Source organism: Cyprinodon tularosa, unplaced genomic scaffold (genome assembly GCF_016077235.1).
Source record: "Cyprinodon tularosa strain WSP-4 unplaced genomic scaffold, ASM1607723v1 ctg338, whole genome shotgun sequence".
In the NCBI taxonomy this organism is placed as follows: domain Eukaryota; kingdom Metazoa; phylum Chordata; class Actinopteri; order Cyprinodontiformes; family Cyprinodontidae; genus Cyprinodon; species Cyprinodon tularosa.
In genome coordinates, this window is record NW_024039050.1 from 546,980 (window position 1) to 691,158 (window position 144,179).

A 144,179-nucleotide genomic window follows, 5' to 3' on the forward strand; every position below is an offset into this window, starting at 1 on the left:
GGTGCAGACAGGCAGGCACAGTGGAAGAGGGTAGCCGAGACAGGACGTAGGAACGGGAACTTGAAGCAGGACTTTAAACTGGTCTCCTCCCTGGAGCCAGGATTACTGGATAAAAACTGAACCTCCCCCCATAATGAGCCAAAAACCCAGAAGACTCCATGGGGGAGGAACAGTGGATGATCAGGAGACGAGACAAACACTAAAACCCTCTTTCCACTGGCAGCTAGGATCCAGGACACGAACCATAAAATAGAACTGAACAGAAAGACTGACAGAAAGACAAGCAATGATCTGGCACTGAATGCTCAGGCTGAACTGAATATAAACCAGAGAAAACAGGTGAGAGGAATAAATTATAATTGAGGCAGGGAGGGAAAACGGCAGGTGAGAGGAATTACTAATTAGGGAGAGCAAACAGGCCAGATCATGAAAAACCATTGCCTTTCAGAGCTTAACATTCGGCAATAAACCTGCAGCCATTCAAAATGGCCTTTCCCAGTCAAACGCCAGCCGAATGGCAGCCCACTCCCCTGCAACTCCCAGAAAAAATCCCCTCTATGAACCCAACATCAGGGTTTCCGCAGGTTATTAAAAATCCTTAAAATTCATTACATTTGATAATCGTGGCATTAAAATGCCTGGAAAAGAAGCTTGAGGCGGAAGAAAAGGCTAGAAAATGGGGAAAATGCGAATTTGAACCAAGGAGGGGGGAAAACGAGTAACTTGGGACATGGCTGCAGCCTGATGACGAAGGATTTTGCCGTGTGTATATATATATATATATATCTATATATATATATAAAATATAAGTCATGGGTACTTGTTGACGGCATTAAGATTTTTTCTAAAAGCATTAAAAGAGCATTAAATAAGAGTTGCTCATTCATGTATCAATCCTGAACATACTTTTTTAGTCAGACTCCACCCTTTCACTGGATTACAGAGTCTAACCAGGAGATGACGCTTCTCTTTAGATTTTAATGTCCCCAAATCATGACAGAAAGAATATTTTAGTACAAAGATTGATTAATCAACGAAAATAGGGACATTTTTAATGACTACTACGGGAGAACAAATATACCACTGAGGCTACCTCTTCTACTTAGCTAAACCATCCATATCACAACCTAATGTTGCCCTGACAGTAGGTTGTGAGCTATTTAGTTTTACACTATGTATATAGAAAAATTAAATTACTGCAACTTCTTGAAAGTGTTTAAATCTATATAATGAATGCATCTGAATGTATTCCGTCCCTAGTTTTAGTTCATTATAAATCAGATGCCATCATTGGAAAAACCTCCAAGTTGATGACCTCCGTATCATGAAACCCGGTGACCAGTCTCATTGCATCAGAGCGCTGCTTTTAAGGAGGAAATGACTGAACTGAGCTCATTAGTTAAAAGTCAAGGTGAAATCTACAGAGAAACCTGAACGGACGTCTTCGACTGAGCTTGTATTTGATGAGTCACATCTTACGGTTGAAGCAGTGACGATGTTTTGAATTAGCTTCCTTTTTGTTTTATAAAGACAGCGTGGGATTTGTCATTTCTTTTTCTATATTTGATATAAGAGTTTGTTTTAGAAGGTGATGTATTAATGTGTAGAACGAAATGAGTTTACTGTCCTTTCTCTCAAAAACCAGCTTTTTGTGCAGAAACTATAGAAAGGAATATTCTGTCCTTGACAGGAACCAGTTAAAAAGTTTTTTTTCCCTCTGAACTGATATTACTGTTTTATTCCTGTAAATTCAAGACATTCCATGTAGAATATTTGCTGTTTAGAGTTTGTGTTAAAGTGATCTATGTGGATAAATGGTCTTTTTAGAGCAAAGCTGATTCTTTCCTCTGACCAATTATTATCTTCCCTGTAAGAAATGAAATAATCCAGAGGATTAAGTGTGGATTTATCTCCTTCTGGAGAGGCTCCAATCTTGTCAGATGGTGATGTATTGTTTTAAAAGCTTTAAGGAGCCGGCATGGAGAGGAAGCTCTCATCTTATTTGGATAGATTAAATTGCCGTGCAGCATCATCAGCCACCCTCTACATTGTTGAAATGCCAACTGAAGGAGATCTGCTTTCCTAAATAGATCTCTCCACTGTTGTCAGTTTTATAGTGTTTCCATCTTTATAATTGCTGATCTTAATTACTGTAATCATCTTTTCTTCACTCCTCATTGATGCCATTTTTCTTCTCTCCACTCAGATGCTTGATTACTATGAACTACCCCTTCGTTTCACTACATTACAGCTTTAGAATTAAAGACCAAGTTCGGCTTGTTGTTTAAAGGCAGCAGTTTTACTGTCTTTTAAAGGAATATACTTTCTTTAACTATGGGCAACTTGTGAATTTTATAACAATTCTGAACACACTTTTTTACCGTTGGATAATATAACTGTAATTAATAAGAAGCAGTATCGCATTTAGGAAATTGCAATGATTTATGCATTTGAGTGTAATGTTATGACCTAAATCATTCCTTGTCACTTAGCATTCAAGATACTGACCATAACCTTCATCCACCTGGGTTATCTAGCTCACATAAAGAAGGCGTCCATGTTTGATTAATGTAGTTCACCATCAGACTTTCTTTGAAATCAATGTATTTGATTAATTGTTAGAGCAATAGCTATTGAAGAAATACGTTTTAAGAATGCTCCAACACAGAATTAAACACATAATATCAAGTGGGGGCGGAGGTTTGAAGGAGGACCCAATTCCAGACACAAAGCTGGAGTGGTTTCTTGAAGATTTAATTAACCAAAAGTTCAACAGAAGCAAAAATCCAAAACATAAATCCACAAGAACTAAGAACCAGGAATGCTCACAAGAAGGGGGCAAAGAAATGACAAACCATCAAAGAGTGACTGAACAGGAGGAGAATATGTGGGAGAGAGAAAAAAGACAAGGCTAATTAGCAGATTGGGAGCAGGTGTGAACAGAGGCAAGAAGGGAGGTTGGGAAAAGGAGACTGACACAAGAGAGCAAACAGGAAATATCTAAGAACTCAAATGCAATCAGAAATAACTAGAACACAAAATGGAAATAAGATCAATGAAAACTCAGAGATAAAACATGAACAGAACCAAAACCATGGCACATAATTTTAATGGCATCTGAATGGAGCATTTTTAAATAACAGAGGTATTTTGGTCAAAGTATAATGAATGAAATGTTTCTATTGAGACCACATTTCTCACATTATTTGGGGAGAACTGCTCACTTTGTTGCTTCTCATTGGCAAAAACGGAATATATTTTAGATACTTTTAGAAAAATTCAATGTTCTAGCTTCACATTTCTGATTGCTATTCAGTCAGTCCAACAATTTGTTATGGTTTCATAGTGGTCATAATGGAGGTAGCAGCCACACGATAGCTAATGACATCACATGGAAATCATGGATGTAATGGCGCCTTTGGCATCTCTTTTATCATTAACTTCCTCCTAATATAGGATTATTTGAGTTTTTAATTGCTTAGATAGCTCAGGTTATCCACAGCTATCTCTATAGTTATACTGCGTATACAGCTTAGACTGCTGGAAGACATAGGGACCCCTTTTTTATCATTTTACTTCATTTTATCTTTATTATTCTACTCTGCAGAATTTTTCTGTTCAATCTCTATTCTTTATCTCATCATAGTAGCTTCATCTGGTCTGTTCCTGTTTGGCTGTGACTCCAACCTGGAGAGAAATATCAGCTGTGCTGCTGCCATCAACACCTTTGTTTATAGATGTTGGAGCTAGGCCTGTTTTTCAAGGCAGTCCTGTTTCTCTGACTGTGACTAACTGTATGTGCTCTCTTCCTCCTCTAACGTGGGGGCTGGCTCGAAGCTGGCCTGCCTGGCTGTGTGTTTCCTGGACGGCGCCACCTGAGGAGCGGGTTGACAGTTTATTTCTGTCTGCCTCGGCAGATGGCTGCCCACACTGAGCCTTGTTCTGATGGAGGTTTCTTCCTGTTAAAATTGAGTTTTTCCTCTCCACTGTCTCTACAAGCACACTTAGTGTGAGAGATTGCTGAAGAGTCAATGAGTCGATGCAATCAACTGGTTAGATAGAAAACTTTGAATCAATCTGGTTGAGTTCTCTCTGTAAAATGACTTGAGATGAAATATGTTGTGAACTGGTGCTAAATAAATAAACTGAATTGAAGTGCTTAGCTTTAAATATGAACCACTATTAGTAGAAATATTAACCTAAACCAAACAAGAAACAAACCAAAGGTTGTCTGACAACACAGCAGCATTTTGGCCCTGCAGAAAACCCTCAGCTCAAAGGCACGCAGACGGACTAAATGAGAAAACTAAAGAGGACCTTCAGGTCCTGCATACTAAATTCATTTGAGCACAAAGGTAATGTTTGTCTAGAAGGGCCTTGTTATTAACAGCCACTGATGGCAGATACATCCATCAATGCAGTCAGCAGGCTGTGACTTTTTAATTTATTACAGCCATATCTTTGACGGTGCAGCACCCCGTGACCTCAGTGGCTAAATAAGCTTATTTGTGCCAAAAAAGAGCAGAGCACAGTTTAAAGCCAGAAAACAAAGGAAATCAACGGTTTGATTCTTCTGCGTGTTTTCTAGCCCAGTAACAGGCTGCTGGTGTTTAGAGATGAAAATAGTCAGATTTGAAAGTCTTTCAGCTGGCCTTAAGTAACATTTATTTTTCATTTTATTTTATCTTTGTCATCTTATTTTCACGTACTCATCCCTTGTCAGCCAAGGGGCTGTTGAATCACACTTAGCCTGACTTCTTTCCTGTGTTATATTTTCACAGGAAACCCTAAAAAGAGCTAACGATTTCTACAGGATAGCCCCTTGATGTTGTAGATACTAAAATCCCTCCTCCAGGATAGGTCAAAACATTCTGGTTATTGTAGAATGATGGTTGGATGGCAGACAGATTCTGGCCATATTTTTTTTAATTGTAATATGTTTTCATTTAACTGTGCAGATCAAAGACCTGTGCCAAAAATGTGAAGCTCTCAAATTTACATTCTATCTTTGATCCAAACCCAGACAGGATTTCCCACCTCCTGTACAAGCAGGGATACCCTCAAATTATTATTTTTTTAAATTGTTAGTAATTTGCCATAAAGAACAGAGATCCAGTAATGAATTCTGGTGTACTTGAATAGAGACACATCTAAACCTTGGTTTGAAAGCATGATCTAGGTTCTTTTTATAGTTAGAAAAAAAGAACAATTAATCAATATTTAAACTGTATGCTATTAATTTATACAGAACGAGTATGAGCAATTTTATTAACAAAAGCTTCATGAAGTTTGGTTTGTCTTTTTTTGTTATCAATTGATTCATTTATGAAAATACAAAAGCTTTGCTGTTTTTTACGTCCAAACAACACCTAAGTGTCACAGCTTTGAGTTTTCAATGGTTTTATTTCCATATTGTGTTATTCTAGTTCTTTTTTATTTTATTTGAGTTCTTATGTATTGCTTGTTTGCTCTCTGTTGCCCTCTTGTGTCAGTCTCATTTCCCTAGCTTCCTTCTAGACTCCTCTTTTCACACCTGCTCCCAATCTGCTGATTAGGCTGGTCTTTGTTTCTTTCTCCCATATAACCACCTCCTGCTCAGTCACTGATGCTGGTTTGTCGTTGTTTCTTTGCCCCTTTTTTGTTTTCCTGGATCTTAGTTTTTGTGGATTTATTTTTTTTGGGGGGATTTTTGCCTCTATTACCCATTTTTGCTATTAAATCTGCAAGTAACCACCTTTAGCTCCCTCCTTTCTGCCAGCACCCTCATGGCAACTGACACACTTCTGCATGGCTTTAGGGTCCTTACCAATTTGAGCTTTTTGGATTAAGCCATTAAGTCCTCCTGTGAGACTAGCAGTTGCCCCCAAACTTCCTTTTACCATATAAACCAGTGTCCCCCAAACATTTTTGACTTGCCCCAAACTTGACTTGACGCCTTTGAATATTTTGTCTTACTATGAGTTTCCCTCTCAGTCAAAAATATTGATGATTGTCCTAAAGTGTAACGAACAATAGCTGATTATTAAAAAAAAAAGAATTTTACTATTTCAATATTTTAACCTGAGCATTTGATTCTTAGGCATGTTATTCTTTCCATCTTAAATAAAAACAACATAACTATCCCCTGGAAGTTTGTAAGGAATAAAAAAGAAATCATATTATAAACCTGGATTTATGAAACAGGAGCTCATCTGAGTAACTCCTTTATAATCATATTTAATCTCGATGAATCTGAAATAAAATGCAGAACAAAAATTATAGTCAGTCTAACTTAATTAGTTTTACTTTCTTTTTATCAAGACACCTAAACTGCTCTGATGAGGTCCGATAGTTCAGTTTGAAAACAGCTGATCCCAGGCTGTTCTTCACTTCCAGTCTGTCCCTCTGCCTCGTTTTCGTAAATTCAAACATATAAAAAAAAACTTACTTCTAGGCTTATAAAACCTTGTTTAATTTTTCAATATGGTTCTCACACAGCAAAAGCAATCCCTTTTTTTGAATTAAGAAATAAAATATTTTCATGTACCCCTTGCAATGCAGTGATTGATATTTGCTGAACGAGATAAAAAGGTAAAGTTCAATGAAACCCATCTTAGAGCCACAAGTCGGACCAAAATATGGCACCTTCTCCTCAGGCATGTCAGAGGCTACCTGGGGCAATGTTAGAGCTATCTGACTTTTATTAATTTTCTGAGAAAGAGGCGAAGCTAAAAAGTCAATCAATATACTATTAAGAAACTCTGTTTGAAACTGACCAGAATGAAAAATGTGAAATTGATGCTGCTCTATCTTTCAATGCCAAGTCGTTCTGTTAGAGATGCTTTTACAGCTTGATCTGAATGTAAAAAGTAGATTTTAAATCACTGGATATAACTGGAGTTTTGCTATTTTTAGTTTTCTGAATCGAACTGAACAGAAATTCTTCTTAGATTTTTACTTTGGTTTCGGCTCCACTTACATTAGTCTTTCTGAAGCGCACAGGGATGCAGGTAACAACCAGCAGTAATGCTGTCTAAACCCTCATTCAATGATTTCCATCACAGCAGAGAGAAAAAAAAACACGCTGAATGATCACTTGGCTGCACAGCGACATTTATTACAGAGCAAAGCAGAAAAAGGAGAGACATGCGTGGTACATAAAAAAAAAAAAAAAACATATCAAGCATTTTAGGAAAATTATCAGGACTTGATTTAAAGAAGGGTGAAGCATAGAGGGATTCGGATAAACAAAGCACACAAACGTCATCTCCACTGACTTCAGGCTGAAGCAGCGACACAAAGCAATGACAGTAATCACTGGGCTCCGCAAGTCCATGCATCCACCAGCAATCTCTCCAGAAAGCATCACTGTTTTCAACATCTTTTAGAACCCCAGAGAGGAAGTCATGCAGGGTAAATACCTAAAATAAGCCCGATGAAAATAAATATTAGCAGCAGAATTATCTGAAAATGTGAAACTTGACTCTTGGAAGTATATCATCCCATTTAATTAAACACTGTTTGACTGAGTGCTCATTTCTGTAATTGTTTACTTCACGGTTCTCTAATAGAAATTCATTCCTGTAATGCAATTAGACACTAATTATAGGCCGCAGAGGGAAATAGGGATTGTGTTCAACCCCCTTTCAGTCAATTAATTCCAAATAATCGTTTTCTGAGCCTTTTGCAGCAGAGACGTCACGTAAGGAAGAATTTTCTGCAGACAGGCCTTCAGTTACCGCTTCAGTCGGTCATAGTGAACGATCTTGTCCGCCAGCGTCTGAGGAATCTTTGATTGATCCTTTTCAGATCCAAAGTTCGGAAACATGGTGAAAAAGTTCTGATTTATTTTCACTGTTTGATAATTTTGGCCCAATTAATTCTCTGTAATTGATAATACCCTTAATGTAGATGTTTTAAAATTATTTTTATTACAGCTGCACAACCTCAGACTTAGAGATTCTAACATAAAAATCAAATCTCTTATTCTGAAAACTCCTACTGTAAGAAATAACTTTTAACTAGTGTCGCCGGGGGAAACATTACTGCCTTCCCTGCTGTTCATGCTTTGTTCAACCAGGTTTTGCTAGTAGGGTAGTAGTTAGTCCTCTCTAATAATGAAATCATAGATATAAACAGAAGGATAGTAATAGGAAAAAATTGTTATCCAATCAGCTAACTCCTGTTGACAGCATCATATTAAGGTTTATGCAACAAATCTCATCCTTAGACATTAATTTGTAGTAATGTTTATGGTTTGTTTCATATGAGTTAATTATAATCTCTCGCAAGTGGTGTGGATCACTTTTATTTGTTTGCATTTCTTTTTTCAGCAATTTGCGAGTGTGTGTGTGTGTGTTTGCAAGATTGATGTATTTGAAGCGGGTTTTGTGTTTATAGCACGTTTCCACTTTACTGCTATTTTCTGTGATTGCCACTTTTCACCTTTGCAGCATATTTCTTTGCATGTTTTTTTATGTTTAAATTCTCTAGACATTATATAGATTTGGAAGAAACTCGCTAGCTCTCCATGTATTTGCACATTTACACCCATCTGCAACCTTAGATTGATGTTGTTTTCAAGAAGACAGCAAATGGTTAGATATTAATTACAGTATTTGCAAACGATTGTACATTTAGTATGCTTGACATTTAAAAAATAAATACATTAAAACAGATAGGATGGTCTAATTTAATTTTCCCTGTCTGTTTTTACCAAGAGAGATAGATACAAAAGAAAAAAAGATCCTTTGCCTTCCTTCTGTGCACCATAGCTCAGAATCCTCTCCGATGCTCTCTTCAGCTCAACCCACAGCTTTTATATAAGATTTAGATCTGACCAGTGGATGGAAACAGAAGAAGGTTGACCTAATGACTGATTACTTGTTAACTTGGTCGTATCTTCTGCAAAAAGGTTGATTAAGGATCCGTTTTCAGTTTTGTGACGCAATCTACCATGTTCTCTAAAATTGTTACCAGGGAAACAAACCCACAGCCTCACAGATGATACACCTTACTTGATAATTGCAAGAGATTAGGTGTTTTTTCCACTGTTTAATACTCAGTATAATCCAATTGAAGCTACTTTATATCAGTTTTAATGTTTATATTTTTGATGGTAGAATAAAGGGAGTTTTTTTTTTTTGCATGCTTCTCAAACAACTGCTTGGTTTAACTACTGGTTGTTAGGAGACTTTAGTTCTCATCTGGGTAGAGATGGCGGTGTTTCTGTCAATGTAAATAAGCTAAACATGGCTTGTTTACTGTTTGAATGACTGCTCTGACTGTAGCTTTGGGCAGGTTTAGACAAAGATCAACATAGACCTTCTTTATTCATATGAAATGATCTCTTGTCTTTTCCATTTTGATAAATGGGATATGGGATTTTTCTTTGCAACCTATTTATTGAATATTATATTCAATAATAAGAAGTTGCCAGACACTTGGTCAACTTTAAAGTAGAAGTCCGGTCAGCAAGGAATATTCAATGGATCATTATTTATACCTAAAACTAATACATTCGCAGTGATTTTAGGATTTTAGCGTTAATCAGGAAAAAAAAAGGAAAACAATAGTTTTTGTCGCAATCACTAAGCCAGGGAGCGGCCATTTTTTTTCAAATATAGTAACCCCTCCCTCCTGCCATCTTCCGGCAGTGACGTCACGGTGCGGTAAGCCTAGCACCATTCTCCCCGCTTTACAAGCAAAATCAATGGGAACTACTAGACACATCTGCAATCAACAACAATTATTGAAGATTTCCAGAGGACTTCACCATTGAAATTCACCAGAGCTATAGTGAAACTGACAATGCCCACGTGCATGGCAGCTGGATGCTGGAATACATCGGGTAAAAGTGGAAAAAAATCCTCCACGGACGGGTTCGTCGTTGGATTGCCAACTTGAAGAGGGAGGATTTGCGATTGAGCTTCTGGCCAGAGAAAAAACACGTAATATGTCGCCAACATTTGGAAGAAGAATGTTTTCAAAATGACTTTGATAATAGCGCGTTGTGACAAACAGCGGATACCGCACCGTGACGTCACAAACCAGTAGGTGGCAGTAGTGTTCTTTGACAAACATGGATGCCTCCAGTAGAGCACATTTAAATGAAAATTACTCTTAATTAAAAACACTTATTTATTGAACATTATGTCATAATTTTATATTTGAAGTACTTTCAAACTTAGAATTCTCAATATGACCGGACTTTAAAAACTGAAAAATAAAACAAGTCGTATATATTTTCTTGGCCCTGTCATGGTGTGTTCACAGCAAATCCGAATGACTCAAACAGAGCATTTTTTTTACATGCTATCCCTATGTGAAGCGATGCAAAGGATGCATTTCTAGTGATGTCAATGCTGCAATTAAGGTGAGTAGAGCAAAGAAAACCCATGGAGGACATGAGGCAAAATTTTACTATCATTCAAACATCTGAGACTTTGTCAATTCAAAATGCATCAACCAATCAGAGACTGGTTGTTACATTGGGTAGAGGAGATTTTTTTTTTTTTTTTTTATAAAACTGGATAGTATGTCAAATATGTGTGCATACGTATAATATGTCAAAATAAGATGAGGCAATTAATGCTCGTAAGAGGATTGTGGGTGGCTTTTAAAAAAGCACTTTTTATTTAGAAGGACTGTAGAACATAATACTAATTAGTGATTTAACTTTATTGATCTCACATTGTGGCTGCTCAGTGACACAGTGGGTAGCACTGCTGCCTTGCAGCAAGAAGGTTGCAGGGGCGATTCCCAGCCCAGGGTCTTTCTGCATGGAGTTTGCATATTTTCCCTAAATATTTGTGGTTTCTCTCCAGCTACTATGGCTTTCTTCCCACTGTCCAAAAACATGACCGTTAGGTTAATTGTCTTCTCTATATTCTCCTTAGGTGTGAGTGTGTGTGAATGGTTGTTTGTCTCTGTGTTGCTTTGCGATGGACTAGAGACCAGTCCAGGGTGGACCCCCCCTCTCGCCTGTAGACAGCTGGAGATAGACACCAGCGACCCCTCGTGACCACAGTTGGGATAAAGCGTGTCAGAAGATGGATGGATGGATCTCACATTGGAGAAATTCACTCTCTGCCTTTAACCCATCCCCTTTGGGAGCAGTGGGTTGTCATTGCGTGGCACCCAGGGTCTAATGTCCATCCAGGGATTTTTCATGCTGGAAGCTACCAGAATCCGGGAAAAGTCCCTGGACTCTCCTAACTGGAAGCTTCTCTGAAGGATCAGGTGGAGCCAGCGAGATCGACACTGTGCTCCGGCTTCCTACACTAAATAGAGCATGTGACTCAAGCCATAAAATCCAGGTCCGCCATTTTGAGTTGAACAGACAACACAAAGCATAAAGAAGCTCCTCCTATTTGATAACGCATTGAAGTGGGCTCGGCATTGACAATATGATCTGCTGGCAAAACGTAGAGAGAGCAACAACACATAAATGATCCAGGAAATCTGCTGGAATGGCACTAAGTGTAAACACACCATTAGTAATAAGTGAATCATAAGTAGAATAAATAATTTGTAGATTTCTCCAATCAAACCCAAATTACCTCTGATTTTATCTTTTTGAGGTAATGTTACATTAAAATGCCTTTTATCAAGAGATAAACCATTCTTTAAGACACTCTGGCAAAATATAACCTCAATAGACCTGAACAACGGTAGCAGATATTTGCACCAGTTATTAAGGAAAGGCTGTGATTTTTTGTTCTCCTGCAAGGACCACATATTCACTGATGGAGAAGCCTAAAATGCAAGTAGATCCAATCCATGCTGATTAGGTTTTAAGGGAAAAGGGCCACATGTGCAAAGAAAGTACCCTCCAGCCTGCCTAAGTGAGCCTTGTGTGATTTAAATTCTTCAGAAGAGGCTGCAGATGCGTCCAGGAAGTCACAGGTTAGACCTTCCACCATTTTAACAATTCTATTTGGATGCTTACGAATGTAACCACTTCTATCAGCAGACAAAGCACAGGCAGATCTCCAAATCAGAGCATCAACAGCAAACAGAATCAAACCTTCTGGACATGTTCATGTAAGAGTTGTTTCTAAAGCATTTCTACTGCCTCCAGTTGTCCACTGATATTCTGTAAGCTGGAGAGTCGTAGCACATTCTCACTGTGTTTTCTGCTCTTGTTTTGTTCCAAAGAGGCACTTCTTGTTTTGTTTGTTTAAGATGCTCATGACTTAAAGCGATGACATGATTCACCCGACTGGTGCAACATCTGAGGACTTTTATCCCCACCCATCCACTGGGTTACTGTCCCAGGAACCCTCTTTTAAACTGGAGCGGAGTCTCTCTGCAGAGCATCCTGGAAGGTTCCCCTCTTCAAAGAGCCACTTCCTGTTTATTGGGGTTGCCGTTTGCTGCTGGAGCCACAACCACGGCGGTGGGCGCGGTCTTCTTGATGGATGTGAGGCGGATGTGAGAGGTGCTGTGCATGTAGCTGGGTTGGCGTTCAGGACGGGCACCTCGTCCGCATCGCAGCTGACTGGAGAAGAAAAAGAAGCAATAATAAATCGAACGTGCAAAGCAAACGTAATTATGCAGTTTAAGAACTGAGTGATTTAAGCAAATTTTTTGTATGACCTTTTAAGAGTGAATGGATGTCTTTATTTCTCAAATTCCTGCTGAATTAAAAAAAACCCATGAGCTTTATTGAAATAAAACAAAAGCAGTAAAATGACAAACTAAATACATTCTCTACTGCTAAATCGCAGTTTGGCAAGATGGCCAATTAAATGCCCTGCATTTAGAGGTAAGGAAGGTTATTTCTACAGTAAGACCCAAGTATAAGGCTGTTGCTTTAGTGACAGACTGCTGCATCCTAAATGCACAAAGCAGCGTTAGCCCAGATCCTTCCTACCAGCAGCTGTAAGACGTCATAACCATCGCTGCTCCCAACAAGCTCCATAGGTGTTTCCATACTGCTTCTATTTTCATTTTTTTGCACAATTATGACACTTATTCTAAAATATCCCTTTTTAAATCAACCTTCAACAGTTGGATATTCTATAAATGTTTACTAACTATACAGTATTAATGTTAACAATTTGATTTCTTATTATACAATATTTTTGTGTTTATTCTGTTTTCATAAACTTTTTTTTATTTGACTTTTGTAATCCTGCTTACTATAAATGCCTGTTGTTGCTGTTGCTTTGTTCTATACTATGAATAAAGGAGCACCAGAGTGACTTAAAATCCTATTTTTTAACTGCAGATTAAAACATAAAAACAGAACAGGAAGATGGAATACAAATCAGATATGCAATAACACAACCATTTAAATAGATATAAATCAAAATACACAAAAGCAACAGGACAAAGCAACAGGGTTAGAATAAGGCACAGAAACTGATGTGCGACAATTAATAAACCAGATTTTTAAATATCTATAGAACAGTTTGTTGCTTTTCTACTGCACAGTGGTTTTTCTAGAAGAAAGTTACCAGGGACAGGATGGGGCCGGTGTTTTTATTTTTATTTTTTTAAGGGGGAGGGGGGCATAGAACTAAAAGATAACACAAAAACACTCAAAAAAACAAAACCTAGGACAAGAGTTTATACTATTATAAATGAGCCATAAAGCCCAAGTTTCTCACTTTGGATCAAATGTATAAAAAGTCAGTACAAGTGAAGCTAAAACGGCTTACAATTTCTAAATAATAGTTAAAGTAAATTGGCCAGCCAAAATAGTAAATTGGCCCGATATAAATCAGTAAAAGTCTCTTCTTTCATCATACTAGATTGATTTAGTTACTGTCACGATTTGGCTATGGTTAGTTGACCCAAAAGCAGAGGCAGGGAGGCAGAGGTGAATCTCTTGTGGATTTAATAATGAATTAACAGAAAACAGTGGCAGGTTATCCAAAAATCCAAAAACAAAAAAAAGTCCAAACAAACATGAAACCAGGAGTCCAAAAATCCAAAAATAAAAACATGAAAACTAGTCAAAACGTACCAGAAACCATGGAGATATCAGGGGAATAACAATCATAAGGAGGAAGGCACAGAGAGAAGGAGTTGGAGCATATTTGACGAGGACCCAGCAAAAAGGAACTGAAGAGGGCTTTTTAAAGGAGACTGAGACAAAGAGAGGGCTAATGAGGAAACTGGGAGCAGGTGTACACAGAACAAGAGAGCGAAAGAGCTAGGGAAGAAGGAGAACACAAGAGGGCAGCAGAGGGCAACAAATGGAAAGCTGGAAGACTGGAAATAACAACAAAATAATAATTAAACTACTAGAACTATAAAACAAGGAGAAAGGAAAACTAAACACTAACACTAGAAAACAAGGAGTAAAGCAAGTCTGGATACTCTAAAGAAAAACATAACAGAAACCTGACAGTTACACTGCAAAAACAGATCTAAAAAGGTATTATTAATATTTTTTCTAATATCTGCTAATTGCATCAATTTTGTTGTGTGTGTTTTCAGTACAGGGGCCATAAAATGGGCCAGGACTGGTTCTACAGGGGTACAGGCCCCTGTCTGTGCCTGACTAGAGCCACCTCTGCTACTGCATATTTTCACTTTTTAGGTTTTTTTCTTAGCTATACATCTGAGGTCAAACAAAGCATCTGTCCTCTGGCCACAGTGCTATTCCGTATCATCAAAGTCCCAAAGCAAAAAAATAATAGCCTTCAGGATGTCTAGTGTGAGTGGAAGCCCTCGAATGAAGCTTTAGAAAATGCCAGTGACAGTCATGACAATTGCTTCTGGTCCTCAAATATTCCACCTTGAGGAAACTTTTGATTAATCTAAGATTGTAATTTAACATTGCATGTGCACATGGTACCAAAACCCCTAAAACACAGAACAGTTGCCTGTCTGAGAAGAAGCTGAGGCTGTTTTCATCCACTGCTGTCAACAGGTTGCACAGATTTACATTAAGTGGCAAGAAAACCATCAGGTGTCCATCTAAATCGTAACTGACTACATCAGATTTGTCCTTTCTAAATCTAAAAAGTGAATCTTTCTGACTATGGAAGAATACTTTGATCCTGGGGAAAAGAAGTCTGAATTGCCATCATCATCAGCCACTTTATCAGCCTATAGGACATTTAGGTATTCATGTGAGGGTGAAATTGACTTGCTGAAATTCTAATGGAGCATTTGAAGGGAGGAGAAAAGTGATTTAAATGACTTTGAACAAGTCATGGGCGTTAATGTCAAACGGGCTGGTCTGGATTTTTTACTTTTCATACAGAACCAGCTCTTTATAAAAAAGAGTCTAAAGCAGAATAGTTCAATTACACTGCTGATATTTAGTCAAAAGATGTTAGGGTGGCTGGATTTAATTGATTAAAATGCAACAAAAGCTTAAGGAACACCTTATTGCAACCAAAGCATGAAGGAAACCATCACTGAATGGAAAGCACGTCCAACCTTGAAGTCTGTGGGCTAAGAAAGCAGAAAATCACACTGAAGGGGCCCCTGCTGTCTTCTAAGAACTGGAAAAACATTTTACAGACCTACCAACACCTGGCAATGAAAGAGTATCAAAAGCTTAACATAGAAACATCAGGTTTTATTTTAAAAACGTAAACAACTGGTTCCATCTGGCCAGAGGAGACAGTCTAATGGTGTAGGACAGAGGTCATGGATTAATGGACCAGGTTCCGGATCCGGACCAACCTGTTTGCTAATTTGGACCCAACCTGATTTAAAACATTTATAAATTACGGAATGTTGCACGTGATCCAAATTATCCAATGAGCTGTCAGTCTGGGTTTCTGCTGTTGCCACTTTTAGACGATGGGAAAGAAGGAGAATACGCTGAGAAAAAGAGAGCAGAGAAAGTGTGAACCGCTGGAAGAACTGTGGTGAACTGGTGAAAGAAAAGTGAAATGGCGTGCTCAAAGATGACCCTGCACATTTAGAGGATGTTTGGCTCAACCTGCTGCTGTGAAGCAGGATTCTCCACCATGAACAGGATCAAAAATAAATATGGATCCAGGCTCAAAATGAGCACCTTGATATGTGCTTGAGAATGGCTTAGTCTCCATTTAAACCCAGGTTTAAAGCCTTGCAGGGCAGCATACTTAAGACAGAAAAAAGAAAGAAAAAAACAGTTTTCTTAAAAAAATTAAAGGGAGGAAATTGTCTATATACCAAACTGAAAGGTTGTTGTTCTCTCCTTTAAAAAGAATTTAGATTTAAAAATGGAAAATGTTCTATTATTTATATTTTTATTTAGAAATTCAATATATAACATAGATGCATAAACGCCTAATTTTATTTCAGTGTTAAATTCTGTTTAAAGTAACGGATTATATTGTTGTTAAATGATGGACTTTATTCACTATAAAGTGAGCGCAAAAAAAGCTTAAAAAAAAAACAAACTAATAATACGCCAGCAAGGACATATAAAACAGTTTCTTACATTAAAAGCTTACATTTCAAATTTTCCTTCAAGCGTTAAGCTGTCTTTTATTTAATGTTTGTGTTTTTTCTTCAACGCAAAAAAGTATCAAGTCAGAGTGTAAAATGTTATTCAGCAGTTTGTCGTAACTTGAGATCTTAAGAGAGTAAACCTTTACGATACTTTTTGTTTCAGTCCTTGCTAATGTTTCCTCCAACATTATTAGAAATTAATGTTAGTTTGTGAAAAAGTGAGCAAAATACCTTGAATAAATAAAAGGTCCAACTAGAGGCTCCCTGAAACCTCACCTATTGTAAAACAATTTAGAACTCTTCTATTTGAGTACATGTTTATTCTGAGTATTGCATAACGATTATCTTCCAACACTGCGACATTTACGGGTCCCGTGTCTCTGGAAGCATGTTGAAACTGAGTCATTAGCATTTCTGTGTACGGTAATGTTTGTGACAGTAAACACTGACCTGTTAAAGTGTCGGCGGAAGCTCTCGCTGAGCAGGTAGAGAGCGAAGGGATTGACACAAGAGGAGGAGAAGCTGAGGACTCTGGCCACCAAGGTGATGATGAGATGAGCCAGGGACAGGTCCATCTGGTGGTAGTGAAAGGAGCGGTACATGTAGAGCACGTGGTTGGGAAACCAACACAAGGCAAACAGGCCCACAAAAACAAGCACAATCTTGGCCAGGCGCTTCCTCGTCTCCATCTGAAAAAGCAAATATGCAGTTCAGGTTAGATGTTTGTAGAAGTTTAGGATGAAAACTAACACAAAATTTACTTTGGCTTTCAAATCATTTAATGGAACCAAATTTTTTCCTTTGTTGTCCTGTTTGGAGAGTCCTCATAATGCTTCCACTACCGTGTCTACCAACTAGTGGAGTGTTCTGGTATAGATCTATAGAAGATGCTTGGCTTGTCTCTTTGGGCTGCTCCTTGTTCTAGTCCAGCTTGAAGGCTCTGATTTGGTTGGTTGGTGAGTTCATGGTTGGAGAAAACTGATCCAACTGATCTAAGAAGGTAGTTTCAGACAGATGACTAAAATCTCAGCACAGTTTGGTGGAACGATGATCCCAAAGAGACATTAAAACATTTTTTCTTTAAGTTATTAGCCTCAAATTTCTGTTAATGTCCAGATGGATAATTGAAATAGATTGTGGTAGAGAGTTGCTTTGTGCTGGAACAAGACAAGTTATGAGCTGTTTAGCGAAGACAAGAGGAAACAGATTTGGGGTTTTGAAACCAAGAATTACCATATCTAACTGTTAAGCGTGGTAGAGGCGGTATGTCTGTTTTGGTGCAGGTACATCACATAAAATGTTTGGAATAACAAAATACTACACTGTTCATAAATATTTGAGCCTGTATGTAAATAATTTTAACTAAACTTTATATATATCACACTGGAGAAATGAACTCTGTTGGGATCCGGAGGTTTGCCCACCAGAGGGCGCCATGGATTCCTTCCTGAGGGCTTGTGCTCACCTGCAACACCTGTCTTTCATCTCCTCATCAGCCTTGGGCCTACTTAAGGAGGAGGAGGAGACTAACACTCCAGCGCCAGAGTGTTTGCCAGTTACGGTTGAACCTGCCTGTTAACCTAAAACTCTGGAGAGTTTCTCTGCCGGTGATCTGTCTACCTGCTCTCTGTTGAACTCTGGAGGGCTTCCTCTGTCAGCATCTGCCTGCCCGCCCTCAGAGGAAAGTTAGGAGAGAGACTCTGTCTGTGATCTGCCTGCAAGCACACAGAAGGTCCTGCACTCAGACTGCCTCTGCACAGCTCTCAGCTCTCCTCCTGCCTGCACTGTGTTCCCAACCTGGAACCTGCCTGCCGGCACTCAGACCGCCTCTGCCAAGTTCTCTGTTCTCCTCCTGACTGCACTCAGCTCTGCTAGCCCTCAGCCCTCGGCCTGTCAACTGCCTCTGGACCCACAAGGTTCCCCCCTCTCTGCAGCTCTGCTCCTCTCCAGATCAGCGGTGAACCAATTCCTGACCAGTCTTCCCGCCTTGGTCCTGACCTTATTAATATACATATTTGTAAATAAACCTTTGAACTTTTTCTCTGCCTCCGAGTTGTTCTGCATATGGGCTAGATTCCATAACCCATCATGACAAACTCTCTGCATTTAACCCATCCCTTTGGGGAGCAGTGGGCTGCCAATGTGCGGGACCCGGGGATCAGTGTGGGGTTAAGGGTCTTTGCTCAGAGAGCCAGAGTGGCAGTTTGTGTTAATGGGTCTCAAACTTGGAACCTGAGAATTCCAAGCTCTATGCCCTGACTGCTAGACGAACCCTCCCCCCACCCCCTTTTTGTTTTTTTTCAATAGAAAAATACACTATATTGCCAAAAGTATTTGCTCACCCATCCAAATTATTGGAATCAGGTGTTCCAATCACTTCCATGGCCACAGGTGTATAAATTCAAGCACCTAGGCATGCAGACTGTTTTTACAAACATTTGTGAAAGAATGGGTCGCTCTCAGGAGCTCAGTGAATTCCAGCGTGGAACTGTGATAGGATGCCACCTGTGCAACAAATCCAGTCGTGAAATTTCCTCGCTCCTAAATATTCCACAGTCAACTGTCAGCTGTATTATAAGAAAATGGAAGTGTTTGGGAACGACAGCAACTCAGCCACGAAGTGGTAGGCCACGTAAACTGACGGAGCGGGGTCAGCGGATGCTGACGCGCATAGTGCGAAGAGGTCGCCAACTTTCTGCAGAGTCAATCACTACAGACCTCCAAACTTCATGTGGCCTTCAGATTAGCTCAAGAACAGTGCGCAGAGAGCTTCATGGAATGGGTTTCCATGGTCGAGCAGCTGCATCCAAGCCATACATCACCAAGTGCAATGCAAAGCGTCGGATGCGGTGGTGTAAAGCACGCCGCCACTGGACTCTAGAGCAGTGGAGACGCGTTCTCTGGAGTGACGAATCGCGCTTCTCCATCTGGCAATCTGATGGACGGGTCTGGGTTTGGCGGTTGCCAGGAGAACGGTACTTGTCTGACTGCATTGTGCCAAGTGTAAAGTTTGGTGGAGGGGGGATTATGGTGTGGGGTTGTTTTTCAGGAGCTGGGCTTGGCCCCTTAGTTCCAGTGAAAGGAACTCTGAATGCTTCAGCATACCAAGACATTTTGGACAATTCCATGCTCCCAACTTTGTGGGAACAGTTTGGAGCTGGCCCCTTCCTCTTCCAACATGACTGTGCACCAGTGCACAAAGCAAGGTCCATAAAGACATGGATGACAGAGTCTGGTGTGGATGAACTTGACTGGCCTGCACAGAGTCCTGACCTCAACCTGATAGAACACCTTTGGGATGAATTAGAGCGGAGACTGAGAGCCAGGCCTTCTCGTCCAACATCAGTGTGCGACCTCACAAATGCGCTTCTGGAAGAATGGTCAAAAATTCCCATAAACACACTCCTAAACCTTGTGGACAGCCTTCCCAGAAGAGTTGAAGCTGTTCTAGCTGCAAAGGGTGGACCGACGTCATATTGAACCCTATGGATTAGGAACGGGATGTCACTTAAGCTCATATGTGAGTCAAGGCAGGTGAGCAAATACTTTTGGCAATATAGTGTATTTGAAAGTAGTTGATTTAGAGTTTGAGCAAATTAGGCCTCGTGCAGCTAATTCCTTCTAAAATATATTAGCCTTGTTGATAAAATCAATGTTATTTCAGGGATTAAAGAGAAAACAGAGAAACAATTAGCTGAAATGGAATAATATAAAACGATTTTTTCCGCTGAAGGAAGTGAAAAAACGTCCTTCCTGGATGTTCTCCAGGATCCTCCTGCAGAAAGCTTTCTCTGACGGCCCGATGATGAAACCGATGACCAGAAATAAGCTGAAACAGATTCAGTGGCTTTGGGCTGATGTTACAGCCCTTTGAGAGGACTCTACTGTCAGACTGAGTTTTCTGAAGCATGAAAAATATTAGCTTTAATCATCAAACATAGGTCACATTGAAGTGCTTTTCTGTGTATTTCTGGCTTCAAAAGAAACATGATCCAATGAGATCTTAGGGGAACCGGTTCCTTTCCTGCAAAACTTGATTCTAAAGAAAATATATGAAAACATTCATAGTGAATAGTCCCAAAGTACTGCGAAGACCTGGTCTGTTTTTATGACTGATCGTTTATTTCCATCATTATTTAATTTATATTTCCATTACAAATGTCTGCAAATCTATCTGAATATTCTGCTTAATCGAAAAAGCAACGTTTCACTGTTGAGGAATTTCCATTAAATAAACAAAAGAATAGCAAATTAATACTTTTTTTTCATGCATTAATTATTTTCTTTCTTTTTTTTCAATCATGCATTAATTCTGAAAATAACATGGCAGTGATGGAGGTAAACAGATGAGATTAAAATAAATATTTTTTATCCCAATTTTTTTTAATAGCTGTGTTTCTTTTTATTGCACAATTTGCACAATTTCATGCTTCTATCTTCTATTTTGCATCTATCAAACCCATGTTTGCAGAGTTTTTCCCTCCACAAAAAGTCCCAAGTCTGGAGGTTTCACAGTCAGACACAATAACCATCGAACTTTAGTGCAAATCATGCTGGCTTTTGTTAAAAACCTTTATGGAGAAGCTGCTTTGATTTTGCAGTAGGACTTAGTGTCAGCCACCACAGCCAAAAGAAGCAGTGCCTGCTTTAAATCTGAAGCAGACAGCATTATAAACATCTGATGAAACCAGTCCAGTCCTTAAGATTCTGTGTTCTGTACCTTTAAGATGAACCTTTAAATAAAAATCATATATGCCAATAAGAATGCTAAAAGCAAATATCAGTGACTTTTACAGAAAAGCAACAGTTGTTCCTCACCCTGTGTTTTGCATTTGTCCACTTTTTATGGATCGTCTAAGCAGCCGTCTCTGCAAAGCGCTCCAGGATTTGACAAATAACGAATAATAAATAATGAATAAAAGCTGTGGTAATGCTGATCCTATGTAACGCCATTTATCAGTATCCTACCAACAGGGAGCATTTCTAAGCCACCTACTTTGGTTTCAATGAAAAATGTTTGTTGGCTTATGTTTGGTGGTTGTAATGACAGCACAGGACATTTCTCCAAGTGTTATTGACTCTACTATGGTTTTGTTGGGAGCTGGAGAAATCCCATCTTTCTCCAGCAGAGTCCGCCGTGGATCCTCTGAGGGAGCTCCCTGCACAGCTGCAGCTCGTCAAGATCATCAGAGGATCCACTACTTAAGCTGTCTTCAGACCTTGCCTCAACGCCGCAGTGTTGTTCCAGTTGGTCAGCGCTAAAGCCTAGATCCTCTGAGAATCTCCATGACTTTGAATCCAGTCTGGATTCTAACTGTTATCTCTGTCTTCCAGCAAAACCTGTGCCTCCTCTGAGAAAGCTCTGGAAGAGCTAACCTGCCGAGCCGACCCTCTGAGCCAAACCCTGAAGATCCCTCTGAGAAACCTCAAGCAGCTCAGGACTGAGCTGGGACTTCCAAGCCAAGGTCTGTTCTAACAAGACGTGAGACGCTGAAGCAGCTACGGACTCTGCTGATGAACCCTTCTCCAGAACCAACAGTGACTCTCCCAAAGTTAACCTCAAGAACCCTCAAGGTACAATCAGTGAACTTCTGGAAGTAAAACCCTGCCAGCAAACCGCTAACTGTGCTGTCTCTCACGCAGACTCCGGTGAACCAGTATCCAGGCCCCGAACCAGAATCAGTGCATTCTGTGTGTTTGTGCTTTAATAAACTGTTGAACTCTTCATCCTTGTGTCCGTCAGTGGTGTTCTGCATAACTGGGTCGCCTTCAGTGAACCCATCATGACAGTTTTAAGACAATGGATTGCTTTACTAGTGAGGCTTTTTAGTTTTAAATTAAATCTGCATAACATTTAATCAATATCTTTATCAAAAGAACATTTGCAGCGTCATACATCTTTAGCTTATGTCTTAGAGCTAGACACATGCACTGATGCATCGGTGTTGCTGGACCCATCACTACCTCCACCCCATTGTGACACCAAGAGGCAAATAAAGAACCAAAGAGGTTTAATAAAGCTGCCCTAAAAACCGCTGAACACATCCAGAACTCATCCAAACTGAGGCTGAAATCTGCATTTTAATGTTGCTTCTGATCCAGCTTTAGGTTTTCACCTGGTCTAACATCATCATGGGGTTTTTTACACACAGTAAGAGGATTAGAGGAGTAAACTGGATTACAATTTTCAGAAGTGGATTTTTTTTCTCTGTAAATATGCAGTAAATTAAATCCTTTCAACTGTGTGAAAAAGGAGCTCCACAGCTAATCAGCAACACCTGTCATCGTTTTACCTCCTCAGTCTCTTCTTTAACAAGAAAATTGATAATTAAGTAAAAAATGTTGAGAAAAGCAGAGCTCCTGATGGATTAAATTTGCTTTCATTCCTTGTTCAGAATCTTAGTGACCTGCAGGTTCAGGCAGCAAACTCTGCTGAGAGGCTGGATTAGGAGAAACCCCTCAGGTTTGCTTCAGTTTTCATCTACCTTTTATATCAGAAGATTTAATGCTATATAAAAATATGATCTAAAATAAAGCACTCCCATCAATCAATGGTAAGTAATTATGTTTGCTACCCATTCTGGTTATTATAATACTTCATCTGTTTCTGACACAGCAGTTTAATCTGGCAAAAACGAGCAGATAAACACATTCCCTCGGCTTTCAGCGCTATCCTGGAATGTAACGAGCACTTACTGCAGCGATCAACTGGCAGAGGGGAATTGGCAGCACACATCTTCTGTGTGTTTATTATTTTATCTGCTTTAGATTGTTGCATTTTATCACATTTTATTTGCAGTAATTCATCATGTTTTTCTGCTTATGCATCCTTCCTGACAATATTTTGCTAAAGGTACACCTTTAGTTGACGTCGCTCCTGAATCACTTTGAATAAGATAATAAAGTTCATCTTATGTGCATAGTATTGTTTATATGATCATCATAGTGGTTTATGATTTAATTTATTCCAAAGCTTAGGAATTGGGTCTACCAAACAGCTTTATCCTGTACCACCATTCAAACTGATTATATTCTTCATCAACTCACCAGATAAGTGTGCTCTTATTATGAAATATCTGACTGTCTGACTTCCTGTCTGGCTTATTTGAGCTTTAATGGTTTAAACCTAAATGATGAAACTGAACCACATTTATCCTCTAACAGCATCGTGACACAAAAAAAAATAGGGGAGAAGCCTAATGGATGTAACCTGTAAATATTTCTCAGTTTAGGTCATGGAAACTGGTCCCTGTCTGTGCGCTGGGGAGCATACAGTAGAAGCTTTATTTATTCTTAAAGGGACATTTTGATTCAAAACGACTCAAATGAGATGATTAATCCGGTGGAAAAGGTGTGTAGGGGCCCACTGCACTGCATGTTCTAGATGTGTCCTTGCTTCAGGACACCTGGATCTAATGGCTGCTGTGGTTGGAAAATTTAGATTTCTCTCATTTCATATATTAATTTATCCTATGCATTTCCTGCTCAGCAGCCTCCAAGAGATGGAGAGGAATGTCATCGTCAAGTAATTTAACGGCAGACAAACATCTTAAATGGGCTGTATAGATGGCCCTGAGTGAATCACGATGAGTGAATCACGAAGTGAATTCGTGATTCACTGAGTGAATCACGAAGGGGAGGGTGTTCGGAAATGCTGGTACATGGAGATGGATGAACCATTTTCTGGTTTATCAAAAAGGGACATGAGGGAACCATGTGTCTCTGTGCCAGTTCAACATCTAACTAACCCTTTTTTGGTAAGCGCTGTTAGGAATCCAGTTTGTGTGGGTTGTGTTTTTTTGGTGTTCTTCTCTCCCCCCACCACCAGGTGGTACCCTGTCCCCGTTGGTCCTCCTGCACACCTGCGGCTAGTTGGCTCATCACTGAGGAGTATTTGAGCGACGGACTGTCACTACCTCAATGGCAGAATGTTTGCCAGTTTTGGGTACTCTAGCCAAGCTGAGTTTAGCTGAGTCTAATTGAGTCTTTGTCTTTAACTGTTTTGTCTTTTGCCTTTTGGCAGGAAGTCATCCTGCATACTGGATTTTTTGGCCTTCTCCCCCCTGGAAGGATTTGTCTGAGCTTCACACTGAGCAGGGGATTTATCTCCACACGCCCCGTTCAAGTACTCCTGGAAATCTAAGTGGCAGTCCGCTCCATTGCTCCTCAGGAACCAACCTAACCAAAACCTGTCCGCCGTCCAACGAGCCCCTCTGGAAAAAACCCACACTGGCTGGATTCTAGGAAGAAACCTTTCTCCGCATAACTTCCAGTTCACCAGCTCTCTGAGTTCACCTGAATCGTACCCATTTTGGACTTCTAATAAACCTGCTAAACTTTTACTCTAGTTTATCTGAGTGGTTTTCTGCATGTGGGTCAGATCCCATAAAAACACCATGACAAACGCTGATTGACAGGTTGGTTATTTAACAGTCACCCTGAGACATACACATTACAGCCACAACCACAGGGTGCTCAGAAATATAAAATTCCCTTAAAATGTGCTTAAGTACGTCTAATCAAAATTGAAATGAAGGAGCCAATTTCCAAACAGAATCAGCCCTATAACTGATTGTAAAAATGTAAATGTCACATTCGCCTTTAAAAATTGAAAGCCTTTCCATTTCAAAGCCGTGCTCGTAATTGTGATGCCCAAAGGCCACCAATGTAGTAGCAAATTGGCAGCTCCGCTTAGGATTCACTTACTATTCATACATCATACAGTAGTAATGGTAACCATTCTAACAATAGATGTATTTGGAGCAGACTCCTTGCTTTAAGGGTTGTTTCTTTTTGGTGGGGGGTTTGTGATGTCCTGATTTAACATTGTCACTTATAAACTTGTTTCCTAATAGAAATATACAGCAGCAGCCATTCAAAATGGCCCTTCCCAGTCAAGCAGGGAGACGAATGGCAGCCAACTTCCAACCACTGGAGCGACCCCTTCTGGCATATTTTTTCACTCTGACTCCACCCTTTCACTGAATTACAGGGAGAACACGCTGCTCTTTAGATCTTTATGTTATTAGGATAATTATCATTGAGCCTATCTTTAACAATGTCCACAAATCATGACAATATTTTAGTACAAATATTAATGTTAAAAAAAGGAATTGTAGCTCTACTACAAGCCCCTTCCAAAGGACCAAGCTCAGCCAAAAAAGCTAATTTCAGTCCGTGGTATCAGGTTTATCGTGGCTTCGTTTTTAATCCAGATTTCATGACCATAGGTAGGAGCAAAGACAGAGAGTTGCAAATTGAGAGTTTTGCCTTTTTTCTCTTTAAACGACATCAGACCGATCAGTCTCTGCATTATAGCAGCAGCCACATCGATCCGTCTATTAATCACCTGCTCCAGTCTCCCCCTCCCTCGTGAACAGGACCCCAACATACTTAAACTTCTCCACTTGATGTAGAAACTCTTTTCACAACATGAGGGGGTCAAGCCACCTATTTTCACCTTTTTTAAGAATAATGGCCTCGGACTTGGAGTAGCAGATTCTCATCCCAACCGTTTGACACTCGACTAGGAACCGCCCCAGTGCATGCTGTAGGTCTTGGCAGAAGGTAGCCATCAGAATCCCATCACCCATCTACCCATTATACGTCATTCCTTCTATCCATCCATCCATCATCTGCCCATCCATCCATCCATCCATCCATCATCTGCCCATCCATCATCATCTGCCCATCCATCCATCCATCCATCCATCCATCCATTCATCCATCCATCCATCCATCCATCCATCCATCCATCCATCCATCCATCCATCCATCCATCCATCCATCCATCCATCATCATCTGCCCATCCATCAATCATCTGCCATCCAGAGGCCATGAATCAGAGGCTGGCAACTCCTTTTCACTGCCTTCTGTTTTCAACGAGGCAGGCAGAAATAGAACTTCCCAGGCGAAGGTAGACGAATGTCACCGTGCACTTACCAAGTTCATTGTTTTGCAGAATTTATAAGACAATTGATAAGGGATCGAATCGTTTCACTGAATCGATAAGGGAATCGGAATCGTAAAAATCTCATCAATTCCCAACCCTTCAGTCCGTCCATCCATGCTTTTTATTTCCATAAATCTCCATAAGTCATTAAAAGCCAAAATCCTTTGGTTCATGTTTGTTACTCAGGGTTTTGTATAGACTGAAGTGTGTCTAAATGAGGTCCATCTGTAGCTTTCATAATCATATATTTGGCCTGTTGGGATGAAAATATCATGAGCGATAAGTTTCTATTTCTGGAATAGAGGTCATGGAGCTTCTCCGCTGGGATAAACCCCCCCAGCAGGGTATGACTTACAGTCTGACGGTTGGTGTGTTTGAAGGTGGGCAAACAGCACAGCAGTGTACTGCCGAAAACTAATAGTCTGGAAATCCTCAGGACCTTTTCTTGTTTTGACACTATTTTTGTCTCAAGGTTTTTATCCGGAGAAAACCACAAAAATAAAACATCCTCAGAAAAAACATTTTCCACAGATATCATTTTACAAAGTCATGCGATGCCAAGGTGAGGCTTTACTGCTATGGTGTAGGGACATACCATGACTTTAGAATGTTCTTTCTTTGGTTAAAATATAATAGTTCAAGTTTATTCCCATTAAACTGAAATCAAGGGTTTTAGAGTAGCTTTGTTTCATGTTTTAGATGCCAGTTCTCAACTGATTATGTAGTAATTGCATTAAATAAAACAGCAAATGTCTGATCTTCTCTGCTTTTTTTTTTACTCTTATCTCATTTTCCTCGTTTTATGTCAATAATTTCTCTGCCTTCTGTCTCTCCATCATTTTCTCTCATGTCAGCCCTTCATCTCATTCATCCTCTCCTCTGTCTATCATCATCCTCTACATTTCCATCATTCCTTTGTCAACATTTACCTCAGTCGCCTGCAGCACATCTCTCTCTTCTCTACTTTCTTTTGACTCAGTCAGAAACGCTCTGTCTTTGCAGCATCTGTGGAATCATAAAACAGCAGCTGCCTTCTGTTGGAAGCAAATGAAGATGAGCCAGTCTTCAGAATTAAAATGTTATAATGAAGTAAAGACACTTCCAACCATCCACCTACTTAAGCTGAATGATTTGCAACAAGAGTTATGTTGCAAAGAAAATTAAATTCCTTTCTGCCAGAATTTATCATATAAATGTTGAAGCAAACTGATATATTTCAGTTTCTCTAAAGTTAACATTACACAAACTACAGTTGTAATTATTCAGAATTTCCCCATTTTCCATAATTGGCCCTTGGCTGGTCCTTGATTAGTCCCAAACAATTCCTTTTTAAACATCTAAAATATTATTTCTCTCATGGTTTGTTAACATTAAGATCTAAAGAAAAGCATCATCTCCTGGTCAGACCCTGTATTTCAGTGAAAGGGTGGAGTCACACCAAAAAAATATGCATGCCCATGAGAAGGCCAGTGGCTGGAAGTTGGAGGGGATTTTGCTGCCATTCAGCTGCCATTCGTGTGGCTTTTGACTCGGAAGGGCCATTTTGAATGGCTGCTACTCTAAGAACTAGAACAAAAACTTTCATAAAGCTCATTTAAATCCTGTAGTTACAATATTTTGCATTACAATGCAATTTGTAAAGATTTTCATTTTACATTTTTCTTTCTTTGTTAAAGGTGTTATAGATTTCTAGCATCTAAAGGCCAATTTATAGGTTCTAGTGAGTCATTAAATAGGCTCCCCCTTGAGCTTTGGCGCGAAACTGCTGTGCATCCCTAGAAATTCCAGACCAACGTTTTTTTTTTTTCCTCCGGTCTATTTTTATCCATTTGCTCCTTGGCGTAATTCTCCCTCCCGTGCTGCGGTGCTGCGAAACCTATTTTGCCCTCCTACCGCGCTTCCTGGTTATACTCTTACAGCAGTGTGTTGCAGTGAGCTTGACACAGACATTTTTAAATTATGCTCAGTATTGAAGTGTGGTCTGAGCTACACACTGTGGGTCTAGATACGGCCGAGGCGGTGAGGAAGTGGGGGCGAGTTTAGTCCGACGACGGAGGGACATGAGGGCCAAAAAGAGCGGAGATCCAGGTGGAAAAAGGGTCCCAGCGTTCTCGCGCACCTCGCTCTTCTAGCAGGTCAAACTTCACGAGTTGTTTTCCGCAATTTCGGTCATAGAAACAAAACAAGCCGGCCTCCTGTCTGCTGCACTGTTTGCGTTCAGCTACAATTTGGGAGAGAGCAGCGGAGCGTCTCTCAAGGGGGCGGTGATGGACACTCTGGAGCCTTCTTCTTCTTCTTTTTTTTTTTTAATGGCGGTTGGCAAACAACTTATAGGTGCATTACCGCCACCTTCCAGAATGGAGTATGGACCAGACAAACTATTATATTCTCCCTAAAATACCCGTTCTTCTTAGAAAATTAAAAATACTCCCAAAAACTACATCCCCAGATGACCTTTGAAACAATTCCCTTATATCTAGTTTATTTTTATTCCTGTCTAACTCTCTACGCAACATCTCTATTTCCTGAGTATATTTATTACATTCTAAAAAAATATGTTGGACAGTTTCTCTGGAGCCGAGGTATTGCATTGAACTCATTACACTGATATTGTGCAGTATTTCTGCAGTATTTTTTGATGCAACTTTTCTACTTCTGTTATTTGCTGTTGTTTCTAAAGAAAATGCATAATGCTATTACAGCTTTCATTGATTTATTTCAAACTTGTAACTTTGTTTAGCCTGTAAGGTGTAAAAAAAAATAAAAATAATAAAAAAAAAATTTAATCGAATCGTATCGTGGTGTATTCTTGAGTATTGAAAATAATCGAATCGTTGGGTCAGGAAATCGATACTGAATCGAATCGCCATGATGGATGTGATTTACACCCCTATTCGCGACCAGACGCAAGCGACATTTGATGTGTGTGGTTGCAGAAGTATAACCCCTCCTTTAGAAAACTATCCTGGATTGGTAGGCTTCCACGGGGTAGTGTAATGTTAGTCCTATACATTTTCATTGATACATCAAAATAAGGTTAATTTTTTTAAACCTGGATGATTGATAATTACTAACACTTTGATGCAAGCATTATTTATTTCATTTAAATGAACTTTATTGATCTCTCATTGGAGAAATTTACCTCTGCATTTAACCCATCCCGTTGGAGAGCAGTGGGCGGCCATTGTGGGGCGTCCAGGGAGCAGTGTGAGGTTAGGATTCCAAGCTCTACTGTATGCCCTAACCACTAGGCCACCACTCCCCATTGATTTTAAAACTTTAAAAAAAACTTAGATTTTAGGAACATTTCATAAATCACACGTAGATATTTCTTATTATGAGCTAAAATGTACTGGCATTAAATAATAGTTTAGGTGGAAATTCTCAGTAGTTTGAGATGATATGAAACCGAAGCTGCAGCAGGAGACACACAGCGTGGAAGCAGATTTAATGCCCCCGTTTTGATTAGTTTTGATGTGTGTTTTTTTTTTACATTTGAAAATATAAAATTCTAGTTTATGTTGCATTCTCACACTCGTTAATAATAATATTAATAATAATAATATTAATAATTCCGCCATATGAAAAATCACTGTTAAATATCTAACTTAAATGTGGGATTGTGTAAAAACTGCCAGAGTAAACAAAACTGCCGATATAAGTCAAATTTTTGTAAACCTGCTTTCCTGTTTTTAACTTAAAAATTTTAATGATCTGACGTAATACTCAAATTTTTAAGAAAATTTAGGATTTTTTCATCAGTTGAAATCCTTTTATTTTCTTTTGCAAAAATAACAGCAAATTAACAATTTAATGATACTCTTGGAATTTTAAAATGAATTTACCTTTTCAGTATTTTTCTATTTCTTTCTTTTCTTCTTTTATATTTTTTATGTATTGATCCGCCTCATCATCCACCACTAATAAATAAAACAATATTATGCTAAATATATTATGAAAAACATGTATTGTTATGTCATGTTAAAACACTTTAAAGTACAGTATTTTATTGTTTATCTTTTAAATCTTTACTATTATGTTATTCTTATACATTTTTCTAAGGTCCACATTTGTGTGACCATTTTTCTATAATCTTTTTGCTGCTGTAAACACCAGAATTTCCCCATTGTGGGACAATAAAGGGACTTTCTATTCTATTCTATTCTATTCTATTCTATTCTACAACAATGCTTTGTTGGTGTATTTTTAGCTTGATAATGTTATAAAATAAAACCTAATCCGAGATCAGGCTGAAGTTGTTCCCATTGTACTGTAGTTTGGAGGTGATGATATTTTTAGAAAAGATGGAGCATTGATTCGCTGAAACTGTGGTGATGTAATTTTCTGTCATGTCTCTGAGCTGTCACAGTGTTTCTGTCCTAGAGGACACCTGAGGGGGGGAAGATGTAATATCCGGCACTCCACAGCCCTGAAGTTCAATTACAGCACTTTTTCCTTCGATCTCTCACTATCATCATAATAACATTGAAAGCGTCGTTCATAAAATCTGGTTTTATAACCTAATGTGACGATTATCAGATGTAGAAGAGGCTCGTAGTTCTAAATGATTAAGAACAAGTTATTCCTCGGTACGATCAGTCTTGTGGGTCTTTTTTCAAGTTTATGCAACTTTGATGAAAAATCTTAAATTAAATATGTTAAGACTAAAAAATTTATTTCTGATTCCAACAGAATGATGTTTAGTTTTGTAGCAAAAACTCTCACTCCAGATTTTCTGTGTTAATCAGTTTCTTGCCTTTTCGGGAAAGGATTTTGCTCTACTCTTCTTTCCAATAGGTTTAGATCTGGTCTGATTGGAACATTGTGACACATTCCTTTGTATTATGATTGCTCATGGCTGCATTGGACTGTGGGGATGTAAAAAACGATTTTAGATGAGGCCCCCATAGAGGAGTGGAGCTGCAGCAGTTATCCTCAGATTGAGGGAGTTTGGCTCATCTAAAATAAATGTGAGGAATAAGAAAATGCTTTTCAAGAAATAAAACTGCAGGATTCCCCATATAATATCATGTAGAACAGGGATCTCCAACCTTGGTCCTCGAGACCCTCTGTCCTGCAGGTTTTAGAGGTTTCTCTGCTCCAGCACAGCTGATTTTAATTGAAAGCTGATTAACAGGCTTTTGGTCTACTGCAATCATTATAATCAGCTGTGCTAAAGCAGAGAAACCTCTAAAACCTGCAAGACCGAGGTTGGGGATGCCTGATGTAGAAGATGAAAGTATTTAAAAATAATGAAGACGTTTCCTCTTTATAATAAACATTGGAGATCAAGAAAACATCCAAAACTCTTTCATGTAATTATATTTGAGCAGAAAAGTTACACTAGAAAACCACAAGCCTGTTTGATTTTATTGCTTTGTCTCTGTAAAGTGCCTTGAGACGACATGTTGTGAACTTACACCATATTTGAACCGAATACCTGAGACAACCTCTGTTGGAAAATCACTTCTGGTTTTGTACAGTATGTAAAGTGAGAGATGTGAAAAGGAGTGGTGAGATCATCACTCCCAAAAACATTCCAGTTTTTGAAAACCTTAAAATGACATCATTGCTGAGTTCGAATTCTGGGGCTGCATCCTCCGAAGGCCAGAATCATTGGCCGAATACGTCATAGACCGGCGCCGAGGCCTGTTTGGAATGGAAGGCTCCTCGTTATTCAGCCGCGAAATGCAGCTCTCTTGTTGCCCGTTTTAAAGGACGGTCCGGTTTAATCCCATGTAGCCTTGGGTATCCCAGGATTCATTGCGAATCCAAGTGAACCGCCTGCTACATGCTCAGAGGAAAAAGGTCTGAGACAATCCTAAAAAATGGAATTAGCACCCAGAACAGTAGGTAGAAGTTCAGCATCCATTCTTTGCCTGCTTTTTGTGTTAACTGTCACGGTTGCTAGGCAATAGAAGCGGTGAAAGCTGAAGAAGGCTGGACCTGTTTTAATCCATAGCCAAAACTCTTCCGGCCTCTTTACTTTCAATGCCCTCCAAGGACCCAGTCCAGGTAGACTGGGTCCTTAGAGGGCACAGCCTCTGAAATCGAACCTAAACTAAACATAGATTTTGTATATATCATTCTTACTTAACGAGAAAAGTCCCATTGAAATTTAAAAACCGTATAAATTTCAGAATTCTAAATTAGTGTGTTTTTATTACTATGATATATTAATCCATGAATGGCCATCTTAGTCTCAATTATTTGGACTATGTCATCCAAGTCACCAATATCAGTGAATTGCAATAGGGAGGTAATTATCCAGGTGACAGAGGAAGGATTTTCATTCAACCTAAAGTCAGACATTCAATCTCCTGTGTTAAATCATTCCCTCTTCCATTTCTTTCTCCCTCTGTTCGGCCTGTCGTTGCACATTGTGTGGCGTGTAATTCATCTCATTATATTTAAATTCATTGATGGTTTCTCGTGGGGGCAGCGATTCCATCACTTCACTCCTAAATGAGAAAACCTCCACACATGCTGCCCAAATCTTCACATCTCACAAGGGTCACACAACAATTGCTGCACTAACCGCGAGCGCCAGCATTAATACTGAACAAGGCGCCTTTTTTATCTGAGAGCAGAGCTCATTCATTACACTCCCTGAGATAAGAAATGCAACGAATCACACAACCTCGTTGCCCGAGAATCACACACACATTTGAACTGGAGAATCACTAAAAACCAAGAAAATCTCTTTCCCTCTCTCTGTATCTCTCTCTCCCTCTGTATTTTTTAAACAGCAGGGATACCAACTGTGCCATTGTTCAGTCACAACTTTGCCTCATGATTTGCAGTCTATAATCTCAAAATCTAGCGGTCCCCTCTGAAAAATAAAAGTGCACCGAATCCGAATGGGGAGATTAGTTTCCATGTTATCACCATTTAGAGGCACGTTTAGGAGTGAGTTTTGAACTTATATCTGCCGATAAGCCAAGTTGCACTGTGACTACAGGTGCAGCAGATGCATGACAAGTGAAAATTCTCAACTCTTTTGATAGTTTGTCTTGCATTACTCAGGGACTGGATATAACTCTAACATGGAGCTGAGTTGAACAGCTGAGATGCTCTTTTTCAGTCAAAACTGTTGCAGACTTAGATTTAGCAACTTTTTAGACTCCTCGAGAAACTTTTTTTCATCACGGCAACTAACTACAGCTCTGGCAACCTCATTCAGTGGTTTTGGATAGTTTGGCAACGACATTAACCTCTTAAAACCCACCAGGTTGCCGGCGACCCGGTGGACATTAAGTGGGGGTAATAATTCAGAACGCATAAAATTCCAGCTGTAAACTTTTTACCAGCAGGTGGAGCCATTGCGCGCAGCTCCAAGCTGACACCAAAAGTTCCAAACCCCACAGCTCTGGAACTGTTAGAATGAAACCTGCTTTTTCTCAACAATGTCTTTATTGCTGCTGTTCAACAAAGACCTATCATTTCGAGAATTTAAAAAACAACTTTGAGTCATGTTTGAACTGATGCAGGTTGGTCTGTGTTCTACTCACCCAAATGTATTTGGGTGAGTAGTTTCTGAATTTATATATTCAGAAACTAGAGGGTGTTAGTTTTCAAATAATGTATTGCACATGTAATTTGGGCTTATAATTCCTAAGTTATTTGCTTTATCATTTGGGTATGCAAATAGGCGAGGATTACCCAAAATGAGGTGGATGTTAAGAGGTAAAAATACCAACTTTTCTGAGTTTATGACTAACTCCTACCTCAAAAGCACTAGGCGTAATTTATTTTTCTTTTTTCCTTGAAAGTGCTGCACTAAAATGAATCCCATTCAACATCTGAGTCATGCACAGCATCATCCCTCGTTTTGTCTTTGCTGAATGCCTTTACGTTGTATTTGATGTCATATGCCACATAAAGTATTATTGAATACTAAAAACTATTTAATAAATTTCATATTTAATTTAAACATATTAAGCAGGGCTCGATGTTAACCATCGCCCGATCTCCAGGGGCAAGTACTGTAGTTTTTATTGTTGGGAGAGTACAAATTTCACAAAAAAAAAAAATATTTATCACACAAAATTACTTTAAAATTACCGAGATTCCATGAAAACAACCCAGAAGCGTTGCCGGCGCCATTTTTGTTGTTTTGTACACATTCTCGCGTGATTTGAAAAAGCCGGGTGATTTTCTGCCAGATGCCGTGATTTTTGTCCGGGAATTGGCGCGAATCAGACACATTTTTTTCGACTTGGCAGGCTAAAAAACAACAACAAGGCAAAAAAAATGTAAGTACACTAACACACCCACCACCTATTTTACCCTCCACCCATTTCACCCACCACCCACTTAGCATCGGAGATCCTCTTTACCCACCACCCATACTCATTCATTCACTAAACATCCACTTTTACCCTTCACCCATCTTCCACTTTTCACCTAACATCCATTTCACCCATCACCTACCACCCACCCTCCACCTAGCATCCATTTCACCCATTAGCCACCTTCTACTATCCACCTAACATCCATTTCACCCATCACCTACCACCCATCCTCCACCTGTAAACTTAAAATATACCGAATTACAAAAAACATTTAAAAAACAAACATGTTTCATTGATATATATACAAAAATTAATATTAGGAACTATATTTATCATACATTATACTGGGCAAGTAAAAGTTGTTTCTGGGCAAATGAAATGTCAAGTCACTTGGCCTTTGGGCAAGTGGTAAAAGTCCTTAACTTCAACCCCTGTTAAGATAACATTTTTACCACTCTCTGTCTTGCCGACGCCGATCTCCCCTTTACAGCTGGATAAAAGCATTGAAAGCATTGAAAGAAGATGTCATGCAGGACCTTTTATAACAGCCAATAGTGACTTTCCTTGCTGAGGAGCACTGCTAACCAGTGCTCTAAGTCCATCCCCCTGCAGAGGCAGAGCAGCTTTTAGAACAGCTGTTTGTTCATCTTTCCATATCACATAAAGAGGCACGACTTATCTGGGCCAGATGAGTTGAACAGTAGACCGGAACCAGTGACACAGCCTATTCTGTGACCCATGAGGCACAAAACATGGTGCAATACCGGTAATCAAGAGATTTGTGGGTAATAATAATGAGGTGGGGAAGAGAGATTGACAGGCTTTTAAACTGGCTTTTGTAGTTGAGAGGCCAAATGATAACTGTTGAGTCGAATGGCAGAACGGACAAAAATGTTTGTTTAATCATCTTTGATCCTTTTTATCTACCTGGTTCAGACAGTAGGGGGCTGCACATGTGGCTTGTGACACTGCTTGGGTTTTACAAGAAGGGGGAAATATTGTTTGATTCAATGTGGGAGTGAAGTGTAGACATGCACCAGTGAGTAAGAACCTCAGTTCTAGTAAATTAAATTTAAAAATGCTTAGAAATTTGGAGTAGTTCTTTAAAACTTATTTGCATTGTAGTGCAAAAATAGGTTAGGTGTATTTAATAGGACTATTGAAGTTCGAGTTGATTTGATGCTGCTTCAAGTTGTTTGGATTCATTCTAATAGTGATTTTGTTTCAACATGTGGGTTAAATAGTTTAAAGCACTATTTTGCTGTTTAAAATGTTAATATGAGATTTAGCTGAAAGATAATTAAGGTTTTTGTTTAATTCATTGCAATTAATTCAATTAAAAACACATTTTGCTTTGTTAGCTTGCAAGGTCTTCAACTTGTTGCTGCTGCAGATAAATTTGCTGTTGCATACTTCATCTGGGAATTAAAGTAATAAAAATTATGATGGAGAGTGTTGGCCTAGGGGTTAGAGCAGTGTGCTTGTGCTTTGAGAAGGTTGCAAATACCTGATTAGATCCCCACAGCCTGCACTCTGGGTTCCTGAGCAAAAGCCTAAACCCCACACTGCTCCCCAGGGGGATGGGTTAAATGCAGAGGTACATTTTCTCCAATTTGAGATCAATAAAGTTCATTTATTATTGAGAAGAGTTGAGCCCTGTCTACTTCCTTCTCAATCCCCTCCAGTTGGACAAGTATTTGCTTAAAAAAAGACTTGAAAACTCAAGAGTCTCAATTGAATTTAACTGTTAAACACCTTAAAGCTTGACAGACAAGAAATTCCAAAAATATTGCAACATTCTTCTCTGATGTCCAGTTATGATTTATAGAGTATTGCTCATACCCTGGGTAACATGGGAGACACCTGGATAGTTTCCCAAACCGTCTGTTTCACTCATTAAGATGCTTTTGACTAAATAAAGTTTACCTTAAAGGCTGAGCAAAAAGAAACATTGCTGTTGTGACAAAGTGGTTCAGTTTGTGTTCACCGCGTGTCCCTTATTATTATTTCTGATTCATAATGCATAAATGTAAACATTAGTTTGCAACTTTGATTCACTTATTATCCCGGGTTTGTTTGTGTTAGCATTATGTTGCAGTTTCCATCTATTTATATGTTTAGGTTAAAGCTACTACTTCTGGATTATTGGTTGAACTTGTGTATTTAGTTTCAAAGTATATTCATGGAATTTGTTTTCCTTTTTATTCACCATAGTTTGTCCCAGTATTTCCTGCTAGATGATGTCATTGATAACCTTGCTGGGTTTTATCATTTAGAGGGTTTCCTTTGGAGTAATGCTTTGTTGTTTTTCTTTAAAGTAAATTTTAGAGTTATCTTGTATCACATTGTTTATTTTGCATAATTGCATAATAATTCTCTGTTTAGGCTTTCTTTTTTTCTCCCTATTTAATTGTGGCTTGGTCCACTCAAGTGCAGGTGTTGCGCCAATTTGTTATACAAGCACTGAGTTCTTGGAAGCTCAGGGAGATGCTTGTTAGAGTGAAAAGTGCTAAAAAAAATCCTCAGAGGAATCTGGAACCGGTGGCTGATGCTGTTTTTTTTTTGTTCACCTTGCTGATCCTCAACCAAACTACCTCACAGCTGTCAGCTGGAATTGAATATGGATTGAGTGTTGTATGCTTTAGAGAATTTAGACACCATCTAATCCTACATCTTCTGCATTACTCCCGCTCTCCATGAAACTAAAAGTCAGTATAGTTTGTTTTTTTTTTCCTCTGCTGTAAAGCAGCAGTCCAAACAGCCTCTTTACTTTCCATCTCAACCTGTAATATTTCATCATCATCACTCCCTGTGGAAGACGATTTATTCCCAAGTTCTTCTGCAGAAAAACCGTCGACTGCGATTGTGGTCCAAGTGTGAGCAACAACATACTGTAAGAAATTCATCAGACAGCTGGGTCAGCCTATGAAAGTTAAAACAGTTCCTGATTTTAAACAATATTACACTGAATTATACAGAGAAGTAGCAACGACAACATCAAAATGTGTCTGCTTAAATAGTCGCCTTTTTACATATGAGCCAGAAATAAGTGAATGAGACATCACAGTAATTTAGGGTTGAAGTTCAGAGATCTTTGACTTTTCCTCTTTGGACAAGATTTCTGGTATTAAACTCTAGTCCTGGAGGGTCGGTATACATAAAACTTTTTGGTGCATCCATCTTTAAACACAGCTAGTTCCTCTATGAACTCATAAGCAGATCTCTACAAAGCTTCACAGCTTCTACTGAACTGGTTTAATTCAATTCAATTCAATTAAGTTGATATCCATAGCGCCAATTCACAACACATCATTTCATGGCACTTAACAGTTCCCTAGATCATCCAGTCAAATTGGTTAAAAGTGTTTTATCTAAGGAAAACCAGCTGATTGCATCGAATTGTTGACTCAAAGGCAATCACTCACACTAAGCATGCTTGTAGCGACAGTGGAGAGAAAAAAACTCCCTTTTAACAGGAAGAAACCTCCAGCAGAACCAGGCTCAGTGTAAGAGCCATCTGCTGAGGCCGACTGGGGTTCAAGTAGACAGAAGCAAAGATACAAAAAGCAACTGTAAAGGCGGCCTCGCCCAGGAAACACACAGCCAGACAGACGAGCTCCGAGCCAGCTCCCATGCCAGAGGATGAAGAGAGCACATCCAGTTAGTCACAGTCAGAGAAACAGGACTACTTAGCCATTTCATTTCAGATGTGTAAGGCAATGGTCACATCTAAAAGTTTGGACCCTCCTTTCCAAACTCACTTTAAATATTTCCGGGGATTGAAGGGGGACCAGCATTTGGAATTTCTGGTTGTGGAAATTAATAGTAAACCAGAAAAAAAACTAAACAGAAATGCTTAGGAGAAAAATGGATAAAAAGCCCCTAACTGGGCACAGCCAAATTGATCAAAATAACATATTCAGTTTGTATCACAAGTGTGAATGAAGCAGCAGGAAGGCATAGAGAAGATGAATTCAGATGAAAAGAAGGAGGGAGATGTGACCCTGCCGTAGGGACAGGCTGAGGAGGACAGAATAGCCCGGTAAAAAAGTAGAACTAGGAGAACTAACAAATGAGGAATTGAAAATATCTGCTGTGAAACGTCCCCTATAAAGCATACTGATAAGGGAGAGGGATGAAGTTCTGTTATGAAGTGATTAAGAAGATATTTCAGTTGTAATGGGCAATCTTGGTGCTATAAGAAGTTACAGAATTTATGTTTAATTTAATAAAGTGGGCGTTTCCTTTAGGTACGGAGGAGCAAAGTTACATGGGTGTTTTTTTTTACTTTATTTAAACAGAGCTATGAGCAGACTTTGTATTCGTCTTAGCTTTTCTTTATTTCTTCATAAATATGATGATATATTTCTGTAAACACCATTTTCTTCAGCTTTATCCAGAGCCGGTTCCCGATCCACACACACTTCTTCCATCTGCTCCGGGGGGACCCTGAGGCGACACCAGGCCAGCTCAGAGACATAGTCCCTCCAGCGTGTCCTAGGCCTTCCACGAGGCCTCCTCCCAATGGGAAATGTCTGGAACACCTCCTGAGGGAGGCGACCAGGAGGCCACCTCAGCTGGCTCTTTTCGACGTGGAGGAGCAACAAATCTACTCCAAGCTCCTCCCCCCATCTCGAAGGGTGCGCCCAGCCACCCTGCAAAGGAAACTCATTTCGGCGACTTGTATTCACAATCTTATTCTTTCAGTCATTACCCAGGTCTCATGACCATAGGTGAGGGTGGGAACGTAGATCGATTGGTAAATCGAGAGCTTTGGGAGGGTTTACAACAGAGGAGGTGGTCTTAGACATAACCCTTGTTGCTGGAGTCTCTTAAAAACTCAGGAGGATTTTCAACCAGCACTGGATCCCTGTACACTAAGATATAACCCTTTAACTACTTACAAAGCACTTTAGGAACAACAATAGTAGCACTAAGACTCTCCTTTCCAAGCTTCTGCAAACCCCCGCTCACAAAACTCTCCCATAAGGCACTTTGACAGGGTGCTGATGAAGATTCTCAGTCATCCAGGTCATAGTCCTTCCATAAAAGCTTAAAAGCAATCCACTGGACTTGGTTTGCAAGGTTTGAAGACGTTTCGCTTCCCCTCCAGGAAGGTTTCTCAATTCAAATGTCTGGATCCGCAGTGAGTTTAAGGCTTTATATAGACATGGCCTTGTATTGCTTGGAAACATGCAAATTGAAGCTGACGAGCAGGTTGTTTGGTTCCATCGTTAGCCTGTAATATATGAAAACTGTCTATGATTGTGAAAGGGTCGGTCGTTAAAGAAAAAAAAAAAAAAAACTTTCACGGATGTGTGATCCTGTCCCCAACTGTTCTTGGGGACAAAGTTCTTACATCACAGACTCTCAAACTATTTAAAATGAATCTCTCCTAAGATTCACACCTGGGAGACAACATGATGAAAAGCCAAAGGCCAGGTCAATAATCTGCAGACCAACCAAACACTAAGTAGACCTGGTGGCTAATTTCTGAATATCGCAAAACATATAATTCTGCAACATTTCTCTTCGAATTTACAGGAGACCTTTGAGATTCCAAAGTCTTGACGATTGGAGCACCAGAGACGAAAGAACACAGTTTCTCTGCTGCAGGCTTTTTTTGTGGTCATACAAACAAAACAAGCCGACAAGCGGATGTAGATTTGACCAATCAGAGGCCTCCACTGTCACCTACAATTTGGGAGAGGTGCACCAGAATGTCTGCGGAGCGGGAGGGGACGTCTTTGCGTTCCACTACGACACCTACGCAGATGACCTAGTTTCGAAGTATAAATCAGCCTTTAGTGTACATTGTTTTAGCAAGGTTTCAAGCTTAATGCACATCTCCAAATGTTATCTGTGCAATAATTTTATTAAAATAAAGCCTACTTCTCTTGAACAAACTCCAAGACGACTATAAAAGGGCTAAAAGCCAGAGTTCTTATAAGTCAAACTTTGACTGTTAAATTTAAACAGTTAACTTGTATATTATTAGTTTAACGTTGTGGTCGAATTGTTATTTGTTTTATTACCTACTTTTATCATGTTCTCTTTTTTTTTTTTACTTCTATTCTGCTTTTATTTTTCATCTATTTTCATGTAAACCTTTTTGAAGTGTCCTTGTACTTAATTGTGCTATATGAATAAATTTGCCTTGGCTTACTTTTGTATAGACAGCAGCAGAGTCCCCTGCATTCAGGGCAGTGTTGCCGCTGTGTAAAAGGATATCCCATCTAACTGCTGCCATAAAGTTGATCAGTCAGTTTTTCATTACCCTTTGATTATCCTAACATAGAACAATAATTTTATTTCTTTAACAGCCACTGCATCATTTTTGAAACATGGGTATTTGAGACCTCTACATCATCAGTGTGATATTTTTCTTTTGAAAAACACAACTTATACAGTCAGACACATGTAATGAACAATAAAATGTAGAATAAATTGCACAACAATTCCTATGCATCACAAATGATACTGTTAACGTGTCTAATTAGATTTGATAAAAATCTATATTTGTCATTTTTCAAAAATTTCAATGACTATTCTGGTTTAGAAAGGTTTTAGAAAAGCAAATTATCTGACAACTATTTTTTGGTCTAGCTTTTTAAAGGATTAAGGTTTTTTTAAGCAGGGAAATGCACTTCAAAATTCATCTGTGTAGTCAGTTCTTCAAGATTATGATGCTACTTTTCATATATTTTTATATAGTGGCAGTGCTGGCAGAACTGCAAGAGAGAGTGTGAGTTGGATTCTTTCTATCGACTTGTGAAAATTAGTTTTAAAGTCCTTACATAGTTGAATCCACTGTCTACAACTTTTACTTCTTATGATTATAAAGTCTAGGTTATAATTCCTTGTACATGTGTGATAACTTTAATATATAGAATTTTGATTAAAAATTTTTTTTCTGTTTGTGCTGGAGATGTCAGAAACTTGCCTAATCACTATTATAATACAAGGAAAATCTGTTTTAAATTATTATTTTAAATGAATCATGATGTTAGAAAATAACAACTCTGGTCAGATGCAGGTTAGTAAAATAAATTCAATGTCAGTTTTTTTACGTTTTTATGCAATTTGCTTATTGCTAGCTCGCAGTGAACGTAAACGCAAAAATAGTTGGGTGCTATTATTACTGCCCACTGCTGGATTGAAGGTATAATGCAGTTTCTCTCAGGCTGAATGTTCTGTGGCTTTCAGAGGAATCAGATAGCGTGCTAACAAATTCCTAAGAATTCCCATTACCCACGTTAAACAAATTAAAATGCCTCGACTTTTGGAAAAGGATCTATAGAGTCTTACATTTCAAAAGCCTGAAATCTTCGAGTCAGATAACACAGCCAGTGCATCTTTCACAGTGGAGTCTCGACAACCTGTGTGCATCATTTAGTGCTACTGTCCGGTGGCGGCCGGCCCATAGGGGGCGCTGGGGCACCACCCTCCCTGATAAGAAGAGAGAAACGTAAAATATAGTTTTACAAATTAGCTCATAAATGTCAGTTTTACTCTCTAGAGTGTGTACCTATAAGCAAAACAAATTATATAAACTACATTTCCCTATCTACTCTCATTCATTTGTGGATTTCCACAGACAGACTCCTACCGTCTCTGTCTTGGGGCTCTGATCAGACTTTCCCACATGTGCAGAGAATCTGCCAATCATGTACTATTGCTAGGTCAATTTAATAATTTAATGGCCAATCAGCGTCTCAGAATTTTATGGCCTTGGGGCTCTGAAAATACTGCCCTTTAACAGGCTTCTGCACCCAAGCGCAGGTGCAGACAATTAGAGGGACAATGGCAAATGTAACGAGTAAGATGCAGCTTCCCCCAAATTCGGTGAGATTCTTATTTATCTACCCGTTTGTCAGAAGAACATCCCTGTTGTAGGATATGAAAATTTCATGTCATGGTTATTGTGACCAAAATCATCACTGTTACTGTTATTATATAGTAAATTAAATCATTACTGTTAAATTGTATTTATTGTCCAATCGTTTATTTGAATTCTTATTCTGGATTAGTTGGAGACATACACTAGGCTATATCAGCCCCAGCAAAAATATTTTCACCAGGCGCCACTGCTACTGTCAAAGCATGATGCTTTTCTACTGATTTGTTTTGTATTACCACAAAACAAATACAGGAGAACGGAAAAAAGTGAGCCAGATAAATTATCCTTAATCCATAAAGAGAGTGAGGGCAAACACTGCTGTTTTCATCATCCAAACAATGTTGGTTTATTGGTTGTACCAGTTACAGAAACTTCTGGCTAATGCTAATATGGGTTAATCCATCTTTTTTTTTTTTCAGGGAGAAAACTGTAGTAAAAAATATCTTAAATAGATTTCTGCAGACAACCCCTTTTCCCAACTACCTCTTCCAGCTCTTCTGTTGGGACTTTAAGTTATTTCCCAGCCAGCCTTGAAATGTAATCTTTCAGCCATAGCCTGGGTCAGCTTTGCATCCTCTTCCCACTGGGATGTGTCTGAAACGCCCTCCAAGACAGGCTTCTTAACTCAATGCCCCAACTACCACAGATCAGGGACTATTTTCTTTGATTAGTAGCTTAGTTTTATGCCACTAAATCCCACATTTTGTCACCATCACAGATTCTTCTCATATTTTGTCTCAGGAGGCAGCTGACTGACTGATGGTACCTGATGTGTTCTGCAGCTATGATGCCATTAATAATTCAGCTCCTCCCTCTGTCCTACCCGTCCTCTATCCGTGAAGATCAAGCTCGTGAAAAGTGATTACTCGCTCTGGCTGACACGGTGGCCCCACTAAAGCCTCCGCTGGAGTCCCTGTGGGTGTGAAAGCTTGGCGGCTGAGCCAACTCCAGTTAGTCTTAACTTCAAAGAGAAAAACAATCTTTTCCAATGAAATGTTTCTGCATGTTGGCAGAAAACATATTTTAGACATCCATTATTTCAACTTTAACCCGAGTAAGTAAATAAGCACCATCACAAGTATTTAGCCAGGCTTAAATTACTCTAAGGCATCAAGTTGAAGCAACATTGACAAGAAGCAATCTGTGTCTCTTCCCTGAGTGTCAAAGTTAACATTTCAGTTTCTGTCTGATACTAGCCGTCTCTGTATGAATGCTATTTTTGCACCTTAAAAACAATCTTTAACAGTTTGCCATTGTAAATAGTCTGATAAAAAGCTGACCAATAAATTTATTTTGAACAGAAAACTCAGGGCCTGCTACCTCAAGGAGTGTAATTACTGAATATGCTGCTAGAATAAAACTCTTTGAGTAGAAAGTATGACTAGAAAAGCATTGTTTCTATTAACTCCATTTAGCATTTCTGTTGAAGCCGGGCATACACTTTGCAATTTTTTTTAATCGGTGCAAACAGCTACTGTATGACAAAACCGCAGGGTTTCGTCATACAGTATGAGTTCACATCTTATGATGTATTGTTAGGTTTATTCAATGATGATTATAAAGTTAATGTATGTGCATATGAACATTGGAGAAATGAGATGCTTCACTCTGTTTACTGCAAACTGTCATGCAACTAGGTACAACATTGCTGATGTTTATGCAAGGCTAATCACAGTTATCAGAAGACCACTCTATTCTGTGATTCAATCAGAGGAGCATTTTGTCTTATGACCTGATCAATTGCCTTGTCAGAAGAACACTCTATTTTGTAACCCACCCCATGTGTTATGATCTGCTAATAAAAAGGCTTTGCAGAGGAACTCAGTCAGAGAGTAGATGTAGCTGAATGTAGCTCTCTCCTTCTTCAGAAGCCGTTAAAAATCCCTCTTCTGTGTGGACTGAGTTTCTCTTTTATGAACCTACATTTTTTAACCTAACATGTATGTTCTCACGATATGCAGCACGACGCTGTGATGCAATCTACGTCTAAAATCCCCGTCAGACTAATCTCTGGAGAGAGATGGCGCTACTCGGACTCGTCTAAATGGAGCCAGAGTAGAAGATGAATATGAAACTCACTAGAGTGAATCGCGCTGCCTGGGAAATTTGTACAATTTTGTGCTGAAAGCCCTAGAAAGAAAAGGCAACAACGTATTTGGACGAAGACGTGGCTGAGCAAACGTGGCTGCTACGGTTTGTCAGTTTTACAGAAAGAACTCCATTTCACTCGCACCTCCGCCATGCTTCTGTTTTTTCGTCTGAGAGGAAGAAGAAGAGTCTTTGTGCACTGAGCGATTTGCCCACGACGGTCGACTGAAAATCAAACATGTTTGTTTTCTCCTTTTGTCCTTATGATTCCTGATCGGGAGGTTATAGTGAGAGGTTGATCGCGCCTTGTTACCCCCTGTACACTACACAATGCACGATCAGGCTGAAAGCCGGGCCGATCGAAAAATTCTCTCACGAATTGGGCAAAAAAAATTTGCACAGTGTAAGCCTGGCTTTAGTTATAGATACCAGCTCCTGTCCTTCTACTAGAGTCACATCACATGACCCAGAACTGCAGAAACACAGAGGTGTTAACTAGTACTTAGCTAAAAAATTCAGTCTAGGCAACTGGATGTGATGTTTTCTAGAAGACATTTCTCCTTCCATCCAAGAGGCTTGTTCAGTTCTAACAAGTGGGCGGGAGCACTGAGATTAATATACTGTAGGGCTAAAAAAAAATTAGGGGGGGGCAAGAGGTGGCTTTCATCCCTCCTGGATTAGGCAAGGAGGTGAGCCCTTTAACTTTTTAGGCCATTGACAAGACTTTTACATTTCTGCAGCTCCAGAAATTTGTGTTTTTGGTCCAATATGGCTCTTTGAACAATTTGGGTTGCCGACTCCTGTCCTACTTGGTATTTGTAATTAATGCCCTCATATAAATTTTTCTATCTAAGAGGAAAATAATGTGTCCTGTGGGTTTTGAAAAAAAAAAAAAAAATCAGCTAAAACTGCTAAAAAAAAGACCCATTTCCAAATATAATGGCAGAATTTATAAAAAATTACTTTTTATTTTCATAGATCTAAATACCCCAACCTCGTGGACAATAATGTACCTTTTGGATAGGACTGCCTTTCACGCTGACCAGACCAAGCATCTTTTATACTCCACATTTTCCAGCAGGTTTTAATCGAAGCCTGACACCAGCATACATGTTTTAACACAAAAATTACGATTTCTGGGTAATGACTCCTTCAGATGATAGTGAATCCTGAAAAAACGTACCTGTCTCTTGGTGTGTTCACTGACTTCTCCGGGCATGTCGTGGGCACTCTTGATTAGCGTGCGGGCAATGTGGAAATAGTACAGGGAGATGATGGTCAGAGGGATCAGGAAGTAAACCAGGAAGATCATCACCGAGTGTATCTTAGGGTGCATCTCATTGGACAGCGGGTAGGGCACGCAGTTCACAAAGGTGACGTTCATATTGTCCTTGTGATTCTATGGAGACGAGAAAACAAGGGGAGAGAATAATGAAAACCGAGGAAGAGACTGAGGCAATCATAAAACTGACACCAATAAAAAACTCAGACATTTGTCATGTTATTAGACTATAGAGGACTGTATCGGTGTGTTAGGAAATGAGTGTCTGATGGGAAACCCCACTGATACTATCATGAGCTGTTTAAAGACACATGGAGTTTGATCTCAACGAATGTTGACATGATGAACAAATCAAAGCGATGGCTGCCTAAAAATAGTCTCCATCATCTTGCTAAATATTTTCACCTCACAGTGTGAGGATTCTTGCGTAAAAGTCTCATTTCTACTTTTGAAAGCCTTCGCTTACACAAGGAGGTGACTATTATGGGAGCAGTCAGGTGGTCAACTTTTTCTCCGCAGGAAGAAAATCACACACAACAGGATTGCAACTTTCTAAGGGTTCCGGGGATGAAGTACCCATTGAAACAGACTCTGTTCAGTGTGCTTCACTGAACTGATTCTTCGATTTTCTGTTCCTCTGGCACTGAGACACCCCCAGCAAAAACACATCGATACACACAGCTCAGATGACACTTTGGCTTTACATTGTAATTAACAAGATGGGGTACTTGACATTTGCACAAAAAAAAAGCTAAAGGAGCCCAGCTTGTTTACAACACAAACACCATTTAAACTGAATGATACCTCAAACCACTGTATTTATAAAGCAGATTCAATCAGCAACAAAGACAAGCTAAGTGCTGTGAAATCAACAGAACAATCAGAGGAGATGGAATCCACATTCTGAAGCAGGTTAGATTTTACCTGACTGAATCAAACACAATCAAACTTAAATCATGCAGAACTTGTAGATCTGCTTAATTTAATGTAAAAAAAAAAAAAAGATAGTATTTTATGATGTCAGGTGACAGCTGTAAAGGTCATGACTGCAGTAATAGCTGCTAAGTCAAAGCATTCTTGGTCTTGTTTATGATCTTGTTGTCTCTACAGGGAAACTAAACATAGGATTTGCAAATGTCTTCCTCAGTTTCGTCTGGGATATCTCAAGATCTTCTTAGAGGAGAATGTAGATCTAGTTTAGTCCTGTCACTAACCCTTAAAACACAGAATTGTCCTTTATTTAGCAGTTAATTGTAAGATATCTAATTGAGCTAATTTATTGATTTATTGATGTGACATGCAAATCAATACTAGAGTTTCTAAAAGTAGAATGGGAGGCAGATCTTTTAGTTATCAGGCTCCTCTCCTGTGGAACCAACTATCAGTTTTAGTCCACGGGGGAAACACCCTGCCTAGTTTTATGGTTAGGCTTAAAACTTTCCTTTCTGATAAAGCTTATAGTTAGAGTGACTCAGGTTATCCTGAGCTATCTCTATAGTTATGCTGCTATAGGCTTAGACTGCTGGAGGACACAGGGACCCCTTTTCATCATTCTGCTTCATTCTATTGCTATTCTCCCTTGCTGCAGTATTTGTTAATTTAATCTCTAGCTTTATGCTCTCTATATATACATATGTATATATATGTATAACACAACTAACTTTGTCCAGAAAGTGTAGTTCTAGGAACTGCAAAGGTACTGTGCCAAATCCTCTAGCTCCCAGGCCTCTGGTAGAGGACCAGAGCTTGGAAAAAGAAAGGGAGACAGGCCACGGTGAGTGAGTAGGAGTTATATATATAATCACCATATTGATTGCACTTCCAATCAGTTAGTTTTACAGAAACACCAGTTTACTTTTAATAAACTACTTTATAATCCTTTTTTTCCTTGTGTCAGTTGAATTATTAGGTGTCGAGATTCTGTCCAGGCATTATACAATTATAACAGAATTCAAACTCAAAATTTAGTGTTGCATTCTAAGACCAAGTATGCAAGTCTACATGTACAAGCTTTACATTTTCAATTGTATCAATTTTCCCCAGTGGCTTAGCTGGTGGAAGGTAAGGCATTTTCGCCTCACTGCACAAGTTTAATTGAAAATGAATGGAGAGGGTGTGGATTTGCCTCCTCTGCTGATAACCCTTAAGTATGTGAAGGAGCAGCAGCTTTACTATTAGTTACCCATACTGCAGCTTCTAAACTATCGCTAGACAGTTATTCTACCTGCAGTCGTGCACATCTATTTTCTATTAAATAATATTTGGTAGTGTTTGAACAATAGGTTTTTACAACCTTTTTACAAGCAAAAGTCTGCACCTACTGCAGATGTAGAATCCATGATGACAGTATATGAGGATTGATTTAGTCCAAAGCCTTTATTTATTGCCTTATTTTAAAAACATGGAGGGTTGTAGCTGAAGGGAACTTTTTTGGCCAAACTTTTCTTGGAAACAAGACCCCAAATTTTAAATCTTCTAGAGCTCTCACACCTAGATAAGTCTTCTCGCATACAGGAAACCAATACAATCTAATAAGTACCAGTAACTCCCCTGAAAATCATCAAAAAGGTAAAAAATAATGGTTGTGTTACCTGCATGGAAACAACTTGTGAGAAAATGGCTTCAGGGACAGCTAGCAGGACAGAGAGGAGCCAGATGGAAACAGCTTTCAGACATGTCCAGAAGACAGCGCTGGATGTCTGAATGTCCATCGGGTTCACGATGGCCTTATACCTGAAAGGCAGACGGAAAAATATTAATGGATGTAAAGAGAAGGCAAACAATGAGATCCTCATATCTGATATGAACACACTTAAGCGAAAGAGAAAGGTGAGTAAGAATTATAAAGAAAAGATAGGCGACCTGAAAATTTCATATTCTGTGGACATAAAATGAATAGAAACAGTCAACAAAGTCTTTATGGTTTCACCATAAGGCAGATCTAGTATCCATAATTGCAGCAAAGTCTGGTTCTACAGTTCATCCCTACTTTAAGTGGATTATTAATCCAAGTTAAACACATTAAAATTCAACAGGAAAAATCAACATTATTCTGTGATGGTTTTGAGGGGATTAGCCTGAATATTAACTCTGTCCTTTCTACCAGAACCAATGTAACATTGGCGTCTTTCAGGAGGCAAAACTACCAAGTACCTCTGACTGTGAAATATTACACAAGACATAATGTTATTAATTTTAAGGGATGGCAGCGTTTCAGCCCTTTTATGGCAATAGCTAAGTTGTTTGGAAAAGAAAAATGGCAGACAGGTATGCATATCATGCAGAGCAAAAAATAAGGCTAATGGGGTCCTGAAGCAGGAGTACAGTAAATAATTTGGCCTATTTAGTCCAAACACATTTGTCTACATCCGATTTTTAATTTGCCCATAAATCTTGCGAGCATTTCCAGTCCACTGACTGATGGTATTTGTAATGTAAGCTGATGTACGTCCTTAGACCACAGAGACTAATTAAAATAATATCAACCGACCCTTACATTTAGACAGACCTCCTCTGATTACTTTCATTAATATAAACAGAGGACCACATAAAAACGGCAATTTGACTAAAAGATGTTTAGCATCCTGAATAGCCAAGAAACAAAGTATTACCTGAAATACAGCCACACACTTAACAGAATCACAAAGGTCAGGTAGATCTTAAACACTAAGAAGCCATAGCTCATTTAAAAAATTGCTGCTTTTTCAAAGCACAAATAATGTCATAGGAAATGTGGGTTTGTCACAATCATTAATGAGTCCAACATTTCTGTACCCTTACCTGGAATTTACAGGGCTAAACATCAAGAAGCATCATTAGGCTGTTGAAATTTAAATAGTGGGTGAAGAGCCATTTGCAGGTTGCAGCCGTTGTCCAGAATAGAACTGGTAAACTCCGGCATCAAAGAGTAGATGTCAGTTACACAAATACAATGTAATGCTCTGCCCTGATAGCTGAACTTGATTACTCACTTCACCTACCCTTCATTCATCTTATTCACCTGCTTCCTGTGCTATATACCGTTCAGCCCAGCTATCTGGGCCAGATCATTGTTTGATTTCTGTTTGACGTCTCTTAGTTATGTTTGTTTCATGACTTTTAGTTAAGTCCCTGGTTCGTTTTCCCGTTTCCAGAGGCCAGTGGATTTAGAGGGTTTACAGTTTGTCTTGTCTTCTGATTGTGTCCTGGCTCTTGTCCGCGGAACCCTCAGGTTTTTGGCTCAGCGTGCGGGGGAGTTTGGGATCTGGCCCTTCTCCGCAGAGCCCTCAGGGTTTTGGCTCAGATTGTGGGGAAGGTTCGTTTTAAGTACCATAAACCTGGCGCCTAGTTGGAGACCAGTTTAAAGTTCCTGCAGTTATTCCTGGTACCTTCTCTTGTCTCTGTCTCTCAACCACTAAGCATGCCTGTCTGCATCTGTGCGTTTCAGTCTGAGCTCGCTGCTGGACTCATGGAATTCTGAACCTGCCTTCACACTCTCTGGATTCCTGAAACCCTGGATCTGTCTGTTTGTGTGTGGATCGGAACCCCTGACGGGGCTGCATACTCCTGGATTCCAGAACTGTTCCTATCTGCTCTTTTTCCCTGACCTGGGAACTTTTCTATTGACTGTCTCGCCTTGAATACTGGGTCCATCTGTCTAATTTCTTGACATGTAAACCATTACCTTATCAAAGCATAAAGGCTTTTAGCTTCATACAATAAACCTTTGTACCAAAGCTTGATGGCATGAAGAACCCAAACTGCAAAACATCCTAGGAGCCTCGGTGAGCCAAATCTTACAGCATGCCACCTTACCACCTGGCTGCAAAGGACGGTCCTTCCCAAATACCAGCAGGAAAACATCCCATTTTGCATTCATTTGCAAATGATTCAATCAGTGTTGCCGCACTTGCTACAACTTTAAATATTTTTTCCAACTGAATCACCAAAGAATGAGCAATCATATTTCAGACTTGCATTAGTCTGTGTCTGAGTTTTAAACCTCAGTTGTTCTCTGACTATTGGTAACCTGACTCCGCCAGATGGATTTGCTCCGCATATCCTGGAAACCTTCCGTTGAAGTAATTTTGGGAAGGGGAGAAAATACTGGTTAGCTGATTGGCCTATGTTGGTGATAGACGGGCCAAATAAACCAATCAGATCAACGAAGCATATGACGTACTAACAGAGCGATGACGAAAACACAACCACAAGCCAGGCTACTCTTGCCGAAACCAGTCGGTAGAAGAGCAAAAACATCTTTTCCTTTGAGAACACCCACCAGAGCAGTGTTTTGCTCTTCTTTCAGTGAAGAAATACTCTGTAATTCTGATAAAACTTGCTCGATAGCCACGCTAACGCTAGTTTCAACGGCTGAAGCCGCCATGTTCTTTAGACTGAACTGTCGCGCTTCTCGTTGCGTCACACCTCAACCCGCCTCAAAGCCAACGCTGATTGGACGTTCGTTTGGTGAACGGCTCCATATTTTCTTTAACGGAGAGTCTCCAGACTGATCTGCGAGTGAAACCTTGAAAGCTCGCGAGATCAGGATGGTCTCACGAGGCTAGACTATTGGGGCTTCTGAGACAGAAAGGAATCACCAGCGCCAAGCAATCTTTGATAATACAAGCCTGGTTGGAGCAGGACTTTAGGTTCAGAGCATCTTTATACCCATGTTCATTATCATTCATAATTCATATTCAAAGGACACTTTACATCTATTGACAAGTCTCCAGGACAAAGACTAAACAGGGAATACAGGGTGAGGCCTTAAATGTTGGTAAAAACTACGATCCCATCTGCGGGGAGTTTTATGAGCTCTGGTAAAAGCAGTGTAATGAGGGTCAAAGGTCAAATTGGTTGCAGACGTACGCAGTACGATTTTTATTCTAATTCAATGGTGTATTTGCAATGCAAATAACAATTAACTTTGTTCAAACGAGATATTTACATACAAAAAGGCAAAATAACCTGATTTAGGTCAGATTGGATTACCAAAAATATTCCCATTTGCTTAATACCAAAATTATAAGTTACATTTGTTTGTTCTTTAAATGAAAGGTTTGCATAACAGCTCACGGTGCTTGAGGGAAAATTTAATAGTTTATAAAGGTGCTCAAACTTCTAACTCGGTTGATAGAGAAAGTAAGTCATTAATTTTGCCATGGGATGGAAAATTATTTTGTGCAAAGCAAAAGTAAAAATTAGATGAAAGCTGGCTGGTTGATATCCAGCTGATGGAAAAGCTGCTGGTTGAAGCAGGAAACATGAATGCATAAATCACCTGAGGGATGACATTTTTAAGGGATCAGGCGCATCATTCTGGTCCGCCTCGCTTTAACTTTGTGGCTCTTAAATCCCACTGAGCATAAAAAATGTTGCCCGTAGCCAGCAGTTCTCAGAGTTCCTCCATGTTAGTATATCTCTGTGAAACTCACAATCCAACCACACAAACATTTAAATAAAGAAGCAGCTTGCAGCAGGTCTTCAGGCCACGGTTTGGGTCAGATCCCAGGATGCATGGCTGTAGTCTGCAGCTTCTACCTGTGGTTGTGACAAGAAATCTAAGCAGTTTGTTTTCTTTGTTTTCTGTCTGTGCTGCTGAGGGATCACAACAGCTATTATTCTAGTCTGTTTAAAAGTTACATCTGCTTTCTAGAGAAAGGAAAGTGAATTTAAAATCCTGCCTCTGCCTCTGTCCAAATAGAAAGCTCAACTCAATCATTAAAGAAGCTCCTCTTGCTTTCTGCTCCAAATGCAAACACACCTCATCAAATAAATGTGTAATTCTTCTTCCAGTGGCGTTCTAGTTAATGAAAAATGACCAGCTAAAGGATGGCTGAGGCTGCAAAAAGACAAAGAGAGCAAGCTATAGCACTTAATCATCGTAATCATTCTTTGTGCATTTTAAATTCCAGAGAGAGGAAGCATGTCGGTGATTTAGCAGCAGAGCTGGATTAATTCACATCACTGACTACCAGCCCTCTGTTAAAGTACTACAGCTAAATGCTGTTGCGGGAAGGCTCCTTAACTTAAACTGAATAAAAAAATAAAAAATAAAATGGAAGGTACTTAAAGGTTTTTTCTTTTTGAATGAAGTCAGTAAATTGGATTTAAAATGTTAAACTATCTGATTACATAAAATACGTTTAGAAAGTTAAAACCCAAATCTCCGTTGACTTCTCTGCTATGTTTTAATCTCTGTTTTCTAGAACCAATTGTAAAGAAAGACACTTAAATGTCTGAAATGGGATAAGAAGTGTAACTTTGAGACCAGTTAAAAAAAAACACGAAAAGAGCAACGATATTCCGAAAGATTTTCAATATTTCTTCCACTGAGGACAGGCAGGAGAGTAAAGCCTTGGAATACACTAGCAGAAAGTAAAAATTTTCCCACTTTCCTTGATGGGCCCTTGGCTGGTCCCCTACCATTTCTTTTTAACCCTGTAATGCCAAATGTATCATATTTGATACATACAGTTTCTGAAATACTTTGCGTCTGACACCTTTTGCATAATTTAATGGTAAAAACTTTGCTCAAAATCCTATTGTATACAATCAGATATACCTGATAACAGAGGGCAGAAGACTACACAAAAAATAATCTTGACTTATCGCATAGTAATAAATTATTGATATCCAAAATGTATTTCTGTTTTTTTCTTTTTTACATATTTTGTTAAAAGGCCAAATAAGGACTTCAAACAAAAAAAAAAAGATATTTTTTTTGTTTTGTTTAATTCTTAGATCGGGCTTTAAAGGGTTAAGCATCAAATTGTCCTCAAATATCCTTTCAGTCATGATTTATGGACAATAAGATCTAAAGAGAAGCATCATCTCCTGGTCAGACCCTGTAATTCAATGAAAGGGTGGGAAAAGATCTGCATGCCGGGGAGAAGGAGAGGGTCACTCTAGTGGCTGGAAGTTGGAGTGGATTCTGCTGGGAGTTACAGGGAAGTGGGCTGTCATCGGCTGGCATTTGACTGGAAGGGCCATTTTGAATGGCTGCTACTTTAAAGTGTAAATAGTGACTGAAACAATTAATCGGAAAAATCATGATTAGTAGATTATTGAAATAACTGGAGTATAGAGACCGTAAAACATGTCATTTGCTGACAGAGGAACCCACATAGAGCAGTAATTATATCAAAATTGTAAAGAAAAAAATGGTGATGTTGGCTCCTCTCATGGCAACATATAATCATATGATTGAAATATCAACCTGAGTGTGCTTCCTAGATGGGAATCAGCTGTGATTTCAACAATTGCATAAGATCAATAAGCTGTTTCTTATTAGCAATTGAATAAAATACAAGAAATATATTTCAATTCAATATGAAGAGTTGTTCACCTTGATTTTAGCCTGTAAGGTTAGGTGCAGAACGTGGTGTTATCTTTTCTGACATACAGTGTTAAAGCATTGGTAAGTTTGGCCGTAAAATTCTACTGTTTTGGTCTTGTTTGAGCTGGTGTGTAAAAGGAGTTTAAGCATTTTTAATTTGTGTTAATTGTATGCATTATGTGTTAAAGCAAGAAATGTGTTAATACTATAGCTTACACATGAAGATGTAGAGCTAACTGTGTTAAGAGTTTTGGAAAATTGTTAAAAGTATTGAAAACTCTGTCATGGCAATTGTAAAAAACTGTAATCAAAAGAATAATCGTCAGATCAATCGATTTGCAAAATAATCAATAATTGCAGCCCTAGAAAATAAAAAAGACTAATTGTCTTCTCCAAACTTAAAGCTTCAATCTTTTATTCTGTCCACCTGTTTAAGGAGCAGTGGTCCTGTGGGCTTTCCTTCCTCCCACGTTATTTAGACAGTGGAGATTACTATGGCAACTAAGATTTTCGAATCCTCTGCCGTATCTAACTGTTTATTTTCCTCCTTCAAGTACGTGCTGTATGTCCAACAGAGCTAGCCAAAGAAAGTGTCATGGTCTTGGTTCTGCTGTTCTTTTCTTTGCTCCTTGTTTTCTAGATTTATTGGCCTAATTCCAGTTTTGTTGTATTTCTAGATTTATATTAGTTCTCATGTTTTTCTGTTGTCCTCTTTTGCCCTCTTGTGTGTGTGTGTATGTTCCTTTCCCCTTGGCTCCCTCATTGTCTCCTCTCACACCTGTTCCTTGTCTGCTCGTTAGCCCTCCCTTTGTCTCTCTCTCCTATATATGCTCTCCCTCTGCTCTCACTCTTTGTTGGTTCCTTGTCTTTGCTGTCCTCCCATGCTGTTGTCCACGTTCCTCGTCTCTCCCTGGCTCCTCGTGTTTGGTTTTCCCCAGATGTCTCCATAGTTCTGGTTTGCTTTTGATTATTAGTTGGATTTTTGCATTCCTGCCTTTGTTGCTGTTTTTGCCCCATTAAACTACCCAGAAATCTCCTCAGCCTGTCTGCCTCTGCATTTGGGTCCTCCAAACCACAACTAAACCCTGACAATAGGAACCAACCACAATGGACCCAGCAGAGCCCAGTCTGGACACCCTGAGGGATTTTTTCCTGAAGCTGGGAAAGGCTCTGGATACTATTGCCAGTCTCAGCCCGCCTGAGGAGAGGGTGAGTGCAGCTGGCCAACTAAGGCAAATTCTCACAAACTCCAAACTCATTTCTCCCCCAGTGCTGTCTGAACTGTTTGAAGAGTTGGAGTGGAACCACCAAGCAGCCAGCGCCCAACTCTTCAACAGTCCTCCACCACCCAAACCATCACTTCACCTCCTTCCAACTCTGCTCTCAATCGCCTCCAGTCCGGGTTCCTCCACCTTCACCAGCTGTTGGTCCCCCCATGCCGTCTGCCTCCTCCGGGCGTAAGCGCCGCCGGGGGAAGAAATCCATTCCCTCTCCGGCGGGTCAGCCTGGCGCCTCCACTCCCTCTCCGGCGGGTCAGCCTGACGCCTCCACTCCCTCTCCGGCGAGTCAGCCTGGCGCCTCCACTCCCTCTCCGGCGGGTCAGCCTGGCGCCTCCACTCCCTCTCCGGCGGGTCAGCCTGGCGCCTCCACTCCCTCTCCGGCGGGTCAGCCTGGCGCCTCCACTCCCTCTCCGGCGGGTCAGCCTGGCGCCACCACTCCCTCTCCGGCGGGTCAGCCTGGCGCCACCACTCCCTCTCCGGCGGGTCAGCCTGGCGCCTCCACTCCCTCTCCGGCGGGTCAGCCTGACGCCTCCACTCCCTCTCCGGCGGGTCAGCCTGACGCCTCCACTCCCTCTCCGGCGGGTCAGCCTGACGCCTCCACTCCCTCTCCGGCGGGTCAGCCTGACGCCTCCACTCCCTCTCCGGCGGGTCAGCCTGACGCCTCCACTCCCTCTCCGGCGGGTCAGCCTGACGCCTCCACTCCCTCTCCGGCGGGTCAGCCTGACGCCTCCACTCCCTCTCCGGCGGGTCAGCCTGACGCCTCCACTCCCTCTCCGGCGGGTCAGCCTGACGCCTCCACTCCCTCTCCGGCGGGTCAGCCTGACGCCTCCACTCCCTCTCCGGCGGGTCAGCCTGACGCCTCCACTCCCTCTCCGGCGGGTCAGCCTGACGCCTGCTTCAATCCCACTCTTCTTCAGGTCAGTTTCCCCTATGGCCTTGGCCGTCACCTCCATGATCAGCAGTTAGCTCCTCGAGTTAGAGGTTTAAAGTCAGTCACCATGATTACACCCACTGCAGTCAGAGCACCACATATTGAGGAGTCAGAGTTATGGGGCTACTTTTATGGGCAAAGGGAGGATCTATTCCCTTTCCTTCCACCTCCATCAGTTCCCTGTCAGCCAGCACATCCCAAGCCCTTTAGCGGGCCGGTTTACCTAGCTCCAGAGCCCTTTAGCGGGCCGGTTTACCTAGCTCCAGAGCCCATTAGAGGGCCAGTTTCCCCAGCTCCAGAGCCCATTAGAGGGCCGGTTTCCCCAGCTCCAGAGCCCATTGACGGGCCAGTTTCCCTAGCTCCGGAGCCCATTGACGGGCCAGTTTCCCTAGCTCCGGAGCCCGTTGACGGGCCAGTTTCCCTAGCTCCAGAGCCCATTGACGTTCCAGTTTCCCTAGCTCCAGAGCCCATTGACGGGCCAGTTTCCCTAGCTCCAGAGCCCATTGACGGGCCAGTTTCCCTAGCTCCAGAGCCCATTGACGGGCCAGTTTCCCTAGCTCCAGAGCCCATTGACGGGCCAGTTTCCCTAGCTCCAGAGCCCATTGACGGGCCAGTTTCCCTAGCTCCAGAGCCCATTGACGGGCCAGTTTCCCTAGCTCCAGAGCCCATTGACGGGCCAGTTTCCCTAGCTCCAGAGCCCATTGACGGGCCAGTTTCCCTAGCTCCAGTGCCCAGTAGAGGGCCAGATTCCCTAGCTCCAGTGCCCAGTAGAGGGCCAGATTCCCTAGCTCCAGTGCCCAGTAGAGGGCCAGGTTCCCTAGCTCCAGTGCCCAGTAGAGGGCCAGGTTCCCTAGCTCCAGTGCCCAGTAGAGGGCCAGATTCCCTAGCTCCAGTGCCCATTAGTGGGGGGGTTTCCCCAGTACCAGAGACTCCTGAGCCCATTAGTGGGCCGTTTAGCCTAGCGCCTGAGACCCCTGAGCCCGTTCAGAGTCATCCTGATTTCCCTGAGCAGACTACTAAAAGGCTCTCTGAAATAAGGCTAAGCAGGCGCTCCAAGCCTCCACGGCCCCTCAGCGGGCGCTCCAGGCCTCCACGGCCCCTCAGCGGGCGCTCCAGGCCTCCACGGCCCCTCAGCGGGCGCTCCAGGCCTCCACGGCCCCTCAGCGGGCGCTCCAAGCCTCCACGGCCCCTCAGGGGGCGCTCCAAGCCTCCACGGCCCCTCAGGGGGCGCTCCAAGCCTCCACGGCCCCTCAGGGGGCGCTCCAAGCCTCCACGGCCCCTCAGGGGGCGCTCCAAGCCTCCACGGCCCCTCAGGGGGCACTCCAGGCCCCCTCTGAGGCTGTTCCTGTGCCGCAGTCGGCGGCCCCCTCTGAGGCTGTTCCTGTGCCGCAGTCGGCGGCCCCCTCTGAGGCTGTTCCTGTGCCGCAGTCGGCGGCCCCCTCTGAGGCTGTTCCTGTGCCGCAGTCGGCGGCCCCCTCTGAGGCTGTTCCTGTGCCGCAGTCGGCGGCCCCCTCTGAGGCTGTTCCTGTGCCGCAGTCGGCGGCCCCCTCTGAGGCTGTTCCTGTGCCGCAGTCGGCGGCCCCCTCTGAGGCTGTTCCTGTGCCGCAGTCGGCGACCTCCAGAGACCCTCCTTCGTCAGAGACGGCGTCGCCGCCGGCCTCCTCCAGAGACCCTCCTTCGTCAGAGACGGCGTCGCCGCCGGCCTCCTCCAGAGACCCTCCTTCGTCAGAGACGGCGTCGCCGCCGGCCTCCTCCAGAGGCCCTCCTTCGTCAGAGACGGCGTCGCCGCCGGCCTCCTCCAGAGGCCCTCCTCCTTCAGAGACGGCGTCGCCGCCGGCCTCCTCCAGAGGTCCTCCTCCTTCAGAGACGGCGTCGCCGCCGGCCCCCTCCAGAGGTCCTCCTCCTTCAGAGACGGCGTCGCCGCCGGCCCCCTCCAGAGAGCCTCCTCCTTCAGAGACGGCGTCGCCGCCGGCCTCCTCCAGAGAGCCTCCTTCGTCAGAGACGGCGTCGCCGTCGACGTCCTCCTGAGCTTCTTCCTGGCCTCGGGCCACACGGCCGCCCTCCAGAGACTTTGTTTGCCCTCGCCCACCTTGGGTGGGTTGTTTTGGTTTTTGTTTGGACTCTGCGTTTGGTTTTGTATTTCGTGCCCTCCTTCCTGGTTCCCCCTCCGCCCACCCAGGGTGGGTTATTTTTTGTTTCTGGACATTTTGGGCGTCTGGGATCCGCCCTTAAGTGGGGGGCACTGTCATGGTCTTGGTTCTGCTGTTCTTTTCTTTGCTCCTTGTTTTCTAGATTTATTGGCCTAATTCCAGTTTTGTTGTATTTCTAGATTTATATTAGTTCTCATGTTTTTCTGTTGTCCTCTTTTGCCCTCTTGTGTGTGTGTGTATGTTCCTTTCCCCTTGGCTCCCTCGTTGTCTCCTCTCACACCTGTTCCTTGTCTGCTCGTTAGCCCTCCCTTTGTCTCTCTCTCCTATATATTTTCTCTCTCTCCTTTGTCTCTCCCTCCCCTCTGCTCTCACTCTTTGTTGGTTCCTTGTCTTTGCTGTCCTCCCATGCTGTTGTCCACGTTCCTCGTCTCTCCCTGGCTCCTCGTGTTTGGTTTTCCCCAGATGTCTCCATAGTTCTGGTTTGCTTTTGATTATTAGTTGGATTTTTGCATTCCTGCCTTTGTTGCTGTTTTTGCCCCATTAAACTACCCAGAAATCTCCTCAGCCTGTCTGCCTCTGCATTTGGGTCCTCCAAACCACAACTAAACCCTGACAGAAAGATGATGTATGTTGCATTTTCAGGACAGTGCCAACCTGTCAAGTTGCCTGATGTTATTGTTTAGTAATGAGTTTAATTCATTTTTATAATAAGATAATGGTTGGGTAATACACTGACGTCATAAATTTGTTTTCAAAATCATTCCTGTTGTTTGCATTAAAACGTTGAGAAAACTTTGCCAGAAAAAAATCTGCTGTTACAAACATGGGCAGAGATAATTTGATGTAAAGAGTCTATATTTGTAAATGTAAATCAGGAAACATTTTAAATAAAGGGATAAAAACACATTTGTTCCAACTTTAAGGATGCATTAAAGTGTTTGAAATAAATCATTATCTAGATATTAGTTGATATAACCTGATCAAACCCTTATGGAACAGTTCATCGGTTTATAATTAAACTAATAAATATTTCTATATTTCATTAAAAGCAGATTTATGAGATCTGATTCACTGTGATGCTGAAAAAATGGCTGTTAAAAATGAACAAATTATTAATCAATCAATTTAAAAATAAATAAGACCTGTACCCTAGTCCATTTGATCAATAAATATCATTCAATCATTAATTAAGTTAAAAAAGAGATATTTATATTAAGAAATAGTTAATTATTATTATTGAAAAAATCCCTATTAGTGGACCGTTGGATCCTGTGTAACAAAGCAAACTAAGTGACTCTCATTCAAACTGGTTCCTGTTTAGATGAAGCAGAATAATCTGTATTCCTTTTAGCCTAAATGGACTGTGTTTGTGATCTAATATAACAGATGATGCTCCTTCAGGTTTCTATAACAAATAAAGACAAAAAGCTCTGAGCCGGGTTGTTTCACGGATCGGACTCTATGTTTATGTCAGGGTGTTTAGTCTACATAAAACTAAGACAAAAACCAGAAAACGGTAAAAAAAAATGTTGAGGTTTAGTTCAACCTTTCCAGCCGTTGCTCAGTGTGTTTATAGAAATAAGGCATCCTCTCTCTGTGTTGCAGGTAAGAGGCTGACAGGATGTGACTCTGATTCTTTCCAGGGCTGCTTCCAAGCAGAGACGCTGCTTTTTTTACCAGAATGTCCAGATTTAATCAGAAAACAGTCGTTCCGCTCATCGTTCAGACCTTGTCTGTGTCAGGGTTCCTGTGTGTGGTGGGTTAGTGCGAGTTGTTCATCTCTTCCACAGAACATCTTTGTGGAGAACCTGGGTAGCCTACACAGGTGAAAATAATCTATCTCATCAGAGTGCTGGGCTTAAAAGAGCAGTGGAGTCTTCACTCAGTGCTGGTTTCTTGTGTTGTAAATATTGTTTTATTGCTTTCTAGTCTTTTGCTTACTTGGTTTTCAATTTTTATATTTTGGATTTTTGCCTAAGCTCCCCTTGGACTTTCATTAAATCATCACAAGCTCATCTTTTCCTACTAAAGCCTCCACACAACCTGACAATCTGTTTCTGTTGCTCTAATTAGAGCAAACCCCTCCTGCTGTTTGAGGCACTAATGGCGGCTGCTCCTCAAGGTTTTAAAGAGAATATGGGGACAGAGAGCAGCAGCTTAGAGTATGACTGAGATTACAGGTGGCACCTTTAGTTAAAAATAAAAACTCTAAATAAAAATCCAATAATTAATGAGTTAAAAGGTGTTCCTCAAAGCTGTGTAATTGAGTCCCAGAGGATTCATCCCGTAATGAAATGCCGCCTGGATGCTTAGCTTTATTGTTAAAGTTATTCATCTGAATCTCATAAAATGTTAAAAGTAAAACGGTAAGCTCTTAATTCTGCATTGATACAGACTTCCATACCTGGAAACATGTTTCTCCTCCAATTATTCACTCTGCGCTGCAGCCAAAGCTCCTCGTTTGGCTGAAACCGGCAGATTAATAGGAATTTTAAGAAATTTACAATGAAATTTACAATTAATTTCTCCCATCCTTTCATTACCTGAATGATTATATCATTAAAACTGCTGCTTCTGATAAAGCATTTCACCTCTCAGAGGTAATAACTTTTAAAAACAAGTCTTAAATACAAAATGATACAAATAATCTAAAATATATGCATAGCTTTCTTTATTTATTCCAACATCATGTCCAGTTTTAACAGACTTAGACTCAATTTTATTTATCCCTTGGGATTACTCCTTCAGGAAGATTTTTGTTCCAGTGGCTTACATAGAGTACAAAGAGTTAAAGCAAAATGTATTAAAGATTAAAAAAAAAATTATATATATATATATATATATATATATATATATATATATATATATATATATATATAACAGACAATATAAAACGAGTGTATATAGTACAAAAAGCATTAAAAAGTTGTAATGTCCTGGAATATGTTTCTATCCATTTCCATTTTCCGTCACTCTTATCACTGCTGGGGTCGGGAGGGGTGCTGGTGCCTATCTCCAGATGTCTACAGACGAGAGGCAGGGTACACCCTGGACAGGTCGCCAGTCCTCTCACACACCTAAGGAGAATTTAGAGAATCCAATTAACCTAACACTGATGTTTTTGGACAGAGGGAAGAAGCCGCGATACCTGGAGAGAACCTATGCATGTATTGACCTTAGAAATATGTAAAAAATACAGAGGCTACACAGTAGTTGGCATGTATTATCGCACTGAGAGGGAAGAATATGGCACATGAGTGGCAATAGGTAATGTTTTGCACAAGATGGAGGACTGCTGACCCTTCTCCCTCTGCCTATCATCTCCTCCTTTCTCAAGTGAGGAGTTGTACAGCTTGATGGCTAAAGGAGTTCAGCAGTCTGTAGGTCCTGCATTTGTGGAGGAGCAATCTCACACGGATCAGACTCCTCTGAATGGTGAAGACAGTGTGCAGAGGGTGGCTGGCATTGTTCATAATGTCCAGCAGTTTATGTGTCTCTACAACCGTCCCCAGAGAGTCCAGCTTCTTGCTAATCACAGAGCCGACTCGTCTCACCAGTTTGTCCAGTCTGGAGGTGTCCGTCATGGATGTGCTGCTCCATCAGCACACCACTGTATAGAAGAGGACACTGGCAACCACAGACTAGTAGAACTTCTCCAACAGCTTATGGCAGATTTTGAGCGACCTGAGTCTCCCCAGGAAGTACATCCTGCTCTGTGTCTGCCGGCGCAGGTGGTTGGTGTTGAGCTACTCAATTCGTCAGTGTAGCTGACAAATTTGATTAAAGGTATATACTTAACCCTTTAAAGCCAAGTATATCATATTATATAGAACTGTAATTTAATGTTTACAAAATTTATATTCTAATTTTATTTGTCCGAAAGTTCAATGACAATTTCTGTCAATTATTTCATGGTTCAGGTTATAAAGGGTTAAAAGTAGGGTCCTTGGGAGCTACTGTTCCTCAACTTTTAGAGGAATCTCTAAATAAACTAAATCACGCATTGATGAAGCTCTGAGGAGCTTCTGCCATTCCATTCAGCTGTGCTGGAGTTGAAGGATAACAGCTCTCCTCAAGTGGACCCTGTTTTAGAGGTGGCCCTCTTTCTTTATCACAGGTAGCACAATGGTATGAGGTTTAAATGAAAGAAATCCTCTTCATTCATCCAAATATTGTTGTCATTGTGGCATAAATCTGTCTTTAGATCAGGACTCCTTCGATCCATGTTAAACAAAGCTCTCTGTGGATTTTGTCACTGGTGTCTCTTCATCTGCAGCCCCTGAGTTGTCATGAATTCCTAACCACATTTCTCTCTATAAAAGGAGACAGTTGGGGGAAGTAGAATGTGTAAAAGCAGAGCCAGACTAAATTAACTACCCTGGACTTTCTCTAAATTTATTATTTTTTGCTCTCTGGAGCAAAATTTATTAAAGTTTTTCAGAGTTTCCGAGTAAAGTTTTTCATTGAAAGGCTTTATTTTTAATCAGTTTCTTTTTCAAAATAGAAAATCCCAAGAGCATCTTTTCTTAGACTTTACATGTATGCAGGGCCCAAAAAATACTGAGATCAAGAGTCACTTCTAGGCTAGCCTCATGAGACCATCCTGATCTTGCGAGCTTTCATGGTTTCACTCGCAGATCAGTCTGGTGACTCCGTTAAAGAAAATTTGGAGCAGTTCACCAAACGAACGTCCAATCAGCGTTGGCTTTGAGGCAGTTTGAGGTGTGACGCAACGAGAAGCGCGACAGTTCATTTTAAAGAACATGGCGGCATCAGCCGATGAAACTAGCGTTAGCGTGGCTATCGAGCAAGTTTTATCGGAATTACAGAGTATTTCTTCACTGAAAGAAGAGCAAAACACTGCTCTGGAGACTTTTCTCAGAGGAAAAGATGTTTTTGCTCTTCTCCCGACTGGTTTCAAGACTGGTTTCGTCTATCACCAACATAGGCCAATCAGCTAACCAGTATTTTCGCCCCTTCCCAAAATTACTTCAACGGAAGGTTTCCAGATGGATATGCGGAGCAAATCCATCTGGCGGAGTCAGGTTACTTCTAGGCGGGCTTAGCGGCAGTCTTAAGGAGCAAAAGCAACATCATTCTGACTTTTGAATGGGCTAGTCTGTGCTTTTCTCTGTTCCCTCTTCCCTACCAGACATTTCACAAATTATTTACTTGTAAACTTGATTTTTATGTAATCTTTTTTAAGCTTCTATCTAACTGGTTAGAGATGTGTCACAAAAGACAATTCAGTATAAATAAGTGAAGTAAGTAAAATAAGTGGCTTCATATTTAAGTGGCTTCATATTTACCTCAGAATTTCAAATACACCCAGACCGTATTACACTATAATGTTGATGATAGTGCCTTTTCTGTTTACTCTTGTTATGGAAAGACAGCTTTTTAACATATTTCTATTATAAACTGTGGTCGGAAAATGTAGTTTCTCTTATTTTATATATTGATTTATGCTCGCTTTATTTTTACTCGCTATAAAAGGTTTTCACTCAGCCTATTTCACCTGCAAGGCCACATAATGCCTGAGTGAGTGGTGATTGAAGACAAGACATACATTCTTCCCATAACAAGCCAGATTCTTTCTCAAGGTTTATTCATAAAATGTTAGTGTTCAACCAAAGTGTCTGTAATTTGTTTTGACTCTGACAACTTTCCATTATTGTATGTAAGGGGAAACGAACGCTCCCCAGGCAGAACAGGGCTGATTACCGTGCAATAAAGGCAGTATGATGAACTGTTCTGTCTTTGCAAAGATAAAAATCAATCGATCTCCGTTTATTTATCTAGAGTAAATAGTTTAATAATTTTTTCCCACTACCAGTTTTACACTGGAAGAAACTGAAATCTAAATAAGTCCTTTTTTCTTCAAATAATTGCATTTTGTCTTGAATTGAGGAGGAAAGTGAGACACTTTGCCAATTGAACCAGACGATTTACAGCTAAAATAAGAAATAATTATTGCATTTTCTTATTCCAAATGCATATTATCTAATTATCCTATTCTACAAGTAGAAATACTAATTCAATCTGCAAATCTGTCAGGACTCCTGACTGAATATCTGTGTTTCTGTGTTTGTCTTCCTTCCTCCACCAGGAGGCGCCTGGTTCTGGTCCGCCTCCTCACACACCTGCTGATGGTTTCCTCGTTAACGGAGTGTTCTTAAGCTGCTGACTGCCACTACCTCGACGCCAGAGTGTTTGCCAGTTTTGGGTACTCTAGCCAAGCTGAGTTTTGCTTAGTCAAACTGAGCTCTTGTCAACCTGAGTTCTAATCTTGTTTTTGTTTTTGCCTCTTGGCAGGAAGTCATCCTGCAAACTGGATTTTTCTCTCCCTGGATGGATCAACTGATCTTAAAACTGAGCTAAGGATTTAAAATGGAGGTTTGAATCAACCTTCCCCCAAGAGATCGTTTGAGCTTCACACTGAGCAAGGGATTCATCTCCACTACGACCCGTTTAAGTACCGCAGGAAATCTGAGTGACAGTCAGCTTTCTCCATTCACCTACAAACAGCCGCATTCTGGGTAAACCCTGTTCCGCCCTCTACCAAATCAGACAAACACTGGAACAACAGCACACAGACTGGAGTCAAAGAGTCAACAACTTCTCTGGAAACGTCAGTCAGCTACCAAATCCTCCTCTTCAAGTTCATGAATCAAATTTCCCACTGAGCCTGAACTAACCGCTATGTCTTCCCCCTCACTTTTCAGTTATAAACCTGTTAAACCTTTTCCCTGGTCTCCCTCTTTGGTCTTCTGCATTTGGGTCTGAACTTTAGTAAATCATGACAAAATCATCTTATTTACCTGCTCAAATTAAGGCTAATTAAAATTAATTTAAGAGATGCTGACTTATTTCTACATCATTTTTGCAATTTACTGTAATTTACTTTTAGTTTATCACAATTTAGGCAAAATATACATTTAAAAAAATACCAAGGGAATTACCTCGTTGTCCTGAATGATAGTTACGGCCCTGCATCTGTGGCTTTTTTTGACTCATTTCATATTTAAACCTTTACAGTTTTCTCGTCCCCCATCATCAATCAGCGTACCTGAAGATTTTTAATGCACTCTTTCGGGGGGTTTTTTTTCTTTGCTCTTCAACGCGTTTGGTTAATCTTATGAAAAGCACAACAGAGGATATTTAAGTGAGTCCCTGAACCTGGAGCTCCTCCAGCAGATGTGACACAGCCTGAAAGCACAATCTGAGGGTCGTCTAGCGACCACAAAGGCTTCATTTAGAGACTTTCCAGGGGCGTCAGCATCACCTGCTGCTCCTCTTTGACCATTCAGTGAGCTCTTCGCTGAAATACAGCTGTACTCTTTCTGAAACCAACCAACCTAACGAGTTGAGAGGCCTTTTTAGAAAAATATTGTCATATTTACAGCTGGAAAATTAGCCTTCAAGTCTTTGGATGAGGAGGATGTAATATGTTTTAACCTTGTAGAGCCACAGACCCTGGTGATGAATGAATCGGCCCTTGGACACAAAAGATGAAAGATGTCAGAGGGCCTCAGTGGAGTTTCTATGCAGTAAATATTACAGATTTTCAAGGTTTGAGGAAAAAAAGCTTTTCTGCTCATTGAGGTGAACTATAGGCAAAAATGGGTGATTCTTACTTTGATAAAGAGCCTGAAAATAAAACTAAACCATGAAGGAAAGTTGTGCAAACTGTTTATCTGAACAATCCAACCTGAAATTCTGTCCTGCCCCCTTCTTCCCCATCCTGTCCATTTCTTGGTACTTTTGCTTTGTCCCCAGGCCCCCTCCTTGCCATCTTTTCTTCTGACCTCCCTTTATCTCCCAGAATAAGCCATTTCCTGCCATCAAAACCCATCACTCCAAACAGCAGACCCTTTCTTCTTCTCTTATCAGAACTCGGCGTGTTGACACTTCAGCAGCAGAAAGCTGAGAGAAGAATAGATTTCACATAAAGAGGCGGGAAGAAACATTGCCTTTTCCCGCCCGTTCTCCACCTTTCAGCCACAGCAGGAGCTTTTTTTTTCAGTGTGGTATAACCTCTGCTTTTCTGTGAGTGTAGGATCTGCATTACAGTTGGAGATTTTACCTCCTAATGAGGTTGATAAAATCCGATTTTACATCAGATCTTGATTAAATCCCATCATCCACATGTTTCAAGACAAATAATACCATAAACTATGTTTTGAAATATGTTAATAAAAAAACACTAGTCTGTTTCTCAACAGTAAATGAGTCCTTTAAACAAAATTTAGACAAAAACTTTGTCCTTCCAGCTGTAATCAGTTCTAAGAAAACTTGATGAGGGCGTCTCTGTCCCTGATATCGACGGGAAGTAATTTAGTTTCCAATAGCCAGTCAAATCACCATGCTAATCATCCATTAAGCTTGTTGTCCTCTTCAAGGACCTTCGGGCGATTCAGAAGCCATTAAGGGCTCATTAGTGGCCTTTAGCCTCGTTAGGGGCTGGCTGTAGACCACCAGGGCTTAGAAGCACAGCTGGATGAAGACTCCCAGATGTTCCGTCTGGAAATTAGTTTACTGATGCTTTCAAATGGATGGTGAACAAACAAAAGTGGTTTGAATGACAGACAAGACAGATTAACCCAGGGAAATTTATATTAAATGGATTTATAGTCCACATCATGCTTTAGTCCGTGAGGCAGACACTCTGTCTACTTTTCAGGCTAGGCCTAAAACTTTCATGTTTTATAAAGCTTATAGTTGTAGGTGCTCAGGTTATCCTGAGCTATCTCTATAGTTATGCTGCTATAGGCTTAGACTGCTGGAGGACATAGGGACCCGTTTTTCATCATTTTGCTTCATTCTATCTCTATTCTCCCACTCTGCGGTATCTGTTAGTTCAATCTCTAACGTTCTGCTCTCTCTGCTTTTTCTCATAGTAGCTTCATCTGGTCTGTTCCTGTTTGGCTGTGACTCCATCCTGGAGAGAAATATCAGCTGTGCTGCTGCCATCAACACCTTTGCTTATAGATGTTGGAGATCAGCCTGTTTTTCAATGTAGTCCTGTTTCTCTGACTGTGACTGGCTGGATGTGCTCTCTTCGTCCTCTGACATGGGAGCTGGCTCAGAGCCTGTCTGCCTGGCTGTGTGTTTCCTGGATGGGGCCGCCTTTAAAGTAGCCTTTTGTATCTCTGCTTCTGTCTCCTTGAACCACACTCGGCCTCAGCAGATGGCCGCTCACACTGAGCCGGTTACTTCCTGTTAAAAGGGAGTTTTTACTCACCACAGTCACTACAAGGTCACTACGGGTTTGTTGTTGGATTGCCAACTTGAGGAGGGAGGATTTGCCATCGAACTTCTGGCCAGAGAAAAAACACGTAATATGTAGCCACCATTTGCAAGAAGAATGTTTTCAGGATGACTTGGATAATAGCGCGCTGTGACAAACACCAGATACAGCACTGGGACTTGATCAACAGGCAGTAGTGTTCTTTGACAAACATGGATACCTCCAGTAAAGCACATTCAAATGAAAATGACTCTTAAGAATTCTGAATATGACCAGACTTCTCCTTTAAACATCCCCATCAGGCTTTATGATAGTTCTGAAGAACTGGCAGCAGGTGGCGCCACATGTGTTTATGTCTACTCATCGTGCCTGGGACTCTTTAAACCAGGGGTGTCAAACCAGTTCCAGAAAGGGCCGTGTGGCTGCAGGTTTTCTTTCCAACCAAGCAATAGCACACCAGGCTCCAGTTATCTCATCAAGTCATCATGTTAAGACTAGACTCACTTGATGAGATAACGGGAGTCTGGTTTGCTATTGCTTGGTTGGAAAGAAAACCTGCAGCCACACGGCCCTTTCTGGAACCGGTTTGACATCCCTGCTTTAAACGCAGGTTGGGCACATTGTGTATATAACCTTATTTGATTATTATGAAATGGTTTTTGCTCTTTTTTCCTCCAGATATAAAACATGAATGTGCATCTTTATATCTTAGATTGAACCTCACAGACAGAAACTATTAAAGCCACCTTAGTTTCAGACTATTTCAACACGAAGAAGCAGAATAAGGGTCAGTTTTCTCTTTCATTGACCCTAATCCTTCTCAAAACTTTAACAATTTATTTTCCCAATGAACCTGAGCTAATGTTTAAGGTGTTCCTTCTTTGGGAGCATTGGGAAATGTTCTATGCCGGCAGTAAAGACCAGTAGACCCCGAAATCATTGATTAGGAAGAAATTATTTATTTTCTCAGGTTTAAGTCAATAAAGTTCACGAAACAGATACTTCCACCTCATCTGTGAGAGTCCTTCCCTCTCAGATTAGCATATGATGATCCAACATTTATATCTCATAAGTAAATACCTTCACAACAAGGCAAACTGGGCCTAAAACGAAGAGGAAATATCGAAGCAGTTAGGAGCAAAGCTTCCTGAAAACTCATTAAGGAGATGCTGTATAAACCCCATACATGCAGCTATAGCATCTTCATCTTTTCCAGGCATTTCTTCACACTCTGTTAGTTTGGTTAAATTGAAATAGTTATTCCTGTGTTTTCAGGACCTGCGGCGTAGATCTAATGTCAGTGGGAGGTTTGGTATCTGGATGGTGTTGTTATACAGAGAGGAGAGATGTGTTGGACGCAGTTAATAAACATCTTCCCCATCCTCTCTATGATTTGCTCTATTTCTGCACCGCCAGATGTGTTGGACTCACACTGAGCTTCATGCAGCCAGTAGTGATGTTTTAATACATTCTGACATTTGACTCAGAGTGAAACCTGTTGATGGTCTAATTAGGGAGAAAAACATGTTTATAATTAACTCAAGACTAAGAAAAACGATCATCTCTAATATTTGTTTGATCAATATTCTTTAAACTGATATTTATTTATGCCTGACATGTTTGATGCATGAATCTAAAGATTCTGCAGTGTATAGAAAAGTAAATTAGCCGCTGTCGGTGCAGGGTGTCAGAATCCCACTTTTTGTGTTTCGTCTGTTTGTCTTGTCTTTTGTGTTTCTCCCTTCCACCACCAGGAGGTGCCTGGCTCCTCACACACCTGCAAGCTGTTGCCTCATCACCGGACTGCTCTTAAGCTGCTGGTTGCCACTTCTTCGACGCCAGAGTGTTTGCCAGTTTGGGGTACTCTATCCAAGCCTTGTTTATGCTGAGTCTAATCTGAGTTTTGCATTTTGAGTTTTTGTCCTCTAGCCAAGCTGAGATCACATTGAGTTTTACTGAGCGCTTGTTTCTCCCTGAGACTAAACCTTGTTTGTTCTTTGCCTTTCGGCAGGAAGACTTCCTGCAAACTGGACCTTTACGGACCGCCTTCTCCCAAGTGGGATCAACTGAGTCAAGGAAGTCATCTTCACCACGACCCATTCAAGTACCACAGGAAAACTGAGTTGCAACCAGCGGCTGCATCATTCCACCCTGTTCCGCCCTCCAACGAATCAAACAAACCCTGGAAGACCAACACACAGACTGGAGTCTACGTGTCTCCTCTTCTCTGGAAACGTGAGTGGCAACAAATCCTCTCCTTTAAGATTAACAACTCCAATTCCCCACTGAGCCTGAATCTAACAGTCTGTCTTCCCCTCGTCTTTCAGTTTCCCGGCCGAGCAGAGTTCGGAGGAACTCTGCACCGAACTCTAAATACCTTTCAATAAAACCCGTTCAAACTTTTACTCTGTGTCTCTCTGTTTGTCTTCACTGCATGTGGGTCCGAGCTTTAGATAAATCCTGACACATGGATATGTAAAACTGAAAGCTTTTAGCTTTTCTTTTTATTTTCACGACTATAAGGCGCACATAAACGTCTTTTTTCCCCCTCAAAATGTGCGGTGCGCCCTATATGTGTTGTAACTGCGACTTTTGAGACCACCTCATTGACGAGATGATGAAAGAGTGGCTGAATGTAAGGAGACCAGGTGTTTTTGTTCCACTCATCACTATTGCTGTTATTCTGTGACTCCATGCTTGCCCATCTCACAGCTGATGTGAAAAACAACGCGCTGCTGCTGCTCGAGATGGAAAAATTGAAGTTTTGCTGCTGGAAGCGCCACATCAACCAATCAGAGAAGCTGATCTGGGAGCTGACAGCGAGACAGACACAGCACTCTGATGACATATGATATTAAGGCAAATGAAAAGGGCTGGATGGATGAGGAGATGATGAAAGCGTGGCTGAGGCAGGTGTATGTGAGGAGACCAGGTGGTTTTTTTCCACGCATCACCATCGCTCTGTGACTCCATGCGTGCCCATCTCACAGCTGCTGTGAAAAACATGGTGAATCAAATGAACGCTGTGCTCGCCGTTATCCCGGGGGTCTGACAAAGGAACTTCGATCGCTCGACTTCGGTGTGAACCGGCCGTTCAAAGTAAGGCTGCGAGCGGCGTGGGAGCGATGGATGACAGACGGAGACCACAGTTTCAGGATAAGTGGAAGGCAGCGCCGGGCAGATTACGCCACCGTTTGCGGATGGATTGTAGATGCTTGGGCTAACGTGTCTGCTGGCTCTGTTGTTCAAGCTTTCGCAAAAGCAGGCATTATTTCTGAGGAGCCGCGCTGCACGGAAAGTGACTCTGACAGCGAAGAAGGGGAAATTGGCATGTCTGATTTAGCGCAGCTGTTTAATTCAGAAACAGAGGATGATGACTTTGATGGGTTCGATTAATACTTTGTAATAAATACTTGAATAAAGAACAAACATACTCAGTTTTGCTCCCGCTCTATTTTTCTACCTGAAAACTTAATTCAACAGCAGCATCTGGGCGGGTCTCCTCCTCTTCACCGCGGTGGCTGGCAGGTGTTTTTCATCTAAATAATCTATATTTTGCAGCTATATTTGCTGTGATCAGTGGGAATAAAGTAGTTTTAATATGTTTGTAAGTGAGAAAGTCCACCTGAAAACTTAATAATTGCAGTCAGTTCATCCAGATTATCTATTTCTGTCGGAGGCGCTCAGACCCCCACATACCAGCGGTGCACCGACAGTAGAAATCCCTTCATCAGCAGCCTCTAGGCCCGGCAGCCACCGGGTTCACGCGGTGGCTCGCAGGTGTTTTTCATCTAAATAATTTAAACTGCAGGCACCAGGATACCGGCAATAAAAGCGAACATATTACGTCGTCAGGTTTCAGGATTTTAAGTTAATTGAGGAGTGTTCACAGCGCTCTGTCATCTGCGATGTGTCTGTCTCACGGCCAGCTTCCAGGTTTGATTAATACTTTGTAATAAATACATGAATAAAGCACAGTCATACTCAGTTTTGCCCCCGCTGTATTTTTAAATACGCAGTAGAGGTATTAAACGTAGTAGAGGACATGTACCGGTATATAAAAAAACGCGCCCTATAGTCCGGTGCGCCTTATGTGTGTGTTAAATACAGAAATGGCACACATAACTGAGACTGCGCCTTTTAGTACGGTGCGCCTTATGGTCGTGAAAATACGGTAAGTAGAAACATATTATCATTAAATCCATACCAAAGTTTCACACCAATAATTGGAACACGTCTAGATTTTGATAAATTTTCCTCGAAAAATCAAATCAGCTATCAAATCAAAATCAGTTACTTCCTATATATATTTATCCATATATATATATATATATATATATATAAATATATATATATATAAATATATATATATATATATATATATATATATATATATATATAACGTCTATTTATTTTAAAGTATTGGTTTATAGGAAACATTTATCAGTTTGTTGAAATATCCTATATTTAAAAGCGTAACTGTTCTTTTTCCTTATATATCAATTCTTGTTTTATTTACATTCTTATACCTTCTGAAAATAACTTACCCAACACTGGATAAGACAAATAGGTAAAATAAGAATATGCAAATAATTTACATTTGTTAAAAATGTTATTTTAGGGGACATTCCAATAGATGTTTATATAAGTAATATTTGGTCTCATAAACTTTTTCTGTTTAAGCTTCTTTTATACGTAATCTTATATTATATTTGAGCACCACACAATATCATCAACTTTATTTTTTTGTTTAGTTTTTTTTTTGTTTAAGATAGCTTTTAATGGATTTATTTAATCAAAATAGATGCTGTACATATACATAATTTATATACATAGAAATAATAACAGTTTATAGATTATTATTCAGACCTGAACCCGATACAGCGGTTAAAGATGGATGTTTATATATATATATATATATATATATATATATATATATATATATATATATATATATATATATATATATATATATATATGCCTTTCCACTGAAAATCTCAGGATTTAAAAACCTGGAGCTTTCTCACACAGGTAAAATAAATCCTTAAGTTTTCTTTTTTTTAGGAATTTTAATGTAACTTTCTCTAAGGCATACATTGTTTTTTTTATAACTTTCTTGATAAAGTGACATTCAGGCAGAGATGAACTGCTGCATAAAGTGAAACTTGTTGATTTCCTTTGGGTTTTTCAAGTAAAGGTCAGGAGGTGGATTCAACTAGAATCCATGAACATGAAGAGTCTGAAGCGTTCATCTGCTCTCTGGTCTGACACATAATCCTCTGACCTTTAGACATGCATGCTACTCTTTCCTCCATCCTAAGAGGTCTGAGTGGTCCAAGCCCACATTAGAGTACATGTACCTCACTCTGATGAAAAATAACAACATGGGTCTCCTGCACAAAAAAAATAAATAAATAGAAACAGCTACTCTAGATTAGAAAGGTCCTGTCAGTTCAAGTAAAACTGAAAAAACAGGATGTGAGCAGCAGAGCTAAAATTATTCCATAAATTCAACTAGACACTAGAAAAGCACTCAGAATGCAGACCTCCATCAAAAGAAAATTTGGCCCCAAATAGTGAATTACACCTACAGCTTAAACACATGATCTGGATCATTACCAAATTTAAATTAATTGTTCTTGGGCATGAGGCGCACAATGTCCATAAAATATAGTTTTCAATTGATCCTCCTAACAAACAACAATGTTTCATTTTCTTGTGTTTTTGGCTTCATTGAAACACATTCAGACATTTTGAGTCTGATAGTGAGGCTGTGAATAGTCACTGCTGCCACCCACTGGTTTAGTGGGGAACTGCTTGTTCTTACAAATAGCCCTACTGTATCTCACAATGTAGTAAGTAACTCAGAAAAACCAAAAGACCCACCGGTATTAGTTAAACAGCTTGCTTTAAAACAACTGTAAGTTTAAGAGCCTCTTCTCAGAACATCAAGGAAAAAGAAAATTCCCATCGCTAAGAAACACAGACAGCATCAAGACAAGAAGTAATCTATCTATATTTTTAAATAATTTACTCATAAATCCATCAACTTAGTTTGGATCCAAATAATTTTTACATTTATTTTATTTATTTATTTTTTTTTTACACTAGATCTGTAGCTTTTCTTCATTATTTCCAAACTTTGTTACTGGATTTCTTTTGTTACTTTGACTTTGTTACTGGATGCCCCTTTGGATAAACTTGTAGTAACACTACATACAATTACTTTTTTCTGCCCAAACACATCCCTTTGAAGACACGTTACCTTTTTAATATTTTTTTGTTGTTGTTTTACCTAATCATTATAAATACCAGAACTCGAATATTACTCTGTTTGATTACATGATATTAATTTTTTTTAACACTACACACCAGTTACTAGCCTGCAATTACTCAGTGCTTGAATAGCCATTTTACTAAGTACTTCTTTATGCTACGTTCACACCGGACGCAGCAAGAGCAGCAAAATCGCATCTGCTGCTTCATTTTTGATGCTTGTACCAGTTAGTTCTGACGCGCGCCTGAAGCAGCTTTGCTGCTCTGGCTGCGCGGTGCAAAAGTGTGTCTGACACGTGTTGGGCGGAGCTACTCTATCTTTTCTTTGCCTTGCAGCTGTATTTGCTGTGATCAGTGGGAATAAAGTAGTTTTAATATGTTTTTAAGTGAGAAAATCCACCTGAAAACTTAATCAGTGCAGTCAGTTCATCCAGATTATCATCCTGCCTTCCAATATTATTTCTGTTGGGGCCACTCAAACCCTCACATACCAGCAGTGCGCCGACAACAGCAGCCTCTGGCCGGGTCGCCTCCTCGCAGTTCACCGCGGCGGCTGGTAGGTGTTTTTCATCTAAATAATCCAAACTGCAGGCACCAGGATAATAAAAGCGAACATATTCTGCCTGCAGATTTCTGCATTTTAAGTTAATTTCGGCGTTAATAAACAGTTTCAGAGGAGCGATCACAGGGCTCTGTGTCATCAGCGATGTGTCCATCTCCCCGCCAGCTCCCAGATCAGCGTCTCTGATTGGTTGATGCGGCGCGACGAGCAGCAAAAGTTCAATTTTTCCATCTCCAGCGGCAGCGCGTTTGCGGCGCATCGCGCGCGTCAGATGCTTAAAAGCTCCCGACGCGCTGCTTCAGCTGCTCAGATGCGCTGTGCCTGCTGCTCAAAACGCGCTGCGGGACCTTTTGCTGCGCCTTGACGTGCGTCAACCATTGACTTTGCATGTAAACTCGCTGCTTCTGCCGCACCTGCTGCGTCCGGTGTGAACTCAGCATTCCTTGCTGGAGGAGATTCTCAGTCATCAAGGTCATAGTGATTTCAACAAGTTAAAGTTAAAGAAACAAACCACTGGACTCTGTTTTCAAAGTTTGAAGACGTTTGGCTGACCTGGTGAGATATCAGGTCAGCCAGGCCGATAACGACCCTTAACGACTGCCTTTTTGGTGGAATGTGCCAGTATCGGGTATTGCATGCCAATAATAACCTCAGTGAATCCCATTAATTAGGGGTGGAGCTAGTTTTCCAGTTTCAATGTGCATGTTTCATAAGCAATTACAAGGCTTTTGTTGAGCTACTATTATGGTTCTTCCCATTTGTTGTGACTCTGAGTTTTCTGTTATCAGTTGTTTTGTTTTTATTTTGCATGATATTCAAGCATTCTTTAGTTACTCTCTGTTGCCCCCTTGTGATTGTTTTCTTTCCCCTTGGATTCCCTCTTGCCATTTCCACCCACACCTGCTCCTTATTCAGCTCATTAGTCCATCCTTTGTTCTGTTCTCCTTAAATACTCCACTTCTGCAGAAACTCAATGCTGGTTCCTTCTCATTGCTGTAATTGTCTACTCAGCTTGTCTCTCCCGGACTCCTCAGGCTCGTTTTCCCCTGATGTCTCCATGCTTTTGGTTTAATATTTTAAGTTGGATTTCTGGATTTCTGCCTCTGCTACCTATGGTCTGCAATTAAACCTCTCAGAACTCATCTCTGCTTCACTCGTCTCTGCATCTGGGTCCTCGAGCAACCTCACCACCCATTGATGACAGCTACTCTATAAAAGCCTGGAACTTGAAGCTATTCCTGACATTTTGAATTGAGAAAGTTTCCTGGATGGGAAGCGAAACGTCTTCAAACTGAGAAAAAAAAAAAGTCCAGTGGTTTGTTTTCTAACTTTAACTTTTTTTGAAATACTTTTTCACTTCTTGTACTTTCTTACTTCCTAATTTCTTGGATGACGACTCTCTTATGCATCAGCAGTGCAAATCTAACTTGAGTAAAATTTTAGAGCACTCTTCACACCTTTGTGTGTTCATCTTGTCGGATTTATGTTCCTGGGAAACTATAGATTTTCAGTTTTCATCAGCATCAAGTCAGAATTGTTTGTGTGGATTATTAAGAAGCAGTGGTGTAGGTATTTTAGTGCAAAGTTCACTAAAATCAAATTAAACAGTCATAAATATTTATCAACAACTAAAAAATGTTGTATTTATATTGAGCATTTCTAATTATATGCTGGACATTAAAGACTCTTTGTTTCAGTGTGATCAATTCCTTTATAACATCCTCATTTCTTCATTTTAATTGCTTCCTAGCTGTAAATGTCAGAAAACTTAGTGATTCATTTCTTAAAACGTGTGACGAAGCTTTAAATAATTAACCGAGCCTGGAAACCTGAGCCGCTCTTCGTTCCTTGTGACTTTATTAAAATTCAGGCGAGATTTGACATATTCAATGTTTTCCAATGAGATGCACATAAATATTGTATATCAGCAGCAGTGACTCACAGTTCCCCCTTAGCATTAATCATCTCACCGTATTGAACCTGATGCTGAGCGGAGTCTGCTGGGACAAACTGGAGGGAAAAATGCCTTAAGTAGTAGTAAAAGTGCTGCACTCCATCATTTTAACAGTGTGGGTGAGAAGATCTGGTAGGGACACAAAGGTGAATAAATAATAGATTCACATCTCATGGCTTAACCCTTTAAAGCCATGTGAATTTAAAGTATATTTCTTGAACTCTTTGGTTCTTAAAGCTAATAAGATGTTCCATTAATAAGATGGACTTTGAAGTGTACTGACAGGTCTGCAGGAAACATCCTTTTCTTCCCTTAGAATAAGTGCAGTCAGAATAAATCCCACCTAAATAGAACTGGAGGCTATTTTTGGCTGGACCCAAACCCTCTAATGAAGGACTTTCTGAAGGCAGTTAAGTCTTTAAAAGGTCAGATCTGCTGTCTTCCTGCACGCCAGTGTCCCAAGGTTGAATTTTCTCCATAGTTATAATAATTATCTTAAACCCAGCATGTCAGGTGATCATACTGTAAAGCTCAGGAATAATTAGCACCAGATCTAAGTCCAGCAAAGGAAAAACTCTGCAGCTGCTCCTGCAGGCAGCTCTCTCTCAGTCTGAAGACGTCAGTAGAAACGCTGAGTGCGATGTTTGGGCCACAGGTGGAGAAAGTAGACCCTCAAATCAAACAACCAAAGCTGTTGTGAAGACGCTGTAGGAGCCGGTGTTCTCTCAGAGGTGTTTCATAATCTGGTTCTTTCACTTTAAGTTTCCCTCAGGAGGGAAATAAAGGAAGTTCTCAGTGCAGAGCTGTCCAGAGGGGGAACCTAGCGGACTTAATGGGCCGAAAGAAGAAGGTTAAACGTGGGAGGGAATTATATTTCCAAACAACGATGGATAATTTAACCAGAGAGTTCTCGGCCTGTCGTCTACATTTCTGCACTGATTATCCGATCCGATCTGATCCATCCGGGCCACCGGATGGGTTGTAAATCCTCTCCTGTCTGTTCTCCGTCCCTCTCTCCTGTCATTGTTTCTAATTGATGCCCCCAGTAGCCTGTTAGGCAGATTCAACAATTCACCGGAAAGACATTTACGACGCACCGAGGTTTACACTGAGCGTGCTCCGAACGTCGCGTCTGCTTTCACTGCACCGTGAAAGATGTCATCTCCTGACTGACCGTCATGTCATTACTGCTGATCTGTGATTAGTCTGTCTGAGCGCTGCCTGATCATTAATAACCAATGGCAGACTGACGCATGAAACACGGCCTTGATTAGCAATTAACCTCCTAACTGTCTATGAAATATTTAGCTGCAGACACCCTTTGTTCCATTTAAGCACACTGCTGTGAAACCACAAAAAGTCTGAGGTCCTGCTGCCTTTTAAACCAAGGTCAACTCAACCAAACATTCAGTGTAGGAGGCAGCAAACAGGAACAAGTGAACTGCTGTGTGAACACATCCTAAAAGTTTATTTTTGTTTTTTATTTAAAAGATTTAAGAGATTTTTTATACTCCTACTTACGGAAGAGGATTAGGGCCACTGGAAAAAAAAAAGTTTACTGATTTTAAAATTTTATTTCAATTTAGTATTGGAAAAAAGTCAGAATTCTGACTTTTATCACAGAATTCTGACCTGAATCTCAGAATTTTGGATTTTAATGTAGATGGGCACCATGAAGGAAGCAATGTGGGAGCGCTCAGCTTCACTGACAAAGATGTGAGTTGTTTGAGAGGGCCAGTGACACATTGGTGGAAAATTACGGAATTAGGCAACTTTTTACATGCCTGCGGGGTCCCCTCATTAATGGAGGAGCAGAAGGTCATTAAAACAAGAGAGCTAGTCTCTAAAACAGACATGGCTATGGCTTGATGCTAACATGTTTATTATCTGTCAGAATTCTGAGTTTAAAGTCAGAAATCTGAGATTAAAGTCAGAATTCCGAGATTAAAGTCAGAATTCTGAGACAAAAGTCAGAATTCCGAGTTTAAAGCCAGAATTCTGAGACAAAAGTCAGAATTCCGAGTTTAAAGCCAGAATTCTGAGATTAAAGTCAGAATTCTGACTTTTTTCCAATACTAAAATGAAAAAAAAGTAAAGTCAGTAAACTTTTTTTTTTTTTCCCAGTGGCCCTAATCCTCTTCCGTACCTACTCGACAATTTGAGGTGTAACTTTTTTTTGCAATTGAAAAAGTTGAAAAAAAAATCTACAATTACAGGATTTTATCTCTCTCTACGACTTTAAATTCACAATTTCAATGGATAAATCTTTATGCTTCAAACCTCACCTAACTTACATCATGTTGTTGATTAGAGGGGTCACAGATTTACCAGGAAGTAGTGCAGTTAGTCAAATTACTGTGTTGTTAATTGACAGTCTAATCAACAAAATGCATGTTTGCAGGAGTATGAAGCTTTGCATTGGTTCTGGGGTGCTTCTAAAATAATTTATTGTAAATAGCAAAACATATATTTCATAAACTGTTATTTTTCACCATCTAGTATATTTATTTATTTCTAAGTTAGCCAAAGCTCTTTTGTTACAATTACATTGTATGATCAGCTAAATCAGTTTTAAAGGAAATGTCCGGTCAGCAACGAATAATCAGTGGATCATTATTTATACCTAGAACTAATAGGTTTGCGGTGATTAATAGAATTTAGTGTTAATCATTAAAAAAATAAAAATAATTTTTCGTATAGATCGCTGAGTCTGGGAGCGGCCATTTTTTCCAAATATAGTAGCCCCTCCCTCCTGCCATCTTCCAGCAGTGACGTCACGGTGCGGTTAGCCTAGCGCCATTCTCCCCGCTTTACAAGCTAAATCAATGGGAACTACTAGACACATCTGCAATCAACAACAATTATTGAAGATTTCCAGAGGACTTCACCATTGAAATTCACCAGAGCTATAGTGAAACTGACAATGCCCACGTGCATGGCAGCTGGATGCTGGAATACATCGGGTAAAAGTGAAAAAAAAGAGTTCTTCCACCTTTCTGATTCCTGATCCTCCACGGACGGGTTGGTCGTTGGATCGCCAACTTGAAGAGGGAGGATTTGCCATCGAACTTCTGGCCGGAGAAAAAACACGTAATATGTAGCCAACATTTGGAAGAAGAATGTTTTCAAGATGACTTGGATAATAGCGCGTTGTGACTAGGGCTGGGCGATATAGAAAAAAAGCTTATCAATAAAAAAAAAATGCATATTGATCGATATCGATAATTATTGAAAAGATTTGAAACCATGTTTTATGTGCAGCTCTGCCTGGATTTTTTATGATATTGCTAAATTATTTAATTTTAATAAAAAACACAAACACAGACTTCGAATTAAATCTTTATTTAACCAACTTTTTAACCATAACAGAATTATTTTAAAGAAAAATAACATAAGAGACCTGAGTTATGTTATTAAATACTGACAAAGAATAAAATAAAGTGACCAGAAAAGTGACCAAAATAAATATAACAACGCATTCTTCTAAGCTGAACCTGGTTCAGCTTAGTTTCATGCTTTAACCTGAGTTATTACTTTGAAGTTTCTGGCCCCTCAGCATTTTTTTCTCAATTGTTAGAACTACGTGGGAAACTGCCCAGAACTGAAAATATATATATATATTTTCCCGAAATTCCTGAAGATTCCTCGGAGGAGAGCCGCGTCGGGGCCTACACAGCTCGTACTCCTGCGGGTGTGAGCGACTGAGATGATAAAAAAAAAAAAAGTTGGTTGTGTTATCAGACTTCGTTTTCACTGGTTCCCGACACATTTTACAGATGACTGTGGTTTGTTTTTTGTCCGACTTGCCATGACCGAAATACTGCCAGAGTGCCGAACTACACAAACCCTTCTTTGGAACAATTTCCTCCGACTCTCCTTGCTGCGTCATCTTCATGTGCTCTGTGTTGTGGTTTGAGAGGGCGGCGCTTTGAGACGGCATGCCTGGGTCCGCGATTGTGATTGGTTGGGAGGAAGTAGTGACTAGCATAAACCTACATGATAGGCTACAATGAGAAGGAAGGAAAACTGCGTTTCTTTATCGAACTTTTATCTACGCTCTTTTTTTCTATTGCGCCACACGTCAATCGATCGATATATATCGTTATTGAATTATCGCCCAGCCCTAGTTGTGACTAACACCAGATACAGCACTGGGACTTGATCAACAGCCAATACCGCACCGTGACGTTACAAATCAGTAGGTGGCAGTAGTGTTCTTTGACAAACATTGATGCCTCCAGTAAAGTACATTCAGATGAAATTACTCTTAATTAAAAACACTTACCATTTATTCAACAGTATGTAACTGTATTTAATAGTTAAAGTACTTTCAGAACTTTGAATTCTAAAAACAACCAGACCTTTTCCCTTTAAATCAGTAATTCCTTGGAAAATAATATTCAAACTGAGAATTCCTGCCTGTGCAAAAAGCGGAATTAATGCAGTTACTTGTTAGAAGCACATATTTATTTTGTAACATTTTCTATAACCACTGTTTTAACACTGCTTTAAAGTTCCACAAATGTTCCCTCTGTAACTGCACTGTTCCCTTTCTTCTGTCTAGCAGCACTTGTTCTCTTCCTCCTCATCAATTCTGCATATCCTGTGTTGTGTTTTTCCCCGGTTGTGTTTGACCAGGTTGTGTCGTTTGGGATAAACTACTCACTGTTTTCCCACAAACATCACAGGTTGCTTTTTGCCTCTCTGTGCAGCTAAAATAAATCTTCATAGACTTAAATGATCTGCCACTGTCAAGTCACTTCACAGAATCGCGGTCCTCCTTGTTTTCTGGGAAATTAATCTGTGTCCCTTCACGCACAAGAAGCAACCGAAATCCCTTGTTTTTTAAGGGCTAGACTCATACCCCCTACCCCCTCAGTATGTGCACTACCCCTACATTCAAAGAGAAATTACTACTACCCTCAAATAAACTTGCAAAATTCAAGGAGGGCTGAAATGTAGCAACAGGGGTGTATTGAGATTGGCAAAGGCAAAAAAAAACACAACCTATTATTAGTACCAGTAATGGTTAAATGCTTGCACTGATGTAGTGCTTATTTCTTGAGTTTAAGCACTTTAAAGTGCTTTTTTACTACATTCAGTCATTCACCCATTCACTCACACATTCACATACTGATAGTGGCGAGCTATAATGTGGTCATATGGTGTCTGATATCTCAGAGAATATTCTGGCAATCACAGAAGAGTCCACCATCTTGTCCTAAACTATGAAGCCATGGATTACAAGGCCAAGAGAAAAATTAACACTAAAGTATTTAATTTGTCGGCTGAATAAAGTTTAAGGTCTCAAATCAAGGTGAATCTAAGGTGAAAGATCAAGATCAAGGTTTATCTTATTAATCCTGAGTGGCAAAAAATTAAGATGGTTTCTGTTTAAATCTGGAGCTAACGAACCCATGTCTAATGTGCAGAGGTGTCAAGTAACAAAGAACTAATACTTTATCTGACTTAAGTAGAAATTTTGGCTATATAAATGTTTTACTGGAGTAATCATTTTTTAGTAGTGGTGGATCGGTAATAAAAAATATCACAGGTAATCTATTTTCAAAGTCGGTTTGGGAGTTGGGTCTATATTAATCAGACTTCACTATAAATAATGTGTAATTAAAAGTATCAAACTAAAAACTATTTTACGATTTCACAAAGATAATAACAGCACTAAAGGCTCTTCATATACACAGAAAAGCAGATAAAGAAGCCAAATGGAAACCCGGAACTTGTGGTTCTGGCCCAGATCAAAGGAAACAACCCAGGCCCATCAACCTGTCATAATTCTTTTTTAAAGAAAAGTTTTTATTGTTTTTAATAAAATTTCATGTGAGGTTCTTATAAAGTTTAGATCTGATTTTTCCATTTCCAACATGCTCTACATCCCTCAGTGAGCATTTTTATTCACTCCATAACCAGTAGTTGCAGCCCAAGAGAGGGCGCCCCACCCACTCAATTACCTTAATTAAGACATAAAATTAAAATATTTCTAATTATATTGATATAAATATATTTAGATGTGCAAGATAAATATTTTGTATTTAATGACGAGTAAAGCTGTAAATCCTCCGCAATACAGAAGTAAAGGAGAGCTCTGGGCGCACCTGGCAGGAACTATCGTCACGGTTCTTGTGCAGGTGATTGACAGGTCGAGTCACGGAAGAGAAATCCCTAAAAGCAAACTTTCCAACAACAGCTAGAGATGAAATCTTTGGACCTGATCAGCCAAAGATCAAAAAATATCAGCAGTCCAAAGACAGATGGAGATGGTACACTCTGTATTTTTCCAGGACCTGGTTTAGCTACACAGCTTGGCTAACTGCCAGCAGCGAGGCTAAAGCTTTATTCTGCTTTCTCTGCCTCCTTTTTTAAATGTCAGTATCTGACCCATCATGGATTGAAGACACCTAGGACTGGTTTAAAGTACTTTTTTGAAAAGGCAAAGAAGAATGAATAACTTAGGATTCACATGGAAAATAATATTTTTAATTGCTCTTAAATAAACACATTCTCAGAAAAGAAATATTTTTTTTATATACAAAAAACTATAAAGCTGACTAATATTATTATTATCCATTATTAAATTGCTACATTATTTTTATGCAAAACACAGATTTGCCTTCGAAAAGCCTCAGAAAGGCAAGATTTATGTAGAAAAACTAAACCTGTACTTAAAATTATGTGTTTGTAAAGTGTTTGTCAGGACTCCTGTCTTTGTGTTTGTGTTTGTCTCCCTTCATCCACCAGGAGGCGCCTGGTTCTGGTCCGCCTCCTCACACACCTGCTGATGGTTTCCTCGTCAAACGGAGTGCTCTTAACCCCAGGCTCATACCGACTCCGGTCTTACCGTTGCGGTGCGGTGGGTGCGGCGCCGCAGTGATTCCAAGTCATTAAAAAGACGTAAACCTCTCTCACCGGCTGCTGAGCTGTCCGGCTGCGGTTACCGAGACAGTCCGGCGCTGCAGAAAATTCCGCAAGAAAGCTATCCTTGCGGCGTGCCGGAGCCCTCCGCAACAAGCTCTCGCAAAAATCCTTTATTTGGGCCGTGTTATCGCGTGAAGTTACGTGAACTCAAGTGAACTTCTGTTAAATCTCCAGACCTGTTGCCGGAGCCGCAGAGCCGCACCGCACCGTAGTCAAAAGGGCGGTGTGAGAGGGGGTGTGCGGGAGTTGCTGTCTCCGTCAGCTCGGTAACTGCACCGGAGCCAGTGTGAGCAAGGGGTAAGCTGCTGACTGCCACTACCTTGACGCCAGAGTGTTTGCCACTTTTGGGTACTCTAGCCAAGCTGAGTTTTGCTGAGTCAAACTGAGTTTTTGTCAACCTGAGTTTAACTTTGTTTTTGTCTTTGCCTCTTGGCAGGAAGTCATCCGGCAAACAGGATTTCTCGGACCTTCTCTCCCTGGAAGGATCAACTAAGCTTCAAACTGAGCTGGGGTTCAAACAGGAGGTTTGGATCCACTTTCCCTAAGAGATCATGTGAGCTTCTCACTGAGAAAGGGATTCATCTCCAATACGACCCGTTCAAGTACCGCAGGAAATCTGAGTGGCAATCAGTTTCTCCATTTACCAACTAACAACCGCATTCTGGGTAAACCCTGTTCCACCCTCCACCGAATCAGACAAACACTGAAACCACGGCACACAGACAGGAGTCAAGGATTCAACAACTTCTCTGGAAGCGTGAGTCGGCAACCAAATCCTCTTCTCCAAGTTCACAAGTCAAATTTCCCACTGAGCCTGAACTAACCGCTGTGTCTTCCCCTTACTTTACAGTTCCGGTTGAGCAGTGTTCAGAGCAACACTTCTCCCTCTGTTTAACCTCTTCAATATAACCCGATAAACCTTTTCCCAGGTCTCTCTGTTCGTTTTTTCTGCATTTGGGTCTGAACTTTGTAAAATCATGACAGTGTTTCTATAATGTTTTTTTTTTCTTGTTTTTTTTTATTGGAATTTATATAAATATACTGGTCTGATAACTTAGTATACGTTTGATTGGTTTTTGGTATAATCTACTTTGAATTTATAGCTGGAGCACCAGAGTGATCCAAAGGGATCCGAAACAGAGCTGGGCCACAAATATGAAAAAATACTCGCTGTTTAACAGATGGTAGACTTGTTTTCTGCTTTTTTTTTTACTTTTTCATTTTTGTTGGGCTTCTTTCTTCTTGCAGACAGACAGAAACAGACATTAGAGACGCTGATTGTTTATATTTTTATTGACTATAGATACTTATTTTGAGACAATTCAAAAGTCTCTTTATTTTATGGCTGTTTTTATGACCAAGGATGGGTGAAGGATCTTTCCCTCATAGCTGATTATTTGTTAAGGGTAATATAAGTTCCCTTCCATCTGAGGATTATTGTATGACAGTCTTTTCAACATTTCAACTTTTCAACTTTGGTCTTTTATATATTCACTTATTTATATGCAAAGAAGACATCTGAGAGCAGTCAAGGCTATTTGAGTTCTTCTAAAGATGTATTTGGAAGACAGAAACTCCAAATATATCCCTGAGTGATCTTCCTCCAGTAAAACGGGCCCAGAGTCGGTTACAATAATTGGGCCTGGCAACAGTGACCTACACGTCACTGTGAATGTGATTTACACACCGTGAAGTCGGATAATATGATTCATTAGCCGCCTCTGCTGATCTGATTCCAAATTTTCTCTGTCATTCATTAAACAGGGACAGAGGAGCACTCCGGTCAGCAGAAGGGGATGAGATGGTGAAGGTTGATATAACTAGATCTGCCTGTTCTTAACTGCTCTTTTCGAGGTTTTGAAACTAATGTTTTTATGTGTCCAGTTTTTATTTGTGTGGTTTACATGTTTTGTTGAAAAGCCGTGGCCTTCCTAAAAACAGCAAAACTTCCATTGATTTTAAACCTCAACACCTTCGTGCCATCTTCCAGCAGTGACGTCACGGTGCGGTAAGCCTAGCGCCATTCTCCCCGCTTTACAAGCTAAATCAATGGGAACTACTAGACACATCTGCAATCAACAACAATTATTGAAGATTTCCAGAGGACTTCACCATTGAAATTCACCAGAGCTATAGTGAAACTGACAATGCCCACGTGCATGGCAGCTGGATGCTGGAATACATCGGGTAAAAGCAGAAGTTATTTCACCTTTCCGATACATATTCCTCCACGGACGGGTTGGTCGTTGGATTGCCAACTTTAAGAGGGAGGATTTACCATCGAACTTCTGGCCAGAGAAAAAACACGTAATATGTAGCCAACATTTGGAAGAAGAATGTTTTCAAGATGACTTGGATAATAGCGCGTTGTGACAAACAACAGATACAGCACCGGGACTTGATCAACAGCCGATAACGCACCGTGACGTCACAAACCAGTAGGTGGCAGTAGTTCTTTGACAAACATGCATGTCTCCAGTAAAGCACATTCAGATGAAATTACTCTTCATTAAAAACACTTAGCATTTATTTAACAGTGTGTAATAATTTCATATTTGAAGTACTTTTTGAATTCTGAATATGACCAGACTTTTCCTTAAAAAGGGTTATGGACCAAACATTTCAAGTGATAGGCCCCAAAAATCTTTACCTTCAAGACACAGGATGATAATCGGCCCTAAATAAATTCACAGTAAATCTCATAACCACTGATTAAAAAGGGTTTATAGATTGAGGAAAAACTGTCTTCCAAGACCTCGTCCCGTTCAGCGGCACAAAGTTGCCCATTTGGAGTTAGCACTAGATCACCAAACATGGGTGATTGGAAAAAATATATATATTTCGACAATCCTGAAGGCTTCCAACATTACTGCCAGGCCAAAGAGATCCTACCTGTGATGTTTTCCACGGGACATATTAAGATCTGGGAGGCTTTTTCCTTCAATGGAACAAGGAAGCTGCATCAAATGGCAGGTGGAGATGTTGCAGAGGGCAACCATCATGGCCAAAGGCCAGCATGTATGTGGTGATGACTGGGTTTTTCAAAAAGAAAACAACTAACCAAATACTTCTACCACACAATTAACATTGCATTTTGTTTGACCATCCATTTTCTAATTTAAGTCAAACTGAGAACATTTTTAACTAAATGGTTTGGGAAGATTATAGGATGGACAACAGTGTAGAAAATGGACAACACTGTGAAGCCTTAACTTGGAGCAACATTCACTCTACCCTGCTGGAAAAACTAGCATCAAATATGCCAAAAACCAAAGAACGGTATAGTTACTCATTACCGAGTCCTAGAATATAATTCTTTTTTTTTTGTCTTTAAAATTAAAGTAAAAGCCCAGTCAAAGTCGAGACCTCAGACCAGTGAAATGTGATTGGATGTTAGGAGAACTGCACAGAAACAAATTTTCATCATTTTTATGACCAAAGGAAGGACGTTCAAAAGTTAGCACACAGCTTTAGTTAATCCAGCTAGAAACCATCAATCAGGCTCTAAATCTGGACTCAGACCTGAACCTTCAGAGGCTCATAAAGACAGGAACAAATTCAGGATTCTATCACCTAAAGAACATGTCCAGGATCAAAGAAGTAATGTTTCAGAAAGACCTTAAACAACTAATTGATCCTCATCATCTTTAGTAGAACTGATTACTACAACTCTGTCTTCACAGGTATGCCTGAAACATGCAGCTGCAGCTGAATGAATCCAGATGGCTGCTGCCTGCATCCTCACTAAAACTAAGAAAATGGAGCACCGAGCTGAGTCTTGAAAAAAGGAATTAATGTATTTATCTTAAAGCAACACTGTGTATATTAGTGTCACTTAGGATGCAGGATCTGTAAACGCATTTCAAGGTAAAAGCATGATGCTGAAGGAGAGCACGGAACTCAGGATAACCTGATTTAATTCCATGAAAATGGGGAACCACATGAGAAATAGACCGTTTATAAATAGACCTTTTATTTAGAGATTAAAACCAGCAGTGGTAGCCTGAGGTTAGGGTCCCTAAAGAGGCTTTTATATTTTACAATTGATTTAGTATTGTATATTTTTGCTTTGTTTCCTGTTCGGTTAGTGGAATCTTGTTAAAGATCCAATACTGACACCCAAAGACATAATATGGCAGAATTATTAGTGAAAAGCTTTGAACTGGTTAAAATAAAGTGTTCTAAATTTAAAACCAAAAGTTTAAATGAGTATATCAGTGCATCTTTTTGCCCACTGTTTTTTTTTTAAGAAAATGTAATCATATCATGGTGTATATATATATATATATATATATATATATATATATATATATATAGCTAATGCTATGTACTTTTCTCAAATTTTTTTTTCTTAAAGTTTGTTCATATTCAGGACTTTCTGGTTACTGAAATGTGCTAAACTAATAAAGAGAAGAAACCATGAAAGATGGTTGGACTGAAATTCTTCTGCAGTGATTTCAGGCTGTGAGGTCAGAAGTTTCCATGGGAGTATTTACTTCCTCTGAACACATTAGAAACATAAAGTTCTACCTTAGATATTATCTGATTTATGATGAAGTTATGAAACTACTTTGCTGACTTTATTTATTCCCTCCCTCTGACCAATCACCCTCCAGCTGAGAACCATGAGTACAACCACCTCTGTAATGAAGCTGAGAGCTTTATCCAGTGATTTATTGCCAGCAGAATCTGAACTCTGCCTCCACGGTTTTGATGGGTTCTATCTTTGGAACAGCAAACAGGTAGTACCAGGAACAGTTCTTTAGATATGAATGAAACTCTGTTGAATCTTTACGACTGATTTATTCTTTCCTTCTCACTGGTGAGCTGTAAAGATCCTTGGGATGACATGTGTTGCGAATTGGCGCTATAGAAATAAACTGAATTGAATTGAAAATGCACAGCAGTATAAAACGCAAAGTCGGACTTTAAATGATTAAAAATTGTAGAAAATCAACATGAAAAAATTATCTTTTAAAAGTTAGGAAATGTAGGGGTACCTTTGAATCCCTGCATTTACAACAATGTGAACGATGTGCAAATTCATGCAAGTCCAAAAAATGTGATTTAAACAGTTTTTTTTGCTACCAATGAGTCTCCTCTCGCGTGATACACAGGCTTGACTCACTGGACCTCAGAGACCGTTCAGGGTATAAAGATCTAAAAAATCAATTCTATGAAACAGAAAGCATTATGTGATCCTAGCTGCCCTCTTTGACAGACATTTGCAGAAATCAGAGGAAGGCTAGCACCATCTTCACTCACATCACACAGTCTTTTCTCTCTAATCCCACTCAGATTGAAATTTTGTTTTTTTTAAAAACAGTAAGTCCAACAGATAAAAAACAACTTTTTATCCAATCAATTACCTCTATCACTTTAAGAAATCTTATTGGCAGATTGCAGTAAATATCCAAATTACTGCCTCCACCTCCAGAGGAGGCTGAGGTCCTATGTAGTGGACAAGTCCTTCTTGAAACCTTCTATGACTCTGTGGTGGCATCAGCCCTCCTCTACGCTGTTGTATGCTGGGCCCCTGGCAGCGCAGAGTGGGACAGAAAGAGACTGAAGAAACTACTTAGAAAGGCCCCTTCTGTCCTAGGCTGCACTCTGGACTCAGTGGAGGAAGTGGCTGAGATGAGGGTGCTGTCCAAGCTTACATCCATCATGGAAAACACATTTTACCCTCTGCAACAGACTGTAGAGGAACTGAGCAGCTCCTTTAGTGAAAAAATGTTACACAACCTTTGTAAAAAGGAGCGCTACCGCAGGTCATTCTCCTACGCTGCAACCAGACTACAATGCAACATTACAATGGTAATAACTTGCACAATGTATAATCTGCAAATACTATTTGATACCCTGTTCAATAACCAGTTTATTTATATTCAAAACCCAGTGCAATAGATATATATTTATAAATATCCATCTATATAATACCCATTTAAATACCCTGTGCAATAATCCTGATTAATAATCCTGCTATTAAAAAAAATAAATAAAACAAAGCCGTCACATGTGGGTGCACTGCACTGTATCCCATGCACCTTTTTCTTCCTTTGGCACATTCTTCTCCTTTGACTATTTGAGCCGATGTATTTAAGTAAATTTCTCCACTGTGAGATCAATAAAATCAATCAATCAATCAATCAATTACATGTTTTTTTTATCTATATCAACAGATATGGTGACATACATCCATAGATTCATGTATATGTGCATGACACTCCAGAATTAGAGCTACTTAACTGATTTTCACGGTGTGAAACAATTATAATCAATCCTACTCATTCTATATGCTGAACCACAACCAGGATCTGAAAGAGAACTCAGAGTGACATGAGTTGATCAGAGGAACTGGTAAAGAGTCAAGGAAAAGCATTTAGAACCATCTGAAACCGGTCTTTGTTAAGAGAGGTGAAAAGTGAAAATGTTTTAGTCCAGATGTTATAAAATGAATTCCTGAAACTTTGGGTGAAATTCAGAGGGAGACACATTGAGACTCAACGAAGTCATTTTCAGAGGTGATAAAGCAAGAGTGAACTAGAAACCTGACATGAAATCATGATTCAAAGAAAAGTTTCCTAACAGATTAACAGGGTAAGGGAATTTTAGAGCAGGTTGAACACATTTGAACACAGCATCTCCTAGGTATTAAAGGAAAAGTCTGGTCACATTCAGAATACAAACTTCTGAAAGTACTTTAAATATGAAATCATTACATACTGCTCAATAAATTGTGATGTTTTTAATTAAGAGTAATTTTCATTTGAATGTGTTTTACTGGAGGCATCCATGTTTGTCAAAGAACACTACTGCCACCTACTGGTTTGTGACGTCACGGTGCGGTATCGGCTGTTGATCAAGTCCCAGTGCTGTATCTGGTATTTGTCACAACGCGCTATTATCCAAGTCATCTTGAAAACATTCTTCTTCCAAATGTCGGCTACATATTACGTGTTTTTTTCTCTGATGACAAATCCTCCCTCTTCAAGTTGGCAATCCAACGATGAACCCGTCCGTGGAGGATCAGGAATCAGAAAGGTGGAATAATTTTTTTTTTTCACCTTTACCTGATGTATTCCAGCATCCAGCTGCCATGCACGTGGGCATTGTCAGTTTCACTATAGCTATGGTGAATTTCAATGGTGAAGTCCTCTGGAAATCTTCAATAATTGTTGTTGATTGCATATGTGTCTAGTAGTTCCCATTGATTTAGCTTGTAAAGCGGGGAGAATGGCGCTAGGCTTACTGCACCATGACGTCACTGTCAGAAGATTGGAGGAGGGAGGGGTTACTATATTTGGGCAAAATGGCCGCTCCCAAACACATTGATCGCGATCGGTTATAGTTTTATTTTTTCACTGATTAACGCTAAATTCATTAAATTGCTGCAAACGCATAAATTTTATGTATAAATAATGACCCATTGATTAATCCTTGTTGACTAACTTTTCCTTTATAGATGGTATTCCAACCAAACATCATCTGCATAAAGTTGGTGAAATTGAGAATTCTTTGGAAAAACTGTAGATTGTGCTGAAGAGGGAAAGGATATTGCAGAAACAGTAGAGACCACAACACAGAACCTTGCAGCACACCACAGGGGAGAGATGTCCAGAAGGAACCATATTAGACCAGAAAGCAAATGCTCGGACAGCATGGACGGAATTTTGATTTCAGAAGCGGGCGAGGCAAGTGTTTTTAATATAAACTAACTTCAGCTGGTTTGACCATCCAATCGCAGACCTGATTCAGTGGTGCATCATATATTGTAAAGTGAGCTTCTCAGGAGTGACAGCGGTGACATAGCCTCGTGAGACCATCCTGATCTCGTGAGCTTTCAAGATTTCACTCGTTAATCAGTCTGAAGACTCTCCGTTAAAGAAAATTTGGAGCCGTTCACCAAACGAACGTCCAATCAGCGTTGGCTTTGAGGCGGGTTGAGGTGTGACGCAACGAGAAGCGCGACAGTTCAGTCTAAAGAACATGGCGGCTTCAGCCGATGAAACTAGCGTTAGCATGGCTGTCGAGCAAGTTTAATTGGAATTACAGAGTATTTCTTCACTGAAAGAAGAGCAAAACACTGCTCTGGAGGCTTTTCTCAGAGGAAAAGATGTTTTTGCTCTTCTTCCGACTGGTTTCGGCAAGAGTAGCTTGGCTGTTAGTACGTCATATGCTTCGTTGATCTGATTGGTTTATTTGGCTCGTCTATCACCAACATAGGCCAATCAGCTAACCAGTATTTTTGCCCCTTCCCAAAATTACTTCAACGGAAGGTTTCCAGATGGATATGCGGAGCAAATCCATCTGGCGGAGTCAGGTTAGCAGTGACAGCCTATGACACAAGAAAAGTCAGAGGTCTAATCAGGAGCTTGTGGGCGGTCTAAACTAAGGGAAGCGGGCTCCAGTTTGAGCTGCAGTTCTCCGTTTAGCCCTAGTGCTCGACGAATGTCTGTGTACTACAGATTAACATTGTTTTTTGGACAGTGAAAAGTGTTGGGGGAACAAAACGGATGTTTGAAAAAGTGCCGGGGACTATGTGATGGTGCTAAAAAGGTAAAGGTCCAGATCGGTGATGTTTTGCTTTTCCAACAAGATAACAGCATTTTTAAAAAGCAGACACCAGCAAAGCATTGATTATTTTTTAGCACAATGGGAGCAGCAGACTAAAAGACATTTTCAAAAAAAGATTAAGCTAAAATGTCAAAAGAGCAAGCCGAGGCTTTCATTGAATTTACCAGTCTGATTAATCCAGGTAAAGTACACGCTGCAGATCTGTCTCCGATAAATGGGCTGGGATGGAGTTTCAGCAGACAGAGAAGAAACCGAAGGAGAAAAGCTGGACTGGAACGAACAGAAAGTTTTCACAGTAACAATGGGAGTGATTGGGAGCTATAGCTGAGGCAGGGGAGACGGCACTGCGAAAGGTTTTTAAACTGCACCTTTGCTCTTAGAGAGTACGTTATGAAATATGCAGCCCCTGCATCTCCAACTGCAGGATAAAGAAAAAGGTTTGGAGATTCTTTAAATCGAGCAGATGAACAGGTGAAATGGTTTTATTCAGCAATTTAATCAAAGAGATTGTAAGATTTGACCTCCGCCCCTCGCAGTGATGCAGGACTAATCTTCTGACTCCAACTTCTGCAGCAGTTTTGTGAAAATCATCCCGCGAGTCTGGTGTGATTCTTCTAACTGCAGATGTAACTGCAGCTGCACACAAAGCTCACATGGAATGCTGCACAGTGCAGACAAACGACAGCACGTGTGAACAAGTCACAGCTGGAGATGGATCAGAACCAGAGCCTTAGGAACAGGCGGAACCCCTTCAGGAAACCAGCGGATGCATCAGCTGCTGCCTGACCTGATCCTGAATCAGTTTCTGATCCCTCTGCTTCAGATAGAATAGCACCTTGCATGCAATAATTATTTTCTTCATAGTTGGCTGAACAGTAAAGCAGTCCATCAGGTGGACTGGGGAACTCGTGACACAACCCTAACAGATATTTGACATGAAGGAGAGGATAAAAACCTAAAGTTCAGCAAAGGCTAAAACATTAAAAAACATATTCTGCACCTCTTCTGTCAATCTTTGTTTGATAGTAACCCTAAATTAGGCAGAATTTGAGGTTTCAATGTTTAAAAATATCTAATTCAGGACATGTTTAAGCCAATTTAGTTATAAAAGGCTGCAGATCGGCTGATGAAAACAATGCAAGAGACTAAAAGGTAGAGGAGCTGAAACCCTGCTGGGGCACCATTTGGAAACCAATTTTACTGCATTGTGCACAGATAGGTCCATGAAAGGTTGCCCTGCACCAAAAGCGACACTTGAAAGCAGCTGGAGTTGCAGAGATGGTCAATCCACGTGAGGAAAGCTTTGGGTCAGATGAGACTGAGCTGCTTAGATAAAGTCAAACGATTAAGGAGGAAACCTTCAACCCTATACCAGCTGTCTGGCATGGTGGTGGAAGTATGATGCTGCGGGACTGTTTCACACCAGTGTAACTGGGAATTTTCTAACAAGCAGATGGAGAAAAGACCCCGAACACCAACAGACTTTTACACCAAACCATAATTAAAGCATATTTACTAATTCAGCCAATAATAGCAGCCAAATATTTTGACAGAAAAATACCACAAGCTTTGCAGTGGCTCTATAAATATGAGCAAAATAGTGATAAAAGGGGGTACATCATCGGTATATTATATATTCTCATCATATATTCTTTATTGTATATTTAGAATAAGGAAACAACTGGTTCTAGTTTTTAAAATTAAAAGTACAAAACTTAAACTTGAGCTGCAATTATTGTCTTGCTCTCATATTTCTGAACATATTTCTAAAATTAAGTGTATTTACCCTTAATTTCAGTAGGTAAATAAGAGGATTTGCCAATGGAATGAGTATATTTACTCCTAAAGTAAGATAATTGGATATTATGCACCTAAAATAGGACACTGCAATAGTTTTTTCTTGTTTTAAATATAAATGATCTTGTTCTATTGGCAAAGTGTCTCACTTACCTGCTCAATTCAAGCAAAAAAACCTTATTTTAAGCAAAAATTACTTAAGTAGATTTCATTTTTTTTGCAGTGTGAAGCCTCTGCATCATTTTTCATTAGAAAATATGTGAACAGTTAGAACCTAAAGATTTCAGCCCTGCAGTTAAACTTATAAGGGGTAAAATGTTCGGACTAACTGTGGCTTTAGATGATTTTCTTTATCAAATTTAAGAACATTATTAGTTTTTTATTTATTCGTTTAATTTCCAGCAGAAACAAACTTGCTTCTTGGGTCGGCGGGTCTCACCTGTCCGCGCTGAGAGCCGTGAGCGTAAAGACCGACACCCCGACAGAGGTGAGCTGAATAACGGGGATGAGTTTGCAGGCTGCCTCGCCAAACACCCACTCCTCGGAGAAGAACCGGAACGCGTCCACGGGAACACAGGTGACCAGCAGGAGCAGATCTCCCGCAGCCAGGCTGGAGATGAAAATGTTAGGCACGCTGCGCATGGCGCTGTTGGTGATAAAGATCTTCACCAGGGTGATGTTGCCCAACAGACCCACGGTGATGATGAGGATGTAGGCAGAGGTCATGACGCAGCGCAGCACGAAGTGCGCCGTCTCCCCGCCGTCTGAGGACCCCCACCAGCCGGGCTCCAGGGTGGAGTTGGGGGTCAAAGCCTCGGGGTCTCCGGGAGGAGCCGGAGAAAGGTTGGAGAGGAACTCGTCATCCATGATTAGGAGGAGAGAAGCGCTCCAGCTGCAGGAGCTGCTGTGCGTAAAAACGGCGTGGCGGTTGTTCTGGATCAGTCTGAGAGCGAAGAGAAAAGTTTGGAACAAGAGTTGATGTGAGGGGCTGCGGGTCTGAGGCGCGGAGTGAGCGGAGCTGGAGAGCAGAGCGCGTAAAGAGGAGCAGCAGGAGGAGGAGGAGCAGCAGGGGGATGCACCTGTTGGAGAGCAGCCTCCCTCTCTGCTTCATTCAGACAGAAACTACAGGAGATTCACAGCTTCATCAATAGATTGTCTCTTAAAATGCTCTAACATTCATTCAATACAAAACTCACAATATGTAATATATTATAAACATTAAACACATCTGATATATTAATGTGAATATTACATAAAAAGGGCTTTGTAAAGAAATATTGGTCAACAGAGAGTAATGGACATCCATTAAATGGAGGGTGAACAACAAAAAGATATTACCATGGAATGACTTTTTTCTCAGAATTCTGAGATTAAAGTCAGAATTCTGCCTTTTTTTCCCATGTTAAACTGAAATAAAATTTAAAAATCAGTTAACTTTTTTTTTTCTCCAGTGGCCCTAATCCTCTTCCGTAAACACTGCTGTATGAGATCTAACAACAGAAAGTTGAGTGGAAGGAAGAACTATGGTGTTGTTGCAGATAGAGGTGCACCACTAAATGGCAGCTTTAAAATAACTGAAGTTTATTGTATTATAATTAATACATTATGTGAAAAACATTCAAGATGTCGATTACAGGCTTCTGTTTCACCTTTTAGAGGGCAGGATCTGTTCTGCAGCAGCTAAACATGTTGGACTGTTATTGAATATGGCGTTACTCGAGACGGGTAGCTAGAAAAATTTCTATTCAGTTTCTAAAAGTTATAATATGACTATTAAAAATATCTTGCAAGGTATAAAGATAACTTATGTATTTCCATCACCTAATAGCTAGGTTATTCATATCACCATTAGGTCACAGTTCAAAGAATAATCCAAATTTACCAACAGCTTTTATCCTTCTTCAGCCATTTTTCAATGAGGCCCGTTGCACAAAGCTGTTTTAGCGATTGATTTAGCCACCTGTCTCCAGCAGAGAGCGCCGTGGGTCTCCTGGACTGGAGCCCTCAGCACACCTGAGGATCATCAGCCCATCAGGAGACCTTCTACATAAGCAGCAGTCAGACCTTCCTTCAACGCCGCAGTGTTGACCAAGTTTGGTTAGCGAACCTGAGCCTCTGTTTATCTTAAGCGAATCTTGGTTACTCAAGAAGAGAAACTAGATTCTAACCTGCCTCTGTCTTCTTTGCTCACAGAAACCCGACTGAAGTCTGAAGCTCTGGATGAGCTTTGCCTGGAAACCTGCCTGCCTGCCCAAGGAAGCCAAACCTGAAGATATCAGTCTGGATTCCTCCACCAGCTCTCAAGGAAGAGCTAGGAAAACAAGCCAAGGTCTGAAACTCATAAGCCAGAAGCTAGACGCTGCTGCTGCTGAGCTCTCTGCTGAATCTACAGTCTCTGGACCCAACCGGTTCCCCCTCTCAAAGGGATCAGCCAGAACCTCTTCAAGGTACAATCTGTATAGACACGCTAGACAACCCATTGGAGCTGCCTGGCTAATCAAACTATCCATCTCTGCAGATATCAGTGATTCCTGTCCCGGACCTGTACCAGAACCAGTTCATATTACTCTGTGTGTGTTCATTTAATAAACTCTGTTAAACTTTTACTCAGCTTCGTGTGGTGTTCTGCATGTGGGTTAAGTCTCTTAGCCAATCATGACAGCCAAAGGTTGGAAATTCTGAGCTTTCCGTGTCATGATCGGTTAACGGAATCTGACCCAAACACAGAGAAACCACTCAGAGAAAAACACGGAGAAACGTTCAACAGGTTTATTAGTTGTAATGAGGACAGGGGTAGGATCTGGAACTCAGTGAACTGGTGAACCAGAACTGGAAGTGATAAGGGGAGTTTACACAGATTAGTACAGGTACCGTCGGAATCTTGGATGCTGTTAGGATTATGCTGGTGAGGGACTCACGTTTGGGGGGAACTTGTCAATCCTTGAATCCAGTCTGTGTGGGTTAATCCAGAGAATAGTGAACATGTTGGAGAGTGAACAGGTAGACAAACGTTGGACCCAGAGGAGTAATGAAGTGGACAGTCACTCAGATTTCCGATGGGAACTTGAACGGATCATGTAGAGGTTTTCCCCTGCTAGGTGAGCTTTTTCCTTCCAGGGGGAGAAGGACCAGGTATCCAGTAAAACCGGAAGTCTTCCTGCCGAAGAACAAAGACAAAAGAACATAAGTCTCAGAGAAACAAAGCTTAGGTTAGACTCTGCTAATCTCAGCTTGGCTAGAGTACCCAAAACTGGCAAACATTCTGGCGTCGAGGTAGTGACAGCCCACTGCTCAAATAGTCCTCCAGATAATGGTCCAATAAGCCGCAGGTGTGCAGGGAGGCCCAATGAGGACAGGGCACCACCTGGTGGTGGAGAAAAGGAAAAACAAAAACAGACCACACAAACTGGATTCCTAACAGTGGGTTAGTTAAGTCAACTCTGAGTATAGGTTAAATCAGAGTTGAAAACATATGTAAAAAGTACTGTATGAAAACACCTTATCACTGGAGCCCAGATTTGATGAGTCACCATGACAACAAGCAAAAGGAAGTGCTTATTTCACACCACGGGAACTAGAGGTGTTAATGCAGAAACGAAAAAACAAATGGAGGATGTGTTTAAAAGACAGAGCAACAGCTGCAAAGGAGAGGAAGCTGTCTACTTGAGTTAATGCGTATGTTTATATGAAATCTATGGCAGGCTGATTTAACATTTATTCAAAGCACTCTTGCTCTCTTTTATTCCATTTGTATACAACTAAAATACAATTCTTCCTGGCCAGAATCACATTCCAAGTCAGAACTGTAATAACACATTTTAAAAGATAAAAAGAAATAAAAGTTTTAGATACATAGAAATGTTTTCGTACTTTAAGTTTTGACATATATCAGCTTTACTGAATAAGTAAATATAATATTCGATAAGTAAATAATATTCGAAATACAATTCCTACTTAAAATAATACAAATGATGACCTGTAACAATAGAGACATGGATCTGAAATTCATTTTTAGACATCCAGAATGTTTGTTCTAGATATAAATGTTCATTTTGACAAGAAAAATTTGATTTCAGATACCAGAAATACATATACAGTCAAATTAATAAATATCAAACAGTCTGCTGTGAAAACTAGTTTATTGCTTGAATGTTAGTGGATCAATCTATTAGGTGAAATCACCTGTCTGCACATGAAGATGGACTATAAAAAACATTGTTCTAAAAGGTAGGACCTGTGCATCATCTCATGGGGTTCCTCTTCATTTTATTTCTGTCTTCCATCACACAGTAAATACTAAGTGGTTGTCTGACTGTGCAATTTTTTATAATGCTGTTATCACACATCAATGTTATCTCACTGATATCAAGGATTGTTGTAGAAGTCTGTGTAATGCTGCAGATGAGAGGACAGAATGGATGTGAAGGATTGTTGGATGAATCAGTAAGCTCATAAAGATAATTTTCTGAATATAAAGGACATCTATACACGGTCTGAGAACCCTTTCCTAATAAATATTTAATTCTTTGTGAATTAATGCCACTCATTCTTTAATTGGAGCTTTGTCTAAACGACGTTCTTGAGTTTTTAACCCTAAATGTGTCTAACGAACCTAGTGAATAATTTCCTTTTTATTTTTTGCACAAAACTATGACAGAACTCTACTGATTAAATCAGGAAATAAACACAAAGGATACTCTGAGTTTACTGAATAAAACCTGCTCCTGAGCACGTTAGCTCTGGAAAGAATGTTACTATGGTAACAGAAAAAGAGGTTTAACTGCAACAAACAAATTACCATAACTATGCAGGTGATACATACCTGTAGATTAGAATGTCAGGTTACTATGAACTTATTCAAACACAGAAAAAACGAGGGAGTGTTGGCCTAGTGGTTAGAGCAGTGCACCTGTGATCTGAGAAGGTGTCGAGTACCTCATTCAATCCCCATAACCTCCACTCTGGTTCTATGAGCAAGACCCTTAACCCCACACAGCTCCCCGGGTGCTACAGAGTGGCAGCCCACTGTTCCCCAAGGGGATGGGTCTAATACAGAGTGAATTTCTCCATTGTGAGATCAATAAAGTTCTATTTATATTTCTAACGTTAGTAGAAGAAATCAGTTCATGGCCAAAAAAAAGAAAAGATTTTTTTGGACCAAAAGAAGCATTTAAGCATTAGCGCACATCTGGGTTAATCCAGCTAGAAACCACCAATCATACTCTGGTAGTAGCAGTAATGGACTCGGACCTTAACCTTCAGAGGCTCATAAAGCCAGCATATGCCTGACGTCCCAGAATCTCCTAAAATGCTGGTGTACGCTGAACTTTTCATGTCTTTTCTTTTTATAATGTATACAGTATGTACATTAACAGTACATAGCGTATTCATAACTAGTCCAGAATTTATGTTCAACGACACCCTAACTTATATATAACGCACGGCAGCGTAATGCCCATGAAATCATGCTTGTACATCATTTCATGGGCATTACGGAGCATCAGTTAAAGCTGCTTCCCTCTAAAGCATCAGGAGCAGGTCTGCATAAAAGAAGTCTTTGATCGCATTATTAACCTAGCTGCTGTTTACCACAAGATTCTGGGACGTCGGGCACACATTATCTAAATCGGCAAGGTGTGTCATTGCCCTGAGCTATCTAACCATTATTAGCCAAGATTTCATTGAACTATTAATTTTAACTATCTTTAATAATTTGTTTTTATGTATTTTTACCTTGCCTTGGTGTAGTCAACATTGAAACACTTTGATATTTGTTGCTGCATGTGAGAAAATAAGAAACAATTAAAGGTGCTTTCGTGATGCTCTTTAAATCCTGTGATCCTAAACTTTCCTACAGATTGTACTCAGTGTGGTTAGCTGCAGCAGGATCCCTGACCTGTTTTTATGGTCTGATGTTTCCTCTGAAAAAAATCCCTGCTGATACAAATGTGATAGAAATCCCTTTTATAGCACAGGTCAGCCAGTTTGGACAGTGCTGTACTTTGGAAACTGTTCTGCCCAGAAACTTGGAGTACTACCATCCATCTGGATGGTAGACTTAGAAATTCAAACCAGCCAAGTTTCTAGGATGTGCTTGATGAACAACATGAGCCATTTTGGACCTAAACCTTTAGAGGAGACGGACAGTAGATGGATCAGGTTTTCCTCAGCAGCCGAGGGTCCAACTATTAAAAGATCAGTGCTGCGGTTTCCTCGGTCTGAACTTTTTACTTCTTCCTGTCATATCATGGGCTGCAGCCTTTATTTATATTTTTTACATTTAATGCAAAAAAAAACTAAAATATCAAAAGAACCAAAAAATTATGTTTTTTTTTATTAAAAGTTTTTATTTATTTATTTTTTTTACATCTGCTGTTGACCCTAAATCTCAACCTTAACATGAATGTTTAGATGATTTTTGATTAATCTGGTAACTTTGGATATATTAAGATTATTTAAAGAATAAAAATATACCGATAAGTACAAAAATTATTTTTTACACAACAAGCAGATTCTCAGTGTGATCAAATGTGAATGTGTCTCATTTTCACATGAAGAAGGTAAGGTCTACAACACTTTCAAATGCCGATGAAGGTTCTCAGTCATCCAGGTCATAGTCATTCCGTAAAAATTAAAAAAATATCCACTGGACTTGAAAACCAAGTCCAGTGGATATTTTTTGAATTTTTACGGAAACACTTTCAAATATTGGTTTGGTCTTCTTAAATAAGATCCTAGTCTCATAACATCTGTACATCAAAATGTTTGTGTTTGTTCTGGTTTGAAAAGGAACTCAATGAAGCATTAACCGTTCTGTGAACTAGAAGACTTCTGTGTTAGAGAACAGAAATAACTTCTTTAATCTCTACATCCAGGTTTTCATGGAGATGAAGGACTCCATCTGTGAGCTCTCCGTTCAGCCACTTTAATGAGACCAACTGTCTTTAAAGTCTGACTTTTGTTGGCCGAGTGCGTCTGATTCTGTCACAGATGGTTAAAGTCAGAGGTGGGAAGAATTGGATCTTTACTGAATGTTCTTACATATTAAATATCCAAGCTGACAGTTCAGAAACTGATTCTAATAAAACTGCATGATTCAAACCCACTGAGTGGGAATCTGCTGCCCGGAGGAGCTTCTGTTGCTTTTCTCTCTCGGTTCGGTCCAGATCAGCACTCATAGCTTCTCCTATGGTGACGCAAAAAAACCTGAAGGGAGGTTTTGGTTGTAAATCCTACCAAGACTACCTAAACGCACACACATTTAATTAATATGTGTTTCTTCGGTGGTCAGATCATTTTTATTGCTTGTAGTGTATATCATTGTTATGCTAACGATGTCCAAACTCTCAACTTTCAATTAAAAGCTGGATATTTAAAATTGTTGTCCAGCTACATGAGAATAAAACTGAGATGCTTTCTTCCATTAAATATTGCCTAATCCTGTTTAATCTCATGCAGGAATGGAAATCTTAAGCCAAGCTTTTACAGGTGCTGGTCATAAAATTAGAATATCATGAAAAAGTAGATTGATTTCAGTAATTCCATTTAAAAAGTGAAACTTGTATATTATATTCATACATTACATACAAACTCATATATTTCAGATGTTTATTTTGTTTAATTTTGATGATTACAAATGACAACAAATGAAATTCTCAAATTCATCATATCAGAAAATTAGAATATTACTGAAGACCAATAAAAACAAAGGATTTATAGAAATGTTGGCCAACTGAAAAGTATGAACATGAAAAGTATGAGCATGTACAGCACTCAGTATTTTGTTGGGCCTCCTTTGGCCTGTATTACTGCAGCAATGCGGCGTGGCATGGAGTCGATCAGTCTGTGGCACTGCTCAGGTGTTATGATAGCCCAGGTTGCTCTAATAGTGGCTTTTAGCTCTTCTGAATTGTTGGGTCTGGTGTATTGCATCTTCTTCTTCACAATACCCCATAGATTTTCTATGGGGTTAAGGTCAGGAGAGTTTGCTGGCCAATTAAGAACAGGGATACCATGGTCCTTCAACCAGGTACTGGTAGCTTTGGCACTGTGTGCAGGTGCCAAGTCCTGTTGGAAAATGAAATCTGCATCTCCAAAAAGTTGGTCAGCTGCAGGAAGCATGAAGTGCTCTAAAACTTCCTGGTATGTGGCTGCGTTGACCCTGGACCTCAGAAAACACAATGGACCAACACCAGCAGATGACATGGCACCCCAAACCATCACTGACTGTGGAAACTTTACACTGGACTTCAAGCAACGTGGATGAAGTGCCTCTCTTCTTTTCCTCCAGACTCTGGGACCTTGATTTCCAAAGGAAATGCAAAATTTACTTTCATCAGAGAACATGACTTTGGACCACTCACCAGCAGTCCAGTCCTGTTTCTCTTTAGCCCAGGCAAGATGCTTCTGACGCTGTCTGTGGTTCAAGAGTGGCTTGACACAAGGAATGCGACAGCAGAAACCCATGTCTTTCATACGTCTGTGTGTGGTGGTTCTTGAAGCACTCACTCCAGCTGCAGTCCACTCTTTGTGAATCTCCCCCACATTTTTGAATGGGTTTTGTTTCACAATCCTCTCCAGGGTGCGGTTATCTCTCTTGTGTAGAAGCGAATTGTGTTGCCTCAGGTCATCGTGACCTTAAGCTCACAATGATTGATAACACAGAGCAAGCAGTCTGGAGGCCACGTACTCATCTTGGCTTGACTGCCAGGATAAGTCTGGAAAAACAAAATCATTAGGCCCACTCGCACGCAATCCGGTCACTAGCCAAGAACTTCCAGGAAATGTTATCAGAGCGTCCAGTCGTGCACATACATCCACACAGTGCAATGTTGAAACTATATAAACGCCCAGATTTGAATGAGGAGTTGAGAAAAGCTAGATGTGTTCTGTTGAAATGTGAAGCGCTGTGTTACGTGTACTGAGGACAGCATGTGAATTTGATCTATAAAATAAACGCTTCTTCTCCCGTCCTGTGGGCAATCAGATGATCGACTGAAGGTGTCCTGATTTTTTGACCATTGAAAACCACCACATTTGATGCATTGGCCGAGCTGAGAAAAGAACCCGGGAACAACTTTAGAATCAGGAGAAGGTAGGTCAAATCCCTTGATCCTATTTTAATGACTGATATAAAGCAGATCACTTAAGCTGCTTGGAAGCTGGACACACATTTAAACTGTATCAGACGATTATCTGTTTGCCACTGGATGTTTGCTGCAGCATAAATTGGCATCTTGAGATAAATAGTAGCTGTCGAGAACTGGCTCGGATTTTTGTTTTGGATGATTAATAGTAATCTGCTGAAGCGAGATTGCACCATAACTTTATAGAAATTGGTGGAAACTGGCGGTCACGGATTATAAGTGATGTATCATTATGAATGATGCAACTAATATGTATATCTCATTCTAGTGAGGAAAATAAATTTCCTAGTTTAATATGTCGCCGAGTCGCAGTTCGACTGAGCCTGAAAGGCTGTTGTTGTTGAGAAATAGGCCTGAAGTCCAGAGGGACTATATCGAGATCTCAGTTGTTGAAGTTGTTTATCTCCGGAGAAAGAAGCAACAGAGAGCAGTGTGGCTCTGTGTTGATGATGTTAGACCAAAAGTTGATAAAAGAGTTGGAAAGTGCATGCAAATTAGTTTAAATTGGCTGCTTGGGTCTATGAAGTTAAAGAATTCTGTGCACAACCGATTAATTGCCATGGCATGTAATGGTATGAATGTCTAAGGAGCTCCGTGTGATTCTGTATTAACGTGTGACTCTGTGTGATTCTGTTTGTGTGTTTGAAATCTAAGTGTACACTAAAAACATCTGTTTAAATTCAAACCTCCTTCCAGAATCTGTAATCAGATCTGCTTAATCACTGTAATTTAATCAGACTGAAAACAGTGTAGAGTAAGATCCAGTCCCTACAAAATGTAGAGATGTTTAATAACCTCTCCTAAGTGTCCCAGAGGACATAAGAGGTCAAAATAAAAGGAGGAAATAAAAGTCATTAAATAAGGGAATCAAAACATAAAAAGTGAAAATAATTGCATAAATAAGTCTAAAAACATAAAAGACTAAACAAAAGAAAGAAAGTGATCACTTTATATCTGTAAAAGACGTCTGCTCTCACTTCAATTGTAACTGCGTCACATTTTCTAATAGCTGACCTGCATGAAAAATAGGAGTCCAGTTGTTTGTTCCAACAGAAAAGGCTTAATTGTGCCCAATCTTTAAACATATTTGGTCGAAAAGTTGTTAATTATTACAGAACAATTTGTTACGTAAACAGTGGATAGAAGAGAAGTTTCAAAATTTGTAAGACAACATCTAAAAAGTTTCAAAACAAGTTTTTCTTAGTAAAAGCCCCCTCCCTTTTTCTTCTCTCCTCCTATGAGCCTGTCTGTGTGTGCGCTGACACACACAGACACACGCTGGAAGCTTAAAAACGCCACGACGTTCTGTATCTGTTAAATAGGATTATATATTACTATAAACAAAACTATGTTAGAAGCCGGCATGTGTCTGTCTGTCTGTCTGTCTTTATGTTCTTTGTCTGTCTGTCTGTCTGTCTGTTCTATGTTGTTTGTTCAATGTCAACATGTCTGTCTGGGGTATAAAATATTAGTTCTATTATGTTTCAGTATAAACAGATCAATAGTAGAATTAAACAGCAGATAATCAGATTACAGTTATGTTAAAACATAGATTAATATGGCAATAAACATAAAATCCCATGAAGAACTGGATTCTCTCTATGCATCCACGTCCGGACATATGATAAGAAAGGTATGCAGGAAACCTGTTGCTGAAAAAGTCGAATTTCTGCACGTTCTATTTGGATGCGTTTTGAGTAATTCAGTAATGAGTGGGACCAAAGTCATCAGAAAATACTACAAGACAAACAATGACAAAACTTTCGAAAAAGAAAATACAAATAATGTGCACAAGAAATAGGATCTGGTCTAGACATTTTCTATTATAAAGTGTTTGGTTTTAGTTATATTTTGTTTATGTTGTTTTGCAAATGCTATCGATGTTGCTGTGATTTCTGGAGGTGAACCTTTAGAGGAGCTGAAATCATTGATTTAAAGTGTTGAACCTCTTTTTCAAATGTTTATAAAAAGTGAAAAACTATGGTCGATTTTATAAGAAATATATTGATTAATATATTTACATCTTACTATGTCTTGAAATTAACATGTTAAAGTTAGAAAATCAATTTGTACTAAAAGTTTTGTAAACCCCCCCCCTCCCACCTCCCGCCCAACAGTAAGGTCCAAAAATGGTTCTGAATTCTGTCCCGAGGCAAAGGGAAACGCAATACACACACATTTTCTACACACAGATATTATTTCCTGACTCACACACAGCTGCTTGTTTCGCTGAGAGGCAGAAGAAGGAGCACAGTTTCCAGAGTGCACACAGGGGCGATCAAAATAGAATTGGGGCCCAAGGGTTTAGAAGCATTTTTTAACTGAAAACAATGTACAGATCGTTACAATAGAATGATATTGTGTACGGCATGTAAAGGGACTGATTTTTAAGCTTATATTTGATTATGATAAACCCCATATGATTAGACAAATCCTTCCTTTGCACATAGATGACAGAATTAGAGCACTTCTGAGTTAAGTTGGTCTTACGGTAGCAGTGTGAATAAGTGAAACACTAATCATTAAAAATACTTAAAGGTGAATTTTCAAAAAAGAGCAAGTTGCATTTATGCTAATGATTTCTTAATGTAATTAACTTTTGATTAAACTTGAAACAGAACAAATACAACTCAACAATTATTAGGGGTAAGAGATAAATAAAATGAAGTCCTTTTAACACCTTGAAGCAAAAGCTGGAAAGTGGTTTTGCTATGGGAAAATTATGATTTATAAATTGTTTTTTCATAAAACAATTAACAAGGCAGAATATTTACATGGAGAATTTAATTAAACCTAAAACAGTATTGTGCTTGTCTTGAATTGAATTCAATTCAATTCAGTTTATTTATATAGCGCCAAATTCACAACACATGTCATCTCAAGGCACTTTACAGAGTAATGAAAATGGTATGTAGACACAGGAGTTAGATGAGTTTGGCTGAAAGGTTAGGATACGGTGCCCTGAGCCCAGGGGGGCTCGGAGCTGCATGAGAGTCGTCCAGACTTGTGACCAGCTGATCACTAAATGCCGAGGTGAGCCTGTTGAACTGAAGCCGTGCAGCCGAGACCGAATGAGGCGGAGACTGGAGGAATCACGGTCATCTAGCCGAAGTGGCTCGAGCAAAGAACACTGGCAGAACTAGAAAGTGCTGCAGCTGACATGGAAAAACTTGGAGGGAAGTGCTGGCCTTGTGGTTGGGGCATAGAGCTTGGAATCCTGAGGTTGCGAGTTTGAAACCCTCTTCCACAGACTGCCACTCTGGGTCTCTGAGCAAGACCCTTAACCCTGACTGCTCTCTGGTGCCCAATGATGGCAGCCACTGCTGAGATCAATAAAAACTTCAATTAATTAATAAACTCGGCCAAAATAGGAGATGTTTCTGTCGCTGGTTGCTGGACGTGAAGAAGCTGCAAAAAGCCAAACACATCAGATACTCAAATTAACACAGCTTTATGGTCAGAGTAAGTGAATTATGGTTTATTTATGTGCAACAACAGAGATCAGCAAAACATTTACATTTACATGGTGTCTAAAATAATTTCTATTCTGTCTTACAAAACAACCTATAGCTTTTACTGTACTTCTAATTCTAAAGCATCTATTGAAAACTGAATACAATCAAAATTAGTATTCAACGCCTTAGAGCAGTTGTGATTATCTTAACATAAAATTGCATTCCAAACCTTTGAATGTCATGATTTTCTTTATAGCAAAACTATTTTGTAACATCATAATGCATTACGTTCTGGTTCAGATACTTTCTAAAACAAACGCTTAACAAAATATGGTCAGTATTTAATATAGAATGATGTGAAGTTTGCTGAGCACATTATGAGACTTAGAACCAGCATGAGGAAGAATATCTCAATTCACACTTAGTAGAGACATTTTAGGACTTAGAGAAAACATGCTGATCAGTTCATGCAATTAGAATTAAGTAACACTGAGATTTCGATAAGTTAATAACATTAGAGTAAGATTTTGTCCTTTCTTTTCTTTTCCTTTTTCTGTTCATCTTAGAACAACTTGTTTCCAGCTTTGGGGGACAGAACTCACACTGACATTCTGTGTAAACTTGCTGATGTTTACTTCACAAAGACTGAATCAATATTGGGAAAACTAAAAGCAGTAATTAATAAGCTTCAAAATGTTCAGAATATGTTACTAATTGCCACTATGTAAATCATTACAACGGTTACATCCTGAATCCTATGGGATGCTGTTTGAACCTTTCTTTTACTTTTAGTTTGTTTTTGGAACAGTTAAGTTGAAAAACCACCAGCTATGATTTGTAAAGATTCAGCCAACAGTGAATCTACAGATGTTATTTCAAATATTACAAATCAGTGTTCTTCATTATGACTATATTCTCTGTTAAGGTTGATAAACATGATGTATTAATTGATCAAAGGTTTGAATGGGAAAGATCAAACATTTCCAGACCAGTTTTATTTTTTAAGTACAAAGGCTCAGCCTCCCTACTGCAGGACACAATGTGGACCAGGTTTTAAATTTGCACATTCTGCATTAACAACGTACTAATTATTCTGCTTTAAGTTTCTCTTCACAGACGCTGCTAAACCTGAAACCTTTTCTGAAGGAAGACTCACGGTTTGTGCCAAATGTCATAGTAAGGTAGGAAAATATTAATGGATATTACATAGAGCTCAGCTGCTGATACTTTAGATGTGCTCCCAAATTCAGTGATTTAAAACAAACAGTCTATAGTATTAAGAACTAAATCAGAAGATAGAGACACGTGAAAATTATGTGACTATGTCAGAATAGGTCATGATTCAAATTAATTAAATAGAAACATTCAATAAGAATCTCCTAGTGTTTATCTAGGCACAAAGTACAATGTAAGATTAACATGTGTACCTGAAAGCTATATGGAATATAAATATCAGAGAATGCAAAAGAAGCTGCTAAAAAGTAAATAAATCAGGAAAACTAAAATTAAGACTGTCTACAACATAAAATAAAATGTAATCAGCAGGAGCCTATGCAGTATTTAAAGACAATGAATTTCCATAAAATAAAGATTCTATGAATCCTTAGATAATGCACTAGATGTACCTCTGAAAAACTTTAAGTAAAACTAAGAAATCAACATTCAGACTAGCTTCACAATAATAATCCAGGATGTTTATTTAAGTTAGACTTTTTCTCTCCCCCAGCATCAGGACTAGCTGTTTACTCAGTAAGATACAGAAATAGAGAATAATGTTTGCAATGTTTTTGTACAAAATGTTACTTGGATTTTGAATAAAACTCTTACATCCTAAAGTGAGAGCAACATGTATTTAATTCAATATATGAGCTTGAAACAGAACAAAGAAGCAGATCTGGTTCAAGAAGAGAAGAACTGATTATATTAATAGATGTAAGAGGTTAGTTATGCTTTAGATTACATTAGATGATTCTACGTGAAGCATAGAATGAAAACTGTTTACTGCACTAAAGATTAATATAGAGACAGATCAGAATCCTAAATGAAGATGACAAAAGACTTAAAACAGATTATAGGCTAAAACAGACTAAATACAGTTCTAGCTCAAAGCCGAATAAAGTATGTAATACTTACTCAAATATCTTTGTGTTTCGAAAGACTTTTTTCTGTCCGTCTCTCTCTCTTGCGTGTTCCATAGAGACAGGAAAAGTCACTCTGCATTCCAGTCTGATTAAGCAACTTCCGTCCACAGGAAAACAACCTTTTATTTTTTGTGGCTTGGCAGAGAACTACAAGAGTGATTAAGGTTAAAGTGCACACACTAACTTGTTTATGAATATCCAAGACGAAACGTACAATCTTGAAAAGGGTTACATTCCTAGTTATCTGCACCGAGCCAACTAATATTTAACAGAATAAACATTATGAATAAGTAAAAATAAAAATGTATCTCTGCAGAGTTTGCAAGATCAAGGATTAGTTTCATTTAGAAATCAGACTTTACACAAATGAGATGAAAAGTTAAACATAATTTCTGTCTCCAATATGTAACGCAGATTGTCACACATGTTCTTAATACATTTCTAACAGTAGAATACTAAATAAAAACAGGCTTTACAACTGGACAAGCACCTTAAGATTTGAATTCAGGAATATTATGTGTGAGATTATGTGATCCAAGTGTATAAACTGTCCAATAAATCCTAAATCTAGATGCATTGACAAATGTTGTTATAAAGCACGGAAAGTCAGAATGCAGATTGTATTTAAAAATAATGTAGGATGGCACTCAACTTGCTTCCAGAGGAAAAAGGATTTTTGCTTATATTCTCATTATTACTATGCTGCTAAAATCTTTAGTACTTTTACTACTCTTGTGCATGAAAACCCTGGTTAATAAAATTGGAACAGACGGCTAAGATAATAAGAAAAATATTTTCAGTGTTTAAATTTTTTAGGGCAAAGATCACCAAATTGCCCCCAGATGATGCCTCCACCCTGTGACAAAATGGCTGAGCCTCGGTACGCTATGGAGCCTGAAAAGAACACCTGAGAGCTGAGAGCGGTTTGACTATATTATTTCTTGTCTTTTCTTTCATAATCTAATTCCCATGTAGGAGGATCCTGTTTAAGGGTCGCATTGTAAATTCAAATAATTATTTTACTCATGTTTTTTGTTTTCTTTCCTTGTGTCATTAACATATAATTGGGGATTGATGCACTTCGAGGAAAAGGACCCAGGAACTCTGTGATGAGAAGGACCTTACAGAGGAATAGAAAAGGTGATGAAGTTTCATTGTATTTATCTCACACTTAGCTGTGTTAACAAGTATTTAAATTACAAGATTCCTGAAAGTATTGTGGAGCGATTTGAAGCTGTAACACCGATTGCACAGTAGGATTGGACTGCCATTTTCTTTGAGTAAAGTTTTCTCCTGTTTTTGTTATCTTAGGAAGGTAAGATGATTGTAATTTATTTCATGTTTCTTTAAACAGGTAAGATGATTCCTAAAAAAGATAGACTATTTTATTTGTTGTTTTGGCCTGAGGTCCAATCTGAAGTCCTACAATCGTGTTACATGATTTATTTCATTATTATCAGAAAGGTTAATTCTCTGAGATTTAAATTTTACAGATTATTGGAGGATATTTGGAAATATTAATAATTGCAGATAAGAGAGAAGATACACCAAGAGACAATGGGACTTTACTGCAACAATTAAAAGTTCTCTTAATTTAATTTGAACATTAATTACAGAAACTGGACTCATGAAAAACAGGATGTGTTACATCTCTAGATTTAGTTTCAAGATACTGGTCAGTTTTTTTTCCTTCCTCGCAGGATAACATCTGATAGTGAGATTTAAGGACACTGGGACAAGGACTGCCCTTACTCTGGATCAGCATAAGCCATGGACACATGAACGATATGCGAGGCCCAGGGGGCCAGGACAACCAAGGAGCAGACTGACTGAACTCAAGTATTAAGGGAGGTACATCAAACAGTAATGAAAGGACAAGAGGACCAGCGAACTCTAGCTGCACGTCGAAAGAATGCAACAACAGGGACGACCAGCAGATGGATGACCGAGAGGACCAGATGTGATGAAAGCATCACAGGAGGGAATGGGATCCTTCTCCAATTGAATTAGATAAGTCAAACACTACGTACAACAATAGGATTGGAATAATATTTTCTATGATTAGTTTATATTTGCTGATAAGAACACTAATTGTGGTTTTTCTGTCTTACTCATTTTGAGGGGATGGATTGTAAAGACCGGTGACTCCAGGCATAAGACTGCAAACCTTCAACTTCTGCCTGCAAAATACGAAAGGCGGGAACCTGTGATCCTGTGTTTATGCCTTTAAATGCCAAGGACAGAGCCCTGAAGTGAAAGAACTATATTTTTGATTTTTTTCAACAGGAAAGAAGACAACACAATTATTGATTATTCTTGTATTCTGTAAATATAAACCTGATGATTGTAACATGCCATTGCTTTGCATTATAATCTGTATTACTGTCTTATTATTTTACATGGTAAGCTATACATGGGCGGCTGTTTAGAGGACTGGAGACTCAGACTATTGACTGACTGACCTACTTAATTTTTCCTTTCTTTCATTTACATAGCTTATATACTACAATACACTATAACTAAGTTCGAGTTATTTGAAATGTTTTGAATAGTTACCCTTCACATATCAATTAATATCAAGATTGGGTTGAATGGTTCAAACAGTGTTGGTTTCACAGATCATCATGAGTAGCATGGTCAAGATGCGATTTGTGCTACGGCCGACGCCGGAGGAAGGATGGATGTTTGGGGGAAGCATGGGTCGATGGGATAGTTTCCTCTTACATGAGTTTGAAATGAAAGAGTAAGATGCCCACAGGACGAACAAGGGGTTTTCGATCCCATACTAATCGAATCATGGCCATGTGGAAAATGATGATCTTTCTTTGAAGGTTCAGTAATATTCACTCTGTTTTGTTATTTACTTTAGTTTTGTTATTAATCATGACTTTTAATTTGTTTTTCTCAACTTGCATCCATACTGGGCTGCGTCGGTAACACTTAGATACCGTTTCATTCGAAATTCATATACACGTAAGTGCACTTAGTTGCGTTATATTACCATCACTATGCAAATTCTCATTAATACTTCATTTTCAATGAACTACAGGAGGGAATGTAGAAGCGAATTGTGTTGCCTCAGGTCATCGTGACCTTAAGCTCACAATGATTGATAACACAGAGCAAGCAGTCTGGAGGCCACGTACTCATCTTGGCTTGACTGCCAGGATAAGTCTGGAAAAACAAAATCATTAGGCCCACTCGCACGCAATCCGGTCACTAGCCAAGAACTTCCAGGAAATGTTATCAGAGCGTCCAGTCGTGCACATACATCCACACAGTGCAATGTTGAAACTATATAAACGCCCAGATTTGAATGAGGAGTTGAGAAAAGCTAGATGTGTTCTGTTGAAATGTGAAGCGCTGTGTTACGTGTACTGAGGACAGCATGTGAATTTGATCTATAAAATAAACGCTTCTTCTCCCGTCCTGTGGGCAATCAGATGATCGACTGAAGGTGTCCTGATTTTTTGACCATTGAAAACCACCACATTTGCTTGTACACTTTTTTCGACCACATCTTTTCCTTCCCTTCGCCTCTCTATTAATGTGCTTGGACACTGAGCTCTGTGAACAGCCAGCCTCTTTAGCGATGACCTTTTGTGTCTTGCCCTCCTTGTGCAAGGTGTCGATGGTCGTCTTTTGGACAACTGTCAAGTCAGCAGTCTTCCCCATGATTGTGTAGCCTATAGAACTAGACTGAAAGACCATTTAAAGGCTTTTGCAGGTGGTTTGAGTTAATTAGCTGATTAGAGTGTGGCACCAGGGGCCATCAATTTTGAACCTTTTCACAATATTCTAATTTTCTGATATGATGAATTTGAGATTTTCATTTGTTGTCATTTGTAATCATCAAAATTAAACAAAATAAACATCTGAAATATATGAGTTTGTATGTAATGTATGAATATAATATACAAGTTTCACTTTTTAAATGGAATTACTGAAATCAATCTACTTTTTCATGATATTCTAATTTTATGACCAGCACCTGTAGGTCATGATTTAATGTGTTATACTTGTCCCCAACAAACATTGGTCTAATATGTATTATATATAAAAATAAAAAAAGTAAAACGATGTAGTGAGTAAAAAGGTTGACTTTAACAGGGTTGGAATCGAGTTAGAATTGAGTCTAATTCCTTAAACATTTGTTAAAGGAAAGCTCTATGTTTACACCTTGAACCTTTCTCTCTTCGGTTACTTTTCCTGAAAAGAAATCAATTTGGACAAACTCTTTAAATAGCACTCAATAACGTATATGTATTAAATAACCATGAGACATGACAACAGATTCTGATAGAAATTGTACTCAACTCCAGTCTGCCACATCATTACATCACACATGTTTGTAGATGTTGTTGTTCCATTCCCAAACCTTTGCCACATGCACAATGAAGATGATAAACAGTGTTGGGCACGTTACTTTGAAAAAGTTATTAGTTATAGTTACTGGTTACTTCTCCCAATAAGTAACTGAGTTAGTAACTGAGGGGAAGTGGCGGCCAAGTGGTTAGGGCATAGGGCTTTCAATCCTGCGATTGGGAGTTTGATCCCCCACTCCCCCAGACTGCCACCCTGGGTCCCTGAGCAAGACCCCTAACCCCACACTGCTCCCCGGCAGCCGCACAATGGCAGCCCACTGCTTCCCAAGGGAGTGGGTTAAATGCAGAGATAAATTACTCCAATGTGAGATCAATAATGTTCCATTTTTTTTTTTGAGTTACTCCACAATACAAGTAACTAGTTAGTAGTAAAAGTAACTATTGCGTTACTTTTGCGAGTGTATGAAATTAATAACTGGGGATGTCTAATTCTGAAATCCTGTGTTTGGGTTGTTATAGATACTGCAACATGTAGCTATATCTATCGATCTATCTATTCCATCCACCCATCCATCCATCCATCCATCCATCCATCCATTCATCCATATTTCTCCCTTTCTCCATATAGGCTAATGAAGGCTGTTACGCGCCTTCATCGAGCATGCGCGTTTCCTGTCGCTTGCGCGGTGAATCGTGCCGCCGCACTGTGCGGAGATGCAGGGGAAACCGTATCTGATGGGGAAACGCAGCTCGACGTAACACCAGTATTTCCATCTGGAAAGCGCTGTTTTGTTGTTGGAGTCCTCCTCCCCCTCCATCCTCCCCTCTCTCATGACGCACGCACGAGTCCTATCATGAAAAAAGGTTAATTGTGCGACTTGAGTAACGTGCAGTAACGGGGTGTCGGCAATGGTAACTGCGTTATAGTTACAGTAAGAGTAATAATTTTGATTAATCGTTACTAAAAAAGGTAGCGGCGTTAGTAATGCCGTTACTCTCATCACTGATGATAACTAAATATTGTTTATAGATGTTGGAGATGGACCTGTTTTTCAGTTTAGTCCTGTTTCTCTGACTGTGACTGGCTGGATGTGCTCTCTTCATCCTCTGACATGGGAGCCGGCTCACAGCTTTTGTATCTCTGCTTCTTTTTCTGTGTCTGCTTCTGTCTCCTTGAACCCAAGTCGGTGTCGGCAGATGGCCGCTCACACTGAGCCTGGTTCTGCTGGAGGTTTCTTCCTGTTAAGACGGAGATTTTCTTTCCACTGTCGCTACAAGCATGGTTGGTGTGAGGGATTGCCCTTGAGTAAATGAGTCGATGCAATCAACCGGTTTTCCTTAGATAGAAAACTTTGAATCAATTTGACTGGATGATCTGGTGAACTGTAACGTGTGTTGTGAATGGGCGCTTTAAAATAAACTGAATTGAATTGAATATATCCGGACAGAGGAACTGTCCTAATTAGATAAACTACTGGGGGAAACATCATTTCTGACACGCAACAGGCAGGTAATATTAAAGTGTGATAAAATCACACATCATCAGTGATAATTATGCTACCACACCTCATCTTGATGTTTAAATAAAACCTCCCAGGTTGCAGGCTATGCAGAATAATGTTTGGCTCCTGATTGATCCTAAAAAGGTCTCTCATGTTACTCCAATTATAATGCATCTTGACTGGTTTTAGTCAAGATGGAAGACTTGGCGAGCTTTGCATGGACAGGCACCAATTTAAAACACTGAAGTTTTACTTTCCTACACCCCCATCAGGGCGATGAAGTTGTCTAATGTACGCACTGCAAACACCATCTGGAAATAAGTAAAAAAATTATTAAATCAAGGGTATTTACCCTTAATTTAAGCAGATAAATGAGATGATTTGCCAATGGAATGAGTATTTTTATGCCTAAAATGAGATCATTAGTTAATATGCACTTGAAATAAGACAAAGCAATTTTTTTTCTTATTTTAATTGTAAATTGTCTAGTTCCATTGGCAAAGTGTTCCACTTACCTCCTCATTTTAAGAAGAAATGCACTTAATTCAAGCAAAAATTACTCATTTAGATTTCCATTTTTTGCAGTAGGATAACTACTGAGCCTTTTCTTTAGGGCCCAAAGAATTCCCAACTCTCTTCTTCCAACTATCAGATCAGCAGACTTAACGACTTCTTTAAAAGGACAACTAAAACCATATTTTAAATCTGCCTCTGCTGAGTATGTCGGTCTCAATACTAGATTAAAAAGACTTTTTGGATAAATATAAGATTGTAACACTTGTTTGAATGTTAAATTTGGTTAAATTTGATACTAAAACCAGGGGGAAAAATGTTCCTCACTATGATGATTAAACAGCAGCTCACACAAACAGGTATACATATAGAGGTTTTGTTTGGAAAGCTTTATTTCAGGGGCTTCAAATGTCAGATTTTCTGACTCTATGTTTCCTTGTTTTATTTTGAAAGTCCTGCTGGAAGTGCCTTGTCTCAGCTCTCCCTAACTGACCTCCTGCTGCTGTGGCCCTCACTGTACAGCAGCCGGGATGAGACTGGGATCTGTGTTTGGAAAAAAAGAGTTGGAATGAACAACACGCCGCCAGGATTCCGGTTGGTGTGTGGACTTTTTCTCTTCTTCTCTGGTTCTGGTTCTGTAAATCCTTGCGACCTCAGAGGTGTTTGCTGTGTGTGTTTATGTGTTCTGATGCTGATGGACTCATCTGCCCAATTCAAGAACATATATGAAACAAGCAGGAGGAGGAAACTGTTCCTGTTAATTAGATTCTTTATTGAAATATAAATCTATGTTGTGTGTTTGAAGCTCTATATGTTAAAGACAACAAAGTTCCACCTGACCAGGTGTTTTCCCTCATTGTGTGCCACAGGAGTGTTTTTTTGCTGACTGGGTTCTGTGGGGATTATAATGCAGGCGGCACAGGCCCCCCCCACCCCCAACCTATTGTCCCCCCCGTCCCTGTTGTCTTTTTTTCACTGAATGGTTCAGTTGATGTTTGTGGAGAGATAAAAGGCTACAGGTTTTCAGAGGAGAGAGAGAGAGAGAGGTGGAGGAGTCCTGACCATGGGGGCCCGAAGCCACCCTGGAATCACACAGGGGACATCAGAGAGCAAGACATGTCATTAAACTACATCAAGAACTTCTATGAAGGATGTGTGAGTAGATGGGATGAATGCGAGCCGACGACCCTCCAGAGAGGATGCTGCTGTCTCCCTGTAGCTGAGTGATGACTGGGTTTCTGTTTGCTTTGCATCATCCTGAGCTGTTTTTTGGTAGTTGGTGGTCATATTAGAGATAAGAGCTGTTTCCTTTGAATGGCTTTTTGTTTCAGCCTGTGTAGCTCAGGGCCTCCATGATTATCTGACAGACAAAAGCAGTTTTCTCCTTCTTTCTAACGGTGTGTGGATGTAGGTAGCCGAGGCGTGAGAGCCTCACATCATCATCCAGAACAGTGAAAGGTACCAAGTTTTAATTGATTCCACAGCCATCTAATTACCTTCATTTAAATATTTTTAACAGATTGTTCATAAGGAAAAAGTGGTTAGTTTTCTAACATTAGGCTGTTCGGCCCTAAACATAGAAAGAGAAGGTAAAACACCGCCGTGTTTAAGTGTTCTCACGTTCCTTTGGATCAGACACTGAGAAAGAACAGATGTGGCTTCTTCCTATCCTTATGGCTTAACCTGGAGCAGATGTTGCTTCTAACTGATCTGTGGACATCAGCAGATATAGAGTCACGCAATCAGTTGAACCAGCTGTGGAAGAGAGCATCGCCCTCCCTATTAAATATCGTGCAAATATCAACTACAGTTGCCTTTATGGTCTGGCTGTTGACTCTAAATCTACCAACAGAGATGGTTGTAAAGAAAGTAGTCCTATTCACTTGCTAACCTCAGTGAAGGACTTTAGAAACTGTTTGGATTTGATACACTAAGCACACATAGAGAATAAACAACTGATGAATATTTGATGGGGTCTATTTTTATATTTTACTAGTGTTCTCTATAGTTTTCAAATTTATATGCCATTCAGAGGCTAGCTCTTAAATCAAACCTGATATTAGATATTATATATCATTATGATAGTTTTAGTGTTCCTCTGGTTTCCACCAGTGGCGGCTGATGAAAATGATTTTTGGTGGGGCTGATATAGCCTAGTGTATGTCTCCAACTAATCCAGAATAAGAATTCAAATAAACAATTGGACAATAAATACAATTTAACAGTAATGATTTAATTTACTATATAATAACAGTAACAGTGATGATTTTGGTCACAATAACCATGACATGAAATTTTCATATCCTACAACAGGGATGTTCTTCTGGCGAACGGGTAGATAAATAAGGATCTCACCGAATTTGGTGGAAGCTGCACCTCGCTCGTTACGTTCGCCATCGTCCCTCTAATTGTCTGCACCTGCGCTTGGGTGCAGAAGCCTGTTAAAGGGCAGTATTTTCAGAGCCCCAAGACCATAAAATTCTGAGACTCTGATTGGCCATTAAATTATTAAATTGACCTAGCAATAGTACATGATTGGCAGATTCTCTGCACATGTGGGGCAGTCTGATCAGCGCCCCAAGACAGAGACGGTAGGAGTCTGTCTGTGGAAATCCACAAATGAATGACAGTAGGTAGGGAAAGGTAGTTTATATAATTTGTTTTGCTTATAGGTACACACTCTAGAGAGTAAAACTGACATTTATGAGTTAATTTGTAAAAATATATTTTACGTTTCTCTCTTATCAGTGAGGGCGGTGCCCCAGCGCCCCCTATGGGCCGGCGGCCACTGGTTTCCACTCCATCAATGCATCTATTGTAGCTTCTGAGGATGAACTTTTTTCTGCCCGCAAAAGTATAGCTTTCTCTCAGCCAGCTGACTGGCAGTACTCTGCAACTGATGGGGGAGGGGCTAATCGGTCAAACATTTCTCATTTTGACACTTTCTCTGTAATTCCTTTAAAATAAATTTAAACCAGATGTGTCAAATCTTGCTATTGCTTCATAACGGTCCATCAGGTCCATTCAGAATGTCATTGATACTTAATGCCTTTTTGGTCTCGATGACTGATCTGTGTGTATCCGTCTGTGTGTGGGTAAATTCCAGCTCAGGCCTCCTACAGTGATCGGCCAGTTCCACACGTTGTTCTTCGGCTCGGTCCGGATGTTCTTCCTTGGTGTTCTGGGCTTCGCAGTGTACGGAAACGAGGCTCTGCACTTCAGCTGCGATCCGGATCGCCGAGAGCTCAACCTGTTCTGCTACAACCAGTTCAGACCCATAACACCACAGGTGGGACCAAGCTACACTGCGGCTTGGAACCAGAGAAAGTTCTGGTCATCTAAGGAAAATTCTCAAACACACACAGTCAGAATTATAGTAACAGCATTAAACTGCAATGATTTTAAGAAAACAAGAAATGTAAATGAATAGTGAAGCTTTAAACATCCAAACTGGATCAAAATGCAAACTGACATACATTCAGCAAGGCAATAAGCGTAACACTAGTTTGTCCCTTTATATTTCTTCTCTCTACAGGTCTTTTGGGCCTTACAGCTGGTAACGGTGCTGGTTCCTGGAGCTTGGTTTCACCTGTATGCAGCCTGTAAGAGCATAGACCAAGAGGAAATTCTTGAACGGCCCATCTACACTGTCTTCTACATTATCTCTGTTCTTTTACGCATCATTCTAGAGATCATTGCCTTCTGGCTACAGAGCCACATCTTTGGTTTTCAGGTCTGTAATTTTCCATGTGTCTTTACATCTTTTATCATCCATTCAAAAAAAACTCTCCTATAAGATCTGGCATTTTAGTTCTCAAATTCGGTCACTTCACCAAAAGATGTAAAATTTCCAAAAAAGATGTATTACTGCTCCAACTTAGGGCTTAGAAACAGACTGAACAAGTATGGATTGTTTGGTAGACTGGATGAAGAAAGCCTCTCTTTGAGATAAGTTTCACAACATGACCTTGTGGAGTAAAAAATTTTGAGGTATGTCTATTCTTAGCCTCACAGGCTCCAAACCAAGGTCATGAGAGATAAGAATGAGTTCACACATCCTCCTTCATGGCATGAAGGCGGCGACTGTTGTTTTGAGGAGATCTATCTGGCCAGTGAAAGATATATTAACAGTGAACCGCCTTGATGGACTCAAGTTGTTTTTCCTCCAAATGTTCGTGTGTGAAAAAGTTCTTTCAGTAGGGGTGGGATAGTTCCAAGGGAGAGTGTGCGTATTTGGAGTTGCTGTATAAAAGTATGTACTGAGCTTTGGCCAGTCAGAGCCCTATCTGTCCGTCTGAGGACAAATTTGAACCTTATTTCTTGCAAGAAATGCCTCTGCCTCTTTCTAACTTCAGAACCTAGATTTTGAATGAACCACGAGTGCTACGGACCGATGCAACCAAAAACCTCATCCCAACTATCTCATACTTTTCTATGTTTTCCTTTAGGTTCACCCAGTTTACGTCTGTGATGCCAGCGCTTTGGAAAAGGCCTTCAACGTGACTAAGTGCATGGTACCAGAACACTTTGAAAAAACCATCTTCCTTAGTGCAATGTACACCTTCACTGTGATCACCATCCTTCTCTGCATCGCTGAGATATTTGAGATACTGTGCCGACGGATTGGTTTTCTCAACAATTAGTGACAAAACAACCCATGCACAAATACAGTGAGTGAAAGTATCTATATACTTTCCTGTCAAGAACTTTGCTATGGGGACTTTCATGAAGCAGAAAGTCAATGTTAGAGCGAGGGGTCACAGGTGGTGCAACGTCATTGTGCAGCGCCAAGAGCTCTAACAAGCTGTAAAAATGTCACAGCTGGCCAGAAACAACTGTACTTTTGGTGTTTTGTTAAGTGTAGAGTGATCATTCATTATTGTATTTTAGAACAGAGAGGATTCTTTAGCGACTGGGTTAAAATCTGTTACATGAGTGGACCAGATGGTCAGAGCATACCAGTTTCATAGAGCTCTTAGGTCATTGACAATTCTCAAACCTGATTGTTTCAATACCTAAGAATCTATAATAATAAGAGTTCCTCTGAAATATAAAGAAATATTATAGGGATGAACTTAACATCTAATACCTTTTAATGCGATAAAAGCTTAGAAAACGTAGGCCTTTTCCTTCCTCCAATTTATTCCCTTTATATAAGGTCAGCAGTAAGAGCACTATCCAGGGTGCGATACTATGATCTAACAGGACACGTTCAGATAGAAGTCTATTATCTAAGACCATGGGAATATCATTAGTGACTTTTACCAGAGCTGTTTTAGTGCTATGATGAACCTTCAAACCTGACCAAAAAAAATTTTGTAAAAGTGCTGACACACTTTAGAAACAATTTTCTCAGGCATTTTAGACTAGAAAGGAAGATTAGATATAGGTTTATAATTGCCCAAGTCGTTTGGATGCAGAGAAAGTTTCTTAGGTTAATGTTTAATTACAGCTACCTTAAAAGCCTGTGGTACATCTCCCTGGAACAGAGATAAGTTAATCAATAGAGGAGGGTAATAAGAAAGCTCAACTTGAAAAAAGCAGTTCAAATAAAGTTCATGATTTATGGTTATCTCAGACACTAGCAGCAGCTAGGGATGCCAAAAGGCCCAAGTGCCAACTGTATTGATAGTAAATGGCCTGTACTTGAATATCGCTTTTCGAAGTCAGGGGGCTTGATCATAATGCTTTAGTCTACATTCAGTCATTCACCCATTCACTCACATACTGATGGTATCAAGCTACACTGTAACCACAGCTGCCCTGGGGCTCACTGACGGAAGCAAAGCTGCAGTACACCAAAAGCCAGAGCACGAACCGACAACCCTCCGATTGCAAGGCAAAATCCTGCACCCTACGCCACTGTCGCCCTGATGCTAGGATGCCTGTCACTACCCGATCCATACAGGGAGCACAGTCAGTACCATCAGCTCATTTGCGCAAGTGCAACCAGATATTCATTCAGGTTAAGGTAAATATGATTAAACCATGTTTATCTGCATTTTAGTTGTTTATTTCTGTAGATTATGCATTATATACTATAAGGTTAACACGAGCTACACAAAAAAAACTTGAAAAGACTAGAATTATGTGTGGAACACAAAGACGAAAAAACTAGCTGCCAGAAGTAGCACAGGATCCCATTTCTGGGATGGATCAGGCACAGACGAGTGATAAAACAGCACAGATTTAAATGCATTTAATAAAAAAAAAAAAGATTAATCTTTGATACAGTGTAGTTTAGTAAGCTTTTTTTGGGGGGGAGGAAAAAATAATAGTTTTGGCCTCTTTTATAAAGTAAAATCGAATGTGACCTGTATGTATATCAGGTTGCACATGTTCCAATAAGCTGATAGTACGGATGCTGCTACAGGTACGGATAAGGTAGTGATAATGCATTCTGCTTCCTGGTCCTGGATAGCATAGATGGTGACCCTGGACACACTCCTGTCATGGCTCAAGTGTCCAGACCGTTATGAGGTATTTGAATTATACACAAAGCTTGATTTATGATCTGTTTGCAAAGTTAGTCTGGAAGACTTACATCAATTTAGCTTCCATGCCCCTCTTCACAGTACACCATGCACCTAGGAAAATTTGTAACAGCTGTGCTTCCTGGTATAGTGTGGTGTCATAATCTTGAGGTTTGTACTGTACATGGCCTCTGGAGTCGAACAGAATATTAAGTAGAGGGGGAAAAGCCAGAGTACAAAACCTGCAGACATTCTGTGCAGAACGTATGTGAGTCATACATAACTTAGCCTTTAGATGTACACATGCATTGTACGACCCTCCAATCACCAGATACATCATTATTTAACAACCCAGAGCATCTTTTTTCAAATATTCTTACTAATCTTTTTAAACGCAAATAAATAGACTCATAGACACTGTTATCAATGCCACATGTATGCTAGTAATTGTTTTATTGAGTTGAAAGAAAAGGTAAGTCATTCTAAAATTAATTTCTGGACCAATCCAGTGCATAGGGAAGGCCAGCAGCCTGATTTAACCTGCACAAAATGCAAAGAGATCAAAATGTCCTCACAAAAGACAATGTCATGATTTTATCAAGAGCTCGGAGCCACATGCAGATAAACCAGTCCAGAGAGACGAGGGAAAAAGTTTAACAGGTTTATTGAAAAGTTTTGTAGAGGTTCCAGTGTTGCTCTGAACACTGCTCAACCGGAACTGAGAGGTGAGGGGAAGACACTGCGGTTAGTTCAGGTTCAGTGGGAGAATTGATTCTCGAACGTGAAGAGGAGAAAAGGTTGGCAGACTCCAGTGGCGGCTGGTGAAAAATATTTTTGGTGGGGCTGATATAGCCTAGTGTATGTCTCCAACTAACCCGGAATAAGAATTCAAATAAACAATTGGACAATACATACAATTTAACAGTAATGATTTAATTTACTATATAATAACAGTAACAGTGATGATTTGGGTCACTGTGACGGGGTTCTTTGGCCTCCAAGAATCCAGTCTCAGTCGGGTTACCGGTGTTGGTGATTTATTGAGCTCAAAAACTCAAAACAGGGTGCAAAAGAAACTAAACATGCACAAGATACTCTGGGCCTCAGCCTCCCTCCAGTTACCAGCAATGTAACAAAGAAACAGAAAACAAAAATTGCCGCTTTTCTTCCCACAGCCCTCATTAAATAGTTTAAGCCCCTCACCTCAGGCTCTCTTATTTCTGATTTCTTCTCATTAATCAGTTTTGTCCATATATTACCTCCACAAACAATTGATGTACAAAAACAAATAATTTTTACAACTTAATTCTTTTACACAGATTCATTGACTTATTCAATTACACCAAACTGGGTTTGAACCCAGCAAAGACGCAGCCAGACTGAAGATGACAAGTCCCCGCATAAACACGTACACACCCACACACCCCACATACCCACACACACACACACACACACACACACACACGGCTAACCCCACTGAAATATTAAGTGTGCACCCTCAATACGCCAGCAGGTAACCAGGACAGCTTGTGTGTTTTAAGTTAATAGAGCTACTGATCTCAGCGCGAGTGTATTGGTCCTCACAAACACAGTATAACAGGAATGTGTGTGTGGCGCGCAAAGTTAGAGAGGTTGTTTTAAGCGACGAGGTGGATTCGTCACTGTCACAATAACCATGAAATGAAATGTTCATATCATACAACAGGGATGTTCTTCTGGCAAACGGGTAGATAAATAAGGATCTCACCGAATTTGGTGGAAGCTGCATCTCGCTCGTTACATTCGCCATCCTTCCTCTAACTGTCTGCACCTGCGCTTGGGTTCAGAAGAGAAGCCTGTAAAAGCGCAGTATTTTCAGCGCCCCAATACCATAAAGTTCCGAGACGCTGATTGGCCATTAAATTCACCTAGCAATAGTACATGATTGACAGATTCTCTGCAAATGTGGGTCAGTCTGATCACAGCCCCCAGAACAGAGACGGTAGGAGTCTGTCTGTGGAAATCCACAAATTAATGACAGTAGATAGGGAAATGTAGTTTATATAATTTGTTTTGCTTATAGTTACACAGTCTAGAGAGTAAAACAGACATTTATGAGTTAATTTCTAAAAATATATTTTACGTTTCTCTCTTCTTATCAGGGAGGGCGGTGCCCCAGCGCCCCCTATGGGCCGGCCGCCACTGGCAGACTCACGTTTCCAGAGATTAGGTTTACTCTTAGACTCCAGCAGGTGAGGAATGTGTTCCAGTGTTTGTTTCATACGGAAGAGGGCGGACAGGGTTACCCAGAATGCGGTTGGTTGTAGATGAACGGAGAAAGACTGACTGCCACTCAGATTTCCTGCGGTATGTGAACGGACTGTTGTGCAGATGAATCCCTTTTTCAGTGTGAAGCTCAAACGTTTCCTCAGCTCGGTTTGAAGCTCAGTTGATCCTTCCAGGGAGAGAAGGTCCGAAAACTCCAGTTTGCAGGATGACTTCCTGCCGAGAGGCAAAGACAAAAGTCAATGGTAACACTCAGGTTGACAAAAACTCAGTTTGACTTACCAAAAGTCAGCATGGCTAGAGTACCCAAAACTGGCAAACACTCTTGCCTCGAGGTAGTGGCAGTCAGCAGCTTAAGAGCACTCCGTTAACGAGGTAACCCCTTGCAGGTGTGTGAGGAGGAGAATCAGAACCAGGCGCCGCCTGGTGGAGTAAGGAAGACAAACACACAAAAACACAGACCACACAGACTGGAGTCCTAACAGACAACATCACTTAGAATATTTTCACAAATCCAATCTTAGTAATGCCTTAGTATAATAAAAAATCTAGCTGTGTTGATTTTTAAGCTACATAAATATTAATGAGAATATTTTTAAAATCCATAATTGCTAATTGAAAATATCTTAGTAAATCCCTACTTAACCAAAGAAATCCTGCTACAATGAATATTTATTAACAGTGTTTAATGCGTTTAAACTAGAATCAGATTAGGAACCTGAGTTTTAAAGCATTTCGTGCTCTGATAAACATTAATGCTTGCTTGGAGTAGATGCCCTACAGTTTTATTCCATGTGTGAATCAGGATTTTTGCTCTCTAATCATTGAATTTAAAATGGGGTCCCTAATAATCAACCAAGTTGATTTAACTTTTTTCATTGAATGATTTATTTTAAATTTACTTTTGTTTAGAAAGTGATAACCTCTCCTGTTCCGTTCTGTTGTTTTTCACTCAGACATCCATCCAGCTTTTGTTGTGAAATCTGTTTATCATCTCAGGTACAAGATTGTATAGCAAGACAAAAGCGGATCATGTCCTCTTTTCAGAGCTTTTCAAACCGTTAAAGTCATCATTACGGTAATGATATATATTCAGTTGAGTTAAAGCTACTGTGTCGTAGATCCATAGGTGGATTAATGACCGGGCCTACCGGGCCCAGGCCCAGGGGGCCAGAGGCCCCAAGGGGCCAGGCCAACTTGGCCCCGCGGCCGCGACCCAAGCAAAACTACTTTTGCAAAAATAATAATCTTAGGCCCCAAGGGGCCAGGGCAACTTTGCCCCGCGGCCACGATCCATAGAGGGTCAGAGGCCCCAGGGGGCCAGGTCAACTTGGCCCCGCGGCCACGATCCATAGACGGTCAGAGGCCCCAAGGGGCCAGGCCAACTTGGCCCCGCGGCCACGACCCACAGAAGGCCAGAGGCCCCAAAGGGCCAGGCCAACTTGGACCCGCGGCCGCAAGCCACAGAAGGCCAGAGGCCCCAAGGGGCCAGGTCAACTTGGCCCCGCGGCCACGATCCATGGAGGGTAAGAGGCCCCAAGCGGCAAGGTCAAGTTGGCCCCGCGGCTGCGACCCACAGAGGGCCTGAGGTCCTAAGGGGTCAGGCCAACTTGGCCCCGCGGCCATGATCCATAGAGGGCCAGAGGCCCCGAGGGGTCAGGCCAACTTGGCCCCGATCCATAGAGGGTCAGAGGCCCCAAGGGGCCAGGCCAACTTGGCCCCGCGGCCACGACCAACAGAGGCCCCAAGGGGCCAGGCAAAATTGGCCCCGCGGCCATGATCCACAGAGGGCCAGAGGCTCTCAATCATTATTATCAAAGCTAATTCTCAAATTGGATGGATCACACAACCTCACTCACATATTCTTTATCAATTATGAAAGGTTGTTTCTGAATTTTGATCACAGAACTTAATGCAAATATTCTTGATTGATTGACAAAGCTCATTCTCAAATTTTGATTACACAACCTTACTCTGACAAATTATCATTATCAAAAAGCTCTATCTCGAATTTGGATCACAGAATCTCACTCAAGTATTCTTAGCTGTGCCCCTCCCCCATCAAGTCTTTCATAAACCGGTCTGTTCTTTTAGAATCTCCTCATTTGGTATTTTGAACTCGTGAGAGACTGCTCAAAATTTGGTTTCCTTTCCCTCAGTTCAGACTCAGAGATAATTTGAAATCATTCAACAAGAAGTTTAACGCGCGCATACACACACACACACACACACTTGAGTTGAGCATTACTTGGAAATTCTTATATTTTCCATTTATGCTGTTACTATCAGCATCTTCCCATTTTGTCCTTTTCTTTCGAAAAAGTTTACAGTCTGACATTTGTCACTGCTGTCAGTTAATAACTTTTTGGTCTTTGACCCATTTTGTCATTTTCTCGATTCGATCGTCACTGACCACTCTCTCCTGTCTGGCAGACATCGTTGCTGCCATCATAGCTAGCAAGCTGCCTGCAGATAGCAACATTTTGGTGTCCTTTGTGAAAATATTTAGATAGAAGACAAAAGTGCACAAAGTTGTACAATTATTATCTTTTCAAAATATTTGTTTCACTGTCAGTGTGATTGACCGACTTTGCCGCTAGATTTCGTGTCTTTTGGCCATACCTGGCTATCGACTAAAAACATCATTTAGCGACTTTTTGGTTGTGAAGATAAGTGGTAAAAGCAGATCTGCCTGTTGGTCTTCCCACATTTTGCCATTTGGTACTTTGCACTCTTGCTGGTCACTCCAAGGCATTTGTCCCTGCCTTCAGCTAGTCACTTGGCTCTTTTGGAATATATTTCACTGTAATTGGCTCTCTCTCTCTTTCTCCTCAGTACAAATCAGTCTGTTCCCTTGCCATTTAGACATTTTCTTGATTCGATCATCACTGACCACTCTGCTCTCCTGCTGTCTATCAGACGAATCAGTTGATTCTCTGCTCTCAATTGTCTATGCTAGTAAGCTGTTATTCTCTGCTTTGGAGTGTTGATGCTGGGTTTCTAGTTTTCTAAATCACCTCACACACTTGAAGGAAGCAGCACCGATCATAAACACACAAACAAACTCACACACACACACACACACACACACACATAGTTGGTTTATCTGTTGTGATAGGCAAAGAGCCAATGTGCAAAGAAAGAAGGGAAATATGGATCATAAACGTTTAAGTGGAGGAGCTAGAAAAAAAATTCAGCAAGAAAAGAAAAAAAAGGAATCAGTTTTACTTGAGAGTGTTCCAAATATGTCCAGCTTCTTCAGTACAAAGACATCTGCTGAAAGCAATTCTATAAATGCTACTGCAAATTCAGCTAAGGTTAGCAATGCACCTGAGCTAGCATGTAGCTCCCAAGATCCTGAGACCACTACAAGTGTAGACACTGAACCAAATGCTTCTGATGCTTATGATTCAACCAATTCAGCAGTAGCCAGTTGCTCGGATGAATGTGAGGTCACTGCACCTCTGGACAGCATAGAAAATGAGCTGAATCTTTCTTCAACACCATCTACAGTGACAACTCTACCTAGTGATCCCGCTAAATGGGCTGAGACCCTCACTGAGTCAATGAAGGAAGTTCTTATTCAAAGAGGTGCAAAATCATTTCACAACCGTCACAGCCATTATCCAGCTTCTGTGAGGAACATTGGGCTAGGAGGCAAAACCCGATGCCTAAACAATGAACATTTTACTTCACACTTGCCCAATGGACAACGAGTACAAAGAGAGTGGCTGATGTACTCTCCCTCTACTGGTAATGTTTACTGCTTTGCATGCAAACTGTTTTCCCCAAAAACGCATTCTTTTGTGACAGCCTATTGTGATTGGAAACACTCAGAAAGATTTGGTGAACATGAGCGAAGTGCTGAGCACATAACCTGCATGCAAGCAGTCTTGAACCGCGCCAAAGGTGCCACAGTTGATGCAGACCTGTTCAAACAGTTTCAGGCAGAGAGCAGCTATTGGAGGCAGGTGTTACAAAGAGTTGTTGCAGTCATTAAATTCCTTGAAGAAAGGGGCCTTGCATTTAGGGGTAAAAATGAATCGTTAGGTTCTCCTCTCAATGGGAACTACCTTGGTATTCGGGAGGTCCTGGCTGAATTTGATCCCTTTCTAAAGGATCACATCAGAAAGTTTGGGCAGATGGGTCGAGGTAATACCTCATATCTGTCCTCCACCATTTGTGAGGAATTCATTGAATTGATGGGTGCAAAAACCAAACAGGCTATAGCAGATGAACTGCAAGCAAGCAAATACTACTCTATCATTGTGGATTCAACCCCAGATTTATCTCATGTGGACCAATTGACATTCATATTCCGTTTTGTTAGCAAAGAGGGCAGTGTTGTTGAACGCTTTGTGGGTTTTGAGCCCATTACTAGCCATACAGGTGAAAGTTTGGCTAACTGTGTCATGTCTGTGTTGGAAAATCTCGGGTTAGAGCTGTCAAATTGCAGGGGGCAGGCTTATGATAATGCCAGCAACATGTCAGGGAGGTATAATGGGTTGCAGGCTCACTTAAAGAAAAGCAACCCATTAATACACTATATTCCATGTGCAGCTCACTCTTTGAATTTGGTGGGAGTCAACAGCATTGACAGATGTGGAAATGAAGTCTCTAAGTATTTTGACTTGATTCAGTCTATTTACAACTTCACAACTGCATCCACACACCGATGGGACAGGGTATTTGGCAATTCCAACATAGATCTCACACTTAAAGCTTTATCCAACACGCGTTGGAGTTGCCGTGCAGAATCTACCAAAGCACTGTGGCAGAACTACAGTAAAATAAAAGCAGCACTACAGGTTATTTCCACTGACGACACAGAGAAACGAGACACACGAACTGAAGCTGACAGTCTAGTGCGGAAGCTGGATTCACTTGAGATGGCCTTCATGGCAGGCTTTTGGGACACTGTTCTGTCCAGATTTCAGGCCACAAGTCTGCAACTTCAAAAAGCAGACATGGACCTTGGTACAGCAGTTAGATTGCTGGAATCTCTGCGCACCTTTGTTCTCTCCCAAAGAGATCTATTTGATCATTTTGAGCAGAAAGCCTTAAACATGTTGGGTGGCACCCCATCTTACAGGGCTGAACGGACGAGGAAACGTAAAAAGTTTGCTGATGAATCGTGCTTGAGGGAAGGCAACTGTTTCAAATAGAGACATTTATTGCCTCTATTGATCAACTGAGTTCAAGCCTTAATCACCGTCTGGAGGCCTACAAACATCTGAACAATTTGTTCAGTGTCCTTTTCTCTTTGGATACAGAGTCCAATGCTTCAGTCCTTCACAAGGCCAAGATTCTCACTGAATCATACCCATCTGACCTCAATAAAAGTCTTGGACAGGAGCTTATACAGTTAAAATCTTTTATACAGCTCAACAACACTGATGAGGAGAGGACCCCTTCAGGACTGCTCAAAACAATAATACATTTTGGACTACAGCCTACGTTTCCTAATACATACATTGCGCTACAGATTTTTCTCACTCTACCGGTCAGTAACTGTGAGGGAGAACGCTCATTCTCTCTTTTGTCAAGAGTAAAAAATGAGCTGCGCACAAGAATGACTCAGAAAAGATTAAATGCGTTATCTCTAATGGCAATTGAGAGTGAGCTGACAAGAGAGTTGGACTTCAATGATGTGGTGGATGATTTTGCAAAATTGAAAGCACGAAAGAAACCCCTTGCTTAAAGGTGCACTGTGTAAGATTTTTAGGTTATTTCCAGAATTCACCCATTCACTAATGTTAGGCTACCTGTTTTCATGAATACTTACCACCACCATAAAATTCTAAGTATCCATTATGACTTGGAGAATTGCACTTTCGCCATTTCTGGGAAGTGTCACCTGGATTGTGAAGATAGGATTGACTTTAGGCAGAAGCTTGGTGCTTTCTCTGGCAAACTGAACCTCAAGCTTCATTCTCTGCAGCTTTGCATTCTTGTGCAGACTTTCATCCACAAGGAACTTTTCAACTTCCCCACTATCGTGAAGGGGCCATCAAAAGATTTCAGTGTGTCCAGCATGTCTAGTCTCTTACTCTCCTTTCTTTGAGCCATCTCTTGTTTCTCATCTGCCCTACTCTCGAATTTTGCCTTCATGAATTTACTCCAGTTGAGTTCAACCTCCCTTTTTGCTTGTGCTGCTGCCTTGAAACCTCTGAAGCTCCTGGCACTTCTGTAAAATTATTGACCTATTGACTGCGTTCAGTGTGCCCAACTTCTTCAGTTTGTAGTCCACCTTGCCACATTGTCTCTCCATCCCAATGTTGTGCACAGGGGTGCCATCAATGTTACTAGCCTGTTCACTGACAGGGTCCATTGGGAAGGTCTCCTCATCCATCCTCTGCCTGGCCAGGACAGTCTTCAGATGGGGCAGCATGAGATCTGTCAGCTGCTTCACTTCATCCAAGTATTCGGCAGCCACGTCTGACACTGAGTTCAGGACATGTCCAGTGCCTGTCCAGCCACTATAGCATTCTTGGAAATGGGCTATCTTGACCTGCATGCAGCCCTTGTACCATGAACTGGCCTACACCTTTCTTTGTGGTGCTCTCCGATGCATGTTATCATTTTACCTTTCTCCTTCTCCTCAAGCTTAACCACAAATAGATACAGACTTTGAGCCTCAATTTGCTGCACAGCTGCCGTTATGCCAAAGTGTTTTCCTAAGATATTATTTTATTTTTAATGATAGAAGGGAGGAAAAGGGGGCAAAAATCATGTCCGATTTAGTTTTTTGGGTGGGGTGGGGGGTTTATTTCATGATAGCTACCAACTTCCAATACATAATATCTCTCAAATGACCCAATGCACCATCACTGAAGTGGGCATAATCATTTTCCAAAATGTTTATTTTTAGGCCATTTATCCCCTCCCCCTGTGTCTGTGTGAAACCTGTGCTTGTCAGTGTCTGTGTGGTATACCTAATAGTGTGTGTGCAGTATGTGCACTCTTCTGTACAGGACAGTGTGCATGTCTGTTCACAGTATACAGTATTTCTTGCATAGCGTGTGTGTGCGCCCGCACGTGCCGGGGGTTGAGGGGCCAAGACCATGTCAGGCCCAGTGGGCCAAAATTTCTTAATCCGCCCCTGCGTAGATCTAAGCCTAATGGACCTCCTGTTAGACGTAATTATGTCTCTACTGTGAGTTTGTTTGCCTGTATCCCTTTTCCATTTTCAGTCAGCATACTAAAAATTCATTTCAACAATTTCAGCCTGTTATATCACGCCATTTTCACATTCAGCAAACATTATTAGAATATTAAATGTTAAAGGTCAGACTTTAAACATTGTAACTGAAAAGCTGTTTGTACTGATTTTCCAGTTCACGTGCTGCAAAGGAGGTTCTGAAAAAACTAAAAGGCAAGACTTTGACATGTAGCAAATGGTTGCTGGAACAGATTTATTAAAACTTAAAATAATAAATGAATAAATCCCAGATATTTTAAAAAGCCTGGCTCTTATTCAATCAGAACTCCCTACGTCATTTTGGGGGATCCTAAATGGTTCTCAGGTTAGAATGGATGTAAACTTCTTTGCATTCTAGTTAATCTATTTTTAGTGAGATGTGCCTACAAAACCTCCAGGTTAGCTGCCCAGGTGAAATTTAACTCAGATTCTGAAACACCACAGTTGGGGGGCAGCAGTTTCTACTGCAAACTCTCCTTAGATGATGGAGTTCCTCCCATTTCATTACCAAGGGTAAAGGTGTAATTTTCGGGGGATTTCGTAGCATAACGATGACATATAGCAATATTTCATTAGTAAAAGAGATTGATATGGTGTTTTTAAATGGCAATATATCAGCATATGAAGATATTGTGATATTTTAATGTATCAATATTTTTTCCCTCGTCTTTAGAAGTTTTTTAAGTCTGTAAAAAATAAGTTTTTGAGGAAGAAGAAGAAGAAGTATTTTTTATTTTATTTTTAGACTTTAGAAACTCAGAAGCTGATCAAATATCGGGTTAAATATCGGTGGGGTGGCCGATGTCCGATATTCAGTTTCAAGGCCGATACAGGCCGATACCGATAGAGGGCCGATTATATTGTGCATTCTTAGTCTTTTTGGTTTGTTTGGTCTTTCTTCATCATGACAGACAGGCTCAAGCTCCAACTTTATGATACGCCAGTGGGTTCCTCGCATCCTATCTGCAGTCCTCGATACAACACCTCTCAATGCAGTAATTACGCAAACAAATGTAATGAGACAGAGACTGAATCTAAATAAACCAAGAGTTAGTGACTTTTTGATTGGTTTATTGAAAGGGTTAATCTGAAAGCGGGGCTGAATGTGTGTGGGCAAACAGGCTGCAGGTAGACAGGCAGGCAGATTGAGGGAGGTTTACCAGTTAGATCCAGGACGGAGAGGCAGGCAGTTTAGCAGAGATTTTCCGAGTCAGAGGTCCAGAGAGAGGGGAGCAGGCAGGCCGATCAGAACGACACAGAGATCCGGGGATCCAGAGGCAGAGCAGAGAGGGTAATCAGGCAGGCACAATCAAACAGGGGTCGGGCAGGCTCGGAGTCAGGAGGCAGATCGGGTCAAAAACAGATAGGCGGTCAGGTACTCTTTTAGATGCTGGACTATTCGTAGTAGGTTGGCTTGAGATAATCTGACACAGAGGATTTATCTGATGGGGTTTTTAAAATGCTGGAAACAGGTGACTCCGGTCAGAGATGATTGCAGATGGGTGGAGCAGAGCAGGTGTATGGACTGTGATCAGGCCAGAATCAGTGCAGAAACCATTACAACAAAAATGGCGGCAGCCAAAACATTTAGGAACTTATGTGCCTGGATAGCGTCCTCCCTGCATCCTCCCAGATCGCACTGCGGTCTTTTGATTCCATTTATTGATAAGCGGAGAAGTTCTTGTTGTGAAAAGGTGAAGAGATCCGTGAATTGCAAAGCCGGACACGCCGGAAAAGCTGCAAAATGAATCAGCTGACTGTAAATAGGAGATGATGTGGTCTACTCATGCATTCTTTGTCATCAGAGATGCGAGCCACAGATGAACCGTGCCGAGCCCTACTGTTTAACTATAACTAAATTTAGCGCGTTTCGGTTGCATCTGGCACAGTCCAGTATAGTTGCATTCCATTTACACTCAGCAGTAATCTCGGCTACCATGCTCGGATCGTTCCGTGAACAGTTTAAAAAAACTAATGTAAATGGGGTATTAAGGTAGCTTTAGGAAGTATCACCAGTCAGCGTACTAAATGTGCGTAGAAATCGGCTACGCATTGAAGCTACTATGGGAGTTAGCATGTCAAAGTGATAGTAGCTACAAGTGACAAGCACCTGGCTAACCACTTTTTTCCAGTGATATTTTCTATTGATAGCAGAAATGAAAACCTGTGGTAGGAGTTTATAAAAGATTGGACGTTCATATCTAAAATAAGATTATATTTAACTAAACAGTGTTAGAAAATTCACAGAAGTGCTAAACAAAAACAGTTTTAAAGTGTCAGCAGGGAGCTCTGATGGTTTTAGGCACCTTTAAAACTACTGTACTGCCAAAACTAGGGAGTGATTTATTTTACCTTATTTATTTATTTATTTATTTAAATTAGAACATTGCACGTTTATTAACATATCAGCTTTAAGCATCAAACCTACTATACCTTTATAAAAACATAGTGTGTACAAAATTTCTCCTACTTCATGTCATCCACTGCTTTATAACTTTTCTGTAATGATTGATGTAAAAAAAAAAAAAGGCAAATGATTGTAACATCTTTTTCTCATATCACTGTCTTTGTATCAACATCATTTTATCATTTTATCTTTCAAAAACAGGTACACAACATGACCAATGTATTCATATTCTAACTGTCCCACTGCTGAACTTTATTAGATACAACCTGTAATTTTCATATTTGTTTTGTCTTGAGATGATTAAATGACTTAAAAAAAAACTGTTATCCATATAGCTTTGTGTTTTCAATGATCTATTAAATTATTAGATCATTTCCCAGCAGCTATATTTTTTGGAGTTGTAGGTTTTCAAGATCAAGATTTTACTTTGAACAAATGCAAATGGCTGCCAAACCATATATTAACTTATCTACCTCGCCAACATATAATGATATGCTATCAGACTTGAATGTTTAGTGTGACAAAAAAGGTTGGTATGAGGAGCTATTTTTACCTTTTCAACATCCACAATCAGGAGGATGATGAAAAGAGGAGGTTAAAATCAGGAAGGCCAGCTCTGTGATTGGATGCCCTCTGAACTCAGTGCAGGAGGTAGGAAACAAAAGAATCTTAACTAAATGAATATCTCTGCTGGATAATGTCTCCCACCCCATGCATGAAGCTGTTGCAGTGCTGGACAGCTCCTTCAGTGACAGACTGCTGCACCCTAAATGCACCATGGTGCGTTATCACAGATCCTTCCTCCCTGCAGACTTCATAACCACCACTGTTCCCAACAACCTCAATAAGTTGTTGCATTCTTGTCGATTTTGCACAGTTTCTACCTTAGTCAGTGAAATAACATGCTGCTGTCATTTTTTCACATCTCCAAGGTCCACATTTGTGTGACCATTTTTTCTATAATCTTTTTGCTGCTGTAATCACCAGATTTTCCCCATTATGGGACAATAAAGGGATTTTCTATTCTATTATATTCTATTCTAAAGTAGAACCCCAGTCGGCCTTTGAACCCCAGTTGGCCTCAGCAGATGGCCGCTCACACTGAGCCTGGTTCTGCTGGAGGTTTCTTCGTGTTAAAAGGGAGTTTTTCCTCTCCACTGTCGCTACAAGCATGCTTAGAGTGAGGTATTGCCTTTGGGTCGATGCGACCAACTGGTTTTCCTAAGATCGAAAACTTTGAATCAATCTGACTGGATGATCTAGTTGAATTGTAAAGTGCCTTGAGATGACATGTGTTGTGAATTGGCGCTATAGAAATAAACTGAATTGATTTAATTAAAATCCAGATTACCGTACTCACTTTATATTGAGGAACCTGAACAGAGTGGCTTATTTTTTCACCAATTCCCTGCAACAACTTATTAATGCTATCTATGCTCCAACTGATTGCCTTCAATGATTATTAGATGAAGCCTTTTCTGTCCTACCATCACAAATACAAACTGGAACTGGAACTATAGCGCCAAATCACAACACAAGTCATCTCAAGGCACTTTACAGTTCAACCAGATCATCTAGTCAAATTGATTAAAAGTTTTCTATCTAAGGAAAACCAGTTAATTGCGTTGACTCATTGACTCAAATACAATCCCTCACACTAAGGATGCTTGTAGCCACAGTGGAGAGGAAAAACTCCCTTTTAACATGAAGAAACCTCCAGCAGAACCAGGCTCAGTGTGAGCGGCCATCTGCTGAGGCCGACTGGGGTTCAAGGAGACAGAAGCAGAGACACAAAAAGCAGCTGTAAAAGGCGGCCCCGTCCAGGAAACACACAGCCAGACAGACGAGCTCCGAGCCAGCTCCCATGCCAGAGGACGAAGAGAGCACATCCACTCAGTCACGGTCAGAGAAACAGGACCACACTGGAAAACAGGCCGATCTCCAGCATCTACAAACAAGGGTGTTGATGGAAGCAGCACAGCCGACGTTTCTCTCCAGGATGGTGTCACAGCCAAACAGGAACAGACGAGGCAAAGCTACTCTGAGGAAAAGCAGAGAGAGCAGAACGTTAGAGATTGAACTAACAGATTCTGCAGAGTGGGAGAATAGAGATAGAATGAAGCAGAATGATGCAATGGGGGTCCCTATGTCCTCCATAAGTCTAAACCTATAGCAGCTTAACTATAGAGATAGATCAGGATAACCTGAGCCACTCTAACTAGAAGCTTTATCAAAAAGGAACGTTTTAAGCCTAGCCTTAAAAGTAGACAGGGTGTCTGCCTCACGGACCAAAACTGGTAGTTGGTTCCACAGGAGAGGAAACAGGTTCTAATTTCTGTTGATTAATCACATCAAATAGACATTGATAGTAAGATTGGATAGCATAGAAAATTCATTCATGCCTGCATTCATGACAGTGTCTGTTTGCCTTGTGAGCAAAGCTCCACCAATCACTCTACATTCCCACCCTCACCTATGGTCAGAACCTGGGTCATGATGGAAAGAACAAGATCCCTGGCCCAGGAAAACTTTGGGCCAGATGGTGCATGTGAAGAGAAAAAAAGTTTAATGATCGAAGACAAAAAAAACGAAATAATAACTTTTAAAAAACCCTGACAATAAATGCATGTTAGGCTGTTTTTCCTCATTTTTTATGCCTACATTTTTAAAATCAACTCCCCTTTAGGACCTCTTTGCTATCTCTCTGTTTCTGATAGAATTCAGAAAATGCAGCAACCTGATCCTCTGAGGGAAATCTGATGCAGAGACAAAAGAAATAAAAAATAAATGATAGTAGAGCACAGAAGTGCTTGCACCAAACCTCAGCTCCCTCAGTCTTTGATGCTTTCCCAATGTCACTGGCCTTATCGTTTTAGGTCATGCAGTTGTTCGAACACATGTACAAAACTACATTTCTTACTGTGGCTTGGACTTAATAAAAGAGGCATCAGAAAAATTTGGATAGCTAAAAGCAGTGGGACCGGATCTATGAGGAAGAACATTAGGTCAATGGTTCATCTTACTACAAGCCAGATCACATAAATCAAAGTTTTCTTTCCCTCCATGGACCATAAAGTCATTTAACAGTGACATACAACCTCTCTCAGCAAACTCATAGCTTCCTTTGAAATTAAGTTTTGTGTGAACTGGTCGGAGCTTGATCAGATTTTTTTTTTTCTTTAGTAGATCACATTTTTCCTTTTGGTAAACATGTATATTGGTTTTTGCCGACTATAGATGTTTTTTAAATAAAATATTTAATTGGCTATGAAACGTTTTATTTGCGCACAGCCAAGTCTAAAATTGAAAACAAACTACTATTATTATTTGAAAATCGCACTGAAGGATGGTTTGAAATCAAGTTATAAACAAACAAAGAAAATAAATATGAACACATTACAGCGAATAGACAGATTTAAAAAGGTGAGTTTTGAGGTGGATTTTAAACTAAGGATCCCGGTTGGCAGTTAAATCAATAATTAGGGGGATGGAGGCTCAGAGGGAATGGATGCTCGTCTTCAAGTTGTTGAGGTGGACAGAGAGACAAATGGAGGAGGAAGACCTGTGGGAGCGGGAGGCGTGTGAAAGCAGAGGAGCTGTGACAGGTGTTGTGGATAGCTTTGAATGTAATGAGAGTCGTTTAAATTAGAATCTGGATTTCACCAGGAGTCAGTGTAGCTGCTGTGAAAGGTCCTTAACCATTCGGTGCTTTAGGAGGGATTTCAGTAGGAGGCTGTCAAAGAGAGAAGTATAATGGTCAAGATGGGGTTAACCAGGCCATGGAGGAGGAGAGCGGTGGAGAGGGGACTGAGGTGCTTTAAGAAGGGAAGGTAGGTGTGAAGGACTGAGGAGTAAGGACAGTGAGGCACTGGTGTATTTGTAAAAAAAAAAAACAGGGTTATTTTATTTAACCCAAAAAACAATACAATGTCACAAGTACAAAATGGATCCAAAAATTAAGTCAAAGGATCAAAAACTTATAGTAATGCTTATGGCAAAGTTCTATATCCGGAAATCCATTTGATAATTCTGGGTTGCTCTAAATTCTCTGTTACTCCTCCCATGTCTATGGGAACATGCTCTAATGTTTGCAAAACGGGTTATTCTGAGGGAATGGAAATCCTCTACACCTCCATGCTTTAAGAAATGGCTCAATGATATGGAGTCCTGTATCTATCTCGAAGAAATTTGTGTCCTTATGTCCTTGGTTATTTTTTTTTTTCTGATAAAATATCATTACTTTTTTTTTTTTCCCACTGAAAACTTAAACACCCACTGCAACGCCCATTTCTCTATTTCAATAATAATCTCTTGTATTTTCCAAACAGCTCCATCATCAAAAAGTGAACATCCAATTTTTTTTACCTATACCATTAAATTCATAATTGATCATAATTGAGAAAAGTAACAGACTTAAAATACTCCCCTGCGGAGTTCCATTTTCTACTGTATATTTTCCTGGGATCACTTCACCAATTCTAACCAATTCCAATTTCTATTTATTAAAAAGTCTTTAATCTATTAAGATATTTTCCTTTAATACCCAAAATGTTTAATTTAATAATCATCAATATTAAGGAATTAATAATTCCTCAACCCACATCATGTCATATACATAGGGTTAAAAGAACCATCGCTTCTCGCCTTTTCGGTTACGTCATCCGCACTGATTGGCCGTCTGTCGCTCCTATTGGACGGAAAGGCGGAAGCGAGGGAAGCACTGCTAACAACAACACAGACCGTCTCTACATAGTTTGTTGTGTCTTTTGGAGGAGTTTAAGGACCCTCATGGCTTTACCAGCCCAACTCAGAGGCATCCAGCACCACCTGCGGACCGCTCAGGAACATGAGAAACGGGACCCGGTGGTGACCTATTACTGTAAGCACTCTGCTAACGCTAGCTGTTAGCTTCTCGGCTTTGTTTACTTTGAAACAGGGCGGATGCTTTTAAATAAAAATGCTTTTATGACAGAAAGTTGTCATTGATAAACACATTTGAGTTGAGTTAAATAGTTGTATGTTACGGAAAAGTTGTTTTAACTGCTCAAACTGTTGGAGGAGGCTAACGCTTCCTTAGCATCAGCCAGACTCCTGTACGTGGGAGGTTTCTAAAAGTGTTTTTGACCTGAGGTGGAAACCTGATTTCAATTAATTACGTTTAAATGTTAGAATTTCTGTTAGCTTGATCAGGTGTTTGTTTCTCAGCCCTGACAGAATGACGCAGCAGGTTCAAGTACCTGTCCAACAGGTTCAGATTTAGAGTCCACAAAGGATAACAGTCTGAGTCTGCAGGAATGTACCAAAACTTCTGCAGTGGTGCTCAAAGGCTCCACCAAAGCGAAACAATAAAAGCCTCCCTGTGTATGTATGTGCGTCTATAGATTCGGTGAATCACTGAAGTGAACACACCCAGTTTCTTCTCAAGGGAATAACCCCGATCATCATAAATCATTTACAGTGTTTCTGCCTGTTAACATGAAATTTATTCTGCAACATCCATCTGAAAAATCTGTTCTGTAAAAATGTAATGGAGCAAGATGTGATTTCCAGTTAGTTCAGTCTGAAACCCAGTTTGTTTTCTTAAATTCTCACCTTTCATCACTTTCATTGTATCTGATCAAAGAGCTGAGCTTTCCTCACAGCCTTTTCCTGATATAATTACCATTAGGTGTGGGGAAAAAAGTTGTTTTGCGATATATCGTGATGTTTGGCTACCCGATATAATATCGATTTTAAAAGCAAAACATTTTACATAAAAAAATGAGGTAAAACGGGCTACCTCTGACCGCCATTGCTGTATGAAGCACCATGGAGTCCTTTACCTGTCAGGCACAGCACCATGTCTGTAGTTGAGGCAGTCGAAATAGAACACATGGACTGAATACAACCCCAAACAACATGGATACCAAAATAACTTACTGATCAATATCTTCTGATGAACATATACAGCACTTGCTGTTTTATCGATACATGTTATTTTGATAGTTGGGGAAAACTATCCTAATATATAGTGATATTGCAATATCGTGATAATATTTTACCAATTATTTGTGACATGTATCGTATCACAACACCAAGTCAAAACTCACCCCTAATTGTCATATAAATATACTATAACTTGCAGAGCGTTAATGATTTAAATGGTTTTCGTTTGACGTTTTCAATCAGAGGAAGTTTATAAAATATCCACAACTTTTTACAGTGATGGCTTTAACTGAAGGAAAAGTATGGGAACACTGACATCCATCCATCCATTTTCCGTCATGCTAATCTCAGGGACACTAGGGGTGAAACGGTTCACAAAATCCACAGTTCGGTTCACGGTTTCGTGGTCATGGTTTTCGGTTCGGTATATGTTTATTGTTAGCCTGACATGTTGGTCACGTTGCTGTTAGCATAAACAAAACGTGTTGCACAATGCTTGCACACTGTTGCACTTTTATCCACAACTTTCTTTCCACCATCATCGTAGCTCACTCTAAATGCAAAGTGGTCCCATACAGCAGACCTATAAAGTGCTGCTGGCGCGTCTTCCAACTTCTGTTCTTTCCCACTCGCCATACCCACACAATTCTCCACAACACCTGATTTTTTTCCCTGCTACACCCGGCTACGCTGCTTTGCTTCTTCTTCTTCTTGTTTACTACTGGTGGTCGCAGTACCGTCACCTTCTGCTCTGGAGTGTAAACGCTTCGTCATGAGAAAAAGGAGCAGCGCATGAACCGAACGCAACACATGCGAATCGAACCGAACAGTTCGGACGGTTTTCATAAACCGTTCCACCCCTAATAAATATATACAGGTGCTGGTCATAAAATTAGAATATCATGAAAAAGTAGATTGATTTCAGTAATTCCATTTAAAAAGTGAAACTTGTATATTATATTCATACATTACATACAAACTCATATATTTCAGATGTTTATTTTGTTTAATTTTGATGATTACAAATGACAACAAATGAAAATCTCAAATTCATCATATCAGAAAATTAGAATATTACTGAAGACCAATAAAAACAAAGGATTTATAGAAATGTTGGCCAACTGAAAAGTATGAACATGAAAAGTATGAGCATGTACAGCACTCAGTATTTAGTTGGGCCTCCTTTGGCCTGTATTACTGCAGCAATGCGGCGTGGCATGGAGTCGATCAGTCTGTGGCACTGCTCAGGTGTTATGATAGCCCAGGTTGCTCTAATAGTGGCTTTTAGCTCTTCTGAATTGTGGGTCTGGTGTATTGCATCTTCTTCTTCACAATACCCCATAGATTTTCTATGGGGTTAAGGTCAGGAGAGTTTGCTGGCCAATTAAGAACAGGGATACCATGGTCCTTCAACCAGGTACTGGTAGCTTTGGCACTGTGTGCAGGTGCCAAGTCCTGTTGGAAAATGAAATCTGCATCTCCAAAAAGTTGGTCAGCTGCAGGAAGCATGAAGTGCTCTAAAACTTCCTGGTATGTGGCTGCGTTGACCCTGGACCTCATAAAACACAATGGACCAACACCAGCAGATGACATGGCACCCCAAACCATCACTGACTGTGGAAACTTTACACTGGACTTCAAGCAACGTGGATGAAGTGCCTCTCTTCTTTTCCTCCAGACTCTGGGACCTTGATTTCCAAAGGAAATGCAAAATTTACTTTCATCAGAGAACATGACTTTGGACCACTCACCAGCAGTCCAGTCCTGATTCTCTTTAGCCCAGGCAAGACGCTTCTGACGCTGTCTGTGGTTCAAGAGTGGCTTGACACAAGGAATGCGACAGCAGAAACCCATGTCTTTCATACGTCTGTGTGTGGTGGTTCTTGAAGCACTCGCTCCAGCTGCAGTCCACTCTTTGTGAATCTCCCCCACATTTTTGAAGGGGTTTTGTTTCACAATCCTCTCCAGGGTGCGGTTATCTCTCTTGCTTGTACACTTTTTTCGACCACATCTTTTCCTTCCCTTCGCCTCTCTATTAATGTGCTTGGACACTGAGCTCTGTGAACAGCCAGCCTCTTTAGCGATGACCTTTTGTGTCTTGCCCTCCTTGTGCAAGGTGTCGATGGTCGTCTTTTGGACAACTGTCAAGTCAGCAGTCTTCCCCATGATTGTGTAGCCTATAGAACTAGACTGAAAGACCATTTAAAGGCTTTTGCAGGTGGTTTGAGTTAATTAGCTGATTAGAGTGTGGCACCAGGGGCCATCAATTTTGAACCTTTTCACAATATTCTAATTTTCTGATATGATGAATTTGAGATTTTCATTTGTTGTCATTTGTAATCATCAAAATTAAACAAAATAAACATCTGAAATATATGAGTTTGTATGTAATGTATGAATATAATATACAAGTTTCACTTTTTAAATGGAATTACTGAAATCAATCTACTTTTTCATGATATTCTAATTTTATGACCAGCACCTGTATATATATATATAAGGGATGGAACGGTTCACAAAATCCACGGTTCGGTTCGATTCACGGTTTCTGGTCACGGTTTTCGGTTCGGTTCGATACATGTTGATTGTTACACCGAAATCCCATAAAAATTTATGGAATTGATGAAAAAATCCCCCCAAAAATAATGGATTCTAATTATTTTAAATGATCCGCGGAAACCCTGGATCATTTCCGTATGTTTTGCTGCTTTGAATTTAATCATCTCGCGCATGCTCTCTACCATCTCCAAGGGACTCAGAGCGGAGGGGACGAAGCCACAGTGGGGGCTGTAGGCTTTGCTTTGAGCAGCCGGTCTGGAGCGCAGCGGAGCGCTGACGGAGTATGAGGGATTTTGGGGTTAGCATGACATGTTGGTCATGTTGCTGTTAGCATAAACAAAATGTGTTGCACAATGCTTGCACACTGTTTTTATCCACAACTTTCTTTCCGCCGTCAATCTAAATGCAAAGTGGTCCCATACAGCAGACCCACTCGCCATACCCACACAATTCTCCACAACAACTGATTTCTTTCTGCTACACCCGGCTACGCTGCTTCGCTTCTTCTTCTTCTTGTTTACTACTGGTGGTTGGCTTTGGTCGCAGTACCGCCACCTTCTGCTCTGGAGTTTAAACGCTTTGCCTATGAGAAAAAGGAGCAGCGCATGAACCGAACGCAACACACGCGAACCGAACCGAGACAGTCGAACCGAACGGTTCTGACGGTTTTCATAAATCGTCCCATCCCTAATATATATTATAATACATTAAAACGCATTAAATTAGAGTTACTCATTTCTGTATAAACCCTGTAGTCTCTGACTGACTTAAAACACTATATTTCTGAATCAGAAATGTTAAAATTGACTTTATCTGCGATAAAACCTAGTGAAAGTATGAAATCAGTGAAATAATTCTTAAGTATTTTAATTTTATTGATATCTTAACACTATCATATTGACTGAAATAAATGTGTTATGATAGAAGTTGTGACCATGGTTTTAATTTAGTGCATAATAATAGCTGAAAAACAGTTTGTGGATGAAGTCAGAGCTCCACATGGTTTCCTCCTGACCTTTAAGATCTCATTGGTCTGGATCATGGAGCCGTCTGTAGCTCTATAGTGGACCAGTGATGGAGGCGGGCCACTGGAGGTCAGCAGCACCATGTGTTTGGGCCTCTGGCCTCGCTGGGACTCCTCATACCTTCATCATCTTTAGACTCTAAAGTCTAAATCAGCTGATCTGAACCAGCCATGTTCTGACATATTTAACATTGTTTGTCTTTTAAATATCCTGCATTTAATCTCTAAACCAAGTCACTGCAGAAAATTTGAGAACCTTGTGAGAATAAACTTCAGACAGTTTCTGTTCTTCCCTTTGGTTCAGAAATGATGTTTTTAAGGCTCTTCCTGCACGTTTTACATAAAAGTGAACCTTTAAATACGTTTATTGCTTCCAGTTGAACTTCATTCATTGGAAGATAGAGCTCTAATTTTGCAAATGTTTTAAAACCTCCAATATTTTCCCTCTATCCGTTTGCTGCTGTGTCTCTCTGCATGGTCTTCGTATCGTCCCTTTGTCCGGCGCCTTTAATCAGCCGGTCAGCAGTTAGATCATCCGGCTGATGCTCGGCCTCAGAGCGGTCGGATCGCTTTCTGCAGCAGTCAGAACCATGATTCCTTCAGCTGTAATGGTTCTGCAGAACCCCCCCTCCCCCTGTTGCCCCACCATTTGGCTGCTTTACAAACGTCGTTTCACGCTAATTGGATCGCACGCATTGTTAATGACTCCAGCTCATCTTTTCACCTCACTTCTATAAAACTGCTGCTGCCATCTGAGAACAATGATGGTTTATGAGCTTTAGATTGTCGGATTTCTGCTCATCTTCTGGGTTTGGCAGCAATCTTTACAATGTTTTCCTGCTTAAACAGCTGCAGTCCAAATATTAGCCCCATTTAGATTGACTGTGTGCTTAGGGAAGCATCTGGGGGCGCTCTGTGTTTATAAATGCAGGCCAGAAAGCTCTCATCAATGTCCAATAAATCTCAAACCTAAAGGCAAACCTGGACTTAGATGAAGTTGATCTGCTTCATCATTTTCGCCTTTAGAAGCGGCTTCCAATGCAGCCTGGAAAACTCTGGAGGATCCTTGAGCAGTTTTCAAGGTTTGGAGTCAATTTCATTCCATTGTTGTTGGACGAAAATATTTTTTATTTTTTTATTTTTTATTTTTTTTTTAAGAGGTTTTGAGAGGAATTTTGCTCCATTCTCCATTTAAAAAAAAATCTTATTTTTTCAGCTGGAATTTTATAGATTTTATCCTCTTCACATCTGGGGGCGGGCTTTCTTCTGGAGTGACAAGCAAAGGCGCATTTCTATTGGTCTGACTG

The 144,179-nt window shown here is 40.2% G+C and overlaps 3 protein-coding genes and 2 long non-coding RNA genes across 8 annotated transcripts in view; 3 read left to right on the forward strand and 2 right to left on the reverse strand.

Moving 5' to 3' along the window:
• Positions 1-11,698: 11,698 nt before the first annotated feature.
• On the reverse strand, positions 11,699-94,933 carry nmbr (neuromedin B receptor). The gene is made up of 5 exons (XM_038294272.1): positions 94,376-94,933; positions 48,498-48,639; positions 45,808-46,023; positions 16,840-17,078; positions 11,699-12,481 (listed from the first exon to the last, which is right to left on the reverse strand). Exons 1-5 carry the CDS (start codon positions 94,801-94,803, stop codon positions 12,319-12,321), a joined length of 1,188 nt encoding a protein of 395 aa, XP_038150200.1. The 5' UTR covers positions 94,804-94,933; the 3' UTR covers positions 11,699-12,318.
• Positions 94,934-102,541: 7,608 nt separating this feature from the next.
• On the forward strand, positions 102,542-105,627 carry LOC119789414. The gene is made up of 2 exons (XR_005281581.1): positions 102,542-103,034; positions 103,077-105,627. It is a non-coding gene; the product is annotated as an uncharacterized LOC119789414 (long non-coding RNA).
• Positions 105,628-105,786: 159 nt separating this feature from the next.
• Positions 105,787-108,800, reverse strand: LOC119789413. Its single transcript, XR_005281580.1, has 2 exons — positions 108,671-108,800; positions 105,787-106,490 (listed from the first exon to the last, which is right to left on the reverse strand). It is a non-coding gene; the product is annotated as an uncharacterized LOC119789413 (long non-coding RNA).
• A 6,697-nt stretch (positions 108,801-115,497) lies between these two features.
• On the forward strand, positions 115,498-120,332 carry gje1 (gap junction protein epsilon 1). 4 transcript variants are annotated; one of them, XM_038294299.1, is made up of 4 exons: positions 115,498-115,616; positions 118,125-118,307; positions 118,554-118,751; positions 119,467-120,332. In XM_038294299.1, exons 1-4 carry the CDS (start codon positions 115,587-115,589, stop codon positions 119,659-119,661), a joined length of 606 nt encoding a protein of 201 aa, XP_038150227.1. In that variant the 5' UTR covers positions 115,498-115,586; the 3' UTR covers positions 119,662-120,332. The 4 variants fall into 4 exon arrangements, with proteins under 4 accessions (XP_038150227.1, XP_038150229.1, XP_038150225.1 ...); XM_038294301.1 differs by having other exon boundaries at positions 115,537-115,612; XM_038294297.1 differs by lacking the exon at positions 115,498-115,616 and adding an exon at positions 116,024-116,173.
• Positions 120,333-138,037: 17,705 nt separating this feature from the next.
• Positions 138,038-144,179, forward strand: part of vta1 (vesicle (multivesicular body) trafficking 1) — an 81,007-nt gene continuing 74,865 nt past the window's right edge. Inside the window, exon 1 of the mRNA XM_038294290.1 lies at positions 138,038-138,243. Coding sequence (XP_038150218.1) covers positions 138,153-138,243 — 91 coding nt within the window. The 5' untranslated portion in view covers positions 138,038-138,152. The remainder of the gene's footprint in view (positions 138,244-144,179) is intronic.

Bases quoted from the DNA above. Each gene is read 5' to 3' on its own strand.
- nmbr (XM_038294272.1), bottom strand. From the start codon at position 94,803: ATGGATGACGAGTTCCTCTCCAACCTTTCTCCGGCTCCTCCCGGAGAC. The intron at 48,640-94,375 runs GTGAGACCCGCC...TCTGCCTTTCAG, and splicing joins ACGGCTCTCAGCGCGGACAG to GTATAAGGCCATCGTGAACC. The intron at 17,079-45,807 runs GTACGTTTTTTC...TTGCTTTTTCAG, and splicing joins GTGAACACACCAAGAGACAG to ATGGAGACGAGGAAGCGCCT.
- gje1 (XM_038294297.1), top strand. From the start codon at position 116,135: ATGTCATTAAACTACATCAAGAACTTCTATGAAGGATGT. The intron at 116,174-118,124 runs GTGAGTAGATGG...GGTAAATTCCAG, and splicing joins AGAACTTCTATGAAGGATGT to CTCAGGCCTCCTACAGTGAT. The intron at 118,308-118,553 runs GTGGGACCAAGC...TTCTCTCTACAG, and splicing joins TCAGACCCATAACACCACAG to GTCTTTTGGGCCTTACAGCT.